At 41.8% G+C, this 144,179-nt stretch overlaps 1 protein-coding gene and 1 non-coding gene across 2 annotated transcripts; one reads left to right on the top strand and one right to left on the bottom strand.

The window, feature by feature from the left end:
• The first annotated feature begins 31,883 nt into the window (after positions 1–31,883).
• On the top strand, positions 31,884–93,917 carry LOC136154156 (protein FAM209-like). Its single transcript, XM_065916429.1, has 5 exons — positions 31,884–32,020; positions 80,329–80,424; positions 89,438–89,497; positions 91,094–91,254; positions 91,954–93,917. The coding sequence occupies exon 5, from the start codon at positions 93,327–93,329 to the stop codon at positions 93,867–93,869; it is 543 nt and encodes a 180-aa protein (XP_065772501.1). The 5' UTR covers positions 31,884–32,020; positions 80,329–80,424; positions 89,438–89,497; positions 91,094–91,254; positions 91,954–93,326; the 3' UTR covers positions 93,870–93,917.
• Positions 40,825–40,897, bottom strand: TRNAE-UUC (transfer RNA glutamic acid (anticodon UUC)). The gene has a single exon. It is a non-coding gene; the product is annotated as a tRNA-Glu (tRNA).
• Positions 93,918–144,179: the final 50,262 nt, after the last annotated feature.

The raw sequence follows: 144,179 nt of genomic DNA, 5'->3' as shown, positions 1-144,179 counted from the left end.
AACTCACACTTAAGGGGCAGAAGAAGAAAGCCTTCTTACAGACAGAATCTATTAGGAATTGAGAGATTTGCCAAAGGGAGTCTTTTGTGACTCAATTTGGGCATTATAACCAGAAATGTTTATAAGAAATGGACTGTATTGTGTGTATAAAGATCCCAAGAAAGTATGTGATTCCACTTCTCTGAAGTTCCTAGAGTTGTCAAATTATAGACACAGAAAGAGTGGGTGACAAGGGCTGAATGGCAGGGGAAATGAGGGTACAGAGTTTCAGCTTTGTAAGATGAAAAGGGTTCTAGAGATTGATTGTACAATAATGGGGATCACTTAACCCAACTGAACTGAACACCTTAAAATGGTTAAGATGGTATATTTCATGTTGTGTGCATGTTACCCCAGTTTTTCAAAATCCCAAGGAAGAAAGAATTTCAACATAGATTAAGACTGGAAAAGTTTAGGGCTTTCTTCTCTTTTCCTTAATAGCTCTTTAAACACCCGAGAAAACTCTTTCCTTTCTCATCCCACAGGACTTTATCCCACCATCCTCTAGCTCTTGGGTACCTAATTCAGTGCTTAATAGAATCTATTGTTTGAAAATCCTTCCAGCTATTGACTCCAGTCTGGCTCTGAAATAAAATGGCCTTCCATTTCAGTTGATTAATATAGATTTCCTCAGTGCTTGCAAATGTAGTTTCAAGATATGAACCTTGCCATTCTTAGGAGTATTCATTTCCCTGAGGTATTCTCCTGTTTTATAGACAGAGTCTGTGTTTCCTGCTACAGTGAGCACACACAGACGTGGCTGAGTTACCCGGGCCCTGGTGGGTAGAGGTTCCTGTGGATATTAGCAAAATGCCAGTCACTCCAACACTCATCCCTGGGCTCAAAGAGAACTCAAATCCGTTTGATCAGAGTTGGGCTGATCACAGTCTCTGTGGTTTCCAAGGAGAATTTGCCTTTAAATGAGGTTTGGACTTCTTTTTTTTTCTCCCTGTGAAGTGGGGAGACTTGGGATATATAAGAAGGCTGAGCCTGGGTGTCAGGGTGTTACAGAATAGGTGTTGTGGGGTGGAATGGATAAGATATAGGCAGATGCTGCTGAATGTTTACATAGTATCATTTCTGAGGACTGACAATGTCCATTTTTGTGTCCCCTCCACAGTCCACAATTCTGTCTCTTTCCATATTTATCGTTGACTGGTTCCTAGGCACCCAGACCAGTGCTAGGTCCTGTGAGAAGTATAGCCATAGATACCTGATCAGCCTTGTTCTCAATATCTTATTATCTACTTGGGGAGTAAGCCAGGGATGATTTCTTAGAGAACTGTTTTCTAAAGCTCCAACGCACAAGGAGTCCTTCAAAGTCAAAAGAGGAGGAGACCCTTGTAGATTAGGGGTGGTGGGCTTGGAGCAAAGCTGCTCCAAGGCGGTAGAAGAATAAGTAGATGTCTCCTCCACTAGGGTGCTGGAGGGAAGAGAGTGGAACCTGAAATACACTCTGTAATCCCCATTTCCCAAGCTCTGTGCTCTGACTTGGGTGTGCATCAGCCCTGAGAAAGGCACACCTTTCCCCGAGTTTGTCCTCCTAGCAGGGCTGCCTCTTTGTAATTCATCCAGTGATGGCATATGTGCTGGTGGAGACCCTGGCCTAGAGATAGATGACATTGCTCATGGCAGAAAAGTAAAAGAACAGAGCTGGGCAAATCAGGAAGCTACTTTATGGAGGCGGGATGGAGGGCACACATCTACATTGGCAAAGGTAACCCTTACACCACCAGCTTTGACACCACTTTGACACAGTGAATATCAGCATGTCAACAGGTTGTATTTGTTTTCCATTTAAGGCAACCCAGAAAGAAGCTGAGGAAAGTCCATTTTTTCTTCTGGGCTCAGGGGAGTACATTGTTAGCACCAGATAGGAAAGGTACCACTGGTCTCTTTGGAAAGCATGGACAGAAGAGGCCCCAGGGATTACATGATGGGGAAGGTCAGCACAGTAGTGATGCACTAGACTCTAGTGTCAAACTGGCCAGTATTCAAATCCCACAGTCACTGCTTACTAGCTATACAACCTTAGGTAGCTTTACTACCTTCCCTCTGCCGAGCCTCATTTTCCTCTTCTCTAAAATGGATATAGTATCTCCCAGGGTTATTATGAGGATTCAAGAAGACAATATATAAGGTATCTGGCATGTAATAAGCACTTGATAAATGTTGTAAAAGTGTTTGTCGCTCGGTCGTGTCTGACTCTTTGTGACCCCATGGACTGTAGCCCATCAGCCTCTGCTATCCATGGGATTTCCCAGGCAAGAATACTGGAGTGGGTTGCCATTTCCTTCTCCATGATAAATGTTAGGTATTGTTATTTCTCTGCAATTTCCTCTAACATTACACAATAAGGCACCGGCAATTTTACAATGAATGGTATATCTTCATCCCAGGGAAACCCAGGAGCTGACAGGCAGAGGCTACAGAGGCTCTGTGTCACCTTCTCAGATGGGACTTTCTCTCACTCCAGTGGTTTGATTGCAGCCTTCTTGCCCCCACACGAGTTGATGTGCAATTGTTAGCTGGCTTGGCAGAAACATCATTCTTCTCCTTTCTAGCAGGGATCTCCTTGCTTGACAGGTATTTACTCTAGCAAAGAAAGGGTGGCAAGCTGATTTCCAGATGCTCTCATAGGTTGGATATGAGTCACATGTGGATCTTATTTCAGCAGCATAGTCAGCTAACTCTGGAGAGTTGAGGATTTTTTTTTCACTCTTCAGAAAAACATTTCTTGCTTAAAAAAAAGAAAAAAGAAAGAAAGAAAGCTCTGTATTTGTGTCAACAGGGCCAGCTTTCAACAAAGCTGAGAGTTGGTTAAGAAGTGTGTCATTCACTGCTTTTCATTCTCCCTTTCCATTTCTCTCCTCTCTCCCTCATTCCAGGATCTCATGGTTTATTCCCACATGTCCTTCATCTTTGTTCACTTTTTTTAAAACCTAAGATTCAGGCTTATACATTTTAATATGTGGTCCCTATAAGACATGCTTTCCCAAATAGCTTGGCAGCTGATGGGGGAAATCTGTGATAGGAATTGTGCCCACATATGGGAGCTCCTGGGGCTTCCCTGGTGACTCAGATGGTAAATAATTCATCTCTAATACGGGAGACCTGGATTCGATCCCTGGGTTGGGAAGATCCCCTGGAAGAGGGCATGGCAATCCACTCCAGTATTCTTGTCTGGAGAATCCTCATGGACAGAGGAGCCTGGTGGGTTAAAGGCCATGTGGTCGCGGAAGCCCCTGGTTCTGGGAGGGGCTCAGATAACCTCATGTGTTACCCCCTCAGCCAAAACAATGTGAGTTTTGGACTCCCAAAGCAAATCCCATCCTGAGCCCTCCAGCTTCAATCCCTGGCTCCACCTCATTCTTTTCTTTCCTTTTCAATCTGAGTGCAATTCGTAGAATGAAACCAGAAGAATAAAATAAATCAGCTACTATTAGTCCTGAGGGGAAAAAAGAGAAGGGCAGAGTGGACATTGTTTGTTAATTAGCATTTCCTGAGAGAATACTATGAAATTGGAAATGTCTTTGGCACTTTCTCACTCCCTACCTTATTTAACCCTTCAGCATTCCTAGGAGGTGAGTACTTTCATCCTGATTTTCCTGATGGGGAAACTGAGGCTCAAAGCAGTTATAAAGTGTCAGAGCCAGTGTCTGGAGGCCAAATCCATACAATGCGCCGCCAGACAAACCTACTTCAGTGTATCTTACAACATGCCTACCAATCTTACAACTCATCTGTATTTCTTGAACAGTCCTCTGCCAAATGCTGTGCTGGGATTGGGTCTATTACCAGAATAACTTGAATCAGCCCCAGGCGATTAAGCACCCCAGTTGTCTCAAGATGTAGGGTGTTGAGTGCTAAAACTTTCACTGCTAAGAACAGAGCCCTGCCTTCAAATCCTTTACAGTAACATTCCTTCCCAACTCTGGTTCAATACCATCATGTATTAATAGATAATTAAAATCAGCTATGGTCTAATGTCATGTATTAATAGATAACTAAAATCGGCTATGGTCAGAGGATTTATTCCACAGAAATCACTAAACTCTACAAATTAGGGCCTCTTTTTTCTTTCCCAAGAGAGCTCATTGTTAAGCATTTATTGGCACACCATCACCTACAGTCTAGTAGGAAATACATCTGAGTGGATATGCAGTATCTATATCTAGCACAGTACCTGATGCACTGTAATAACAAGAGCTAATGTGTATTGAGAGTTAACAAAGCACTGTTCTGTGTTCTTTAGCTAGATTAACTTCTTTAATCCAGTCTTTACAACAACCGTATGAAGTCAGAACTATTGTATCCCTGTTTTACAGATGAGGAAACTGAGGCACAGAAAGCTTAATTAAGTTGCCCAGAGTCATACAGCTACAAGGGCTTCCCAGGTGGCGCTAGTGGAAAAGAATACACCTGCCAATGCAGGAGATGCAGGTTCAATCCCTGGGTCAGGAAGATCCACTGGAGGAGGGCATGACAACCCACTCTGGTATCCTTGCCCGGAGAATCCCATGGACAGAGGAGCCTGGCGGGCTATAGTCCAAGCGGCACAAAGAGTCAGACACAACTGTGCGACTGAGCACATACAGCTACTAAATGAGCAAAGCCCCAGCTCAAACACAAGTATGCCTGGTTGTAAATCTGTACTCAAGGTAGCCTGTGAAGACGGAGGATCCAGGATGGATAGAGTAATGGTGTTGGATCCAGGTAGGCCCTTGAGACAGAGGCAATGAGCCAGTTTTGTGAGATGGTGTTGAAAGACACATATAAACACCTATTACTTAAAACAGTGCATGGGACATTCTAAGTGCGATATCAAGTATTTGGGTTATTTATTATTGTTTTGTGTTGGGGTCTTAAGGGGAAAGGAGGTCAGAGTTGAAGTCCATGTTAACAGTGACACAGGACACACAGATCTCTTCCTACTGGAGCATAATTGTTGCTGCAAGAACATGTTGAAGACTGCTAGCTTGGAGTGAGGACAAAAAAAGGTCATGCAGTTTGTGTTTCGGGCATTCAATGAGCTACAGAGATCTACTGGAGTAGCTTCTTGGGCCTGAGTTTGTATCTCTTTCATACAACAATATTAAAATCTCTTGAACCCATTAAAACCCAAAGTCCTCTTTCATTCTAAGAACTCCACAGCCATTCCTCAAAGCTCTGGACCTGCTGGGTATACCAGATTATTTCCAATAACTAGTGTGGGCCTGCTGCTGCTGCTGCTGCTAAGTCGCTTCAGTCGTGTCTGACCCTGTGCTCCCCCATCCCTAGCGTGGGCCTAGAGAGCCTCAAATGTCTTAGGCCAGAGGTTTTGACTCACTGCTAATTCAGCTTCTCAGAGAAAACTACATTTGGCCCTTGACTTCTGCTGGCCAGAACACCATATTTCATCTCCTTTCATTATAAATATACATATTCTTCACTTTAATTCTCTATTCTGCTGCCAGGGTTGTTTGTATGCCCTGGGACCTAGCTCATCTGTCACCTGAATACTTGGGACCAGAAGTGTTCAGGAAGAATAAGTGCTACCTTCTCATGAATGTGATGGGAGATCACCCCAGTACTCAGGACTCATTTGTCTGTCAGGTACGTAACCCTTAGAACCCAATACCCAGGCTGTGTGAATGTCTGCAGCAGCCAGTGTGTGGGAGGGTTTCACCCAGCCTCCTAATGTCCACAAAAGCTCTGCTGCTCCTTGTGAGAAAGTAAACAGGATAAGTCATCTCTGCCAGGATTCCTGCTGCTGTAACACACTTACTCCTCTGATTGTTGACCTCACAGAGCATGGGCTGACCTTACGGAATCCTATGACTTGGACGGAAAGAGCAAGAGGTGGAGACAGACTTTCCTTCACCAATCTAGAACCTTGACTAGTTTGAAAGTTTTGTTCAGCTCTTGGGCCTGTGTGATGCCTGATCCATTGTTTATACAGCTCAACAATTGACAGTTTGGGTTTCAGAGGTAGACTGTGGATTCAAATCCTGGCTCCACCACACCCTGGCTTTGCATCTTTGGGTCGGTTATGTAACTTTTCTGTGGTTCCATTGTAACAGGGATAAAATGAACATAATCAGAATAATGGCAAATAGGAATATGGTGAGAAATAAATGTGATCTTCCATGTAAACATCTTAGAGTGATGCCTGAGTATATAGTAAGTACTCAATAAATATTAACTAACATTATTTATTATTGTTTTTATTATCTTACCCAGGGGATAGCAAACTTTTTCTTCTGTGAAGGGCCAGATAGTAAATACTTTAGACTTTGCAGATCAAGAGAAAATTTAACAATATTATTATGTAGCTTCATCATAAGCATCATAAGCACTTATGATGTATTTTCATCATAAGAAAGTAAAATGATTCCCACAAATTTTATTGGAAAAATTCTAAATACAATAATGATTGGGTATGATTTTTGATAATATGTGCAAACTCACTTCAGTTGTATCTGACTCTTTGGAACCTTATGGACTGTAGCCCACCAGGCTCCTCTCTCCTTGGGATTTCCCAGGCAAGAACACTGGAATGGGTTGCCATTCCCTTTTCCAAGCGGTCTTCCTGACCCAGGGATCGAACCCAAGTCTTCGATGTCTCCTGCATAGGCAAGTGGGTTCTTTACCACTAGCACCACCTGGGAAACCCATTTTGATAATATAACCACTAATGAGAAAAACAGAAAACTTTTTAAAAAATAACATTTCACTTAATTTGGTTTTGAGTTAGCATGACCTGCCATTAAGTCAATTGCAAATGCTTATCTGTAAAAATTAATTTTAGGGAATTCCCTGGCAGTCTAGTGGTTAGGACTCGGTGCTTTCATTGATGTGGGCCCAGGCTCAATCCTTGGTTGAGGAACTAAGATCGCACAAACAACCCGGCATGGCCAAAGGGGGGAAAAAATCTATTCTTAGTTCATGGGCTAAAGAAAACCAAAAAGTGGCTTAATTTTGACTCATGAGCCTTAGTTTGCTGACTTTGGATATTATACAACCTCATCAACAGAACGTTTGTTATCTACCTGGAGGATATCCTAATTTATTCCCATGAACTGACCTCGAAAGAATCCCAAGTCTGGGCAGTTCTGGGTCATTTAAAGTAGCACCACCTCTGGGAAGACCTTGAAAAACCCAGAGGTGACTTTCTTAAACGAAGACCTGGCCACCCCAGTCATTTGCATAATGCCTGACAAAGTTCCAGCCCCACCAGATTGGGACCCTCAGGTCATTCAAAGTGGTCTATTGATACCTGAAGTTGACAGAGAATTGCTACTGCCTTCTACCCCATTTTACTACACTTACTGGCCTCTAGGTTAACTTTCTCAAAAGAAGAAAGTGTTTATCTGGTTCTCATCATGGCCCCAGTTCTCTAGCAGTTGGAGCCACTTTTCATCCCTGATCTCATTCTGGCCTCCTATACATAGCTAGTCCCACACTGTCCCTACCAATATCGTAAAAACAACAATCAATGCCTATCTAACTTAGAACCCTGGCTGCATCACTGTCATTATGTGTGTGTGTGTGTGTGTGTGTGTGTGTGTGTGTGTGTGTGTACTCAGCTGCTCAGTTGTGTCTGACTCTGCTACCCCATGGACTGTAGCCCTCCAGGCTCCTCTTGTCCATGGGATTTCCCAGGCAAGAATACTGGAATAGGTTGCCATCTCCTCCTCCAGGGGATCTTCCTGACCCAGGGATGGAACCCATGCCTCCTGCATCGGCAGGTAGATTCTTTATAACTTCCACCAGGGAAGGCCACTGTCATTTTACTCTCCTGCTTCTCTAGGAAGGAAATATCTCTGCCTGTGTTCCACACCCCTCTGTATGTGTGAGGGGTACTGGCCATGAAGGCTAACCTAGAAACCTAGACATGCTACTTCAAGGGTATCCAATACCCATGACTGATAGGCATAGACTCCAAGAGCTAGAGCAAAGGAGAAAGACCCAGCAGCTCATCTATTGGAGCAGTTCGGTATCTCTATTGTGGATATGCTTGCATGCCATGTCACTTTAGTCATGTCTGACTCTTTACAATCCCACGGACTGTACCCCAGCAGGCTCCTCTGTCCATGGGATTCTCCAGGCAAGAATACTGGAGAGGGTTGCCATACCCTCCTCTAGGGGATCTTCCCAACCCAGGGATTGAACCCAGGTCTCTTAGATCTCCTGCATTGGCAGGTGGGTTCTTTACCATTAGTGCCATCTGGGAAGCCCATTGTGGATATAGTGGTTTACATTTTGAACTGTTACTGACTGTCATTATACGTCAAGCCTTTAGGACAGCTTGGAGGACACCCCGTCTAAGTCAATGCCCTTTCTAACTCCTTCTGCTCATACTGTGGTCAAAGGCATCCTAGAAAATTTGTTTGTGTGTGTGAGCCACAGCTTGGGGAATTTTCCCAGGCTTTTTTTCTGCCCTCTGTTTAACAGCAACAACTAACACTCATTGTGAACTTACTGTGTGCCAGACACTAGATATAACATGTACTTTGTAGAGACTGCCATTTTTAATTCTCACAAGTATGCTATGACTTATGTATCCTTTTAAATCTCTATTTTCACAGATGAAGAAACTGTAGAACAGAAAGGTAAGTAATTCATCCAAGGCCAACAGCTAAGGAAATGGCAAACTCAGAATATAAAGCAAGTTTAATTAAGATGCTCAAGGCAATTCAACTTGTCTGTGGTGGAACTGAGTAATAACCAAGCCCTCTCTGGCTTTTAGGTAATTTCCCCCCTCTCTACTCTGTTATCTACATCACAGATTCTCCTACCCAGCCTATGTGGACTGATATTTAGATTTGACTATTTGCCTGGCCTTCATTTCAATTTTTCTCTATAATGTTGCCGCTTGGATGGCCCAACTCTGTTCTATCTTCTGCAGACTGCATTCCAGCCCAGCACTACCCCTGTGACCAATACAATTTCCAGTGACAGCACATGCATGCTAAGTTGCTCACTCGTGTCAAATTCTTTGTGATATGATGGACCATAGCCTGGCAGGCTCCTCTGTCCATGGAATTCTCCAGGCCAGAATACTGGAGTGGGTTGCCATTTCATCATCAAAGGGATTTTCCTGACCCAGGGATCAGACATGGGTCCCTTATGTCTCCTGCATTGGCAGGTGGGTTCTTTACAACTAGCAGCACCTGGAAAGCCCAGTGATAACACACTCCAGTATAAATCCAGTTGTTCCAGAGTTCTACTTATCTGGAAGGAGAAATCCAACATTATGGATGAAAAAAAATGGAGTAAGAGGGAAAAATGGAGGCAGCCTCACCCTGGTAGGTTCTCCCACAGACCTTGGTTATCCAGACCCAAAAAAAGTAATAATCAATGTTAATCCCATCCTCCAAGCACTGGGATAAATGCTTTGCACAAATTATTTCATTTAAATCCTCATGGATGTTCACTGAATGTATTGTGGTAACTGTTTCATGGAGTAAGCAAGACACTGTGCTGTACTGTTTAAACTTATACAGTGCTGTAGGTCAATTATATCTCTACAAAACTGGTGGAAAATATAAAAAATCCTCATAACAATTCCATTTTAGTACTATTGTCATTCATATTTTTAGAGATGTGGAGACTAATGTTTGAAGCAATTAAGTGACTTGTCTAAATTTGAAGAGCTAGGTTTGGGATTCAGGTCTCTTGGATTCCAAGCCCCACACCACCACACTCTACAATTAGCTTACATGATCCAGAGCAGGCTGTAGATGGATGCCTGCTCATGGCTATGCCTGGCTGAGATCCAACCCTGATAGGCACAGAATACTGTAACTACCTATTCTCTTAGAGGGAGCAATTATATTTCCTAGCTGGAGAAGCTCACACACAAGTATTTCTCTTGTACCATGTACTAGCTCTGATGGCCACTGTGATCCATTCAAGACCTTGAACATGATTTTTAGTAGGGCTCCATCACTGACAAAACATCTCCAATGTGTCATCACTTGTTATAGCTGCTTCTAAGTCGAGGAGTAGACTAGGAGATCCAAAAGTCTTCTGCCTCCACTTCAGGTCTCCAAACACCTCTGGGATCTCAAACATCTCACAGTCAGCTATTTTTAGCATATTCCCTTTTTATAACGTCACAAAATCCTCATAGTGGCAGATGCCCTAGGGGAAAAAATCAATCATGTGTATTTAGCAACAGCTCCCTATCTATTCCAGCTGTGTTTGTTTTGTTTATCAAAAGAATCTTCTGGTTCCAAATTATCCAGCAATATGGTCTTTGGTTACTGCTGTCAATAATCATCCTAATTTTGGAGGGCCCCATTCAAGGTCCCTCACGTTTGTATCTATTTGTGATTTACTTACTGCTATCTAGAGGAGTACCTCTGCTGTTTCATCTTTTACTAGCCACATACTGGCTTCCCTCCTTACTATTCCCCAGTTTTCTCATAACTTATCACATTCATTCAGCCAGAAATACTTCTTTTTGCAGTAATTATGACTTTTACATCCACTGCCTTCCTCACTCTCCCATACTATGTAGGACATAAGAAGCTGCAATTTACCAGCATTTTGAAGGTCAGGACAGGAAGCATACTCGACAATTCTGGGTCCTTGAAGAGAACATCACCATGGGAGACAATCACACATACAAAAACACCACCATATGGGGCACTCAAGGTAATGAACATTACTGACGCAATAGGTTTCCAGCTAACCCCTTTGTGTGAATCTATACCATTTACCCCCATTCCTTGCTATATCCCATCCACTGAAACTTCACACCTATATCAGCGGCTGGGTCCTCAGATTCAAGGAAAGCAAAGTCAAGGACCAAGGGAGATTGGATAGTGGCCAATGGGCAGCAGTGTCCAGTGACACTCTCCTATATACTTACCTATGAGGTGATCTTGAGAGTCCCCAGTTAGAAAGATGCATTGGTGATAGTCGTTCACATAGTGGTGAGTATGGGTTAAATAGGCAACTGGGTTCATTGATCAGGGTTTGGTCTACCAAGCAGTAATGGGTCCTGAGTATATCCTATCCTCAGTTAAGTGGCAGGGTACACTGGCTCCCTTTTGACAAGCTTGGCCACCAAATATACTTCTCAGATTAGTTAAGAGGCCAAGTACTTTTTGAACTTGCAAGAAGTATAAACCTTACTCATCCATGTCTATAGGCATACAGGACATACTTTGTTGTTGCTGTTCAGTCACTCAGTCGTGTCTGACTCTTTGTTACCTCATGGATGGCACCACACTAGGCTTCCCTGTCCTTTACCATCACATGGAGCTCGCTCAAACTCATATCCATTGAGTTGGTGATGCCATCCAACCATCTCATCCTCTGTCATCCCCTTCTCTTCCCACCTTCAATCTTTCTCAGCATCAGGGTCTTTTGTAATGAGTCAGCTCTTTGTATCAGGTGGTCAAAGGATTGGAGCTTCAACTTCAGCATCAGTCCTTCCAATGAATATCCAGGATTGATTTCCTTTAGGATTGACTGGTTTGATTTCCTTGCAGTCCAAGGGACTCTCACGAGTCTTCTCCAACACCACAGTTTGAAAGCATCAATTCTTCAGTGCTCAACCTTCTTTATGATCCAGCACTCACATCCACGCATGACTACTGGAAAAACCATTAGTTCAGTTCAGTTCAGTTGCTCAGTTGTGCCTGAATCTGAGATCCCATGGACTGCAGCATGCCAGGCTTCCCTGTCCATCACCAATTCCTGGAGCTTACTCAAACTCATGTCTGTTGAGTCGGTGATGCCATCCAACCATTTCATCCTCTGTCATCCTCTTTTCCTCCCACCTTCACCCTTTCCCAGCATCAGATTCTTTTCAAATGAGTCAATTCTTTGCATCAGGTGGCCAAAGTGTTGGAGTTTCAGCTTCAGCATCAGTCCTTCCAATGAATATTCAGGGCTGATTTCCTTTAGAATTGACTGATTGGATCTCCTCACAGTCCAAGGGAATAGCTTTGACTACATGGACCTTTGTTGGCAAAGTGACCTCTCTGCTTTTTAATATGCTGTCTAAGTTGGTCATAACTTTTCTTCCAAAGAGCAAGCGTCTTTTATGGCTGCAGTCACCAGCCACAGTGATTTTGGAGCGCAAAAAAGTAAAGTCTATCACTATTTTCTTTGTTCCCCCAACTATTTGCCGTGAAGTGATGGGACAAGATGCCATGATCTTCATTTTTTGAATGTTGAGTTTTAAGCCAGCTTTTTCACTCTCCTCTTTTCCCTTCATCAAGAGGCTCTTTAGTTCCTCTTCTCTTTCTGCCATAAGGGTGATGTTATCTGCATATCTGATATGCAATATTATTGATATTTCTCCTGGCAATCTTGATTCTATCTTGTGTTTCATCCAGTCTGGCATTTTGCATGATGTACTCTGCATAGAAGTTAAATAATCAGGGTAACAATATACTGCCTTGACATACTTCTTTCCCAATTTGGAACCAGTCTGTTGTTCCATGTTTGGTTCTCACTGTTGCTTCTTGACCAGCATACAGGTTTCATGGGAGGCAGGTAAGGTGGTCTGGTATTCCCATCTCTTTAAGAAATTTCCACAGTTTATTGTGATCCACACAGTCAAAGGCTTTAGAGTAGTCAATGAAGTGGAAGTACATGTTTTTCTGGAATTTTCTTGTTTTTTAAATGATCCAACGGATGTTGGTAATATGATCTCTAGTTCCTCTGCCTTGTCTAAATCCAGCTTGTATATCTGGAATTTCTTGGTTCATATACTGTTGAAGCCTCCCTTGGAGAATTTTGAGCATTACCTTGCTAAAACGAGGAATGAGTTCAATTGTACAGTAGTTTGAACATTCTTTGACATTACCTTTCTTTGAGACTGAAACTTTTCCTGTTTCGTGGCCACTGCTGAGTTTTCCAAATTTGCTGGCATATATAGTGCAGCACTTTAACAGCATCATCTTTTAGGATTTGAAATAGCTCAGCTAGAATTCCATCACTTCCACTAGCTTTGTTTATAGTGATGCTTCCTAAGGCCCACTTAACTTCACAATCCAGGATACCTGGCTCCAGGTGAGTGATCACACCATCGTGATTATCTGGGTCATTAAGATCTTTTATGTGTAGTTCTGTATATTCTTGCCACTTCTTAATCTCTTCAGCTTCTGTTAGGTTCATACCATTTCTGTTCTTTATTGAAAACATCTTTGCATGAAATGCTAATTTTCTTGAAGAGATCTCTAATCTTTCCCATTCTATTGTTTTCCTCTATTTCTTTACATTGATCACTTAGGAAGGCTTTCTTATCTCTCCTTGTTATTCTTTGAAACTCTGTATTCAAATGGGTGTATCTTTCCATTCCTCCTTTGCTTTCTGCTTCTCTTCTTTTCTCAGCTATTTGTAAGGCCTCCTCAGACAATCACTTTTTGCATTTCCTTTTCTTGGGGATAGTTTTGACCACTGTGTCCCACACAATATTATGAACCTCCATCCATAGTTCTTCAGGCACTCTATCAGATCTAATCCCTTGAATCTTTCTGTCACTTCCACTGTATATTATACAGTAAGGATTTGATTTAGGTTAGGGATTTGATTTAGGTAAGGGATTTGATTTAGGTCATACCTGAGTGACCTAAGGGCTTCCCTGATAGCTCAGTTGGTAAAGATTCCGCCTGCAATGCAGGACACCCCAGTTCAATTCCTGGGTCAGGAAGATCCACTGGAGAAGGGATAGGCTACCCACTCCAATATTCTTGGGCTTCCCTTGTGGTTCAGGTGGTAAAGAATCTGCCTGCAATGTGGGAGACCTGGGAAGATCCCTTGGAGAAGTATTCTGGCCTGGAGAATTCCATGGACTGTATAGTTCATGGGGTCACAAAGAGTTGGACACAACTGAGTGAATTTCACTTTCATACCTGAATGGCCTATTGGTTTTCCCTACTTTCTTCAATTCAAGAAAAGTAGCTTTCTTTGATTCTGCTGTGAAAGATGGCTGAATATCTTCATATATACCAGCATTTGGAGCCCAAAGCTGGTGGCATGAATCTTTATCAAGCTAGGACATGTTCCAACACAGTGACCAAAGCTTTGTCCTAGTAGGTGATAGGTAAGCATGCAGCCCTGTATCCATGCCTAAAGAGAAAGTTGCCCTCTAAATACTTTCTGATGTTTTTCTCATAATGTAGAGTGTAGGAAGCAGAGCAACCTAGTGAGTTAGTCCCACAAGTCATAGATGGGTAACAGGAGCTGCTTCTTCCTGAAGTTCTTGCTCATGGATCTGGAAGGAAGAAATAACAAAATTATATGTAAACAAAAAAAACTATCTAAACTAAATGGTGATGCAAGAGTCTTAGGAAAGCAGTAGAAGTTGAGAGGCAGTGTCAAATGGGAAGAACTAAGAAAGGCAAGAGGAAAATCATAAACTAGGTAGGTGTGGGAAATACCAAATATGTGGTATCTGAATGAATATCAAAAGCAGGAGCCAAGTGACAATGGACAATGGGACTATACCTGTTCTAGATATCACTTGCATGAATGAGTCAGGTCCCTTTTAATGGGGCCAGAATAACTATCACATTAAAAATTTAAATAACCAACTAACTAAATAATTTTAAATGCACATAATCTCTAGCTCAGCAATTTGATTTCAGAAATTTTTCCTACCAACATATTTGCACAAAGACATAAATATAAGGATGTCCATTGTAGCATTAATTGTATTTAGTAATAGACTGAAAAGAATAGAATGTTCATCAATACTGGACTGGTTAAATAAATTATGGTACGTTCATACAATGTAATATTACTTAACCACTAATGAGAATAATAAATCAATTTAAAACTAACCCAGAATTAACACAGACACTAGAATTAGCAAAGACATTAAAACAGTTACTTTAACGGTAGTCCATATGTGGCTCAGATGGTAAAGAATCTGCCTGCAATGCAGAAAACCCAGGTTTGACCCCCTGGGTCGGGAAGACCCCCCCCCGCCTCCCCAGAGAAAGAAATGATTCCTCACTCTAATAGTCTTGCCTGGAGAATTCTGTGGACAGAGGAGCCTGGTGGGCTACAATCCCTGGGGCTTCAAAGAGTTGGATATGACTGAGTGACTTACACACATATATTCACAGTGTCCCATAGAGACATGGAAAAAATTATAAATGACCCAAATAGAACTTTAGAGATGAAAACTATAATGTGTAAGATTAAAAATGTACTAAATTGGATTCCAGTAGTCATGTACGGATGTGAGAGTTGGACCATAAAGAAGGCTGAGTGCTGAAGACTTTTGATGCTTTCAAATGGTGGTGCTGGCGAAAATGCTTGAGAGTCACTTGGACAGCAAGGAGATCAAACTAGTCAGTCCTAAAGGAAATCAACCCTGAAAATTCATTGGAAGGACTGATACTGAAGCTGAAGCTCCAGTCCTTTAACCACCTGATGCAAAGAGCCAACTACCTGGAAAAGACCCTGATGCTGGGAAAGATTGAGAACAAGAGGAGAAGGAGGCAACAGAGAGTGAGATGGCTGGATGGCATCACAGACTCAATGGACATGTGTTTGAGCAGACTCTGGGAGATAGTGAAAGACAGGGAAGCCTGGTGCGCTGCAGTCCATGGGGTCACAAAGACTTGGACATGACTTAGTGACTGAACAACAAAATGGGATTTATGGCAGATTAGACACTGCAGGGGAAAATATTAGTAAACTTAAAAATACAACAATAAAAACTACCTTTGGAAAACACAGGACAGAAAGAATCAGTATAATGAAAGGCACATCAGTGAGCTGTGAAACAACTTTTGGCAGCCTAATATATGAGTAATTGGAGTTACTGAAGGAAAGCAAGGAAACGTTAGGGAAAACTTGATAATAACTATAAACCCACAGATTCAGGTAGCTTAGAGACTCTCACAGGTGTGAAACCTGAAGAAAATTATACCAAGTGACATCCTAATCAAATTTATCAAAGCCAATGATAAAGAGAACATCTTAAAAGCAGCCAGAGAAAAAAGAAAAGTTTACATACTGAAGATCAAAACTAAGAGTCACAGTAGATTTTTCATGGGAAATGGTGCAAGTGAAAAGAGAATGAAAAGAATATCTTTAAAGTTCTGAAAGGAAATGTGTTAACCTAGTGTTCTATACCCAGGGAAAATACCTTTTAAAAATGAAGATGACAGACAGACATTTTCAGACACACAAACCTTAAGATACTTCATCACCATCAACGCCACACTACAAGAAATATTAAAGGATGTCTTTCAAGTTTACTAGATGGAAATTTGTATCTACACAAAAGAATAAAGAGTGCTAGAAATGATGACTACTTGGGTAAATACATATTTTTCTATAATAATTAAATCTTTTTATAGGATAGCTGATTCTTTAAACAGATAAAATAACAATGAATTGTGGGGTTTATAAATAAGTAAATAAAGTCTTGTAAATAAGACTTCCCTGGTGGCTCAGATGGTAAAGCATCTGCCTACAATGCGGGAGACCTGGGTTCAGTCTCTGGATCTGGAAGATCCCCTGGAGAAGGAAATGGCAACCCACTCCAGTATTCTTGCCTGGAAAATCCCAGACAAAGAGTCAGACACGACTGAGTGACTTTACTTTCACCTTAAATAAGTAAAAATAAAATGTATGACAGTAGCGTAAAATCTGGGAGGGAAAAAATGGATTTATACTATTGTTAGGTTCTTATACTACTTGTGAATAAAGTGGAAGTGTTATTTGCTCAGTCGTGTCTGACTCTTTGTGACCCCATGGATTGTAGCCTGCCAGGCTCCTCTGTGGTGGAGGGGTATAAATTCACTTGACAGTAGACTGTTAATCACTTACAAATGTTTCTGTAAATCTTGAATCAATTTGTAAACTAACAAAACAAAAGCTATAGCTAATGAACCAACAAAGAAGATAAAATATGATAATTAAAAATGAAGAATAATCCAAAAAAAGGTAGAAAAAAAGGCAAAGGAAACAAGAACAGATGAAGCAAAGAGAAAACAAATTGCAAGATGATAGAGTTAGCACCAACCATAACAATAATCACATTAGAAGGCAATGGTCTAATCTCCCTAATTAAAGGGCAAATATTGTCAGATTGAATAAAAATAGTAAGATTCAAATATTGCTGAATTTAATATACAGATATACCTCAGAGATATTGTATACTTGATTTCATACCACCACAATAAAGCAAATATCACGATGAAGGGGATCACATTAATTTTATGGTTTCCCAGAGCATACAAAAGTTATGTTTAAACTATAGTGTAGTCTATAAAGTGTGCAATAGCATTAGGTCTAAAAAAGTAATGTACATACCTTAATTTAAAAATGAAAAACAAAAATTGCAATACCAGTATCGAAGATCACTGATCACAGACCACCATAACAAATATAATAATAATGAAAAAGTTTGAAATATTGGGAGAATTGTCAACATGTGATACAGAGATACAAAGTGATCAAATGCTGTTGATAAAATGGTGCCAATAGATTTGCTAAATGCAGAGTTGCCACAAACATTCCATTTATTAAAAAATGCAATATCTGTGAAGGGCAATAAAACGAAGTGCAGTAAAATGAAGTGCAGTAAAATGAAGTATGCTTTACACACTTTAAATATAAAGACACAAACAAGTGAAGAGTAGAAGGATGACATAAAACACACCACGCTAACCCTGGCCAAAAGAAAGTTGACATGACTGCATTCATAACAAAGTGAATTTGAAAGCAAAAATTGTATTATCAGTGACAGAGAAGGTCATTTCATAATGATAAGGGGATCAATTCTTCAAGAGGACACAACAGTCCTAAATGCTTATGCTCCTAAAAAATACATGAAGCAAAAAGTAACAGAACAACAAGGAGAAATCTGCAACTATAGTTGGTGATTTCAACAACATTCTCTCAATAATTAATAGAATAAGTAGAAAGAAAATAAGCAATGGTGTTGTAGTCTTAAACAACAATATCAAAGAACTTGTTTGACACATATAGAACAGTCCACCCAACAACAGCAGATGTCACATTTTTCTCAAGTGCAGATGGAACATCTATCAAGATAAATCATATTGTCGAGCAAAATAGTGTAGTGTGTTAGTCGTTTAGTCGTGTCCAACTCTGTGTGACCCCATGGACTGTAGTCTTCCAGGCTCCTCTGTCCATGGGATTCTCCAGGGAAGATTACTGAAGTGGGTTACCATTCCCTTCTCCAGGGGATCTTCCCAACCCAGGAACAGAACCCAGGTAGACTGCATTGTAAGCAGATTCTTTACTGTCTGAGCTACCAGGGAAGTCCCTGTTGAACAAAATGCCTCAATAAATGTTAAGGTATTCAATGTATATTCTTTCACCGCAGTAGAATTAATTTAGAAATTAATCAAAAGCATCTGAGAAATGTTTGAATATATTTAAAAACTGAATAACACACTTTTAAATAACCCATGAGTCAAAGAAGAGATCAAAGGGAAATTAGAAAATATTTTGAACTGAGTGAAAATGAAAATATAATGTATAGAATTTGTGGTTTGTAACTAGTAGTTTAGAAAGATCTCAAATCAATGATCTCAGCTTTCACCTTAAAAATTAGAAAAACAAACTCAAAGTAACTAAAAGAAAATAAATAATGAAGACTAAAGTATAAATCAATAATATAGGAAACAGAAAGACAATAGAGAAAAGCAATGAAACCAAAACCTGGTTCTTTGAGAAGCAGCCAGTGCTCCTGCATAGGGGCATCTGCCTGTTGTCTGTTTCACTTGCCTCAATTAGATGCAACTGACTATAATGGCAGTAAAATTCCTAGGTCAGAGGCTCTCTTGAGGTGGGGTCTTGGCTGCATCCAGACCTACTTGACTGGGCGTGTACTCAATGGAACAGATTGGATGTGAAAAGTCTACCCCTTCTGGAATAGTGCCACTTCACCTGGCAAAAGTGAGCCTCTAATTTTGCTTTGATGGTATCATAATACATAGTTTGGTCTACATCATTATAGATGCAGAGACTCCATGCCTCAAAGGCAGCTTTAACTGCCAGCAGTTCCTGTTCTTACTTAAGTACTTAACCTAAGAGAGAGGCACATAGGCGGAAGTTCTTGGGCTGAGATCTTCTTGTAACAGGATCACTCTACCTTAATACTGAAGGTGTTAGTTTAAATTAAGTAAGGCCAGGTTGGCTCAGGTTAGGCCAGGATCAAGGCAGAAAGTTTTTTTAACTGCTTTATTGACATATAACTGATAGAAAATATACCACACAAAATTCAAATAATTACTATTTCTTTCTTTTTTCCCCTCACTTTTTTGTTTTTTTTCCTTGTCTGACTGTACTTGCTGGAACCTTCACTGGCTGGACAAGGATTGTGCCAGGAGGCATCTTTGTCTGGTTTCTGATGTTAAAGGAAATACTTTTGAGATTTCCCCAGGATGATGTCTGTTATACTTATTGGCATAGGGCACTTTATCAGGCATAGGAAGAGCCCTTTTGTTCCTAGTTAGCTAAGGGACTTTTAAAATAATGAATGAATGTTAAGTATTATTAAATGTGTTTTCCATATTGGTAAAATGATCATATGGGATTTTTCCTTTTTAATCAGTTAATATGATGAGTTATGTTAATTCTCCAAACTAACCTTGCTTTTCTGGTGTAAATCCAACTTGGTAAATATTATCTTTTTAATACATTGCTAAATTTAGTTTTCCTTTTTTTTAGTTCTACCAGTTTATTGCTACCAACCCATTTCCCTATATCCTCATGCATGCGTGCTCAGTCATACAACCCCATGGACTGCAGCCCACCAGGCTCTTCTGTCCATGGATTTTTCCAGGCAAGAATACTGGAGTGGGTTGTCATTAATTTGCTAAGTTTTAAAATAATTTTTACATCTTATAATCATGAATAAGAGTGACTTATATCAATCCTCTGTTAGGTTTTTGTACCAAAATAACTCTAGAAGTGTACTAATTTTCTTTTCTCTGGAAAAAAATGAGAAATATTGAATGATATTTTCCTTCAGTGGTTAGTAGAACCAACCAACCAAGCCTGTCAAGAACTGTGCGTCCAGTGTTTCCCCTCCACCCCCCTGGGTACAATTTTATGTACTGACATTTTCTTTAGTGGTTAAAGGACTTTTTGAATTCTCTATTTCTAAATTCACTTTTAGTAAATGTATTTTTCAAAGAATAAGGTCATTTTTAAACCCAAGTTTTCAAATGTATTGATATGAAGTTCTTTGTATTATCTTATTGTTATGTTTCATCTCTGTAGCATCTGTATCTCCCACTTTTTAAATTCTAAAATGTATATATGCATCATCTGTCTTTTTCCCCATTGGTTAATCTTTCTAGAGGTTTTTGTATTTTATTAGTCTTTTCAAAGAAATAATTCTTGGTTTTGTTGATACTTCTATCTATGTATTTGCTTTATATTTCATTGACTCTTACTTATATCTTTATTATTTCCTTCCTTCTGCTTTCCTGAGGATTAGACTGATATTCTAATTTCTACTATTAACATGTTTAATTTCATGTTTCACAGATTAGTTCTGAGCCTTCATTTTTTTCTAGTGAAAGCTTTTAAGTCTATTCATTTTCTTCTAAATATCATTTTAGATGATCTCACAAATTTTGATATGCAGTATATTTTCATTATGTTTCACACCTAAGTATTCAGTTCTAAATCTAATTTTCATTATAATTTTTCTTTCGCCTATAAGTTATTTAATATTGTGCTTCAAGTTTCTAAACAAATGAATTTTTCATAGTCATTTAAAAATACTGATTTATAACTTAGTTGCATTGTAATTAGAGAAGGTGATCTAATACTACACCAAATGTTGGAAATTTGTTGAAGCTAGCAAGTGGTTAATTTTTGTTTGTGCTTCAAAAATACTTGAAAGCAATGTATACTAATTGTTGAAATTTTCTACATATATATCTATTATATCCAGCTTGCTAATTATGCTGTTTAAGTCTTTTAATATCTTTACTGTTTATTTTTTGCTTGATCTATCAGTTACTATATAAGATGTGTTAGAATCTCCCACTACGATAGTGGATTTATCAATTTATCCTTGTAGATCTGTCAACTGTTGTTTTGAAGGAAACTTTGGCTATATTAATAGGCAATTACACATTTAGAAATATTATATCTTCCTAGTTGAATTTACTTTTTCCATTATGAAGTGACATATTTCATCTCTAATAACACTTTGCCATACATTTAAAAGTATTATATGAAAATAGCTACTTCATGTTTCTTTGGTCAGTTTTTGCCCAGTAAATTTTTCTATCCTTTGATATATAGTCTTTCCATGTCCTTACTTTGAAGTCTAAATGAAATTATTTCTCTTTTAAACAGTATATAACTGGGTTTTGTTCATTTATTTATCCTGACAATCCTTGACATTTTTATTGAGTACTTTAGTCTATTTATAGTCAGAGTTACTACTGATATATTTGGATTTATTCTTATCCCCTTATAGTGTGATTTTTATTTGTCCTTTTTACTATTTCATTTTCCTCCTCCTCTTTTCTTGGCTTTATTTATTTATTTATTTTTGGCCATGCCAAACAGCTTGCAGAATCTTAGTTCCTCGACCAGGGATTGAACCCAAGCCATGGAAGTGAGAGCATTGAGTCCTAACCACTAGACCGCCAGGGAATTCCCTTAGCTTCTTTAAAACTGAGCTTTTTTTTTCTTTTGCATTCCATTTTTCTCTCTACCAATTTGAAAGTTATATATTACATGCCTATTCTTTTGCTGCTCACTCTTGCCATTTTAACAAGCATGCTTTAGTCTAAAATTAATAATTTCCATTTCCTTTATAACTTAAATTTCAAAGCACCATACACATTATCCATACTCACCATATTTTGCCTTCAGCATAAGTGTCTGAAAACTATGAATTATGTAGTACTCTTCCCACAAGCCTTTCATTTTTCCCAGTTTTGCAAAGAGATGTGTTTAAAAAATTATTACCAATTTTGTAGATCAAGAAATTGGGTCAAAAACAAAGAACTTATCCATAGAAATACTCATCAACCATGCCCCCTGACTATTTTTCTAATTATAGAATTCAGGAGATGGCCTGGGGAAACTTTATTGTCATAAAACAAAAATTAAAAAAAAATTTATATACATTGCCACCTTGCCCTCTAGAGAAATTATACTAATTTATATATAATTTTCATATACTAATTATATAGAGCAGTAATTTAAATCCATGATAAATCTAATGCTGAGTTCCTTCCAGTTCTCAGAGTACAGGGATCATGTCTTTTTTTATTATTTGTATTATAGAAAGTTTTGAACATATATAGGAATAGAGAGGCTAGTTAATAAATTTTGTGATAACTTTTAAAAAATTATTGAAATATAGTTGATTTACAGTGTTGTGTTAGTTTCTGCTGTACAAGTAAGTGAATCAGCTACACATATATTGTGAGAACTTTTTAATCCCAGGTAACTGTCAACAGCTTCGGTTTATTTCAGTTGCTCAGCCGTGTCCAACTCTTTGCAACTCGATGGACTGCAGCACACCAGGCCTCCCTGTCTAACACCAACTCCCAGAGCTTATTCAAACTCATGTCCATTGAGTCGGTGATGCCATCCAACCATCTCATCCTCTGTCGTCCCCTTCTCCTCCCACCTTCAATCTTTCCCAGCCTCAGGGTCTTTTCAAATGAGTCAGCTCTTTGCATCAGGTGGCCAAAGTATTGGAGCTTCACCTTCAGCATCAGTCCTTCCAATGAACACCCAGGACTGATCTCCTTTAGGATGGACAGGTTGGATCTCCTTGCAGTCCAAGGGACTCTCAAGAGTCTTCTCCAACACCACAGTTCAAAAGCATCAATTCTTTGGCACTCAGCTTTCTTTATAGTCCAACTCTGACAGCCATACATGACCACTGGAAAAACCATAGCCTTGACTAGATGGACCTTTGTTGGCAAAGTAATGTCTCTGCTTTTTAATATGCTATCTAGGTTGGTCATAACTTTTCTTCCAAGGAGAAAGCATCTTTTGATTTCATGGCTGCAGTTACCATCTGCAGTGATTTTGGAACCCCCCAAAAGGAAGTCTGTCACTGTTTCCCCATCTATTTGCCATGAAGTGATGGGACTGGATGCCATGATCTTAGTTTTCTGAGTGTTGAGCTTTAAGCCAACTTTTTCACTCTGCTCTTTCACTTTCATCAAGAGGTTCTTTAGTTCTTTACTTTCTGCTATTAGGGTGGTTTCATCTGCATATGTGAGGTTATTGATATTTCTCCCGGCAATCTTGATTCTAGTTTGTGCTATATCTAGCCCAGCATTTCTCCTGATCTACTCTGCATATAAGTTAAATAAGCAGGGTGACAATATACAGCCTTGATGTACTCCTTTTCCTATTTGGAACCAGTCTGTTGTTCCATGTCCAGTTCTAACTGTTGCTTCCTGAGCTGCATACAGATTTCTCAAGAGGCAGGTCAGGTGGTCTGGTATTGCCATCTCTTTCAGAATTTTCCATAGTTTATTGGGAAAAAAATTAGACAACAGCTTAGATAGGAAATACTACAATAAAAAAGAAGAAAGTAAGACTAAATAGTATTGGGCTTTATGTTCTATTTTTTTTAAAGATGAGGTTCTTTTCAATCTTTTCTCTATTTTGAGATTACAGTAAAACTTTAATTAACAGGATCCTAATAAACTGGAAACTTTCACTAACTAGATTCTTTCCTGGTACTCTATTTTAAGTAGAGTCTCATTATAATAGGGCTTCCCTCATAGCTCAGTTGGTATAGAATCTGCCTGCAATGCAGGAGACTCGGTTTGATTCCTGGGTCAGGAAAATCTTCTGGAGAAGGGAAAGGCTACCCACTCTAGTATTCTGGCCTGGAGAATTCCATGGACTATAGCCAACGGGGTCGTAAAGAGTTGGACATGACTGAGCAATTTTCACTTTCACTTTCATTATAATATGCTCCTAACAGAGATTTATTCTAAAAATGCAAGTCTCATGGAATGACTCCTAAACAGCCAATGGACCAAAGAAGATATCAATAGGAAATTAGAAAAAATCTTGAAACAAATGAAAAGGAAAATACAACATAGCAGGCTTATGAGATGCAGTAAATGCAGTATTAAGAGGAAAGTTTTAGCAGTAAATGCCCACATTAAAAAAAAAAAAACACAATTAACCTAACTTTACACCTCAAGAAACTAAAAAAAGACAAATTAAGCCTGAAGTTAACAGGACAAAATAGTAAAGATCAGAGCAGAAATAGACAAAATAGAGAAAAGACATATAATAGAAAAAAAAAATCAGTGAAACTGAGTTTTTAAAAAGATTTTAAAAATTGACAAACTTTTAGCTAGACTAAGAAAGAAAGAGGGAAAACTGAAATAAATAAAGTCAGAAATGAAAGAGGAGACATAAAAATTGATGCCACAAGAATAAAAAGGGTTGTAACAGACTACTGAGAACAATTATATATCCATAAATTGGGTAACCTAGAACAAAAAGATATATTTCTAGAAACATACAAACTACCAAGGCTGAATTAGAAAGAAACTGAAAACCTGAATAGATTTTTAACTATTAAGGAGATTGAATCAGTAATTGAAAATCTGCCAACAAAGAAAAGCCCAGGACCAGATGACTTTACAGGTGTATTCTATGAAATATTTAAAGGAAAATTAATGCCAATTCTTCTCAAACTCTTCCAAAAATATTGAAGAGAAGGGAAAATTTCCAAACTCATTTTATGAGGCCAGCATTACCCTGATATCAAAGCTTGACAAACTAAAGAAAAGAAAGTGACAGGCCAATATCTATGATGAACATAGATGTGAAAATCCTCAACAAAATACTAGCAAACCAGAATCAAGAGCATACTAAAAGGATCACACACCATGACCAAGTGGGATTTATTCTTGAGATACAAGGATGGTTCAGCGTATAAAATATCAATTCATGTGAGGCATGAAAGATAAAAATTACATGATCATCTCAATAAATGCAGAAAAAGCATTTCACAAAATTCAACATCCTTTTGTAATAAAGGGCTTCCTCAGTGGCTCAGACGGTAAAGAAACTGCAATGCGAGAGACCTGGGTTTGATCCTTGGATCGGGAAGATCCCCTGGAGAAGGGAATGGCAACCCACTACAGTATTCTTGCCTGGAGAATCCTGCTGACAGAGAAGCCTGGGGGGCTACAGTTCGTTGGGTTGCAAAGAGTCAGACATGACTGAGTGACTAACACTTTCACTTTTGTAGTAAAAACTCTCAAAACACCAGGAATAGAAGGAAATTATGTTGGTCAAAGTGTACAAAGTTTCCATTATGCAGGATTAATAAATTCTGAGGATCTAACGTACAGCATGGTGACCATAAATAATACTGCATTGTATACTTGAAATTTGCTAAAGTAGATCTTAATATTTTCTTGCCACACACACAAAGAAAGGTAAGTGTGTGAGGTGATGGATGTGTTAATTAGCTTGATTGTGGTAGTCATTTCACAGTGGACCCATATATCAAAATATTGTGCAACCTTAAATACATACAATATTAATTTGTTGATTATACTTTAATAAAGCTGGGGAAAAAAAAAGGAAATCACCTCAATAAAATAAAGGCCATATATGAAATTCTCATAGCTAGCATCATACTCAGTGGTGAAAAACTGAAGACTTTTCTTTTAAGATCAGGAATATGGCAAGGATGCCAACTCTTGCCACTTTTATTAAACATATTACTGGCAATCCCAGCCAGAGCAACTGGATGGAACAAAAAGGGATCCAAATGGGAAAGGAACCAGTAAAATTTTTTCTGTTTGCAGATGACATGATCCTCTTTGTAGAAAACCCTAAAGACCCCCTACATCCCCGTCAAAACTGTTAGAATTAATAAGGGAATTCAATGAAGTTGCAGAATATAAAATCAACATACACAAACCAGTTGCATTTCTATACACCAAGAATAAACTATTCAAAAAGGCACTTAAGGAAGCAATATCATTTACAGTAACATCAAAAATAATAAATTGCTTTGGAATAAACTTAACCAAAGAAACCAAAAATTGGTACATTGAAAACTACAAAACACCGATGAAAGAAATGTGAAAAGACACAAGTAATTGGGAAGACATCTTGTATTCATAGGTTTAAAGATTTAATATTGTTAAAATGTCCATATCACCCAAAGTGGCCTACAGATTCAATGCAATGTCTATCAGCACCCCAATGGGTGCCAATATCCAGAGAACAGAATGGTGGTTGTCATGTATTGGGAGGAGGGGGATTGGTTAGGGGTTATTCAATGGGTATAAAGTTTCAGTGACGCAAGATGACTAAATTCCAGTGATCTGCTGTACATTGTGCCTACAGTTAACAATTTTGGGGCTTCCCAGGTAGTGCTAGTGTTAAGGAGCCTGCCTGCTAATGCAGGTGACATAAGAGACTTGAGTTCGATCCTTAGGTTGGGAAAATCCCCTGGAGGAGGAAATGGCAGGCAACTCACTTCAGTAATCTTGGCTGGAGAATCCCATGGACAGAGGAGCCTGGCGGAGTACAGTCCATGTGGTCACAAAGAGTCAGACATGACTGAAGTGACTTAGCACACACACATTGTATACTTAAACACTGTTTTTAAAAGGGTAGGTCTCATATTAAACATTTTTATCACAATAATAAATAAAAGATTCAGGGAATGACCAGGATTCTGTCCACCCTCAGTATAGTCTTATACCTCTAATATCATTTCCAGAGTCAGGTGCCTGGCATCACTTAGATGATTCTACATGTCAGTCTTGTTTGAAACAGCAACTCAGAAAAATTACTTGTCAGGAGCAAGCTAAAAGAAGCAAGAAGCAGGACTGCACCTTCATTTTGGTCCTCTGTTCTTATTTTCATGTCATCCTTATTTACCCAGAACAAAGTCTCAAACATCAATCCTGAGCAATTGTTCCTGGTTTTCTTCCTGGCAGATGGAGTAAGACATTGTAGTGGAAATTCAATGTGCCTGGAATTCAAGTCCTGACTCTCCTTCTTGGGAGCTCTGTGGTCGTGGAAGAGTCACTTAACCTTTCTGAGCCTTGGTTTAATCAATACTTGTGAAACAAAGGAGTTGGGCTGGAAATAATAACTAATGCCTCTTCCTGTTCTGGGTTTCTGTTATGATGTGAATTTACATTTCCAAGGTCTGGTCTTATTCATGGAACATCTCATACCTAAAAGGTGTGAAGGCACCCGGGAATATCTTTACCACCCTGAAAGCCTGACCTTCTACCATTAGTGATCCATTTCATTGGGCTTAGCATTGTTTCCTCCTGCTAGTCTTCCTTTTGAGAAGCATATAAAGGCACTGCATTCTAAATCTAGGTCATTTTTCCTGGTTGGGAAAGGCAGGGATTTTGATGTCCAGAAAAAAATTTTTTTTGATGTCCAGAGATTTTACGTGGGAAGATAAGGGTGTATGTAACACAGAGAGACCTCGAAGGGTGTCAGAGACAGATTTCACCTCTTTTACAATTTTTCTGCAGCTTGGCTCTGAGCATTGTTATGACTCAACCTCTCTGTGCTTGGCAAGGCTCAAACAAGAATAATCTCTGTTTGGTACCAAATCAGAACAGGGAGTCCCTAGCTAAATGTCAGATTCAGGTATTTCTGACAAATTCTGAATGCAGTTCTTTATTATTAAGTCTTTTGATAAAAGGAAGTTGTTTAGAAAAGCTAAAACACCCCTTTGAGTAAACCATGTACATTGTTACAAAACTGTGAACTGGCCTACACGGCCTATCTTAGACACTCTCTTTTTCACCATTGTCTTCTAATCCTGTTCTCTTCCATGCTGGTCCTCAGTAGTTGCAGGAAATCCCTCATCTCTCTTTGTTTATCTTGCCTATCGCCTGTCACTAGCACTTGATCTCTCCTATCCTGAAGAAAACAATCTCTTCTGCATACTCTCAGTTGAGGTACCACTAGTGATAAAGAGTTTCTGCTTTTTTTTTTTTTAAGAGTTTCTGCTTTTAATGGAGAAAGACCCATTAATGTAGTTGTTGCTTTTCTCTCTCTAACAATAATAGCTATCATTTATTGAGTTTTGCTATGTCTCAGGCAAGTTTGTGTGTCCAAGGCACGGTGAGACCAAACAAATATAAATACGGAAAGGTCAGAGTTTGGAGCACACAGAGGTTTATTGCACAGGGAAGCAAGGAGAACCAGGGGGAGGGGTTCATGCCCCCCCAAACCTTGAATTCCCAAAGGGTTTTGTGTATGCATGCTAAGTCACTTCAGTCGTGTCCGACTCTTTGTGACCTTATGGATAGTAGCCCACCAGGCTCTTCTGTCCATGGGATTTCCCAGGCAAGAACACTGGAGTGAGTTGCCATGCCCTCCTCCCGGGGATCTTCCTGAGCCAGGGATCAAACCCAAGTCTCCTGTGTCTTCTGCGTTGGCAGGCAGATTCTTTACCACCGCACCACTGGGGAGCATTCTTTTTTTGGCCATGCCACACGGCATGCAGAATCTTAGTTCCCCAATCAGGGATTGAACCCAGGCCTGAGCAGTGAAAACGCTGTATTTCAACCACTGGAAGTTCTAACCAGGCAAGTCCCCAAACAAAGCATTTTTAAAAGCAAGATGGGGGATGAGGGTCTCAAAGAATGTGATGATCTCCCGCACAATTCTCTGGTTGATGTTGAGGCTACAGGGCAGTTAACATCCTTAGGCGCCAGTAGGTGGGTGGGGGTGAGGGGCGCTACATCCTCCTGATCATTAAGTAGTTAATTTCTTCCCTTAGATGGTGGTTTTAGCATCTGAAAAACTCAGGAAATATGAATGAGATACTATTATCTGGGTATTTTAGAGAGAGGCTCTACAACAGAGGATATGGGGGAGATCTGTCCTGAGAAGGCCCCAGAGCATCCTGCTCAGTTACATTGTCACTCCATTTGGTTCTCACATCTCTCCACCTATTTTCCAAGTGGATGGCAGCCCACTCCAGTATTCTTGCCTGGAGAATCCCATGGACAGAGGAGCCTGGTGGGCTACAGTCCATGGGGTTGCAAAGAGTCGGATATGACTGAATCGACTCAGCATGCACACATCCATACTGAGTCATTCTCCAGGATTTTTCAGCTAGAGCTGTTTGGCCCCAGAGCACAGCTTTTGCCCCCAGCACTGCCAACCTTTTCTGCCTGATAGCCAGCCATCTGCATACTCTTGGGACTGCCCGGGGCTGCTGTGTGAGAGACAGGGTTCCTCCCCTGATGACAAATGATGGTTTATTCTCGAGACTTAGAAGACAAAGACCTAGCTCATGGGGGAAATATTCATCAGGTTATCACCCCAGGAAATTAAAATAGATCCTCTTTCTGCTGTCCCTTCTGTACCAAATTACTCTTACAGTAGACGTTGGTAGCAGAATCAAAAGAATCATTTTTGTATGCTGGTTGGGGACTGAGACGTAAAAGTTATTACCTCTTTTCTGTTTCCTAACTTGTGAGTTGCACCTGAACACATCCACCTAACTGAAATACCTTTTCAAAATCTCATTTTATTTAATTTCTATTTAGACAATGCACTAAACCATTACCTTCCAACATGGAGATCAATAGATGAATTTGAAATTTCTTTGCAAGGTGTCATTTCAAATAGGAGCTTTGGGAATTGCCTGGTGGTTCAGTGATTAGGACTCAGCACTTTCACTGCTATGGCCTGGGTTTGATCCTTGGTCACTGGGGAACTAAGATTCCCACAGGGCCCACAGCGCAGAAAAAGAAAAAAAAAAAGACAAAGGGGAAAAATGAGCTTTGCTCTAAAAATCTGAAGACTTGAGTCCCAATTCTGGATCTGCCACTTATTAGCCTGTATGCATGTGCTAAGTCACTTCAGCTGTGTCTGACTCTTTGCCACCCTATGGACCATAGTCCATCAGACTCCTCTGTCCATGGAATTCTCCAGGCAAGAATACTAGAGTGGGTTGACATGCCCTCCTCCAGGGAATCTTCCCAACCTAGGGATTGAACCCACATCTCTTAGTCTCTTGCATTGGCAGGCAGGTTCTTTACTACTAATGACCCTCGAGAAGCCCTTATTAGCCTGTAATGTGTTGTGGTCCATGCGTGGATTGGAAAAGAATTTCCAGATATGAGGGAGAATGAGAGGAGAGTAAAGTTTATTAGAGGAGGAGATGCTGTTAGAACAAGGGGCTGGCTCAAGGGAGAACCAAACCCTTTAAGCAGGCTAGCATTCAATTTTTATAGCCTTAAGATAGAGAAAATTCCTACTGGAATGCTGGTATTAGGTGATTGGTTAGGATGCTATAGGGTGGGTATTTTACCTAATACAGGGTCAGGGGATTTGGCCAGTTTAGATCCGGGGGCTCATGACAACAGTTGCTATGGGGTTTGGTCAGTTCCAAAGATTTTTATCCTGTGACCTTGGTACAAAGCTCCTCATGTTAGGAAAATACACTTAATTTTGTTAAATCTGTTTCCTCATCTGTAAAATACAAATAATTATATTTTCCTTGCTTAATTCACAGAGGTGACATGGTAGGGATACCACTATTAGGAAGTGCTTTGTTAATCTACAAGCAGAAGCCACTAGGCAAGATGAATTGGAATGCTCAAAAGGTCATGAGTGGGAAGGATACCTTCAGCAGGGCTCGAAGAAAGGGGTTCATCAAGGATTCAGTCATGGAGAAAAATTATGCACCTTTCAATTGGTTTCACTTTATCTTAGCTTGCGGGGTGCAGATCCAAATAGTCTCCAGCTGGATGCCTGATATTCTTCAACCCTCTGACTTCCAGGAAACAAGTCTTGGTTCTCATATAAACTGAGTGCCCCACTTCTAGAGGGAGAGTGGCATGAGGATTAAATGACTGCTTGACACCAGTGAAATCAGGCATCTGGATAATACAGGCTGGGTGAGCAGACTAAAAAGTAGAGAATTGACTGCATGCCATCTTGGTTACAGGGCTTCCCAGGTGGCGCTGGCAGTAAGGACCCTACCTGCCTAATGCAGGAGATGTAAGAGATGTGGGTTCGATCCCTGGGTTGGGAAGATCCCTTGGAGGAGGGCATGGCAACCCACTCCAGTATTCTTCCCTGGAGAATCCCATGGGCAGAGGAGTCTGGCGGGCTACGGTCCATAGGGTCACAAAGAGTCAGACAGGGCTGAAGCGACTTAGCACCCACCTATCCTCACACTTTGGTACAAGCACAGAGATTTGGCAATGGAGTGAGGGATAGGAGAAAAGGCAGAACTCAGATCCTGTATGAAGTTATGGCGCCTCAACTCCTGAAAGTTAATCCCAAGTTAGAACAGAAATTGCCTTCTGGGTAGTCCAGACAGCGCTGAACATAGCGAGCAACTCACTGAATACCATGCGATGGTGACTGTCCTTGGTCTCTTGGTGTCTATTCTCCTTAGCTATAGGTTTTCCAAAGATACGTGTTAAAGGATGCAATTTATCAGTGCCCAGAAAGAAGACTGAAGGTAGGGACGTGTTCATTAATGGCAGGCCTGGCACCCTAGTACTGAGCGCCTCCTCCCCATTCTCGCTCATTTCACCTCCAACCCTGATCCCCAGACCAGCATAATCAGGTTTGGGAGACTGAAAGGGTTTCACTTCCGCCTGGCTGCAGGAACCATAAATTCCAGACTAGGTCGGAATTGGAATAATCGCAGTCAAAATACACCCAGATGCTCTTACACACCCAGGCGCGCGCGCATCCCCAGGCCATGGGGCGCACGTGAGCCCACGCCCCGCGCGCCCAGCCCTGCCCCTCGCCGGAGCATCCTCCGCAGCTGCCACAGAAGCCGCCGCCTCCTCCTTCTCCTCCTCCTCGTCCACCTCCTCCTCTTCCTCCCTCTACGGCCACCGCCGCGGCTGCTGTGACTCCCATCCCCTCTTGTCCTCATTCCTCTCCCAGTGCTTGCTCCTCCTCCCATCCCCAGCGCCTGCTGCCCGGCGCCGAAGGGCAGAACCCTCGGCAACGTCTCCCCTCCGCTCGGGCCACGAAGAGGCTGGAACAGGTCTGTGTCGGGGGCGCTTTGTTGCAGGCTGTTGGAGCGCCAGTGGCTCCAAGAGCCGTTGGGAGGGGGCACGGGGCAGACGGGAGGGTAGATTATTTCTCAGGTTTTGGTCATTTTCTATGAATAGATGGGATGCGATGCGGTGGGAGGGCAGTCCGGTCCCTTTGCCAGTTCGCCGTCCCTGTCGCTTCATGGAGAGCTTGGTAGCTGCCCGGACTCGTGACCCTACCCACCTCTAAAGCTCTCTTTCTTTGGGCCCCCAATCCCCACATCCACTTCCCAGAGCTGAGCTTTCTCTTGTTGGGGGCGCTCATGGGTGGGGGCGGGGAGAGATGGATGGAGTCGATCCAGCGGGACGCCTGGGTGCATGAGGCTTTGTTGCCTACAACAAAACCAGTCCCCACCAGCTTCCAGTTCCAGGCTAGGCTATAGTCTGCCGGTAGAGTGGGGTGTGGATGGGGCAGTCTGGGGAAGTGAGGGAATGTGAGGGGCACTCCCTGTGTGTGACTGGCATACAGGAATGCAAATTTGGGAGGGAGATGGTGCAGGTTTTGTGTGGGGTTCGTTGAGTGTGAATTGGAGTGGTGTGTGTGTGTGTGTGTGTGTGTGTGTGTGCGCACCATGGGGCTGGGCTACTCTTGGCATTACACGTCCTTGGGTATCATCCCATGCCAAGCCAGATTGCAGTAACACACAGGCAGATCAGGTCCAACCTGTTCTGCCCACATTGGAAGGGTAATGATGGTTTCAAAGTCATGGAAATCCCCCCAGCTGGGGCTGTTGCTTAGGACATTCTGGATGTGGAATCTCTAGCCAGGTTGGCCAAGTCCTACTGGACATCATTATTGTACCCCCAAAGATGCCCAACTTTCTTACCAGGCTTCTCTTCTCAGCCAATGAGGATACAAAGCTCTTACAGTGATCCCTGCAGTAACTCCCCCCACCCCGCTTCCTCACCCCACCCCTTTAATTAGTGAATCCTCATGTCTTTACTGCAGTGGTGTTAGCGGTGGGTTAGGAGGTAGCTGTATTATGTTTGGAGAAAACGGACATGCTAAAAGTCATGAATTTGGTTTAGAGGGTTTTTTGTTGGTTGATCCATAATGTGTGATTTGGCATGGCCATTTTTTTTTTTACCAAAGAAAGAAGAGATCAGTAAAAATGAACAAAACTAGTAAGCCTTCTCTTTGACATTTTAATTTATGATTTTAATAAAGTGTTGTTTTTCAGGGTCGAAAAATGTACAATTAAGAACAGTGATCATTTAGTCAAACAACCGGCATTTATTAAACACCTGCTATGTGCCAGAGGTGTTAGGTATTGGAAGTATAGAAATGAATAAATGAATGAAACATCATCTCAGCTCTCAGGGAGTGCACAGTCTGGTAGGTGACAGAGAAGGTGTAAACAGATAATTACAGTAGAGTTTGACAAGGCCTGGGCAGGGTACTGTAAGACCATGGAAGAGGGAAACCTGGCTGGAGGAGTGGGGAGAAGATCAAGAAAGGTTTCATGGGGGAAGTGACATTTGAATGAGTCTTGAAGAATTAATTCACCAGTTGGTTAAATTGAAGTGACAGCATATATAAAGGTAGAGGAATCCTTGGACGGGTCATTGTTACATTCTCAACAAAGTTAGGATGAATCACCTTGGACTGGGATGGTGATTAATAGTGAATTCAAAATGAGCCAGTATTGCAGACTGATACAGTTCAGAATACATTCCCATCTTAAGAAATGTCTAGCTCATTTATTAATATTAGTGTGTTTTGCTTTAAGCAAATCTGATATGTGTAATTATGGATTAACAAGGCAAATGAACTAGATGGGGACAGTATTCACATTGCAGAATTTGTTGTTTTACAAAAGGATTCATAATCAGATCATCTTAAATAACAGTGCCACTGTGACCTTTACAGTGAATATTTTTACCAAAAATTGATTTATACAGAATTGTTCCCATAACCAATGGATGGATACAGAAAGTTATATTTGTATTACATTTACTGTTTTCATACAAATTTACCAATTTCAGTGGAAGTGTTTTCCCTCATGGTGTGGATGTTTAATAAACACCAAAAGAAAATGTGAAAATGGCAGTAATAAATATGAAATCCTTTGTTATCTTCTATCATTTGAATTGTATATGCATGCATGCTAAGTCACTTCAGTTGTGTCTGATTCTTTGGGATCCTATGGACCATTGCCCACCAGGCTCCTCTGTCCATGGGATTCTCCAGTCAACAATATTAGAGTGAGTTGCCATGCCCTCCTCCAGGGGATCTTTCTGACCTGTGTCAAACCTGCGTCTTTTATGTCTCCTGTATTGGCAAGTGGATTCTTTACAACTAGCGCCACCTGGGAAGCCCTGAATTGTATATAAAATACAAATTAATCAGGACAGAGTCTTCAGGGAGTTTTACATTTTAGGTACTTTTAGTAGTGTCACTGGTAATTAATAATAGCACAATATTTCTGTGCTGTATGTTAGTTCTGAAATGGATATATGATGACCACTCTAATACTCATACAATGAAGCCTGAACAGGGGCACATTCTGAGTCTTCTGTTTTGTTGTGTGGGCGCTGATTGCATGGACTGATGAATGGCACTGGAAATGAACCTAAGAGATGGATGATTTCTACTGGAAGTGCCTGATGAGCACAAAATTCTGCTAGTTAAGAGTGTGGACCCTGAACGTTTGGACCAGCATCCCAGGCATTTACTCCCTTCAATGAAGACCCAAAATAGTTCTGACTTTTATTTGAAAGGTGCGCCAGCAGAAGTAGACAAGCTTGAATCGGTTTCCTTTCATCTGGCCAGGGCCCTGCTGCAGAGGAAATGATGCCCTGAGGTCCTTTGGGAGCCTCAAGGTCCTTTGGTCACTGACTGTCAGTATCAGAAGGTATGGGGTGTTATCCTCTACAGCTTGGGCTAGAACAGAATTGATCCGCTACTGTGGTGATACTCAGATTAGTCTAATGGCTAGGACAGTGCTTCCTAATGCGGGTTCCAAAAAGACTAGTGCCATAGGATGGTAGTCGGTGTTACACACACACTCACATCCACCCACCCCCACGCACACACCCACTGAGTTTTGTGGTTAACTTTGAGAAAATCTTGTTTAAACAGAAACAGTTTTGTTTATTGCAGGGCTTCTAAAAGCCGTCATTAGGCCAGTGTATATATCTTTGCCCACAGAACCTGGTGTTCTAGCAAGCATTTGGCTGAGCTGGTGTGGGGAAGAACATTCTTTGGGCAATGCCGGGCAAGAGCATTTTTGCATTGAGTTTGGAGGCTGTCATTGTCTTGCCTGGTAAACTTGGATGACTTGCTTCAGCCCTCTAGGCTTTCCTTCCCCCACGTGTAAAATGAAGCTGATAATGATCATTGCTCTCACTGACTGTGATGGTGTGATGACAACTAAGATAATATCTCTGCAAGTATTTTGAGCTCCTCAGAAGAAAGACTCTATATAAACTCAAGGTTATTATGAAAAGGAAGTGAAGAATTAAGGCAATTATCTCGATAGTTCGGGCCCTAGTCCTGTTTTTCTGCTGCTTTATTGGGCAGTGTGCCTCCGTTCTCTGCTCTGCTTTGACTGCAAAAACCTATATCCTCATCCAACCTTGGGTGACTCAGTTCTCTGGGCTTACTTCCTTTCACATCCTGACACTTTCAGCATGGCCTTTAATTTCCTGGTCCAGAGGTATCATCAGTGCAGCCTCAAGGAAATCCCATCAATCTGAACACACCCTGCTGACCAGAGAGCCCTGGAGGTGGGAATTAAATGTAGCTGGAAAGTTGCTTTTATCCTTCAGACTCATCCTCCTGCAGAAGCAGTTCTAAAGGACCATCTTGGAAGCTGACTGTTACAGGCTCCTCTCCAGTGACCCCAGTGCCCCATCTGGACCAGAGTCCTGTTCACAGGAGAGATTTCTTGACCAGTTTCCAGAGTCCCTTTTGCCAGTAGGAAGTCATGGCCATCTTTAAGGAAATTTAAAGGCAAAAGAAAAAACACTCATGTGACCATTGACCCTTCCTGATTCCCTTGACTCTTCGTTAATTCCTTCTTTTCCTTACAAGCTGTCTTGAAAGGATAGAGTTCTTGAGGATTAACCACTAAATAATCATTGCAGACTGGGTTTGAGGTAGAGACTGAGGTGAAGGCATTAGAGTTAGCAGTCTACAGTGCCCTGTACATGGACCAGCAATTTCCCACATGCAGGCGGCAAGCTTCCATTGCAGTAGGAAGGATTTAGGTTTAACCACAAGAGGAAACTGTGTGACTTTAAGATGTGATGCTGGAAAGTGAGAGTGAAGTCATTCTCTGTCCTGGAGAGCTTAGTGGAAATGCCTATCCAGGAGGGGAGAGTCATAGCACAGTAGAGCTGCAAGTGCCTCGTGAAGTTCATCTGATTCAAACGTTCTCTTTGGATGAGGCAAATGAGGCCCAGAGAAGTGCAGTAAGCTACCTAAGGTCACACAGTTACCATATGTCAGAACGGAAGTCCTCCTAAAAGCTAAAACTCAGATCTGCTGCCTCCTTATGCTCTTTACACAGCTTTATACCCAGCTGTGTTCTTGTATGGGGCTACCTTGGTGACTAGATAGTAAAGAATCTATCTGCAATGCAGCATACCAGGGTTCGATACCTGGGTTGGGAAGATCCCCTGGAGAAGAGACTGGCTACCCACTCCAGTATTCTTGCCTGGAGAATTCCATGTCCAAAGAGCCTGGCCGGCTATAGTCTTGCATATTTCAGGGGAGTGTGTATTGGCTCATTCAGTGACACTTGGAGGTCGTGTCCAGGGCTGAGTTGTGTGGGCTGTAGCAGAGGAACAGGTTTCTCTGGAAGGCCTCAAAGGCCTGCTTCCTTGTATCTCCAAATCTCCATTCCTTTTGAGCGTATGGTTGTCTGATTCACCAACCCATACAGCTAGCTGGAAACCTAAGGCCTGGGTGTTCTGCCAAGATACCCAGTGGGTGATAAAATCATCCCAGTCCCTCTACCTTGGTCATTATTAACATTGCATGGACCAAAGACCTCCTTGAAAGTCTGATGAAAACTACTGGTGCACTCCCCAGCTAGGGCCCACATCTGCTACCACAGGTATGTAATGTCAGGGTCATCTAGGTTTGTAGCTCCTGGTCTGCTGGCTGTTGGTGTTGGTACACAGCCTAGGATCACTTGTAGACGCTCCCTAAATTCTGAAGACTCCCAGAGCTGGAATTGTCAGTCTTATCTAAGAGGAAATTGGAAGTACTGGGATGAGCCTTGTGCCAAATAGACTGGGGTGGTGTAGAGGTTAGAGTGAAATTTCTCTAGGATGAAAGAATGGGATTGAATCCTGGACTTGAAGGAAAAACAAAAAAGGAACTGAAATGAGCTAGCCATTTCCTTTTCTCCCAACATTATAAAAGAGATAAAAAGAAAAGGAGGCATGGCAGAAAGAAAGGTGGGAGACTTGGAAGGATGGGAGCGGGAGATGTTCTAAAAAGGGTGTCCATCATGTCACCACTACATGAAACAAGTTCTTCTGAAAAAATGCAACAACCCTTCTACCTCTTTCCAGACTTTCTCATCCTAGTTCAACTTCTCAACAGCAAAAGCTCATGTCTTTGGGAATTAGAAATTATCTTAGATCCTGGAACACCATGTCCTTGAAGGGGACATTTTTAGAGGCTTGGAGTGGGAGCTGGACATTGTGGGGGAGTGGTACAGCTTGCCTCACTTCTTGTTTAAAAAAAGCATTTTTATGATCAAAATAATACATGCTTATGGCTTGTAAAAATAGGAATGTGAAGTAGAATGTTCCTGACTTTTCCACCACTGATTACCCACTATGTTCACAGTTTGGTATGTATAGTAATGTGTGTGTTTCTATGAATATTCACATATGTATTCCTGTGCCTAAAATAGTAATTAAAGATGTGACCAAGACACCATATGCTGCTCTATAGTGTGCACTTCATTGGGCACTGTGTCTGGAGGTCTTTGCCTGCCAGTATACATCTAGCTAGTTCACTCTTTTTAACAGTTGCATAGTATTCTGTCATCCAGTTGTGACCTAATTTTTTTTTAATCCAAGCTTTATTGGTGAATTTTTACATTGCTTCAAATTTTTACAAATTATTAAATACTGGTGCAGCCTACTTCCTTCTACACATATCTCCCCATTCTGTGGCCAGCATTTTTGTAGTGTAAATTCACAGTGGACTTTCCAGGTGGCTCAGTGATAAAAAATCTGCCCACCAATGCAGGAGACTTAGGAGACACAGATTCAATCCCTGGGTTGGGAAGATTCCACCAAAGGAGGAAATGGCAATCCATTCCAGTATTCTTGCCTGGAAAGTTCCATGGACAGAGGAGCCCAGCAGGATACAGTCCATTGGATCACAAAAAGGTGGGACTTGATTGAGTGGCTGAACACACACACAGATTCACAGTAGTGACCTTATTGGTTCAAAGAGTTTAGTTACACATCTCTCTTTTTTTTAGAGAGCCTGCTCATTTGAAGTTGATGATGACTTACCTTCTCCCCCAACAATGGCCATTTCTCCATGCTCTTCCTCACCCATTTCAGTTAGGTTGGTTGATCCTTTTGATCTTTGACAATGTGATTGCTGGAAAAAAGTCTCCTTTTCCTTTGCCTATTTTTTGAGTGCTAGTGAGGCCAAAGTATGTGTATGGCACATCTGCATTTCTTCTTCTGAGTTGCCATTTCATATCCTTTGCCTATTTTTCTACTGGGTTGTTCTTTCTCATTGTGATAACCAGAATCTCTCTCTATATTTTGAGTAGTAATAATTTAACTGTGATCTATATTGCAAATACAGTAACTAGTCTATTATTTATCTTTTGACTTTGATTTTAGTGTCTTTCATCAAACAGAAATGTTTACGATTTTAAAAAATAATCGTTGCCACTCTGTTCCTTTATGAGCCCTTCAACAATGCCACCACGAACGTCTGTGGACTCTATTATACGCGTTTGGCTCATTATTTCCTTAAGATAAATTCCTGGGATTGGGTTTGTTCAGTTTATATATATATATATTGCCAAAGTGCCTTCTAAAGTGTTTTTTTTTAAAACCAATTTGCACTCCAACTGCAGTATATCAAAGTATACTCTACTCCTCCTCTTGAGATCTTCTGATAAGTCAGGTTTTGCATCTTAAATCAAGTGTTAGGCAGGAACTCATATTTGGCATCACCAAAGGCTGGGGCAGAAATCCCTAACTGCATGTGAAACACATGTAATACACATTTCACCTTCACTTATTTCAGCAAACATGTTTTTTAATTTATCTCCAACTAGAACTGTGTCAAAAGCATTTTCCAATATCAAGTCACTCTAAATTCACTGTGAAATGAATGGCTATTTATGGTCATTTCTGTTGGTGGCCGCTGCAGCAGCAGACAATGGCAAATGAACTTAAGAGATGTATGTTGTAAGACACTTGGAACAAAGCTACTGCTGCACCGTCACTGAAATCTGAGGTCAGCTAGATTGGTCCCAGAATTTTCCAGAGGCTGAGGGCTGAGTAGGAGTCGGCTTCTCTCCAACTTGCCTTCCTGCAAAGAGGACAAGTTTGAGGCCCTCCCATGAGGAGTTATTCTAATAGAAATAAACAGTGATGTCACCCTCTGCAAAGGGAATAGTGACAAACAGGTACAGGTGTAGCTTTTCTTGTCACTCTGCCTGGGCTTGCTTCATCTTCTTGCATCTCTGCTGCCAACATCCAGGTATGGTCAAGGGAATTTCAGTGTTTGCTTTAGGCCACATGTAGGATTAGGAGAAGGTGGATATCAGAGCAGTCATTTGTGTGGCTTAAGAACTGTCTTTTGTCTGAAGATTGAGAGCAGCAGTAGCAACCTTTAAATCCTTTGGGGGTGATTGAGCATGTTGTGGGGTATGAAAGAGCAGTGATAGTTGGTACCCATTTTACAGATGGAGAAGACACATCTGGAAAGGAGAAATTCTCTGAGAGTTGGACGTGCTGGAAAAGTCTCCTGACATACCTCCAACACATGCTAGTTAAAAATCTGGCCACTTTTCTTCTCTAGGGATGGAATGTGTGTGCTAAGTAAGTTGCTTCAGTCGTGTCCAACTTTTTGCAACCCCATGGACTATAGCCCACCAGGCTCCTCTGTCCATGGGATTCTCCAGGCAAGAATACTGGAGTGGGTTGCCATGCCCTCCTCCAGGGGATCTTCCTGACCCAGGGATTGAACCCAGGTCTCCCACATTGTAGGCAGACGCTTTTACCTTCTGAGCCACTGGGGAAGTCTGCATTTGAACTATAGCTAGTTATTATTTGTGGTTTCTCATTTACCTCAAAATCTTGATATTTGGAAAATGACTTAAATCCTAATATATGTGGGTTTTTTCTTTTAAAGGCTTGGAAATGATGGCCAGTAATTATTGCTCTTTGCTGCTTTGGAAAAAAAATGGCTTTGGCTGTTAAGTTAATGAATGTCCTGGAACTTCCCTAGTGACTCAACTGGTAAAGAACCCGCCGGCCAGTGTAGGAGACACAAGAGATGAGGGTTCGATCCCTGGGTCAGGAAGATCCCCTGGAGGAGGAAATGGCAACCCACTCCATTATTCTTGCCTGCAAAATCCCATGGACAGAGGAGCCTGGCAGACTACAGTCCATGGGGTCACAAAAGAGTCTAACATGACTGAACACACACACACACACACTCATCTTAAAGCTAGGGTGTCCCTTCTTTGATGCTGAATTATTTGTCTGTTTATTTATTTATTTTGGCTGTGCTGCATGGCTTACACAATCTTAGTTCCCTGACTAGGGATTGAACCCAGGGCCACAGCAGTGAAAGCACCTAGTCCTAACCACTGGACCACCAGGGAACTCTCCAATGCTGAATAATTTATAACTGAGACATTATAGCCACAAATTTGGTCTCTACACATAAATCATGTGATGAATTTCTCCTTATGGGTGGTCATAATGGAAAGGGCTATATTTTCTTTTCTTTTTAAAACTCTGCTTGATGCTTTTCATAGAACTGGGGATTGTCATGTTTTGTTTTCTAAGGATTATTCCCCAAAGGTAGCATTTCTGTTTAACTCATTAGAACCAGGAGGCGATATCTATTGTTCCCATACTTAAACTTGAAAGGACAATCTTATTAAGAAGCAAAGTCAGTCAGTTAGTGGAGCTTACAGGAAATTGGGAGGCAGAGACCTGAATCCCAGTTCTGGTTTTGTTCTAATTAACTGTGTGACCTTGCACAAGTGCATCAATGTCTCTGAGCCTCAGTTTCCTCACTCTTTGTTAGGAATAGATTATATTGTAGTGCCTTTCATCTAAGCAAAGCATATTTGTCTCCAAAGTCAAAACTTGCTTAGTGATAAAATCATTTGGGGGCACATTAAAAAATATGTTGGAGTCTCCACCTCAACCAATTGAATCGAAAAACTCCAAGAGTGGACCCAGCTAAGCTATTTGTTAACAAGCTTCTTCGATGAGTCAGAGATGGCTGTAACCCCTTCCTGTGTTAACTTTCTGGAGGCAAGAACTGAGTTTTCCAGCCCGAGGGATTGAAACCCATTTTCCAAAGTGGGAAAGTCCAGGTGTCTCTGTGTCTCTGGCTTAGAAACCTGTGATATGAGACCTCATTTGGGGAGGCTGGTTTGCGACCTTGTTCTCTGGGGCTAGTTTCTGCAGAGGTGAGTGGAGAGCAGACTGTTCTTTTTAATAAGAGCAAGTCTGAATGAACAAACTGACCATTTATTCAATAATGAGCATATTTCAGGCCCTTTGGCACAAAATCTCTGGTTGAGGCATTTCTGAGAAAGGACAAAGTGGTTTCCAGAATTCAGACCTTTCTGCCCAAACTCTCCTGTGGATCCCTTTTGAAGCTTCCTTCTATCCCTTCTTTGACTTTGTAAACTTTTCTTTCTCTTTCCTTCATTCAGCTCATGGTGTTGCTGTGGGTTCTCCTGTTTCATGGGATTTCAACCTCTGAGCTTTTTAGGCCCTCATCCCCTGCCACCCCACCCTTCTTTAAACACCTTCTCCCCACCCATCACCGCTCACTTCATCACATTACCGATTTCATTTCCTTTTTTTTTCCCATTTATTTTTATTAGTTGGAGGCTAATTACTTTACAATATTGTAGTGGTTTTTGTCATACATTAACATGAATCAGCCATGGATTTGCATGTATTCCCCATCCCGATCCCCCCCTCCCACCTCCCTCTCCACCCTATCCCTCTGAGTCTTCCCAGTGCATCAGCCCTGAGCACTTGTCTCATGCATCTAGCCTGGGCTGGTGATGTGTTTCACCCTAGATAATATACATGGTTCGATGCTGTTCTCTCAAAACATCCCACCCCGCGCCTTCTCCCACAGAGTCCAAAAGTCTGTTCTGTACATCTGTGTCTCTTTTTCTGTTTTGCATATAGGGTTATCATTACAATCTTTCTAAATTCCATATATATGCGTTACTATACTGTATTGGTCTTTCTCTTTCTGGCTTACTTCACTCTGTATAATGGGCTCCAGTTTCATCCATCTCATTAGAACTGATTCAAATGAATTCTTTTTAATGGCTGAGTAATATTCCATTGTGTATATGTACCACAGCTTCCTTATCCATTTGTCTGATGATGGGTATCTAGGTTGCTTCCATGTCCTGGCTATTATAAACAGTGCTGCAATGAACATTGGGGTGCACGTGTCTCTTTCAGATCTGGTTTCCTCGGTGTGTATGCCCAGAAGTGGGATTGCTGGGTCATATGGCAGTTCTAATTCCAGTTTTTAAAGAAATCTCCACACTGTTCTCCATACCGGCTGTACTAGTTTGCATTCCCACCAACAATGCAAGAGGGTTCCCTTTTCTCCACACCCTCTCCAGCATTTATTGCTTGTAGACTTTTGGATAGCAGCCATCCTGACCGGCATGTAATGGTACCTCATTGTGGTTTTGATTTGCATTTCTCTGATAATGAGTGATGTTGAGCATCTTTTCATGTGTTTGTTAGCCATCTGTATGTCTTCTTTGGAGACATGTCTGTTTAGTTCTCTGGCCCATTTTTTGATTGGGTCATTTATTTTTCTGTAATTGAGCTGCAGGAGTTGCTTGTATATTTTTGAGATTAATCCTTTGTCTGTTGCTTCGTTTGCTGTTATTTTCTCCCAATCTGAGGGCTGTCTTTTCACCTTGCTTATAGTTTCCTTTGTTGTGCAAAAGCTTTTAAGTTTAATTAGGTCCCATTTGTTTATTTTTGCTTTTATTTCCAATATTCTGGGAGGTGGGTCATAGAGGATCCTGCTGTGATTTATGTTGGAGAGTGTTTTGCCTATGTTCTCCTCTAGGAGTTTTATAGTTTCTGGTCTTACATTTAGATCTTTAATCCATTTTGAGTTTATTTTTGTGTATGGTGTTAGAAAGTGTTCTAGTTTCATTCTTTTACAAGTGGTTAACCAGTTTTCCCAGCACCACTTGTTAAAGAGGTTGTCTTTTTTCCATTGTATATTCTTGCCTCCTTTGTCAAAGATAAGGTGTCCATAGGTTCGTGGATTTATCTCTGGGCTTTCTATTCTGTTCCATTGATCTATATTTCTGTCTTTGTGCCAATACCATACTGTCTTGATGACTGTGGCTTTGTAGTAGAGTCTGAAGACAGGCAGGTTGATTCCTCCAGTTCCATTCTTCTTTCTCAAAATTACGTTGGCTATTTGAGGGTTTTTGTATTTCCTTACAAATTGTGAAATTATTTGTTCTAGTTCTGTGAAAAATACCATTGGTAGCTTGATAAGGATTGCATTGAATCTATAGATTGCTTTGGGTAGTATAGCCATTTTGACAATATTGATTCTTCCAATCCATGAACACGGTATGTTTCTCCATCTGTTTGTGTCCTCTTTGATTTCTTTCACCAGTGTTTTATAGTTTTCTATGTATAGGTCTTTTGTTTCTTTAGGTAGATATATGCCTCTAAGTATTTTATTCTTTTTGTTGCAATGGTGAATGGTATTGTTTCCTTAATTTCTCTTTCTGATTTCTCATTATTAGTGTATAGGAATGCAAGGGATTTCTGTGTGTTAATTTTTATCCTGCAATTTTACTATATTCATTGATTAGCTCTAGTAATTTTCTGGTAGAGTCTTTAGGGTTTTCTATGTAGAGGATCATGTCATCTGCAAACAGCAAGAGTTTCACTTCTTCTTTTCCTATCTGGATTCCTTTTACTTCTTTTTCTGCTCTGATTGCTGTGGCCAATACTTCCAAAATTATGTTGAATAGTAGTGGTGAGAGTGGGCACCCTTGTCTTGTTCCTGATTTCAGGGGAAATGCTTTCAATTTTTCACCATTGAGGGTATTGCTTGCTGTGGGTTTGTCATATATAGCTTTTATTATGTTGAGGTATGTTCCTTCTATTCCTGCTTTCTGGAGAGTTTTAATCATAAATGGGTGTTGAATTTTGTCAAAGGTTTTTTCTGCATCTATTGAGATAATCATATGGTTTTTATCTTTCAATTTGTTAATGTGGTGTATTACATTGATTGATTTGCAGATATTAAAGAATCCTTGCATTCCTTGGATAAAGCCCACTTGGTCATGATGTATGATTTTTTTAATATGCTGTTGGATTCTGTTTGCTAGAATTTTTCCTTCAACCGTAGGCCCTCTCTCAATATTGTCCTGTTCTCTAAGTGCCAAAAGGAAAGGGATCAGCATCAAGATACACGCCTTTGGGGATTTCCCAGGCAGTCCAGTAGTTAGGACTCTCACTGCCAGACTGAGTTCAATCCCTGATCGGGGACCTAAGATCCCGCCAACTGCACAGTGGGATAAAAAATTAAAAATGTACACATCTCTTTGCTCCATTTCTTTCCTTGGGTCTTAGCCTTCAGCCCTTCACTTCATTACAGGGGAAATTGGAGTTAGAGAAATGCTTCTTCAAGGCAAAGTTTCAGAGATGGCAAGTCTTCCTCTTTATCTATAGCAATCATTTACTAAGCCAAGTGCCAGGTACTGTGCCACTGTCCTGGCATGCATTATCTCACTGAATCTCTTCCACAGCTCCATCAGATAGGCACTCTTAGTATTCCCATATCCCAGAGGAGGAAACTGAGGTTCAGAGTCACTAAGGGACTTGTACAAGTTCAGTCAGCTGGTGAGTAGCAAAGTGGATCTATCTGTCTGGTCCTAGGGCCTGCATAGTTACACAGAGTATTCTACTGTTAAGGATTCCCCATGGTATATATCAGGCTTCCATGATGGCTCAAACAGTAACAAATCCGCCTGCAATGCAGGCGACTCAGGAGATGCAGGTTCAATCCCTGGGTCTGGAAGATCCCCTGGAAGAGGAAATTACAACCCAGTCCAGTATTCTTGCCTGGGAAATCTCATGGACAGAGAAGCCTGGTGGGCTACAGTCCTTGGGGTAACAAAGAGTTGGATACAACTTAACATGCACACATGCATACAGTATCTACCTCCTACCTTGTGGTATATATCAGGCTGGATTGTACCTAAGGCCAATCTATGCAGGAACAGATTTTCTTGGGTGTGAAGAGTCTGAGCCCTGAAGAGCCTCAGTAACTTTAAACACCAAGAAAGAAGGGGGAGCTGGTTTTAATGGCAGAATAATGTTGCCATGGTTATTAAGTATCATTGTAGGGGTGGGTCTGGGAACCTGGTTTTGATTCTTGAGAACTGGAAACTGAGTAAAACTGCAAATTTTGGCATTGAGAAGTACATTCCTGAGACCCTTGTGACTATTGTTAGTTTCATAGACCCCAGGGATGTGAAACATACTTGGTATTTTCTTCCTCCCACTCCCTTCCAGAAGCCAGTGCCAAGAGCAGAGGTAGGGAATGACTTCCTGGATGCTCTCAGCTAAAAGGGGACTGGAAAAGGGGAGATAGCCAGGAAAGGGGCCCAGAATAGGCTGAACAACATTCTTGTTGGCTTGGATTCTTGGGTTTCCAGCTTACCCAAGTCCTTCTTGTCTGATTCTCATTATCAAACTTGCAACACGAGGCAAGGAATATTTGGCATCCACCAGTACAGACTCATTGAATTCGTGTTGACGTGACTCAAACTCATGAGTACAACAAATCCATGCCCAGAGATTTCCAGAATATTCCCATGGGAGCAAGTCTGTCTTGGAACCATAACCTAAGACCCCATTTGAAGGAGCCCAAGTTTTCACTTTGACTGGAGTGCGTGGATCTATTTAACATTGCTACAGAAAAACAACTTTTTTTTTCTTTTTCTTAGCTCCTTCCTGGAAAGATCTTACATTGGCTATAATTTCTGTAAAACCTCTTTTGAGTTGGAGATGCCAGATGAAGACTCCCACCTCTTTTCTACAGGGTTTGTCCTTTTTATTGTCATGTTCAGTCATGGGAGTCAGTGGGCCTAAGGGTCTCTTAAGGCCTTGGTCACTTGCTCCATGTCTAATGCCTGACAAGTCACTTGGTCTCCCAACCCTCAGTTCTCTCATCTGTAAGGATCCCAACTCTCTAGTTTCCATGGGGATATTAAAGCAAGCAGGTCACTGAAAACAAATTGTCCAAGATAGATGATTGTAGTTGTCTTCAGATTTTCCCTGGTAAAAGAGCTGTTTGGGGGGAAAAAAAGAGAGAAGTAGTAGAAGGTTCAAGGGCTGAGAGTTGGAATCATTTGCTTAGGTTCAAATTCCTGTTCTGTCTCCTACTAACTATGTAATCTTGGAAAATTTCTTAATCACCTAATTGCCTTAGCTCTGTACAATGGAAAGAGTAGTAATTACACCTATGTCATAGAGCAATAGTAAGGAATCAAAGAGATAATACATAGCAAGGGTCTGCCCCACAGTTAGTGCTCAGTAAAGAGCAGCTATTTCTTATATGATGATGAGCGCATGAATCCTAGTCCAGCAACTTTGGGTAAGTCGCTTAGCCTCTTTAAACCTAAGTTTCTTCACCTGTATAATGTGAACAATCCTAGTAGTCACCTCATAGGGTTTTTTGAGGAATAAACAAGCTCATTCTTGCAAGGTTCTCAACACACTGCTTGGCCCGTAGAAGTGCTCAAGAAAGTATTGTCAGTTGCCAACTTAGTGGCCCTGTAGGCCCTTTGGCCCCTGGCTTCTGCATGTCTGGGCCACCTCTGAACCTAACTCCCACCCTAGCAGAGGTTTCTGATGCCTGTTGATGAGGGTGAGCAGAGGAGACAGCCTTTCTGCCTGGAGACCTCCTGAGAGCTTCCTGCAAAAACCCTGCACCCAGGTTGTGTCACCTGGGCAGCTTCTGGACAGCAGCTGATTGATTTCTAGGGTCCCTAATGGTTCACAAAGTGACAAAAATGAGGACAAGGCAGATCTTGCTTATCAGATCCCATAGGAACCTGGCCCCAGGCAGCACTAAGTTTTGTTAGCTGCCCCTCCCTTTCCTCCCTTGGCAGCCCCGCCAGACGCGTATTCCCTTCTGGCCTTCCTCCAAGACAACAGGCCAGAGGGCCCTGTGTCTCCTCCCACGTCAAGGAAGGCAAGCAGATGCTGCCATAGTGACAGTTCCTACCTGATCAATAGAGCTGGGAATTGAACCCTGGTGACAGGGCCTGCCTTGAGGGGGACACCTCCCAGGGCATCACCTACCTCAGCCTGGTGACCAAGCAACCTGCCTTGCCCACCACTGGCTGGGTACAAGCCTTGAACCCTTTCTCTGTACATTTATCTGCACCTCTGGAGCCCCACAGTGACTGCCCATTTCGGGCATATGCTGTCCTCATTGGATTCCTCAGTGACTTTGCCTTAGTTCAGACCTTATTATTTCTTTCCTGAACTGGTCAATATTATTGTTGCTGCTGTTGAAGCTGTTAATAACAGTAGGAATAGCTAACATTATTGAGTGCTTCCTGTGTGTGAGGCACTATGCTAAGTACTTCATATGTGTTTTCTTAATCCATCCTCCTAGTAACCATTTCATGTAGGAGGCAGTATTATTACTACTAGAGATATCAGTCAGCCTGGAGTGTTAAGGGTCCAGATGGGATCTTGGACACCTATAAAATATTCAGAAGGGGTTACATGACCCAAGGGGACTTTTTGATGTGTTAGGGTTAGCCAAAAAGTTCTTTCAGGCTTTTCCAAACATCTTATGGAAAAATTCAGCAAACATTTTGGCCAACCCAGTACTTGGTCAAGAAGCCCTTCTATTCCACCCCTTCCACTTTTCCACTGGTACGGAAGACATTGGTACAGCAATGTACAATTGATTGACTTGGACACAGCAGATGTTGCTTATTCTGAATCCTGCTGGGCCCCTGGCCATGCCTGGAGATATGGAAGCCATACCACCCCTAACTGCTTGCAGTACAGGAGGATTTTTGCATCCGGCCCACCCTGGGGTTACTTGGATACTAGCTGGGATCAGGCTAGGGTAGACGCATGATGGACATGATCAAGTAAAGATCACACTTCTTAGCCCGAAGTTTCAGACTTTCTATTATATGGGCTTCCCAGGTGGCTCAGTGGCTAAGAATCTGCCTGTAATGCAGGAGACACAGGAGGTGTGGGTTTGATCCCTGGGTAGGGAAGATCCCCTGGAGGAGGAAATGGCAACCCACTCCCATATTCTTGCCTGGAGATTCCCATGAACAAAGGATCCTGGTGGGCTACAGTTCATGGGATCGTAAAGAGATACAACAGCACGTACACACTATATTTGTATAAATGACTATGACACACATTTCCAATAGTATTTACTTAACATAGACCCCATACTCCAGCTAAATCAGGCTACCCTCATCCCCAGAATACATCTTGCACATAAATACCCTTTTCCATGCCTCTGTTCATGGTGCTCTCCTACTGGTTCTTCTCCAAAAATCCTTCTGAGGACATCTTACTTCTTTGCTCCTTTATTCTTTCATTCCAAGGACCCATTGAGCATCTGTGCTTGGCACTTAGAATGTGATTATAAATTAAACAGACATATACTCTGCCTTCATCAAGTGCACAATTTAGTGCAGGAAACAGACATTAAGCAAACCAACAGAGACATATATAATTAGAGTTGAACCTCAAACAATATGAGGTTTGAAGCACCAACCTCCGTGTCATTGAAAAAAATGTATATAACTTCTAGTCAGCCCTCCATATATGTGATCCCAACCTATCTGCAATTTCCTCCCATGGATTCAACCACTGATTATGTAGTACTGTGGTATTTGTGCTCAGTCATTCAGTCATGTCTGACTCTTTGTGACCCCATGGACTGTAGCCTGCCAGGCTCCTCTGGCCACAGAATTTTCCAGGCAAGAATACTGGGGTGGGTTGTCATTTGCTTCTCCAGGGGATCTTCCTGACTCAGGGATTGAATCCTTGTCTCTTGCATTACCACTGAGTCACCTGGGAAGTTCCCCCACATCAGAAAATATCCACATGTAAGTGAACCCACAACATTCTGACCTATATTGTTCAAGGGTCAAATATGTAAGTTGTGATAAGTGCTGTGAGAGAGAAAAGGTGGTTATGAGAGATGGTTACAAGGGAGACAATTTAGATGGGAGGGAATGAAGAAAGGTCTTTCTGGGGGAAGTGACATCTAAGCTGAGATTGGAAAGATGAATAAATAATAACAAAGAATATTCCAGACTGGGGGACCAACGTGGGCAAACACCTGAGGCAGGTGCTGGCCGTATTCAACTGACTCAAAGAGTTAGTGAACCAAGGAGAAAGTGGTGCTCAGTGAGACTGGAGACCACGTGGGGGCTTGCAGGCCACGGTAATGAGTTCCCTCTTTATGCTGAGTGCATTGGGAAGTCATGGATATGTTTAAGTCAAGGATCAAAATTATTAATTCATACGTTTAAAATAGTCCTCTGTTTGCAACACAGACTTGGCCTGTAGAGAGGTATGAAGGGAAAGAAGGCCAAGATTAGGTGGCTGGGATACTAGTTCAGGAAGAGAGATTCTGGTGGCTTGGACTAAGGGGTGGCAGTGGCCATGGAGAGAAGTGAGCAGATTTAAGATACATATTACAGTTAGAGCCAAAAGGACTTGCTAGTGGACTGGATATGCTGGCAAGGGGAGGGAGCAATCAAGGAGGACTTCCATGTGTCTGACTTGAGTGAGGAAGATGGCAGCCCCACTAACAGACATGGGGTTGTAGCCTGAAGCCAATTCAGAGTTTGGCTCTCCTGTGCCACATTCAGTCTCTAATGGTTGTGTAGCATATATACTATACTACTTTGTTTTGATGATAACTAGCATGAGAGTATTTGTTGTCTCTCTGTCCCTGTGTGCTCAGTTGCTTCAGTCGTTTCTAACTCTTTGTGACCCCAGGGACTGTAGCCCACCAGGCTTCTATGTTCATGGGATTCTCTGAAGAATAATGCAGTGGGTTGCCATGCCCTCCTCCAGAGGATCTTCCTGATCCAGGGATCAAACCCGAATCTCTTGCATTCCAGGCAGATTCTTACCACTGAGCCACTGGGAAGCCCCGTTGTTTCCCTAGGTAGGTTTTAAACTCTTTGAGGACACTGACTGTGTCTTCCTCATGTCTGTATTCCCCGAAGCACCCAAGACATCATGTATTGAAGACTGATCAATTAAGGGAAGGAACTTGCTTATTTTTCAATTTTACTCTTCTCACTAAGGCATCAGACATGAATGGATCAAGCTTTTCTTTAAAAAAGATATGTGCCTGGATAGACTTAGAACTGCATTTAATCATTAATCCCCTTTTGAACAATTGCTGCTGTGTCAGCATGATGCACAGGGAACACCTAACCTTGGTCCTCAGAACATCCTTCATCCATGCAGTAAAGCTTCTGTGTTCACAGAAGTGTGGTTTCATGGGAATGTGCAGGCTAGCTCAGGATGGGCAGAGCGGAAGACTAGAAGTGACCTAAGGGCCTCAGTTGCTTAGGCAGGTGTGGGTTTTCATGGCCATGGGTAAGCACATACTATGGATAGCATGCTGTGGACCTTAGAGTCCATCACAGAATAGATAAAATATAGCGGGGTTGCAGTATCTAGACAAGATAAAATAAGGAGGTGCCCTATTGCAGTGTTTATGTGATTCTTGCAGAAGTTCTCCAGGGAGTTGTCTGATCCTATAGTTTTGAGGTAGGAGCTCAGGAATCTGCATTTTTACAAGCATTCCAGGGAATGTTGGTGCAGGTAAGCCCTGGATCACATGTTAGATCTCCTGGCTTCAGAGATCAGCCCTGGAACTGAAAGTGTACAGCTAACTCCTTGGGGACAACCTGGTTCATCCCTGCTCCCTTCTTAGAGGAGGTCCAGAGTCATCCTCAGGAGCCCCAGGAGCTACACACACAGTTGTAGACATGCATGGGCACCCAGATGAGTGACAGAAAAAGAGATGTGACAGTCCTGACCACCAAAGTGGGAAGGGTCAGGAGGTCAGAATCCATAACTTTGCAGCTGCACCTGGGAACTGACTGGGCTTCCCTGGTGGCTCAGTAGTAAAGAATCTGCCTGCCAATGCAGGAGACAGGGGTTTGATCCCTGGGTCATGAAGATCCCCTGGAGAATGGAATGACAACCCACTGTAGTATTCTTGCACGGAAAATCCCATGGGCAGAAGAGCCTGGCGGGCTACGGTTCCTGGGGTTGCAAAGAGTCAGACTCCACTGAGAAACATGCACACACAGAGGTCCATTTTAGTGAAGGCCTTAAGGGGGTGCTAGGTGGTGGGTTAGTCTGCAGAGGTAGCACCCTGGCTGGTCCCCACAGACTGCTAAGGTTGCTTTCCAATGACGAACTGAACTGGGCCTTGCCCTGTACTCTAATGGGCTTCCCTCATGACTCAGATGGTAAAGAATCTGCCTACAATGCAGAAGACCCGGATTTGATCCCTGGGTCAGGAAGATCCCCTGGAGAATGGAAAGGCTACCTACTCTGGTAATACCCAACCAGGGGTATTGGAGGGGGATGGGTATGAATTTAGCATTTCAGTGGGATTAAGGGTACCCTGCCTCCAGAGACCTGATGCTGGTCTAGCCAGCCCAACTTCCTACCTAACCAAAACTTGCTTTGCATCCACTCCCTGTAGTCCAGACAGAATGGAAACCACCTTCCTCCAACTGTCCATGGGGTTAAATCTAAGCAGCTCCATCATCACTGCTCCCACTTGCCTTGCCTTCAGCCTCTCCTGATGGAGACCCAAGACTGACCTGGTCATCATTTGCAGAGCACACAGCCTATAGCAATGAACATCTAGGTGTCTACTTCACTTCCTGTTTTCCAAAGCCACCGAGAGAAATTTGCAAGGTATCATCACATCCCCACCTTCTACCCACCTTGGACCTGAATGTACCATCTGAATTCTCCAAATCTGGAACTGGTCTAGGTGGTAATCAACACCTCCCCAGCTTGTTTCAACTCTGGGACAGCTTCACCCAGAGATTTCCTTCCAAAAGGAGTCAACTCTGAATTTTGAGACCTCTTAAAGCCTCTCCGTTCATGTGATCCTCTGCCACTGTCATAAATGTAAGCCCCTTTCCGCTCTCCTGGGGCTTTTCATCCCCATACATGTTTGTACTTTCTTTTCATCACCCCCATCGTGTCTCCCATGATTTTGTCTATGCCCTTTGAGACTCAGGTTGCACATCGACAAAATCCCCTGGCCCTTCCCTCTTGCTCTGTCATCCACCTTCAAGCATCACAGCGCTGGCTACACATTAGCGTCACCTGGGAAGCTTTTTAACAAGGACTGAAGCCTGGACTCCCTCCCTGGGAGATTCTGATTCAACTGGCCTGAAGTGGGGCCTGGGTGCTTCTACTTTTTAAAGAGCCACACCCCAGGTGATGCTGATGTGCAGCCAGATTTACAAACTCCTGACACCTGCTTGCCTTAGACAACATATCCATTCTCTTGCAGTTGCTCATTCTCTGGGGCTGTGCACACCACATTGCTGAGGGGTGATGTCCATTGTTTTCTGACACTATTTTCAGGCCTTTTTTGTCCATCTTAAAAAAAAAGGGAAATGTTTTCAATTTTTCACCATTGAGGGTAATGCTTGCTGTGGGTTTGTCATATATAGCTTTTATTATGTTGAGGTATGTTCCTTCTATTCCTGCTTTCTGGAGAGTTTTAATCATAAATGGATGTTGATGTAAATCCATGGCTGATTCATGTCAATGTATGGCAAAAACCACTACAATATTGTAAAGTAATCAGCCTCCAACCAATAAAAATAAATGGAAAAAAATAAAATAAATAAAAACTCAAAAAAAGGAAAAGAAAACAAGCCAACAGATAATAGAGTTCAATAACAACTAAATGTATTGCTTATTGTTTTAAAGAAGATTGTTTTTTACTATTTTTTATTTTTAATTGGAGGATAATTGCTTTACAATGTTGTGTTGGTTTCTGCTGTACAACACTGTGAGTCAACTATGCCTGCATGTGTGCCCAGTTGCTCAGTCGTGTCCGACTCTTTTTGATCCCATGGACTATGGCCTACCAGGCTCCTCTGTCCATGGGATTTCCTCGGCAAGAATACTGGCATGGGTTCCCATTTCCTTCTCCAGAGGATCTTCCTAACCCAGGGATTGAACCCGTGTCTCTTGTGTCTCCTGCATTGGCAGGCAGATGCTTTACCCCTGAGCCACCCAAGAAGCCCCAAATCAGCTATAAATATACATTTATCCACCCCCACCCCATTTGCACATCTGTCCCACCCACCCTCCATCCCAGCCCTGTAGGTCATCACAGTCTAAAAAGTAGTTGGTTTTAAAAATGAAATAAAATTAAATAAATGCTCCTTTGAGGCATGTGCTGCTTATACTATCCACTCTTTTTTTTTTTTTTTGTCAACTCTTCCTTCTCTTTCACCCACACTTTTCCTGGACTTTTAATGCCTGGTTTATTACCTTACTCTCAAACATGAGCCCTGCTTTTATCCTGGAAGACTTTAGTGCCCCAGTGTACAATCCATCCAGCACCTTGGACTCATGACTTGTGCCTTTGATGAATATTTATGGAGTGTTGTGATATACTGGGCACTGTCAGAGGTGTGGTGTGAAGGCTATAGCAATGAACAAATGGACAAAAATTCCTGCCCATAAGACCCAGAGAAATCAGGTGGAGAGGGAGGTGGGATGGGGGACCGGGATGGGGAATACGTGTAACTCTATGGCTGATTCATATCAATGTATGACAAAACCCACTGAAAAATAAAAAAAAAAATTAAAAAAAAAAGAACCTTACCATCAGAAGGACAGGAGAAGGGGAGAGAGTTAACCCATCAGTAAACCAATAATCATGCATAGAATGTCAGTTGGTTATAAACAGATGGAAAAGAATGAAACAGGGAAACAAGGTAGGAAATGATGAGAGAGAAGAATCACTTTTATATGTGAGAGAAAGAATTTCAACAAGGGTAGCCTTCATTGAGCAGATGATATTTGGGCAAAGACCTGGAGGAAGTGAGGAAGCTACCATGTAAATATCTTGTGGGAGAGCATTACAGGCAGAGAGAACAGAGAGTGCAAATGTTTTAAGGCATTTGTACCTGGCTGGGAAGGGGCCAATATTGCTGAAGCTGAGTTCGTGAAGGGAGGGTAAAAGACAAGGTCAGGGAGCCTTATGAGACCAGGTCTTCTTAGGCCTTGTATGAAATTGTACAGACTCTGGCTTTTACTCTGAATTGAGATGGTGAGCTTTTGGAAGTGAGGGTTCTGGCTGGAGAATGGGATAGAGTCTGACTTACATTTGAAGTTTACTTGATTTCACTCGTCTCCACTCACCTTCATCTCTACTCCACTTTGATCATGTATCCCTATTGTCAGCTCATGTATTTTTTCATTGCCCTGAACTACTACACCTCTGAAATCTTAAACTCAAGCAGTATGATAGCAAAGCTTCTTCACTCAGTCGTGTCTGACTCTTTGTGAGGCTGTGGACTATACAGTCCATGGAATTCTCCAGGCCAGAATACTGGAGTGGGTAGCGTTTTTGTTCTCTAGGGGATCTTCCCAACCCAAGGATCAAACCCAGGCTTCCCACATTGTGGGTGAATTCTTTCCCAGCTGAGTCACAGGGAAGCCCAGGAATGCTGGACTGGGTAGCCTATCCCTTCTCCAGCGGATCTTCCTGACCCAGGAATTGAATTGGAGTCTCATGCTTTGCAGGCAGGTTCTTCACCAACTGAGCTATCAGGTAACTCAAAGCTTCTACGCCCACCCCTTCATTCTAATTACGATTTTTCTTTCACCTTATCTAAATCTCTCATCTCTTGACTCTACTGAGTTCTTCTTGGTTATCAGTTCTTCTGGCTTCTCTTTTTTTCCTCTCCCTCCTAAACCCCATAGTACAACTTTTTTAGCTATTGTCATGTGTTAACTTTCTGGTCTGGTTAGTAGTTCAGCAAAGTCCAAAGCATAGATCATTCCAGTGGCTCTTGGTCCTGGCTGCACATGAGAATCACCTGGGATGCTTTAAAACGTGCTGATGCCTGATTTCAATGACCTAGAATGGGGCCCATAAGTTGGTCTTTTTAAGCTCTGTCAGTGATTCTAATGAACCACCAGATTAATCAAGTGACAGGCTCTTATCCTATACTTCTGTACCTGGGCAGGAAACCAATCTCAGTTGTTCCCTAAAACTACTGGGACATCTGACAACGTGTGACCCTAGTAAGCTACATCTCACATTCCTCTCGATGGGTAAATTACCCTCCCCCAGCCTCCAACCCCATACCTGTCCATGTCTCTCTTAGAAGGTGACTTCATTTTCCATTTCATAGAGAAAATAAGAGTCTTCCTTGGCCTCAAATTCCTGTCTTGCTGCCTAGATGCATCTCTTGTTGTTGTTCAGTCGCTTAGTTGTATCCGACTCTGCCACCCCATGGACTGCAGCATGCCAGGCTTCCCTGTCCTTCACTATTTCCTGGAGTTTGCTGTAACTCATGTCCACTGAGTCAGTGATGCCATCCAACCATCTCATCCTCTGTTTCCCCCTTCTTCTCCTCCACTTTTATTCAGTTGTCTCATCCACCTCTACCAAAACTTTCCTCTATTTTGAGGATCTTCAACATGTTTCTTACCATGGGCTCCCTTCAGAATATTTACAGTGTTTTATCTTTCAAGACCTTCTTTTCAATCCCATATCCTCCCTCTCTAGCTACTGCCCTATGTCTCTTCTTGAACAGTAAATCTCCTCAGCCTGTGCCATCACCTCTGCTTCCATTTATTTCCACAGTGGAATCTGGTTTCTGTCCTCATCACTCCCCTGAAACATCTTTTGCTGTGGACACCAGTGATTTCCCAACTGACAAATCTAATGAACATTTCTCAGTCTTTTGACTTACTTGGTGTTTCTGAATCATTAATTTTTACTGCCTGCCTTCCTGAAAATTTATTCTCCAGTGGATTCCATGACACTGTTCTTTCTTGATTCACCTCCTACTTCTGTGGCTGCTCTTTGAGCTTTGCTTTCTTTTCCCAAACCCAAAATATCAGTGTTCCCAGGAAGCTCTTTCTGTTTTCCTATTGTGTGCTTGCATGCTAAGTCACTTCAGTTGTGTCTGACTCTTTGTGACTCTATGGACTGTAGCCCACCAGGCTCCTCTGTCCATGGGATTCTCCAGGCAAGAATGCTGGAGTGGGTTGCCATGCTCTCCTCCAGGGAATCTTCCCAACCCAGGGATCGAATCCACATCTCTTATGTCTTCTTCATTGGTAGGAGGATCGTTTACCACTAGCGCCACCTGGGAAGCCCTTCTTTTCCTACTCCTTCACATTTTTTATTGGAAATTTTATCCATGCCTGCGACTTCAGCTATCACCTACATTTTATAACTCACAGATGTGTACCTTCACCACAGATCTCTCTCCTGAGCCCTAGATCTGTTTATAAAACTGGTTATGGGCTGTCTCTGCCTAGAAATTCCACTCGACATGTCCAAAACTGAATGTGACCTTTTATATACTCTGGCTCCACTAAATGAGAAACCTGAGTCATCCAAGATTCTTCTTTCATCTTCCTCACTTTCTACAATTACCAGTTCCTCCCAAGTCTATCTCTCAATCATCTCTTATCTGTTTGTTCCTTTGCATCTTGACTGCCCCTTCTTTGAATTCCCATCATCTGTTACCTGTACCATTGTAGTATCTTCCTAACTGGAGCACCTGGCTCTATAGCAACCTCCTTAAAGCTGTCTTTGGAACCCAAATAATCCTTCTCCCATGGAAAACTTATTGTATTTCTGCTCTGCTCATATGTCATCAGCGACTCCCAGGGACTCATAGCAGTGGTTTTCAAGTTTATGCTACAGGGATCCCTGTGAATGTTCTGGAGTAAAGGTGAGGGGCAGTGGGCTAAGTGGACCACTCGCCAGGGTGAAACTCTTTAATTAGGGCAACTGTGCTTTGTGTGTATTATTCTGGGCAACTGAGGACATTTTCCAATAGAGTGAAAATTCTGTAGCCAGAAGAAAAAATTGGAATGCCATTGACCTTGATCTTCACAACAAACTTTAACAAGTTCACTGTTTATCAGGAATAGAAGAGTATCTCTTATATCAAGAGTATGAACATTTCAGAGAGCTTGTATTCAGGAACTTTGACCCTTCCGGATGTGTTTAGCTGGTTGCCAAGGTCCAGACCTGACTGAGGGCTCTCACAGCTTGATGTGACTTTTGGTGATTGTTCTAAGGCCCTTCCTCCTCCTTTTGAGGTGCCTGGTGCCTGTCATGGACGTGAACATTGAACTCTGCCTGAAGAACACCCAGGGCCTGGCCTTGATGCAGGCACCATCCCTAGTCAGTCTTAGACATTAAATTATACCCTGTTCCATAACTTGCATTTTTTCTCCTTGACATTATCTCTCATATTCTTCCAAATGATTAAAGAGTCTTTTTAAAACCTGTAGAAGAGTCCATTGAATCAACGATTGTTCCATGTTTACTTTCTCAGAACTAGGAGAACATTAAGACACCCTGTCCAGCCCCATGCTGTGATCTTAGTGAGAACTGATTCTCCATGAGCTTAGTTCTCAGGCCTGCTCATGGACCGTGGCCCTGATGACACTCTTCCAAGCTGGGATTGAGTTCAGGCTGGAGGCTTTTCATCTGCCTTCAGGAAAGAGGAACACGCACATCATCACTTATGAAAAGGGAATCTTGGCATTGACAGATCCGGTGGTTCCCAGTTCCATGTTGTAAAATAGTCTTAATCTGTCTAGTTCAGAGAATGTTCATGGGTGAGTCAGCTGTAGCCACACCCTGGCTTGACCTGAGCTTCTAGTGTCATTTCTCTCTAAGCCAAGTTAAAATTGCTTGATAGTATAAGCACAAAAACAGAAACCAGATTTTAATTCTGATTGTGCCACCCCATGTATTGTATGATCTTCAGCAGTCACTGAACAAGGAGGATGTTGAACGAGGTGATCTCTAGGCACCCCTTCAGTTCCAATACCCTGAGTCTTCAATGCTAGGAGGCAATGAGTGTGAAAGATGCTTTGAAAAGTTCAAAATGCTATATAGTTGTGGGGTGTTCTTAATTAAACTTACTGCTTTAAGTTCCCATAACAGCAGCAGAAGAAATAGAGGGCCCTTCCTGATGAACAGACAACTGGGCAAGTCAACATCTGACTCATCTGCAGTTGGCAGAATAGTGTTGTTTATCAGGGAGCAAAATAAGAAGAACAGCTATTATTTATTGAGACAGGATCATATGCCAGCAGTATGCTAGTGACCTTCATAAACATTTTTGTTATTTATTCTCACAATAACCCTGTCATTATTATCATTGTTGCCCTTTTACAGATGAGGAAACTGAGGCTCTGGGGAGTTAAGTGACTCAGTTGAGGTCACACACCTAGTACGTGATAGAGCTAAGATTGGAACCATGATTTTTCTCATTCAGAAATATGTGAAATTTCAAATATGTGAAAAGTGGAAACTTATTTCCTACTCTAGTGCTTCTCAAATATTGATGAGCAGCTGAATCACCAGATCTTGCTAAAACCAGATTGCTGATTCAGGTTAGGGTCTGAGCTTCCACGTTTCTGACAGGGTCCCAGATGCTGTTGATAGAGTGGATCCATGAACCCCATTGAGTAGCAAGAGGCTAGAGGCCTTTCTAGAGGAAGCCCCAGGCTCCATGTGCTCCCGGGGCTGGGCCACACAGGCTGTACCCTGCAAAACTTCAGGGGGCACCATTTGCATTTTACTCTGTGCAGTGTGCCTCCTGGGGTCCCATACTGGGGTAACCCCCAGTCTGGAGTGAGACCCTAAGGAACAGTGAGCAGATCAACAGACTTTTCATCCACTGGGACCCAGTCTGAAGAAAGGAAAGTGCTCCATCCCCCACAAATGAAAAATTGATCATCCCAGTTGAGAAAAGAAACTCAAAGCGGGTCTGCTCACAATGAGGGTGGCCCATTTGGTGTTCAAGGCGAGCTGGGAAGGAGGGAAAAAAGGAAGCTGGCAGGCTGGCTGGTTAGCAGGCTGGCTGGCGTGGCCAGCTCCATTCTTATGCTAACAAAGCCGTGATTCCAGGCTGCAGCTGCTGCTCGGTGGGGGCTTGGGCCATTCATAGCAGCTTTCTTTCTGAGTGCCAGACCCCCAGAACAGGTGCGGCCCCACTTGTTATTTTGTGCAGCCCTGACTGTCCAGACAGGGAGCTGATTATCACTGTGAATCGGGGATTACTGCTGATTTACCAGCTTCTGTCGAACAAAGGGGCCGGCCTCCAGACAGCTGTCTCTTCTAGCCAGCATGAGACTCACTGCCCTGAAGGCCATGTGGGCCTAGAGGAGGTGAGATTGAAGTGGAAATGGGACAGAGGAAAATAAAAAATCCAGGTTGCAGTTTTTCTGGGACAGGTCAAAATGTCGGAGAGTCAGAGGGCTGGGAGCTTAAGTCCACAGTCTCCCAGCAGGAGATCAAAACCAAGGGAACTAGGCCCAAGCACCCCTTCTCTGACTGGGGGTTGCTGCTTTGAGCCCATGGCCTGAGCTCTGCTGAAGTGGCCAAGGTTGTGGAAAGGCCCTCATTGTCTCATTGTCCCCTTCCTCCTCCTCAGCCTCAGTGCCAGGGTTTGGGAACAAGACAATCAGCTGCCATTGACAGAAAGAGGGGAGACCTATTAGCCCTGTGGTTTACAAGCCCAGTTCCAAAGTAAGGTAGCTTGGAGCTGGATCTTGACTCCTTAGTAGCCTCACGAGCTTAGGCCATCATTTGATTTCTCCAAACCCAAGTTTCTCCTAGAAAGATAACAACAGCACCTCTATCATGGAGCTACTGTGAAGATTTATTACCACTTACAGTGATGGCTAACACTGCTATGGACCAGGCCCTCTTCTAAGCACTTCACATGCTGTAATTCCCTACATTTTCACCATAACCCTGTGAAATAGGTACTCTGATTATCACTGTTTTATAGATGCAAAACCCGAGGATCAAAAGGGTTAACTTGGCCAAGGTCACACAGATAGTAAGCGTCAGAGCTGAGAATCAAACTCAGGCAGCCTGTTCCAGAGGACGCCTCTTAAGCACTATGCTTTCCTCTACTGCACAGACTCATGTAGCGTGATGAACACAGTGCCTGGTACATGTAAATGTTTGGTAGATAGTGTGGTTATAATTCATTCATCTGATGTAGCCAATGAATGACTAAATATGTGTCACCTAGAAAAGGAATATATTTTTCTTATATGAAAAATGGGTTTCCACAACTGGAGTCTCCATAATGGAAAGAATGGTGGTCTTTGTTGGCCCCGGGCTCTAGCTCCATTCACTCACACACAAAGACGAGGGGGTCAATTCATCTTGCTGCTTGGCTTAGCAGACCAGTTTTGATGTCCAGAGCAACTTTTCACCTCTACTCACCAAACTGCCTCCTCTTCAATCTACACCTTCCATAGGCCCACTGCTCCCCTACCCAAACCTTTATCCCTGTAAATTTGATTCACTTAGTATGTCAAAGAAAGTGAGAGTAGGAAAGAGAGAGGGAAGGAAGAAAGGAAGTAGAGGAGTGGGTAAGAGAGAGGGAGTGAGTCTCCCTCTTAGAAAAATGAGAAGGAAAGATAGTACCAACAGTCCCATTCAAATGTAAATGTTTGTAAGAATTTTTATTGACAAAGAAATATAAAATCTGATTGAGACAGGCAGGCTACAAAATATATTGAGTGTGACGCTCTTTTGGAGTGTCTCAGTAAACACAGAAAAAAGACTGGAAGGAAATTCATCATTATGTTAATAGTAATTATCTGTAGGTAGTGAGGTTGCAGATTATTTTGCTCCTTTAATTTTTCTCTATAATGTCACCAGAATTCCACATGAGTATGTATGATTTTCATAATTAAAACAACTTTTAAGGAAGAGAAAAAACTAGGGACAGGATATGTCTTATACTCTGTGTCAGGGATGGATTCTGCCCCCTGTCTTCGAGAGCGATGCTTTCAAATATTCTTTTCATGCATGCTCAGTCACTCAATCATATCTGATTATTTGTGAACCTATGAACTGTAGCCCATCAGACTCCTCTGTCCATGGGATTCTCCAGGCAAGAATACTGGAGTGGGTTGCCTTTTCCTACTTCAGGGGATCTTCCCGACCCAACAGTTGAACCCATGTTTCCCATGTCTCCTGCATTGCACGTGGATTCTTTATCATGAAGCCACTGGGGAAGCCCTTTATGTCCTGCCAAAGAGCATCCCTTGTGTGCAAGGGAGTGCTAAACCACTCAACAGGGCCTCAGAGAGCTTTCAGACATATGCTCAACTCTCACTTTCAAGAGTATCTAATCTTCCTGCCCAGTCAGATAGGTAGGGAAGGAGAGCCCTGACCTTAAAACACCCTGTGTCCCTGACTGTGGTTCAGGAAACCAGCAGTACAGTTAACATCCTAAAGGTTTGCCGTATTCTCAAGAACCTGAACAAGGCTGAGGGAGTGGGGCCAAAGCAAATAAATTAGGAATTAATGAGTGAGAGGGCTCAGAACTGATAACAGAAAGGTGAGGCCTAGAGGTATCTTGAACTGGAGGCTTCTCATGCAAAGTTCCTATTTGGGGCATGGCCTTGTTAGAAATGGGTGAAAGTTCAGGCAGACAGAGCGTTGGGGACAAAGGCATACCCAGCGGCCACAAGCTCAAATGCCTTTGGGAGGGCCAGGCCATAGCATCAATGACTACCAGGACCTCAGTGAGTACTCTGATGGCTAGAGAGAGCAATTCCCACATAAAAAAAGACTGGCAATGTGGGCCAGGGTTTCCATGTCTTAGGACTTTTCAAGAGAAAATAGAAATCCAGAAGTTTATACAAAATCTCTCAACCTTTTTTTATAAATTGAAACAAAATGCATATACAGTCCACAATTTTTTAGACTTTTTTGAAAAAGTTATTTTTATTATATTTTGGCTACACTGAGAAACATGCAGGATCCTCGTTCCCCAGCCAGGGATCAAACCCATGCCCCTTGCAGTGGAAGTGAAGCATCTCAAAAGTCTCAAACATTGGACCACCAAGGAAGTTCCTAGACTTAATTTTTAAATAATTATAGATTTACAGGAAGTTGTAAAGATGTTACAGAGGGGTCCTGTGTACCCTCCACTTAGTTTCCACTTAGTTTCCTTGTGGCCTCAGGGTTATATCTTACATAATCATTGTGTAGTATTAAGCCAGGAAATGAACTTTGACACAACGTGTGTGTATATATAGTTCTAGGTCAATTTATCTCCTGTATGGTTTTATGTATCCAACACCACAGTTAAGGTACAAAATTAGTCCATTACAGCAAAGATCTCCCTCCTGCTACCTCTAATTAGTTATACCCACTTTTCTCTCCCCACCATCACTAACCCTTGGCAACTACTAATCTATTTTCCATCTCTGTAGTATTGTCATTTCAAATATGTTATATGATTGGAATAATATGTAACCTTTTGAGATTGACTTTTTTACTCAGCTTGATGCCCCAGAGACCCATCCAAATTGTTGCATATGTTAATAATTCATTCCTTTTTAATGCAGACTAGTATTTCATGATATGGATAGATCAGAGTTTGTTTAATCATTCTGTTGAAGGACATTTTTGCTGTTTTCAGTTTCTGGCTATTATAAATAAAACTGCTATGAACAATTGTGTACAGGTTTCTATGTAAACAGAAGTTTTCATCTCTTGGATTAATGTCCAGGAGGGTAATTGCTGGGTCAGGTGGTGCTAGTGGTAAAGAATCTACCTGCCAATGCAGTAGATGCAAGAGATGTGGGTTTGATCCCTGGGTCGGGAAGTTCCTCTGGTGGACGGAATGGCAATCCACTCCAGTATTCATACCTGGGAAATCCCATGGACAGAGGAGCCTGCCTGGTGATCTACAGTCCGTGGGGTCACAAAGAGTCAGATGCAACTTAGTGATCAAACAACAGAGGTAAATGCATGTTTAGTTTTACAATATAAGAATCTGCCAAACTGTTTTCCAGAGTGACTGTACCATTTTACATTCTCATGAGTAACACATGAGCAATCCAGTTTCTCTGCATCCTTGCTGACATTTGATGTTTCCACTAATTTTAGTCCACCATTCCACAGGTGTGTAGTGGTATCTTTTGAATTTGCATTTTCCATAATGGCTAAAACGTTGAACAACTTTTTTATGTGCTTATTTGCTATCTAAACATCCTCCTCAGTGAAATGCCTTTTACTGTCTTATGCCAACTTTCTAATATAGTTTTTTTTTTTTTTTTTTTTGCTGTTGAAGTATTGAGAATTCTTTATGTATTCTAGATACTGGTCTTTTGTCCACCAGTCTCACAGGTGTGTAGTGGTATCTTTTGAATTTGCATTTTTCATAGTGGCTAAAAATGTTGAACAACTTTTTTATGTGCTTATTTGCTATCTAAACATCCTCCTCAGTGAAATGCCTTTTACTGTCTTATGCCAACTTTCTAATATAGTTTTTTTTTTTTTTTTTTGCTGTTGAAGTATTGAGAATTCTTTATATATTCTAGATGCTGGTCTTTTGTCAAATACATGGTTTGACAGTATTTTCTCTCAGTATTTGATTTGTATTTTCACTCTTTATTTTTATGGGGTCCAATTTATTGATTTTCTTTTATGGATTATGCTTCTGGTGTCATGCCTAAGAACTCCTCACCAGGCCTTGGGTCCCTGAGATTTTCTCCTGTTTTTCTATCAGAAGTCTTCTATAAAAAGTATTCTGCATTAAAAAATAAACTTTTTCACAGAAATGAAAAAATACCTTCTGTAAACTGTACATAGTTTGTAAAAACTATACAGAATCTATGATCTATTTTGAGTCAATTTTTTTATAAGATGTGAAATTTTGCTCAAGTTTTCTTTTTTTGTGTGGCTTATGGATGTCAAATTACTCCATTATCATTTGTTGACAAGGCTATCTTTCTTCCATTGATTTTTTTTTTTGCATCTTTGTCAAAAATCAGTTGGGCATGTTTGTGTGGGTCTATTTCTGAGTTTTCTATTCTGTTCCACTGATATCTGTGTCTATCCTCTGCCAATAACGGTGCTGTCTTGATTACTGAAATTACATAGTAAGCCTTAATATTGGGTGAAGCAAGTACCCTCACTTTATTATTCTTTTTCAAAATTGTTTACCTATTTTGTCTTTTGTATTTCCAAATGTATCATTGAATAATATTGCCTAAATCCACTAAAATCTTGATGGGATTTTGATAAGAATTATGTTAAATGTGTGCATCAATTTTGAGAGAATTGACACTGTCACTATATGGAGTTCCCCAAACTATGAATGTGGTGTGTGTGAGTGCTAAGTCACTTCAGTCATGTCTGACTCTTTGCTACCCTATGGACTGTAGCCCACCAGTCTCCTCTATCCATGGGATTCTCCAGGCAAGAATACTGAAGTGGGCTGACATTTCCCTCTCCAGTATTGCTGAATAAGATGCCACTGTTTACACATATCACATTTTGTTTATTCATTCATTAGTTGATGGACATTTGTGTTGTTTCAACTTCTTGACTGCCATGGTTGTTTTTTATTATGGTGTAACAGTTCTTTAAATAATTTAGAGAAGTTTCTTATGAGATATGTGATTTGCAAATATTTTCTCCCATTCTGTGAATCGCCTTTTCACTCTCTTTATTGTATTCTTTTAATTTTAATGATGTCCAGTTGCCTGTGCTTTTAGTGTTATATCTAAGAAACCATTGCCTGATTCAAGGTTAGAATTTTATAGTTTTAGCTCTTACATTAGGCCTTCCCTGGTGGCTCAGTCAGTAAAGAGTCTGCCTGCAATGCAGGAGACCTAAGTTCATTCCCTGGGTCACCTTTGATCCATTTGAGTTAATTTTTTCATATGAAATGAAGAGTCCAACTTCATTCTTTTGCACATAGATATACAGTTGTCCCAGCACCATTTATTGAGGAAATTTTTTCCCCATTGAAATTTCATGGTATGCATGTCAAAAATCAATTGGTCATAAATGTGAAGGTTTATCTTTGGACTCTAAACTCTATTCTATTGCTCTATAAGTATATATGCGTGTGTGTGTGTGTGTGTGTGTATGTGTGTGTTTGTGTGTGTTCCAATCCATGAACATGGGATATCTTTCCATAAATTTAGGGTTAGGTCCCATTCTTTTAGGTCTTCTTTAATTTCCTTCAACCATATTTTGTATGGTACAGATGATAAGTTTTATATTTATTTTGCTAAATTCATTCCTAAGTATTTTATTATCTTTGATGCTATTGTAAATGAAGCTGAATTATTAATTCTAATTTTAGCTTGCCTATTGCTCCTATGTGGAAATGAAATTTTTTCTATTTTGTATATATATTATTTTGTATCTTGCAACCTTGCTTTTTTTTTAGCATTTTATTTCATATTGGAATACAGTTGATTAACAATGTTGTGATAGCTTCAGTTGTACTGCGAAGTGATTCAGTTATACATATACATGTATCTATTTTTTTCAAATTCTTTTCCCATTTAGATTGTTACATAATATTGAACAAATAAACTTACTAGTTTTAACTGGGTTTCAGTGGATTCCTTAGGATTTTCTCGATATAGATCATGTCATCTGTGATTATTTCCTTTCCATTCAGGAAGCCTTTTATTTTCTTGCCTAATTGTTCCAACTAGAACCTCCAGTAAAATGTTGAATGGAGATGGCAACAGTTGACATCCTTGATTTTTTCCTAATCTCAGGGGGAAAGCTTTTACTCTTTCACCATTAAGTATGGAATTAGCTGTGGGTTTTTCATAGGTGCTGCTTACTAGGTTGAAGAAGTTCCTTTCTATTTGTAGTTTGTTGAGCATTTTATGATGAAGAGGTACTGGATTTTGCCAAGTGCATTTTCTGTATCTATTGAGGTAAACATGTGGTTTTTTGTCCTTTATTGAAGTATAATTCTATTAAATTACATTAATTGGTTTTTGGATATTAAGCCAACTCTGCAATCCTGGAATAAGTCTCAGTTGGTCATGGTATATAATCCTTTTTAGACATTTCTTGATTCAGTTGTCTAGTTGTGGCAGTCTCACCTGTTTGTTTATTTATTTATTTATTTTGGTAGATGTTCTTTATCAAGTCAAGGAAGTTCCCCTCTATTCTTGGCTTTCTGAGAGTTTTTTTTTTTTTTAATCATGGATGGGTGTTGGATTTTGTCAAATACTTTCTTGCATCAATTGACATGGTCATACCATTTTTCTTGCGTAGCGTGTTGATACTTTGAATTTTCAGTATAGCTTGTTGTATGTTCATCTTCATTCCATTCTGTAGGTAAGAAGTCCTGGTAGACTTGACAGAATTTTCTGTTCAAAATGTAAGCTGGACTGGGCTGTTAACTAGAAGTTCTGTGGATTAATCTGCTTTGAAGCTCATTCAGATATTTTTCAGAATTCAGTCCCTTGGGGGTATATGTTTGAAGTCCCCATTTTTTGGCTGGTTGTCAGCCAGGTGTCACCCTGTGCTCCTAGATGCCACCAGCAGTTCCTTCTAACATGGCCCCCTCCATCTTCAAAGCCAGTGACCTGACACCCTGGCCTGTCAAATCTTTCTCATACTTCAAATATCTCTGACTTCCTCTTCTGCTTACTTGCCAGAGAGAACTCTCTGCTATTAAAGGCTTCATGTGGTTAGATTAGGCCCATCCAGATAATCTCCATTTTGCCATATGTATGCTTAGTTGCTCAGCCTTGTCTGACTCTTTGTGACCCCATGGACTGTAGCCACTAGGCTCCTCTGTCCATGGGGCTTCTCCAGACAAGAATACTGGAGTGGGTTGCCATGCCCTCCTCCAGGGAATCTTCCCAACCCAGGGATTGAACCCAAGTCTCCCACATTGCAGGCAGATTCTTTACCATCTGGGCCACCAGAGAAGCCCATATATTGTAGTATAATCACTGGAGTAGTTTCTCATCAAATTGATACGCTCCACCCACACTCAGGATAGGGGATTGTATAAGAGCAAGGATCATTAGGGATCATATTTAGAATTTTGTCTACCACAGAAATACAGTTTAAAAGTGAATTAATTTAAAGAACAATGTTGGGTAAATGACATGGTCACAATTGTGAGTTATGTATGAAAACAGCTTGGGACCTAGATAAACAAGTAGTTCATTTTCAGATTTCTTCTATATTCTATGATTCTTCAGTTAGGAAGTTTTGGAATATTCTACTCTTCTGTCCTCTGTGAGGTAAAATGTATGAATATCAGAGTCCCGTGTGTTCTTCATAAAGTCATGGTCATGAATAACAAGAAAGACTAAGGAACTATTTCCAGTTAAAAGATACTAAAGAGATATGACACCTAAATTTAAGTATTCATCCCTGTTTGAGTCCTATCAGATCAGTTCAGTTCAGTCACTCAGTTGTGTCTGACTCTTTGCGACCCCATGGACTGCAGCATGCCAGGCTTCCCTGTCCATCACCAACTCCCAGAGTTTGCCCAAGTTCACCATTGAATTGGTGATGCCATCCAATCATCTCATCCTCTGTTGTCCCCTTCTCCTCCCGCCTTCAATCTTTCCCAGCATCAGGGACTTTTCTAATGAGTCAGTTCTTAGTATCAGGTGGACAAAGTATTGGAACTTCAGCTTTAGCATCAGTCCTTCCAATGAATATTCAGGACTGATTTCCTTTAGGATTGACTGATTGGATCTCCTTGCAGTCCAAGGGATTCTCAAGAGTCTTCTCAACACCACAGTTCAAAAGCATCGATTTTTTGGCATTCAGCTTTCTTTATAGTCTAACTCTCACATCCAAATTTGCTGGCATATTGAGTGCAGCACTTTCACAGCACATCATCTTTTAGGATTTGAGATAGCTCAACTGAAATCCACTAGTGGATCCATCACATCCACTAGCTTTATTCATAGTGATGCTTTCAAAGGCCCATTTGATTTCGCATTCCATGAAGTCTGGCTCTAGGTGAGTGATCACACCATCGTGGTTATCTGGGTCATGAAGATGTTTTTTGTATGATTCTTCTGTGTATTCTTGCTACCTCTTCTTAATATCTTCTGCTTCTGTTAGGTCCCTACCATTTTTGTCCTTTATTGTGCCCATCTTTGCATGAAATGTTCCCTTGGTATCTCTAATTTTCTTGAAGAGATCTCTAAACTTTCCCATTCTATTGTTTTCCTCCATTTCTTTGCATTGATCACTGAGGAAGTCTTTCTTATCTTTCCTTGCTATTCTTTGGAACTCTGCAATTAAATGGGCATATCTTTCCTTGTCTCCTTTGCCTTTAGCTTCTCTTCTTTTCTCAGCTATTTGTAAGGCCTCCTTAGACAACCATTTTACCTTTTTGCATTTCTTTTTCTTGGGGATGGTCTTGTTCATGGCCTCCTGTACAATGTCATGAACCTCCATCCATATTTCTTCAGGCACTCTGTGTATCAGATCTAATCCCTTGAATCTATTGGTCACTTCCACTGTATAATCGTAAGGGATTTGATTTAGGTCATACCTGAATGGTCTGGTGGTTTTCCCCACTTTCTTCCATTTGAGTCTGAATTTGGCATTAAGGAGTTTGTGATCTGAGCCATAGTCAGCTCCCAGTCTTGTTTTTGCTGACCGTATAGAGCTTCTCCATCTTTGGCTGCAAAGAATATAATCAATCTGATTTGAATAAATGTGATCTGATTTATAAATTTATATCATAAATTGAGTCCTATAGCAGATAAATTTTGTGTTTTTTTGTTTTAAAGGATGTTATTGGGATAATTGATGAAATTTGAAAGAAGGTTTTTGATTAGATGATAATGTCATATCAATATTAATTTCCTGATTTTAATAATTTTACTGTGGATACATAAGACAGTTACCCTTCTTTTGTTTAGAAAATATACACTGAATTACTTAAGGGTAAAGGGGCATGATGCCTGTAACTTACTCTCAAATGGTTCAGAAAAAAAAATTGTGTATGTGAGTGTAAATATCTATTAAAAGAGAAAAGAATGAAGCAAATGTTAGAAAATGTTAACATTTGAGGAATCTGAGTGAAGAGTGTATGGAAATTCTTTATACTACACTTTTACACTTTATATTAATAGGACTTCAGATGACACAACCTTGGTTAACACCTTTTCAACCCAGAGAGACCCTGAGCAGAAGATCCAGGTGTACTGTGTCTGGACTTCAGACTCATGCATGGGAACCGTGAGATTATAAATTGTGTGGCTGTGTGTGTGTGTTTAATTCAATCAAAAGGAGGTTTCCCAGGTGGCTTAGTGGTAAAGAATCCATCTGCCAATGCCAGAGGCACAGGAGATGTGGGTTTGATCCCTGGGTCAGGAAGATCCCCTGGAGAAGGGAATGGCAACCCTCTCCAGTATTCTTGTCCAGTATTCTCCGATGGACAGAGGAGCCTGGTGGTTTACAGTCCATGGGGTTACAAAGAGTTGGACATGACTGAATGACTGAGCATGCACATGTGTGTAACAAGCATTTGAAATGGAAGAAGGGGTAGACTCACCACAATTTGGTGCCTGACCACATGAGGTCAGAGAGAGTAGTTGGAGAGGATCCTGAAGGTAGGAGCCTGGGAATGGGGATTAACTGACAGAAAGAGGCAAATCGAGATGGAGAGCTGGTTGGAAAAAAAAAATAAGTTTTTGGCATGTTAAGTTTGAGTAACTAGGCGACATGAGTGGAAAGGAACTATCCAGTAGAAAGGAGTTGGTTAAGACTGACACCAAATAGGTCAAGGCTAGAGCCAGAGATGTGGGAGCCAACACAGTGATTCTGGATACATTTCTTGTGAAGGGAAGAAAGGCTGAAAACAGAGGGGTGTTCCCACGTCCAGCATGGCACACTCAACCGATTATGAGTATTTGCTCTGATACCAGACAGGTATGGGTTTAAAACCCCAGCTTTGCTCACTGCTAGCTGTGGGCCCTCAAACAAGTTCCTTTATGTCTCTGAGTCTCATTTTTTTGCAGCTATGAAATGGTGATATGCACCACACCTGCCTTCCTATGAGAGTTAATCTGTTTAGAGCTCTTAGCACTGTGCTTGGCACATGGCTGGAGCTGGAGAAACCAGAGCTACAGTTGTTACTGATTGATATTTCCTTTCATGTGCTTGTCCTCATTAAGTAACCTTTCTCCTCAAAGGCCTATACAGGTCAGTTCAGGTTGCTGTGGTTTGCTGACTAGAAAGAGGCAAAGGTACACCAGCCTGGCATCTTCTGCTTTGTGGGAGCCAGGTCTACAACCTGTCACTGCAGAAGGTAGACTGCTTTTCTCTTCTGGCAATATGGACAAATTAAGGAAAAGGTGCAAGGGACTCTAGGAAGTAAGTGTCCAAGCTGATGGAGCAAGGGCAGGGCCTGAAGACTTATCCATGAAGATGTCATGGAAAAGCCCAAATGAACCTTTTGGCCAACCCAGTACTTGGCTCATCCTGAGTGATTCATTCTTCAAAAGCCTTCTCTAAGCCATCTGGAGAAAGGGATATTTGGAGGAAAAGGATAGTCTGATTGAATGTGAAGAATGGGCACAGTGTGCAAGGGGGCAATTTAATGAAAGATACTTGGTGCCTACTGGTAAAGAACCTACCTGTCAGTGCAGGACTTGTAAAAGGCATGGGTTCGATCCCTGGTTGGGAGGATCCCCTGGAGGAGGGCATGGCAACCCACTCCAGTATTCTTGCCTGGAGAAGATTCTTCCCTATGGAGAGAGGAGCCTGGTGGGCTACAGTCCATGGGGTCGCGAAGTCAGACATGACTGAAATGACTTAGCACGGAGCATAGATGACCTGATACATGTCTAGGGAGGAAGTGGGTTCTAAGGGAGTGTGACTGGCTCAGGAATGAAGAGATCTGGCTTCATCTACTGGCATTAATTCTCCCTGTGGAAGATGTCTGGCTTTGTGACCCCATGGACTGTAGCTCTCCAGGCTTCTCTGTCCATGGCATTTCCCAGACAAGAATATTGGAGTGGGTTGCCATTTCCTTCTCCAGGGGATCTTTCCGACCCAGGGATCAAACTCGCATCTCCTGCGTCTCCTACACTGGCAGGTGGATTCTTTATCAGCTGAGCCACTGGCTTGAAGGTTATGGAAGATAGAGCTCTGGGCATTAGACTTCCAGGTTCATTCCCCCTCCCTGCTGCTGTAACACTGATCAATCTGTAGTCTTCTGCTACTAGATGTTAATGCAATCAAAGAGATCACAGTGACCTTAAGATTTCCTGATTAATCCCCCTGCCCATCAACATTACTTTCTTTAATTTCTCAGTGCTTGACTCATTTTCTCAGCTCACTTGACTCTGCTCCAAGTACCTTTCTCCTGTCACAGGGAGAGGGTTTGGGTGAAGCTGTGAAACTCTAGATGATTTCTTGGCGGCAGCAGATGGAGAATCCTTGTCCTTGAATGAAGGTGTATGCCCCAAAGTGGAAGGTTTTCGTGTCATGACAAAGAGCAATCAGATAAAAAGGGACATTGGGAAATGATAAGTGTGTGTGTGTGTGTGTGTGTGTGAGCATGCACGTGCACACGTGCATGTATGTGAGAGAGAGAGATTGATTAAGAGGTACCAGGAGCCTGTAAATAAATGAAGAATCTTGAAAAACTGGTAGGAACAAACTGAAATCATTATTTCATCTTCAGCCAAAGGAGGCACAAAAAGAAACCTGCTGAGCCAGAGATAAGGAGCAGGGATTATTAATTTTCCAGAGGTCCCTCATGCTTTGAGATCCTCAGTGGGAAGGAACTTAAGATACAGAAACTGATTGATCAGCTACTTAGCTGGGCAGCCAGAGTCGATGCACACTGTCCAAAGCACGACTTATAATTTCTCGCCTACAATGTTCCTCTTCCTCTCAGCCACACAGAGTGTATTGATCCTTTGCTTGAAACCTTCCATTTATTTCCCAGTATTCTTAGGATGAAGATAAAACTCCTCACCTGGCCTGAAAGGCTCTAATGATCTGGCCCCTGCCTTCCTCTGCAGTCTCATCTCACACCACCCTTTCCCATGCCCCAATCCCCACCCCAGCCATTACTGGCTTTAGGTCTCCAGATCATGAGAGCTCATCCCTGTCTCATTCATTGTATTTCTTGGCTACATACTGTGCACCCCCTCCGACCCTTCTAGAGTGTTTACACTATGAAGCAAGGACTTTATCTTGTTCACTAGTATGTCATCACCTAGTACAGTGCCTGCTGTGTAATAGGTGGTAAATATTTGCTGAGTGAATAAATATCAGGGCAGCAACTGGAAAATGGGCAGCTTCAACCCACCCAAATGACTCCAAGATGCATTTCAGCTCAACCTTATCGCTAGTGTGCTTTTAGATCCTCTGGTGAAGTGAGAGGGCTTCCCTAGTGGATCAACTGGTAAAGAATCTGCCTGCAATGTGGGGGACTTGGGTTCAACCCCTGGGTTGGGAATATCCCCTGGAGAAAGGAACAGCTACCCACTCCAGTATTCTATCCTGGAGAATTCCATGGGCTATTCCATGGGGTCGCAAAGAATCAGACACAACTGAGTGACTTTCACTCAGGTGAAATGAGATGACCAGAAAATGCTGGTTAGAGACTGGTTTGGCCAAAAGAAATAATAATAGTCAGCATAACTGCAGTTATCAAAGTATTAGCATGTGGTGGGGCATTGCTTTAGGCACTTCACCCATTTACTCTCCACAATAACCTTTGGAGATATTATTAATATTATTCCCATTTGATAATGAGCAACCTGAGACCCAGGAGATTCTGTAACTTGATTCAAATGGTGGCAGTTTGACTGAAGTGCATCTGCTGTACTGTGGAAGGGTGAGAGTATTTTTATTTTTTCTGTTTTTTTTAAATGCCCCGGAAGTGTTTCCCTTATGCAATCTCATCATCTTGAACCCAGCCCCAGGAAGCAGGTGGGAGAGGTGCCCATGCTGTGTTGGCAAAACTGCAAGTGCAGATCTAGTTAGCATCCCCTTGGGGAAGGAGCCACCTCCGTGATTGACAATGTAAATTAAAAAGCTGAGATCTTTTCTACTTTCTTGATATTGAAATCTATAAAACCATCAAATCCTAAGCCAGCCTCCCCCAACTAAAAGGGAGTTGCAATCACAAAGCAAATTTAACACCTCTTCCAATTTTTCTGACATCAAGTGGAGTGCTTCCGTGGAGATGAGACTGGCATTAACTTGAAGCTCTGCGTGGCTGTAACCTCAGCTATTACAGGGCCAGAGTGCTCCCTGGGATGTGAAATTGACACGCAGGGAAGAGGCAACTGACAAGGCAGACTTTGCAACTGTGGCCACGCATAAATAGAACAAAAAGTAAAGCAAGAGACAGAGAAAAGGAGAGTGACTTTCGTTGTTACAATGTTAGCCGGACCCTGGGCATGATAGAAATGTTTCTTTTTTTCTTTATCCCACTGTTTTGACCCCCTTTAACAAAAGACGACTGTTTAAAATGCAATTTGAAATCAGTTTGCCCCTCCCTGCTCAGATCCTGAGTCACATTTGTGGGCTATACGTAGGGCTTTACCTACATATTTTATCCAAATCCTAGAACTAGAGAAGGGACCTAACAGACCATTTGGTTTAACTCATTGACTTTATGTGGGCTTCCCAGGTGGCACATGGTAAAGAGCCTGACTGCCAATGCAGGAGACATAGGAAACTTGGGTTTGATCCCTTGGTTGGGAAGATTCCCTGGAGAAGGAAATGATAAACCACTCCAGTATTCTTATCTGGAGAATCCCATGGACAGAGGAGCCTGGCGGGTTACAGAGTCGAACATGATTTAGCTGCTAAACAACAACAATAATTGACTTTTGAGATGGGGAGACAGAGGCCAAAAGAAGGATGGCTTGCTTTTATTTTCACTAAATAGTGTGTGTGTTAGATGATCCTTGGGATCTGTTAAGGGGAGAGAGGGAACAACTTGTATTGTGAAGGTGAAGGGGTGAAGAAAAATGTTAGAATCAATAAGAGTGTTTGATAAAGAGCTAGTCATGTGTCGCATAAATGTATACACATTGCAAACAACACCCCTTTCTGCAGCAGAAACAGAAGGGATGTTCTCAACAGAGGAAGGGTCTCAGCCAAGGAAGCTAAATGGGGGTCATTCATCCCTCCAGCCCTTTTCTGCCATCACAAAGATTGATCCAGTCCACCGCCTTGACTTTCTGTGGGCTCACAACATTTTGCTCCGCAGTGACTTCCAAACACTTCCTCACTCTTGGCTGGTGGCATTTACCTTGTGTGGGAGGGATAATGCCTTTTCCTTTCATCCTTGAATCCATTAGTTTTCTTTGAAGCATGGTGCAGAGTTTTCTGTTTCCAAATTACATGGCAAAAACGGAAATACTGCCAGTTTTCAGTACAGCCTTGTGTAGGAGGTTTGGGGCAACCTGTCCCTCAGGCAGTGTGTATACAGAGTGCTCATTTCAGAAGTTGATAGTAAATCCTGTAAAGAGGGAGGTAGAAAGTACCAGCTCTTCTTCCTTTTCTACCTTAAAGGGAGATAGACTTGAAGTGGGGTGGAGCTAGAAACTCTGAAGAAAGAGCAGTAGTAGACCCTGCCTGGGGAAGTCAGTAGTAGACCGTGCCTGGGATAGCTTTTCTTTCATTTGCTGTCAGACCTTGGGTAAATCACTTCCCCTCTTTGTGTCTCTGTAGTTTTTTTCTGCCTCTTCTGCCATCTTTCCTGGTGGCTCAGATGGTAAAGAATCTGCCTGCAATTCAGGAAACCTGGGTTTGATACCTGGGTCAGGAAGATCCCCTGGAGAAGGGAATGGCTACCCACTCCAGTGTTCTTACCTGGAGAATTCCATGGACAAAGGAGCCTGGCGGGCTACAGTCCATGGGGTTGCAAAGAGTCAGACACAACTGAGCAACTAACACTTTGACTAACACTTTCTGCCTCACAGGATACCTGAAAGGCATAAATGTGGAGAAAATAGACACACATATGCTTTGGACAGTTAAAATTCAATAAAAGTGCAACTGTTATTGTTTTGTTTTCATCTTCTCTTTGCCTTTGTTGGTTGGACCCCTTGGGGTATGGCCTTGAACTTGAATTGGTATAGAATATCTAGCACAGATCCAAGGTCTCTGGAACTACAGAGGGGAGAGGGTGGAGGAATCAGTAAGGGTGGGAACAGAGCCCCCATGAATCATAACCCCATCACTTCATTAACCTCTCTCTCCATGTCTCTGAGCTCAATTCCTCATCTATAAAGTGGAGGCTCTGTGAGCCTCAGTTTCCTCATCTATAAAGTGGAGTTACTGTGAGGATTTAAGTGAGTCAACGAATGGAAAGTTCTTATGTTGGCTGCACTGGCATGAAGTAGGTGTTTGATAGTAATGACTGTTATTGCTGTTATTTGCTTCTGCGTCTTGAGAACTGTGATGTCTTAATGCCAGTGTATGGCTGGTCCTTGGTAAAAGAAAATAGAGTTTCTTAGGTCTCACGCTGAAGAAATTCTGATTCTGTAGGTTTGGAAGGGAGCACAAGTATATGTATTTAACAAGGACTCCAAGGGATTCTGATGTGGCACCAGATTTGGGAACCATTGGTCTAAAGCAGTGTTTTTCAAGCTGCCAATTATTACCCACTGCTAAGAAAATCAATTTAGTGAGTAGTGATAAGGATTAAAAAAAGGGAGGGGGGATGAGCTAGGAAATAATAATGTGCAATATGCACACTAAGGGTAAGGATTGCTTCATGATATGTTTGTTGTCTGTCTACCTGTGTATATATATATCTATTTAGTAATGTGTGCTATATGAATGACAAACATATTTCTTATTGTAGATCATGATTCAAAATGTTGGGGTGTACTAATGGATACTTTGTTCCATTTGGAGACACTGGTATCCAGAGAAATCACCTGTCAGGTCCTAGCCCAGACAATAAATGGCCAACAAGAGAATGGAATAGGATCCAGTTCTCCTCTTTGGGTCTCTGCCATGCTGTGCTTGGGTTGACAGAGTTGGTTGTTTTCTGATTAGAATGAGTTCTGATACCTTGTAATGGCCCTGACCTCAGATGTAAGGGCAAGGCAGGATATTGCTATAGGTATCAGGCTAATTGCTTTGACCCCCATTAGACAGAAAATGCATCTGGGTGAATGACAGTGTTTAGTTGCTCATGATTAGTGAATGCTTTGTAAATACAATTGGCTCCTCTTCTCTCAGAGTTTGATACTTATTTTACCATTTGAAATTTTGTTGCCTTTGTGAAATCAAAGAATAAGCTTAAAAATCTGTTTCAATTCACATCAGCCAAGGTCAGTGTCTTCTTACTCCCCACTTGGTATGTAAAGGGTATTAGCACTCCTAAACCTTTCTCCTACATGCGCCATCTATAGGGAGCAGAAACACCTGGACTCCAACCCATTGTGGTCCTGGGAATAGCTTCCTTTGGCAGAGAAGCTTTCTCAGAGCAGCCTCTGTTAACTGTAGGCCTTGCAGGATTCCCCTCCCCTACTACTTCAGAACTCCCCATCTCCTTTATATTTTCTCTGTGCTACTTATCAAAACTTATCATATTATACTGTAAGGAATAAACAGTTGACAAAAATAATCGCGTATGTCCAGGTATTGTTTTCTAGAAAGATTGGAATCAAATTTTATGTGAAGTCTTCCACTTTTTTAATGTTGCTAGCTCTTCCTGTTTTTTCTAGAAAGCTTGGAAATCTAAATATTTCTATAAGATCTTCTGATTTTTAAGTGTTGCTTACCAGATCAAAAAATGTTAAACAGTATTTGGGCCAAAGAAAATATGTTCCTGGCCCAAATTTGGTTTGTGGATCACCAGTTCGTGGAACATAGGGGCTATGAGAGGCCTTGTCATTGGACATCTACTAGTGAGGAAGGAAGTACTGCCTCAGAGAGGCTGGCTACCTTCCGCGTGGTCACACAGCTAGATTGGAGCAGAACTGGATCTTGAACCCACCTTTCTTGCTTCCTAGTGCTCTCTCTCATTCTCCTTGTGCCTGCTGGACTGCTGAGGGTTGAGCCACGCTGGCCTTTGTGGAGGACATTTTGTTCAGTCCCGAGTGTCCTCCTCACAGGGGATATAACACAGTCATCACCGCCCATCTGATAAGCACCAGGCACTTCTCGGCACAGAGTGTATGAATTTACCTGCCTTCCCAATCTCAACTGTGGATATGGCCTCTTGTCACTCTTTATTGCTTTTGCTCCAGTGATAGGATCAAGACAAGGTCTTTATAGGAATGTCATTAGCATTACTCCCAGCCAGTGGTACCTTCCAGTAGAATCAGTGTGTTCTAGGATAACGAATCTGGGGCTTTGAGTCCAGAGGGCTGGGCTGAATTCTGAGATGTGTGACCTGAGACAGCTTACTTAGCCTCCCTGGCCTTCAACTTACTTTACTGTGAAAATGAGAAAAGTAAAATTTTGTCTGTCTGCTATGAAGCAAAAGTGAGATAATATGTATGAGACCTATTTGAAAACACAACGTTTTACAGCTGTGAGGTTAGATTATTATTATGAAATCAGCAAAATTATTGAGCACCTACTAAGGGGAAGCTAACAGACCATTTATTCAGGGCATGCCAAGAAACTCAAGACCTCGCTGCCTCTGTGAGCTCTAATCTAACTGAGGAAAAGGGACATATGTGAGTTGAAGGAGAGCCAGCACTGCAAAGCCAGAGATGACCAGGCTGAATGAAATGTACAGACTGTATAATAAGAGAGATTGTGGTGGAAAGGGCTGATCACTGAAGGAGGCGTTGCATTTGAGCTGTGTTTGGAAAAAAATATTAGTAGGATTGTGGTGAAAGAGGGAAGAAGGACATTCTGGAAGGGGACAATAGCACAGGGAAGGGCTGAAATTATCTATGTTGGAAACCTAATCTCCATAGGGCGGAGGGTTCAAGTAGTGACGCAGATAATCACTTCTTCACTTGGCTGGAATGCAGAAGAGAAAATCAAGAAAAGTATGATTCTCATGAGACCAAAGTAGAGTCCAGGTGGGGCAGTGGACATGGTTGATTACATTACAGAAGGGGCTAGTACTGTACAATGGTCATAATAATAGTCTCCACCTTAAGGGGCTGTTCTGGGCACCGGAGGAGGTAATGTGTTGGAAACAGCACAGTACCTTATACAAATAGATGGTAAAGAATCTGCCTGCAGTGTGAGAGACCCGGGTTCAATCCCTGGGGTAGGAAGATCCCCTGGAGAAGGGAATGGCAAGCCACTCCATTATTCTTGCCCGGAGAATCCCATGGACAGAGGAGCCTGGAGAGCTATAGTCCATGGGGTCACAAAGAGTCCATGGGTCCATGGGGTCACAAAGAGTCAGACATGACTGAGTGACTAACACATATTATACATGATTAGGACTAAAGAAATGTTAGTTGTCATTATCATCATAATCAATTTTCATCTTACATTGATGTCAGGGGGTAATAACATGGCCTTTGAAGTCTGCCTGATATTAGTTGCATTACCTTGGGCAAGTCATATCGCCTCCCTGTTTCTCAGTTTCCTGGTCTTTAAAGTGGGAATAATACTAGTGCCAACTGAAAAGACTATTGTGAGCTTAAATGAATTAATCCAAATAAAGTGCGTATCCCCATGCCTGACACATGGAAAGCACTCAGTAGATGTCAGTTAATACAATGACGATGGCCAGGTAATGCAATATGATTGCATAACAAAAAATTAGGAAAACTGAGAAACTGAAACAAAATCACCCAAAATCTTACTACTAAGATACAACTGCTTGTTATTATTTTGAGATCTGGTTCTTAAATCTGAAATGTCTTTTATTGAGAAAATTAAACCTTCTGAAAATGATGTCAATTTGGGATGCACTAGTCATTTCGTTAAATATTTACTGAGCACATACCATCTGCTACTGATATTCCAGGGGTTGAGATTTTGCCAAAAACAGGACATACAGGATCCCTGCTTATACTTATAGCCCATTAGAGGAGATTAGGAAACAAAAATAAATAAGTCAAATAAAAATATAAGATAAGCAGTGAGTTTTGCCCACCCAGGCCTTGGATAACAATAATCAAGAGAGGACAGATTCAGTAGTTCCTGTCCAGCTGTCCTTACCACTCTGTAGACCACAGAGAGAGGTTCATTGGTCCAGGGAGTTCATGGAGATCTCATAGGAGAAAGATGTAATCTTTTAGAGCTGAAAGGGCCCTGGTTAATGTGATTCTGCCACTGGGTATCTGTTCATCCATCCTTGCCTTAAAATAACACTGTCTCACCAGGCTACTCAACCTCCTGCAGGACCCTCTCAAGGTCAGAAAGCCTTTTTTGACAGGTTTACTGAAAAATTTGCCTCCATGCTACCACTAGGTGGCAGTAGTTCTAGTCCTGTCACCTGAGCAACCCAGATTAAGTATGTATCTGGGAATGCTTCTGAGATTTGAAAGCAGGTGGGTATCCTATATGGGATGTTTCTCTTTTTTAGACCTTGTGTCTCTGGTCCCTTCAAGAGTCACTCCTGTTATGGGATGGTTTCCAGATCCTTTGTCAATTTCATGACCATCCTCTGGAGGTGTTTCCCTTTGTTAATGATCCTCTTGCAATGTGGAGCATAGATTGGAACAGGAGACTCCGGGAGAGAACAGCAGAGACTGCAGTGTGACAATTATATTCTGGGGTCTATAAACCATACTTTAATTAATACAACCTAAAATGTGCTCTGTTTTTAGCAGCTACATAATTTAGTTACATTATGCTATGGATCAACTTGAACTGCTAGATCTTTTTTGAATTGTCTGTTTTTATGTGACCTGCTGCCAAGCCATGCTTCCCTTATTCTGGTCTCACAAAATAGACTTTTAAATTTTTGAGAATTTTTTATTTATCTTATAATTTTCACCTTATTATTTCCTTTAATTTTAGCCCAGTACTCCAGCCATTCTGAGCTCATTCTGAATCTCAGTTTTGTTCTTCAACAAATTTGATATCCCCGCCAGTTTTGGGTCATCTTCAGACGTGGTAAGTACATTTTCTGTGTCATCTAAGTCAGGGGTCCCCAAACTCCGGGCCATGGACTGGTACCTCCTGTCAGATCAGTAGCACCATTACATTAGAAATAAAGTGCACAATAAATGTTATGCACGTGATTCATTCTGAAACTATCTTCCTCACCCCCTAGTCCATGGAAAAATGGTCTTCTGGCAAATCAGTCCCTGGTGCCCAAAAGGTTGGGGACCACTGATCTAAGTTACTAGTAAAAGTGGAAAAACCCTGTGGCCTTTCTCTGGTGACTTTTCTCCTGGTTGCTACCTATGCTTTGTGTAAAATTTTTTTATCAATTGCCAGTCTATTTCACCTGTGTTATAACCTGGTTAATATATTGCTGCTTTGTCTTAACTCATTTGTGGGAAAGTTGTAGGAGACAATTTCAGATGCACTGCTGAACCTAAGATATGTTGTAGGTACAAAAGACAGGATGGATGGAAGATGATCCAAGAAGGCTTCTTTTGTTTTGTAAAATGGAAACTATTGTACTCTTTCCAATGATAAAAGTAATATAAGCATGTAAAGGTCAGCAGCATACAAAAGTATATGAATTAGAAAGTCCTTCTGTAATTCTTTGTGCTGACCAACTTCTGGATAACTGTGCTTCGTGGTTTTGTGTATTCATAACACAGATCTGTGATATAAATCGAATCGTACTACAGAGAATGTTGTGTGACCTACTTTTTTAACTTAAAAGCTTTTGGAAATGTCTTTCTTTGTCAGAATATATAGTTTCACTTCATCCTTTTTAACAACACAGTGTTTTTTTCTGCCAGTGCATCCTAACTTAACTCATTAGTCCCATATTGATGGAGGTTTACATCATTGGCGAATTTTTGCTGTTCTGTAAGCAGTGATGCATGATGAACTTTGCTGGCTTGAGATGTGGTGTTGGTTGCCGGGTTTTGCCTCCCCTGGATTCCCTGTCCGTCTGGGATCTTGTTTTCAATGTTATAAATGCCAAAGGCTGCTTCTACCGAAGAAATAAACTAAGGAAGGGTCTGCCAACTCCTTGCTCATCATGTTTTGAGTTTGAAAATCTAAATCTTATCCTTCTTTGAAGGATAGTTAAAGATGTTTGAACTCTCTGGGGCCTTAGGAGAACCAAGAACCAAGGTACCCCAAGATCAAGTCTGGAGTGATAGACAGGTTTTCCCCATCACATACCATCAGCTCTGCCAAGTGAGGTCAGTTGTCAGGCCCTGTATAGTTTCTTTCCTCCTCATCTTCACACTTTCTCGCTTCCATGGAGTCTTCCTCCCTGTGTACATGTACCTCCCAGACTAAGTTAGAAGCCACCTGCTCTGAACTTCCAGAACATGTTAAGAGTGTGGGCTTGAGAGTCAAACCTGTGTTTGAATATCACAGCTGTACCTTCCCAGTTCTGTGATCTTATGTAAATCACCTATCCTTTCAGGACCTGATTATCCTCATCTGTAGAATGGAAATAAAACTATATAAGATATTTCAAAACACCTAACCCAATGCCTGGCTGATATAAAGCACTTAATAAATGTTAGCTGCTATTATAGCATCATGGGTGATCATATTACCTATTCCATAGACTCATGAATATTAAAGGAGAATGTATGTAAAACTCCCAACACAGTGCCCCACATAAATCGAGTGTTAAATAAATGACAATTATTTATTGTATCTCTATCTCCATTTGGATACTTAACCTCAATATATTTTGTGTGATTTCTGTTTGTGTTCATGTCTTGATCTCCTCCTCTAATGTGTAAGCTTCCTTGTGAGTTGAGTTCTCTCTCTCCCATTCTCTCTTTCTTCTCCTCCCTACCACCTCTACCAACTAGAAAGCATAAAAGACCCAGTGTTGGGGATTAGTGGGGCTCTTTAAAATTTAGGTGAATGAATGCTGCTATCACATCTTAAAATCTCTTTATCACTGTATTGTGTTCTTGTTAGAAAGCATCTTTCCCATTAACTGATCAAGGGGGCCTTGTCCGTAGGGCACGACATGGCATACATATTCCAACCACTGAGCCATTGATCACAGAATTAGCAATCTATGGAATCATAGCTTTGGGAAGGTTTCCAGAAAACAATGGCCTTGAGTCTATGGTTATCTGAGCAGAATGTATTTGTATGTTGCTCTCAGGCTTCTGTCTAAATGGAAAGGGACATCAGGCACCAGCTTAGTTTAGGTCACCCTGAAGTTGTTTCTCTACTTTCACTCATGCCCTCCACACAGCAGCAAGAGCTATATTAGACAATAGTAAATCAGATCACCTGGGAAGAAAAGCTATGACGAACCTAGACAGCATATTTAAAAGCAGAGACATCACTTTGCCAACAAAGGTTTGTATAGTCAAAGCTATGGTTTTTCCAGTAGTCATGTATGGATGTGAGAGTTGGACCATAAATAAGGCTGAGCACCGAAGAATTGATACTTTCAAACTGTGGTGCTGGAGGATACTCTTGAGAGTCCATTGGATAGCCAGCAGATCAAACCAGTCAATCCTAAAGGAAATCAACCTGCATATTCATTGGATAGACTGATGCTGAAGCTGAAGCTGAAGCTCCGATACTTTGGCCACCTGATGTGAAGAACAGACTCACTTTCTGTTAGGTGCTTTGAAATATCTTATATAGTTTTATTTCCATTCTACAGATAAGGATAATCAGGCCCTGAAAGGATAGGTGACTTACATAAGATCACAGAACTGGGAAGGTACAGCTGTGATATTCAAACACAGGTTTGACTCTCAAGCCCACACTCTTAACATGTTTTGGAAGTTCAGAGCAGGTGGCTTCTAACTTAGTCTGGGAGGTGCATGTATACAGGGGGGAAGACTCCATGGAAGAGAGAAAAGAGCCTGATGCTGGGAAAGATTGAAGGCAGGAAGAGCAGGGGGCGACAGAGCATGAGATGATTGAATGGCATCATCAACTTAATAGACATGAGTTTGAGCAAACTCCGGGAGATAATGAAGGACAGGGAAGCCTGGCATGCTGCAGTCCATCATGCTGGAAAGAGTTGGACATGACTGAGCAACTAAACAACAACAAGGAGGGGTAGGAGAGGATTTGGAGACAATGAGTATAAACAGTTGCTTCAAGGTTTTAGTATAGGAGGAGGGCAGCAGTGGGGCAGTAGCAGTATATGGAGGTGGGGTTAGAGTTGAAAGAGTGTTTTATTAATTTTTTGGATGGGAGAAATAAATAATATGAATGATGCAGTCTCACACCTCAGAATGTAAGTTCTTTGAGGGCAGGAATTTTGTCTCATGTGTCTGCACCACCTCCCATAGTGCCTAGCACAGAGTTGGCATTCCATAAATGTTGTTGAGACATACAGAACCGACTTGTGGTTGCCGAGGGGGAGGGAGTGAGGGAGCGATACATTAGGAGTTTGGAATTAGCAGATGTAAGCTATTATATATAGGATGGGTCAACAACAAGGTCCTACTGTATAGCACAGGGAACTATATCCAATATCCTGTAATAAGCCATAATGGAAAAGAAGATGAAAAAGAACATATATATCTATATATAACTGAATCACTTTGCTGTACACCAGAAACTAACACACTGTAAATCAACTACATACTTCAATGACAATAAAAATTTTTAAATCTTGTTGATTAAGTGAATGATCAAATGTTGGAAAGAATTAATGGAACTAGGGACTTCCCTGGTGATCCAATGACTAAGACTCTTTGCTCCCAAATGCAGGGATCCAGGTTCAATCCCTGGTCAGGGAACGAGATCCTGCATGCCTCAACTAAGATCTCACATGATGCAACTAAGACCCAATGCAGCCAAACAAATAGTAAAAAACAAAACAAAACAAAATCAATGGAAGTAAATGTTAAAGCATTGAATAAGAAGTAATACCAGGATAAAGTGGCAGGTGAGTCGCGAGGAATCTTGGCTTGAGTCCCAGTCATTCCTGCCACACTCCTGGCACAGCAAGCTTACCCAAAAGCCAGACAGCCTAGACGTGGGTTGGCCTGGCACAACTCCCTTTGCTGAGAGGGCATGCTGTGTCTCTGCAATCCTCCGTTCCACGAAGCAGACAGGCTTTGGGACTGTAAGAACCAGGTGCAGCCAGATGAGACAGCAAAGCTCAGGAGCGTGCCAGAAGAGAAACCCCTGTGCTTCATCACCATTCTCTGGGTGTGGTCTATCTGTGGCACAGGGCACATGTGAGACATGCGCTGCAGTGCTATCCCAGTCTGCCCCTCCTAAGGGTGATTCATAGCCTCCTGTTGCTCAGGCCAAGGAATAGCTAAACCACAGCCCGAGGAGGAGAAGCCCATGGCCAAGCAGCCACCAGAAGCCTTGGACCTGGCTCCTCCCAGTTGCCATATTGCATAATCCCCACAGTGTAAGGTGATGGTCAGCCCACTGGGGCTTTCCCCAGGGTTCTTGTGACTCAGCTGTTGCTAGAAAGATGGCATGGCCCAGCATCGGCCCTGGCACACAGGAGGCACTTTTGAATGAATGGACCCTTTGGGACTCTGGGAACTTATACGAATGGTGAGGAAAGAATGCTTCTTTATCCTGCCTTCCCTGTCATTTCACTCAGTGCCCAGACATAGTCCTGTGCAGGGACACAGCCACAGGCAAGAGCATGTCCTGGGCTGGGAAGAAAGGATGTAGTTAGTTGGCAGTACCCCCAGACAGACCTTTTCCATCTCACCTGGCGCCTGAAGAGTCCACCACTGTGTCAGGTCTTAGGAGTCCAAAAAGTTTATTGCAACCCGTTTATTTCAACGCTTAATCTGGATCACATCCTGTGTATTTTCTCAGAGTCATTACTGTAATAATAAGACAATAACAGCAACTAATAATAATAATAATAATTGCAGCTGACACACACTGAACATGTACTATGGACCAGTCACTGGACTAAGCACTTTATATACATTATCTGTTGTACTCCGTACTGCACACCTGTGAGGCGAATGCTATTTTTAAAAACTGAACTATAAATTGATTTACAATGTTGTTTTAGTTTCAAGTATACAGTAAAGTTAATCAGTTATAGAGATATATAATATATAGTCACTCTTTTTTAGTTTGTTTTCTCATATAGGTTATTACAGATTATTGAGTGTAGTTCCCTGTGCTATACAGGAGGTCCTTATTGGTTATTTAATTTATATACAACAATGTGTACATGTCAATCCCACCCTCCTAATACTATTATTGTCTCTGTTACACAGAAAAGGTTCCATTTATGAAGGGAAAGAGTTGAGATTCAAGTCCAGGTCTGTCTCACAACAGAATCAGTTCTGCATGGTTCTCTATTATAGCATCAAAGTGCTCTTTCAAAAGTAAATCAGATAATATAATTCCTTGGCTTGACAGCCTCCAGTGGTTTCCCATCACATATAGAACCAAATCCGACTTTCTTCCTGGGCCATCAAGGCCTGGCAGAACCCAGGCTTTACCTTCCTCCCTAGCCTCTGCCTCCTTCCCCCACCCCTGTAAAAACCTGTGCCCCAGGAACTGTATCAGTAGTTGGACTCTGTATCAGTAGCCGTGATCTGCTACAAGTATGTTTGGTATGCTGACTTGGGTGCCTACCCTTGCTCACAGTGTTCCCTTCCTTGGAAAATACCTCCAATGGTTCAAACAACCATCCCAGAAGCCCTGTCGATATAAGGTGGAAACTGCCTGTGGTTGTCAGTATGACCGTTGTTCCCTGGAGAGTTGCTGGGCTATCTTAGAACGCTTGCTCTCTCTTTCTCGCTTGTGCTGGAAGAGTCTAGAAGGTTGAGAGTATCCCAGATCCTCTCCAGTACCAAGAAGAGTGTGATGCTAAGAGATAAATCTAAACAGCACTGGACTAGGAAAGGCATGACCTATACCTTACTCCAGCTTTCTTGCTCAGTAGCTTAGGAGGCCTGAGATGAATCCTTTCACTTTTCTATGCCTCAATTTCTTTCTTCTTCTTCTTCTTCTTTTTTTTTTTTTTGGCCATGCCATGCAGCTCGTGGGATTGTAGTTCCCTGACCAGGGATTGAACCCTCGGTCACAGCAGTGAAAGTGCTGAATTCTAACCACTGGACTCCAGGGAACTCCCTAATGCTCAATTTCTTTATTGGTCAATGAAAGTCATAATCTCTGGTCTTGAGGGATTGCTTTGAATATCTAATAAGATGACTTATTGGATAGTGTTCTGGAAAGTTGAGTGCTTACTATGTTTCAAATATGGCTCTAAGCTTCTTGCTCCAAATACCCAACCTTAATTTAACCATGAGATAACATTGCGCAGGGCTTCTCAGGTGGCGCTGTGCTGTGTTCTGCTTAGTTGCTTAGTCGTGTTCAACTCTTTGTGACCCCATGGACTGTAGCCTGCCAGGCTCCTTTGTCCATGGGGATTTTCCAGGCGAGAGTACTGGAGTGGGTCAGGTGGTGCTAGTGGTGAACAACCTGCCTGTCAATGCAAGAGATGCAAGAGACACGGGTTTGATCCCTGGGTTGGGAAGATCCCCTGGAGTAGGAAAAGGCAACCCACTCCAGTATTCTTGCCTGAAAAACGCCATAGACCAGAGCCTGGAGGGCTACAGTCCCTGGGGTCACAAAACATTGAACATGACTGAAGCAACTGAACACATTAAGCTGCTCACCTGTATTACCTCCATCATTCCCCAGAAAAACACTACTATATCACTATTAATAGTATCTCTACTTTGCAGATGAGGAAAATGAGGCACAGAAAGGTTAAGAGGTTTGTTCATCGTTACCTAGCTAGTAAGTGTCCGAGCCAAATTGTGAATCCACCAATCTGATTTCAGAACCTGTCGACTGAGCCACTTACTTTCACATGTAAGGTAATGTGTTTTGTTTGGGGGAATGTTTTATCTGTTCTGGTGGCTGTAACGGAATACTGTAGAGCAAGTGGCTTATAAACAACAGAAATTTATTTTTTGCAGTATAAGGATCAAGGTACCAGCAAATTTAGTGAGGCCACTCCTTGGTTGTGGATGACCATCTTCTGGCTATAATCTCACATGGCAGAGGGAGACAAAGGAGCTCTGTGGGCCTTTTTTTATAAGGGCACTATCCCATTTATCACGTTTCCATCCTCATTACCTGATCACCTCCCAAAGACCCACATTCAAATACTACCACATTAGGGATTAAATTTCAACATATCAATTTTGAGGGGATACAAACCTTCAGTCTATAGTCGGTGGGAGGTTATTATTACTTTTTAAAGTAAAAATACTTTTTCTGTCATTTTCTCTAAGTATTATACCATTTTTCCTCTCACTGGGCCATACGCTACTTGGGTTCCTTCACCTGTTATTGTTTAACTTTGTGGTAGGGGACCTTCTCCCTACCCAGTTTGCTTACTTTCTTCTTCCTCAAAGTTATGAGAGGTTCCCAATGAATGTGATGTTCCAAGAACATAATCTTCCCATGGTCAGAAAGGAGTGCGAGTGCCTGGGGGTCTGATTCCTTTGTGTCTTCATGAGTACTGAGCACCTCCCATATGTCAGGGCCTGATCTAGTCAACTCGGGCTACCACAAGGAACAAACAATCAAAAAAACCCACCGTGCACAAGTTCACTTCAGTGGTATTCTTGCTTCAAATGCCCAATCTTAATTTAAACATGAAATAACTTCAGACAGGGCTTCCCAGGTGACTCAGTGGTAAAGAATCCACCTTCTAGTGCAGGAGGTGTAAGATATGCAGGTTCAATCCCTGGGTTGGGAAGATCCCTGGAGGAGGGCATGGAAACCCACTCCAGTGTTCTTGCCTGGAGAACCCCCATGGACAATGGAGCCTGGCAGGCTACAGTTCATGGGGTCACCAAAATTTTGTGGAGCCTGGCAGGCTACAGTTCATGGGGTCACCAAAATTTTGTGACCCCATGGACCGTAGCCCTCCAGGGTCCTCTGTCCGTGGGGATTCTCCAGGCAAGAACACTGGAATGGGTTGCCATGCCCTCCTCCAGGGGATCTTCCCAACCCAGGGATTGAACCCAGGTCTCCTGTGTTGCAGACAGATTGTTTACCATCTGAGCCACCGGGGAAGCCCATGAATACTGGAGTAGATAGCCGATCCCATTTCCTGGGGATTGTCTCTACCCAGGAATCAAACTGGGGTCTCCTGCATTGCAGGTGGATTTTTTTACCAGCTGAGCTACCAGGGAAGCTCACGCTAATGAGACATGACAATAAATACAACATGAGATCCTGAATTGGATCTTGGGATAGAAAAAGACATTAGTGGGAAAACTGGGGAAATTTGAATAAGGTCTATAGATTAGTTAACAGTGTTGTATCAATATTAATTTCCTGGTTTTGATACTATTACCATTTTTATGTAAGGAGTTTAATGTGAGTGGTAGCTGGGTGAATGGTGTACAGCAACTCTGTGCTATGTTTACTATTTTCCTGTAAAGTCAAACATTATTTTAGGCAGTTTGAAAGCAGACTGGCAGGCACAGAAATGATAAATGACAAAGGATATGGTAAGGACATTGACAGTATCTGCTGTACCTCCTAAGTCACAGTGTCCTCATCTGTGAATTAGACCCAATAATAATGTATCTCAAGGAATTTGTATGGGAACCTACTTTTGAAGTATTATGAAAATGCAAACTATGAGTATTCACTTTTGTGATAGAAGCTCCCAAAGAAATAAAAATATCAAAACTCTATCCCCTCGAAACACTGTTTTTTAATAAAATTATTTCAAAATAAAAAATATATCCCTGCCTTTCTGGGGCTTGCCTTTTGGTAGAGTGAATATGGAGGAGGGAATAACTAAAGCAATTGGGAAATTAGTATTTTTTTTGTTTAGAAATATTATTTTATTCATTAATCATCTAAAATTAATCATTCTGTTTTAAAATATTTATTACATTAAAATGAAATGAAATATGCTTAGCCTGAAGTCTCTGGACAACATTGGCCAGGCAAGGTCCCCTGTGTTCAAACTCTCTGGCCTAAAAGGGCTCCAGTTAGAATCCTCTTGTCTTATCCTCTCTCCCTACAGATGCCTTCTTGGCTGATTTGTACTATCAGGTAGAAATTGGACTCTGAAGGCTTTGACAGGGTAAGGAGAAAAAAACAGAGGATGTGAGGTAAAGTAAATATGTTGTTTATTTTGCTTTTCTTACTTGGAGGGACCACTTCTCTCCAAATCCATTGGCCTGGTAAAGCTGTGAGTACTATCCTGACCTGTGGCATCCCAACACAGAGGTAGACCGTACCTCTCATCTGGACAGCCAGAGCCCTTCACCAGATAGGGAAATTAGCATTTTAGAAGGAAATAGATACTATGGATAAAGCAAGAAAGGCAGATAGGGAGCAAGAAAGGGTCAGTTTTAAAATATGTTGGTCATGTCAGGCCTCCCTGAGAAGGTGACATTTGAATAAAGACTTTAAAGAAGAGAGGGAACAAGAGCCCCACAAAGTCAGTCACAGTGAATAGCAAGTGCAAAGGTCCTGAGGCCAGACCAGTTAAAGGAATAGCAGGAAGCCTAATGTGACTAGAATAGAGCTGAACAAGGTAAGGTTGCTTCTTGCTGGGATCTTAAAGATAATGGACAGAACGTGGCCACCGGGGAAGGCTCAGGGAAGTCAAACAATAGGCACCAAATAGGGGACCTGCCAGGCTTCCCAGGTGGCACTGAGGTAAAGAAACTGCCTGCCACTGCAGGAGACATGAGATGTGGATTTGATCCCTGGATCAGGAAGATCTCCTGGAGGAGGGTTTGGCGACCCACTCCAGTATTCGTGCCAGGAGAATCCCATGGACAGAGGAGCCTGGCAGGATACAGTCCATGGGGTTGCAAAGAGTCAAACATGACTAAAGTGACATAGCACGCACACAGAGGACCTGCCATTGTCCTCTTTTTCCAGCTGAGTCAGTGATGACAGAAGCATGAAGGGAAAGAAGAGAGCAGGGAAGTGAAATCACTGAAATCTAGAATCCTTATCCAATTTCTGGTGAGGAAACAAATCATTATTAAGCCCCATAATGAGTTTCTGAATCTCCTGTGCTTGATTCATCAACGATCAGTGAACTCTAATTGATGCCGAGTGTGGCAGTAACACCATAGCCGGAGCCATCTTCATGATTTTGCCTTAATAAGTGTCATTAGCAGCATAAAAGGGTCGTCTGATTTTTCTTGGACTAATAAGTGGAAATGAAAAAGTTCAGAGCATTGTTCTGGTGTCATTTATGTGTAGTATCAAAAGTCCCCGAGTCATCCAGTTAGCATCATTTGGATATTTGGGGCCTAGTAATGCATGCAGTAAACAGAGTGCAAGCAGTAATGCCACATGGGAAGCAGCCTCTAGGCCTGATGTGTACCTGAGGAAAATGGGCCGAGTACCAGATGGGGTTCCTGGAGCCTCTCCAGCTGGCAGCCATGGCCCAGGATGCTCTCTCACCTGCGCAGGAGCAGAAATCCACATAGGGAAAAGCAGCCTACTGATGGGTGGCTTGTAGACAGTAGTGTTTTCAGAACATCTCAGCTCATCCTGCGATCCACACAAACATGGTGGCCTTGTCCTTATAGTGTGATAAAGATGGAATGAGAGGATGTAGTGGATAGTGCTCTCAAAAATGTGAAATATTACATTTCTGTAAGGTATTACTATGCATGCATGCTAAGTTACTTCAGTCGTGTTTGACTCTTTGCAGTCCCCTATGGATGGTAGCCCGCCGGGCTCCTCTTTCCATGAGATTCTCCAGGCAAGAATACTGGAGTGGGTTGCCATTCCCTTCTCCAGGGGATCTTCTCAACCCAGGGACTGAATCCTGAGGGGTCGAATTCCAGTCTCTTATGTGTCCTGCATTACCAGGTGGGTTCGTTACCAGTAGCACCACCTGGGAAGCCCTAGTGTTACTATATATGTATTACTATTATTGTTATTATGTACCATGGGAGGTATTAAGGAAGTAGAACACCTGCAACCATAGTATTTTCAGCTTTCCTGCATCTCTAATGTTATAGAGGAGGCCATTATCTTATTTTTGAGAAACAACAGCTACCATGTTAAGCACTTACTATGTGCCAAGCACTATGGTAAAGGCCTTGCATGCATGATCTCATTTAGTCCTCACAGCAATCCCATGAAGTAGGTACTGTTTCTCCATTTTAAAGTCAGGTACATGAGGCTCAGAGATGTTAACTAACTTGCCCAAGGTAACACAGTAAGTCGTTAACATCAGAATTTACTTGCAGGAGACTAGCTCTAGGATTCTGTATCCTTATCTCTGTGCTAAAAGGTGTTTGAAATAGCACACGCAAGACACACATACCCCCAAGTGGTAGACGTGGATCTCTAAGAGGGAGACACCAGTTTCACTCTTTGGGCTCCATACACAGGGCCGACTGTAGAAGGAGACCCCCAAGCAAGTGGACCACTCTAGCTGGGAGTGACTGTGGACAGAAGTGGGCACTTGGATGCTTGGGGGTGGGGTGCTGTGGGGGGTCTCTGGCTTCCCAACTGGGAAGACTGGGCTGGGGACAAGAGTGACAGACCAACTCTGAATTTCAGAAACACCCAGAGTAGCAGTCACCAACTTCATTGCATCCTTGTGCCTGTGAGGCAGCTACAGGCACAGAGAAGTGCTGAGGCTTGCCTAAGGTCACACAGCTCACTAGAGCTCAGGTGCAGGGTAGAACCCTGGTCTTCAGGCTCCAGTTCGGTGCTCTTGCTGCCGCTCCACTCCCACTGGCGCCTCAGGTTCAGTGCACAGCAGTTAGAGGGAAGCCGCATCTTTGTGAGTGAAGCCATTGTCTGGAGGGTGGTTCTCAGTGTGGCCCAGAGACCTGCCGAAGGGCCAGTCTTCAAGTTTCACCCAGGACTGACTGGGGCCTGAGATCCAGCAATATGGGACTTTGCAAGCCCTCTAGGTGACTCTGATACACACTCCAGTGTGCAAACCACCGGCCCAGACTGAAAGGCAAAGTGCCGAGTGCTGCAGCCATACACAAGCGTTTGGATCATCAACTTGCACCGCACAAAGAAGGATCGTCTTCCTAGGGAAGGACAGTGAAAAGGAACACAGCTCTCAAGCCACACCTGCAGAGCAAGGTCACCTTCAAACACATGTGGCGGTTAGACATGCACAGAGGGAGAGTGCAGCTAGTACTTGCTCATCCACACGTGCATCAGAGGTAGTGTAGTGTTGCCAACTCAGCAATTCCCCAGAGATGTGCCAGTTCCACTGCTTGTTGCCTGGGAGGTGCATCCCTGCCCTCTGGGAAATTGCCATGCAGGATCATAGAACCTCTGATCTGGGAGGGATCTTAGAGAGGACCTACCCCATTGCCCCCCTCTACCACATCACTGGTGATGCCCCGACTTTCCTTCTCCAGAGGAACCTGGCAGGCTACAGTCCATAGGGTGGCAAAGAGTCAGACAGGACTTAGCACTGAGCACAGTCATTTTTAGGGACAGCGGTAGGCCACACAACACATCAGTGGCTCCTAGTTTGAGGCCTCTGCTTTACTATCTTTCTTTCCCACTTGTCCCTCTGCTCCACAGGGGCACATGCCCGTGGGTCTGCTCTGCCCAGCACAGTGTCTGGATTCAACAAATGGAAAAATAAAAATAGAAGATGGACCTACCCTCCCAGTAGAACAGCAGGTTCAGAAAGAATACACTGGCATGGAGATGGCATTCTGTCACTCCTCGCCTCTTTTTCCATTGCCCACTGGAAATGTCGCCATGTCCCTTTAAGCCCCACTCCCGGTTGACCCCTGCAGGCCTCCTTACCCTCTGCCCTGAAGTCATACCCCGGCCACGTGGGTTCTGGTGGGGCGGGGCCCTCTGTGACGTCACCAAGGGCCCAGCCCTGCCTGGTCCTCAGTCTCCAGGTGCCAGCGCAGACCAGCGCACCAGGAGCCACTTGGTCTCAGCTCACGATGCGGTCTGTACTATGGCTCGTTTTTTGGCCTGTGTTTGTCTCGTTTACCTTTGCCTATTTGTTTTACATTCTGAGAGAGGAACCCGAAGAACTTCCGTGGATGGTGCCCAGCGGAAGGCACTTCCGGGTTCGGCAGAATCAACCAGAGCGTGCCCCAGGCTGGTTTGGGGGCAAGTCATACTGGCTTTTGCTCTTCTTCATGTTTTTCGTGATCCTGCGGTTTCTAGGAGGCAGTGACAAGAGTAACGAGTGCACTCGTCGTGTCCGTCGGGGCCGTTCATCTGGCTCTCCAGGAAGAAAGAAAAGAAGGGCTTCCTGCGACAAAGACTCTATGTGCGGTGCCTTAACCCAGGTCGAGAAAGAACCTGTGAACCTTGTGTCCAGGGTGCGGAATCTGAAATTCACTGCGGCAACCGGTGAGAAACGCCGACGTCCCAATATCGAGGTTTCTGCTGACGCACAGAATAAAGTTCCAGTATGTGGGGTACAGAACACCGGAGGCTCCGATGGAGTGGATTCGCACATCGAAGAAGAGGAGTAGTTGAGTGTTGACAAAATGTATCCAAACTAATAAAAGTGTTCTGAAGCAAAAGGAAAAAAGCCTCTGATATTTTTTATTCGCGCTACAGTTTTACCTTTTCTAGAATGTCATGTAATTGGTATCATGCAGTGTATTACCTTTTCCAGACTGGAAGACCTGCATTCGATCCCTGGGTTGGGAAGATCCCCTGGAGAAGGGAAAGGCTACCCACTCCAACATTCTGGCCTGGAGAATTCCATGGACTGTACAGTCCATGGTGGAGAAGGCAATGGCACCCCACTCCAGTACTCTTGCCTGGAAAATCCCATGGAGGGAGGAGCCTGGTAGGCTACAGTCCATGGGGTCTTGAAGAGTCGGACACTACTGAGCTACTTCACTTTCACTTTTCACTTTCATGCATTGGAGAAGGACATGGCAACCCACTCCAGTGTTCTTGCCGGAAGAATACCAGGGACGGGGGAACCTGGTGAGCCGCCTTCTATGAGGTTGCACAGAGTCGGACACAGTTGAAGTGACCTAGCAGCAAGCAGCAGCAGCAGTACAGTCCATGGGGTCTCAAAGTGTTGGACATGACTGAGCGACTTTCACTTTCACAGTTTATAACCTTTTCCAGACTAGCTATTTTGGTTAATAACATTCATTCAGGTTTCATCCATTTCTTTTTGTGATTTGATAACTCATTTCCTTTTGTTCTTGAGTAATATTCTGTTATATTGATGTTCTGTAGTTAGTTTAAACATTCAGCTAGTAAAGGACATTTTGGTTGCCTCCAATTTGTGTGTGTGTCTGTGTGTGTGAGAGAGCGTATGAGTTAAACTTTATAAAATTCATATGCATGGTTTTGTGTGGGCATTAGCTTTCAAATCATTTGGTGAACTATCTAGGAGCAAAATTGCTAGATCATACAGTATGACAATGTTTAGCTATGTAAGGCATTGCTTCTAAAGTGACTGTACCATTTTGCATTCCTACTAATACAAATGAGAGTTCCCGTTGTTCCTCATCTTTGCCAGTAATTGGTTTTGTCAGATTTTTGTATTTGGCCATTCCAGTTAGTGTGTAATGGTATCTCATTATTTTCACCAGTCTACTCTAAAAAGTTATCTTATTTCCATATTTCTGTTGTGTTTTATTACCATAAATTCTTCGGGCATTTTATCTTTAATCTGAGGTTTAAATAGATCATCTGCTCAGGGAAACTCCTGCTGCTGTTTATACCATCAGTTATTACTTTGCTAAATTAGTCCTCTAATAATTTTTTCATGAAGGACTCATAACTTTAAATCATGTATGTTGGAAAATACTTATTTTTAATTGAACAATACTGACCACATTTTCTTTTCTTGAGTATTGCTTTGTCCACTAATGTTTAGCGGCTCCACACAAAAGTGTAAGTTTAACATGAACTTCTCCCTTTTCTTTTTTTTTTGGTTTGTTTTGATTTTCTTATATACTTGCTAGATGTTAACCAAAGCTATATTAGTACCAGTTGCAGTTGCAGTAGTACATTTACCCTGAAGTTTTACTTACAAGCATATAGGTATTTTATCAGAATCTTGACTTTATCTTATGTCTTCTTTATATGGTTTTGAAAAACTATATGCTCATTATTCAAGTATTTTTATAGTCTGTTCCTTTTCTCCACTGAGATTCAAATGAATCCATTTATATAATGTTAGAAAGAGGGAACAATCATAAAATATGTTGATATAGTTACTAAGGGAGATAAATTTTTAAAAGAACTGTAACTAAACTACTTGTTATTTGCTAGCAAAAATAATTTTCTCTCAGTGTATTTTGTAATTTTGAAAGTCCAAATATTCTTGCATATAGTCTATATAATCAGAGAAGATATATTAGCAAGCACCTCAATTGAACATAGATTTATAGAAAATCTAATATTCAGTTTTAACTAGTCTAATTTAGAGTCTTGTTATAGTTCAGTTATCAACATTCTTGTTTTTCAGTCAGTAAAGAGAATGTGCTAGTTTTCTTGGGGAGAAGACTATTTTAATCAATATTTGCTTTTGATTTTCAAGAGAACAGAAATCTTAAACAAGACACTAGCTTTCAAGGGTCTGGTACTGTGCCTAATGAATATTTCTCTAATTAATATGTTATCATTAGTAAAACATACATTCTGTTTACTTCCAACACTGATTTAAAGTGACTTATGATAAAAGATATATTAAATGTTTGGGATTGACATGTACACACTGCCTCATTTAAAATGGATAACCATCAAGGACCTACTGTATAGCTCAGAGAACTCTGCTGAATACTCTGTAATAACTTAAATGGGAAAAGAATTCGAAAAAGAATAGATACATGTGTAACTGAATCACTTTGCTGTACACCTGAAGCTAACACAACATTGTTAACTAATTATACTCCAATATAAAATAAAAATTTTTTTAAAAAATAAACTTTCACAGAAGACAAAAATAGCAATATAAACTAAAAAACATTGAGAATGAGGCAAAATATTATTGTACTCCATGGTATACTAACTTTATCAATATAAATATTAGTCATTATTTGAAATGGAAGGAAGTTAACTCAGCATTGCTCTTTCACATAAAGGCTTATAAATGCATATTCAGATATAGATACAAACAGTAATGGCATTTTTGTCAATCATTTATCTCCTTTTATGTTGTTTCATTATAATAGAATCTATGTTTGTTATCTCTCTCAATATAGTGGTATCCTCTTTCATACATCAGTTAAGCACCTACTATGTGTCAGAGTGTTTCAGGCACTGGAGATACAGTGGTAAAAAAATTTCCTTGTCCTCATGGAATTTATATTTTGTTCTCAATTTAGGTAGAGGTAAGGAAAGAAGCCAAATATATCATAATCACTTAGGGCTTTGGAGATAAGACAGGCAGAGAGAAAAAGAACTCAATTAACTAAACATACATGGAGGAAGGGGAACACATGTAAATCCATGGCTGATTCATGTCAATGTATGGCAAAAACCACTACAATATTGTAATTAGCCTCCAACTAATAAAAATAAATGGAAAAAAATATGGAATGAGAAAGAACACTAACTTGTTCTGTGTTTTTCATATTTGTCACTAATATAAGAGATCTGAGACTCTGTGGAACTGACATTGAGAAAATCATGCCCAGAATTATATCTTGTTATTAGTCAATGCAGTGTTTAAAGTGGACATGGTGAGTTTTTAGCCACATCCTCAAAATATACATTCTTTTATGTATTTGACATGCAGTCTTCTTTTTTAAAGTTGAAATACAGTCCATGGGGTTGCAAAGAGTTGGACATGACTGAGGGACTAAGCACAGCACATAGTTGATTTACAATGTTGTTTTGTTTTGTTTTGTTTTTTTAACTTTTTATATGCAATCTTAACCCTGTTATTGATGACGAATTTCTTTTGCCTTGATGGCTATCTCTTTGTAGAATCTTAGTAAGTTTGAGATTAGAAACAAAGACTTTCCTGAGATGCATGTGATCTTAGTTCTTTTACACATTTCTTATTGGATGTTTTAAGTTATAGAAAAATAACACACTAAGTTTTTTGAAAATGACAACATATCTTTTTTTTTTTTTAATTTATTTTTTTATTTTTCAGTGGGTTTTGTCATACATTGATATGAATCAGCCATAGAGCTACACGAATTCCCCATCCCGGTCTCCCATCCCACCTCCCTCTCCACCCGATTCCTCTGGATCCCCCCAGCCCAACAGGCCTGAGCACTTGACTCATGCCTCCCACCTGGGCTGGTGGTCTATTTCACCACAGATAATATACATACTGTTCTTTCGAAACATCCCACCCTCCCCTTCTCCCACAGAGTTCAAAAGTCTGTTCCGTACTTCTGCATGTCTTCTTCTGCCCTGCATATAGGGCCATTGTTACCATCTTTCTAAATTCCGCATATATGCGTTAGTATACTGTAATGTTCTTTATCTTTCTGGCTCACCTCACTCTGTATAATGGGCTCCAGTTTCATCCATCTCATTAGAACTGATTCAAATGAATTCTTTTTAACGGCTGAGTAATATTCCATGGTGTAAATGTACCACAGCTTCCTTATCCATTCATCTGCTGATGGGCATCTAGGTTGTTTCCATGTCCTGGCTATTATAAACAGTGCTGCGATGAACATTGGGGTGCACGTGTCTCTTTCAGATCTGGATTCCTCAGTGTGTATGCCCAGAAGTGGTATTGCTGGGTCATATGGTAGTTCTATTTCCAGTTTTTTAAGAAATCTCCACACTGTTTTCCATAGTGGCTGTACTAGTTTGCATTCCCACCAACAGTGTAAGAGGGTTCCCTTTTCTCCACACCCTCTCCAGCATTTATTGCTTGTAGACTAAATAATTTCACAATTTGTATGGAAATACAAAAGACCTCGAATAGCCAAAGTAATCTTGAGAAAGAAGAATGGAACTGGAGGAATCAACCTGCCTGACTTCAGACTCTACTACAAAGCCATGACAACATATCTTATTCAGTAATAATTCTGGAACTTCACGAAAGAAGCTTATTTTCCCACTGTTAATTTTTCATGCCAAAATGCTCATATCATTAGTCATTTCTCTGAAATATATCCTTGCAATTCTTAACTGAACTGAGCCTATGAATTTAGTAATTTTCTAGTAGCTAATAAGATCCTTCAGAAATGAGACACCAAGAAAAAGGTGGGATTGGAGATAGTTTTGAGTACAAGTAACCAGTCCATCCTAAATGAGATCAGTCCTGGGTATTCATTGGAAGGACTGATGCTGAAGCTGAAACTCCAGTACTTTGGCCACCTCATGCGAAGACTTGACTCATTGGGAAAGACCCTGATGCTGGGAGGGATTGGGGGCAGGAGGAGAAGGGGATGACAGAGGATGAGATGACTGGATGGCATCACCAACTCGATGGGCATGAGTTTGAGTAAACTCGGGGAGTTGGTGATGGACAGGGGGGCCTGGTGTGCTGTGATTCATGGGGTCGCAAAGAGTTGGACACAACTGAGCAACTGAACTGAACTGATAGGCCTAGGATTCAAGATGTTCCATAGTATTTCAAAAATATGTGGGAGATACTAGTTTTGGAAGGACAAGCCTGTGTACTTTTAAAGTTTGTTTAGTGTTGGTTCATTTCTGGCTATGCAGTGAAAGTAAGTGTTAGTCACTCATTCACGTCCAACTCTTTGTGACCCCATGAACTGTAGCCCACCAGGCTCCTCTGTCGATGGAATTCTCCAGGCAAGTATACTGGTTGGGTTGCCACTTACTTCTCCAGGGGATGCATACAATGTATATATTTAATATACATACTAAGTAACCAGAAAGTGAAAATTCATGGTTGGAGAGAATATTAACCAAAATTTAATAGTTCTAATGTGAAAGACAATCCCTTTGCTAGCTTGAATTAAGCTGTGTGAAATATACTCTATGAAAACATTTCCCGAAGCTGGCCTTTTTGTACAAAAATTTGAGATATGTGCAATTCACACATCTTTGATCAAATTTAAGCACATTCTGTCTTACTGGCAGGGACCAAAATCTGTAATCAGACACAGAGTCCTCTGATGAGGGAGATGTTAGAAATGGCAATGACAGTATACACGGGGTCCTAACTGAGGAATTTTCTAACAGTTGTCTAGTAATACTGGGTGCCCTCCATTTGGACTTTGGCAATAAGTTGAGTATTCTTTAGTTCCCAATCAGTGAAATGAAAATCACTCAATTGTGTTTGACTCTTTGTGACCCCATGGACTATACAGTCCATGGAATTCTCCAGGCCAGAATACTAGAGTTCTCCAGGGAATCTTTCCAATCCAGGGATCAAACCCAGGTCTCCCTCATTGCAGGTGGATTCTTTACCAGCTGAGCCACCAGGGAAGCCCAGTCAGGATGAGCACAATTCAAAATGTTCTCAAGTCCTGGGCCAGGGGGAATGATCTCATTTGGCACGTTATTGAGTTCCTGTGAAGAGGAAAGACATTAACCACTCACAAATATTTTGTCATTGAGTAACTGCAAAGATGTATCTGTTAAAGCCAACCATCTGAGTAGACTAGTTCTCTCGAATATTAAAGAATGTCAATATATCCTAAAAGTGAGTCAATTTGTCAGGCATTGACAAAGCTGCTTTGAAGCCAAATGATCTGCTTTGTGCCTTTACCTTTCTTCCAGAATATATTCACCAACACATACAAATCTGAACTCAGCCTCCTCTGATGGAGCCTTTTCAAAGAAAACTGAATTTCTTTGGCTGCAGTGACACAGATGTTTGGGTGGGAGGAGGGGTGGAGGTGATGGTGGCTGTGCTATTTCAAGGCTGGGGAAATGGGTGACCCAGCCAACTAAATAACATGAACTCCCTCACAGACATGCCAGGCTTCCCCTTCATCTGCTCATGGCTGGAAACAGAAGAGATCCATTGAATCAATTAAACTGACCAGTTAGATTGACCCAAATTCTTTCAGGAAATGCAAAAGCCTGCTGGCTCCTGGGATTAGCTGGAGTTTTTCAATTGCTCCCCATCTGTACATCACCTTTGTGTCCACTCTAGCTGCAGATTGCTACATCTGCTCACCTCAGTGGCTTGCTTTCCAAACCAAGGTAATTTGAGGACTGCCTAGTTCTAATCAAGCAGTCTCTGAACTCTGGAGAAACTTTGTGGCTAGCCCAAAGAGAAATTTGGCCCTCTCCTTAACTGATTTGCTGCATCTCTGGAATTCTTTTCCACCATCTGCCCTTGCTCTTCTGTAATTCCAGGTGTTGTAGCCAACTTGTTAGACACAGCTTTGTGGAGAACACAGCCCAGAGCAGATACCATTCAAGGCTTCATTTCTTATAAAGAAAAGGATGGGGCCAAGTGGCTGTAGGGGAAATAGCAGCATGGAAAAATAACTGTTTTGTTCCCATCAGGGTGGTGGCATCAGAAGAAGTGAAGAAAGGTCCAAGGACCTTATAGGCAATGACTGATGGCAGAACTCAGATGTTTTTTTAAATTGTTTTTTTTCGTTTACTTTTACTAGTTGGAGGCTAATTACAATATTGTAGTGGTTTTTGCCATACATTGACATGAATCAGACATGGATTTACATGTGTTCCCCATCCTGATCCCCCCTCCTGCCTCCTCCCCATCCCATCCCTCTGGGTCCTCCCAGTGCACCAGCCCTGAGCACTTGTCTCATGCATCCAACCTGGGCTGGTGGTCTGTTTCATCCTTGATAGTATACTTGTTTCAATGCTATTCTCTCAGAACATTCCACCCTTGCCTTCTCCCACAGAATCCAAAAGTCTGTTCTGTACATCTGTGTCTCTTTTTCTGTCTTGCATATAGGGTTATCATTACCATCTTTCTAAATTCCATATATATGCGTTAGTATACTGTATTGGTCTTTATCTTTCTGGCTTACTTCACTCTGTATAATGGGCTCCAGTTTCATCCATCTCATTAGAACTGATTCAAATGAATTCTTTTTAATGGCTGAGTAATATTCCATTGTGTATATGTACCACAACTTTCTTATCCATTCATCTGCTGATGGGCATCTAGGTTGCTTCCATGTCCTGGCAATTATAAACAGTGCTGCGATGAACATTGGGGTGCACATGTCTCTTTCAGATCTAGTTTCCTCGGTGTGTATGCTCAGGAGTGGATTGCTGGGTCATATGGCAGTTCTATTTCCAGTTTTTTAAGGAATCTCCACACTGTTCTCCATAGGGGCTGTACTAGTTTGTATTCCCACCAACAGTGTAAGAGGGTTCCCTTTTCTCCACACCCTCTCCAGCATTTATTGTTTGTAGACTTTTGGATAGCAGCCATTCTGACTGGCGTGTAATGGTACCTCATTGTGGTTTTGATTTGCATTCCCTCATAGCTCAGTTGGTAAAGAACTCAGATTAAAGAAGACATGGAGCTTAGACAAATTATTCTCAGGGCTCACTCTTTTAGCAACAGTTCCTACCCTGTGATCTCTAGGGACCACAGAAAAAGCCTATGGCACACAGGTTTTTAGCCCTGGCTGCACATTAGAATCTCCTGGAAAGCCTAAAATTGTATAGCACAGGGAACTCAGCTCAGTGCTGTGATGACCTAAAGGGGTAGGATGTGGGGAGGTGGGAATGAGGTTCTAGAGGGAGCGGATGTGTGTATACATATAGCTGCTTCACAGTGTTGTACAGCAGAAACTAACACAACATTGTAAAGCAATTATTCTCCAATTAAAAATTTATTATAGGCACAAGCCCCTTCCTCAGAGAATCATTCTTAATTGGTGTGGGGATGGGACCATGGCATCAGCACTTTAAAAGCTCTCCAGATGAATGAATGAATGAATGAATAAATAAATTAATTAAAAAAAAATAAAAGCTCTCCAGATGAAAACCAGAATTGCCATAAAGGACACCATTGAGCTGATTGACCACATTTGAGTATGGACTGTATATTAGATCATATTGCTGTATCAGTGTTAAAACTTCTGAACTTGATAACCAGATTGTGGTTACCTAAGAGGATGTTCTTGTTCTTAGGAAATACATGCCAAAGTATTTAGGAGTGAAGAACATGATGTCTGCAATTTAGGTGAATGGATTAAAGGGGAAAATAACATGTAGAAACATAACAAGGGATGAATACAGCAAATATGGCAAAATGCTAACATTTGGCAAATCTGGGTGAGGGTTTACCCAGCTGACAAGGGTTCCTTGTACTATTCTTAGAACTCTTCTGTTAGTTTAACATGATTTCCAAATAAAAAAAATTCTAAAAATTACCCCAGATGAAGTAATGTACAACAACATTTAGAAACTACTGGATTCAGAAAAACAGAGAATGAGTACCTATTAAACAACGGTTACAGTGCAAGCCTTTCTGAGTTACTGTGCTACACCAGTTCATCTCTCTCTTTAATGGTCATGTAAATCTCCTGGGAGTCTGGTTAAAAACTGTTTCTGAATAGAAGGAACATACCTCAACATAATAAAAGCTATATATAACAAACCCACAGCAAGCATCACCCTCAATGGTGAAAAATTGAAAGCATTTCCTCTGAAATCAGGAACAAGACAAGGATGCCCACTCTCACCACTACTATTCAACATAGTGTTGGAAGTTTTGGCCACAGCAATCAGAGAAGAAAAAGACGTAAAAGGAATCCAGATAGGAAAAGAAGAAGTGAAACTCTCGCTGTTTGCAGATGACATGATCCTCTACATAGAACACCCTAAAGACTCTTCCAGAAAATTACTAGAGCTAATCAATGAATATAGTAAAGTTGCAGGATATAAAGTTAACACACAGAAATCCCTTGCATTCCTATACACTAATAATGAGAAAACAGAAAGAGAAATTAAGGAAACAATACCATTCACCATTGCAACAAAAAGAATAAAATACTTAGAGGAGTATATCTACCTAAAGAAACAAAAGACCTATACACAGAAAACTATAAAACATTGATGAAAGAAATCAAAGAGGACACAAACAGATGGAGAAACATACCGTGTTCATGGATTGGAAGAATCAATATTGTCAAAATGGCTATTCTACCCAAAGCAATCTATAGATTCAATGCAATCCCTATCAAGCTACCAACGGTATTTTTCACAAAACTAGAACAAATAATTTCACAATTTGTATGGAAATACAAAAAACCTCAAATAGCCAAAGTAATCTTGAGAAAGAAGAATGGAACTGGAGGAATCAACCTGCCTGACTTCAGCCTCTACTACAAAACCACAGTCATCAAGACAGTATGGTACTGGCACAAAGACAGAAATATAGATCAATGGAACAGAATAGAAAGCCCAGAGATAAATCCACGAACCTATGGACACCTTATCTTTGACAAAGGAGGCAAGGATATACAATGGAAAAAAGACAACCTCTTTAACAAGTGGTGCTGGGAAAACTGGTCAACCACTTGTAAAAGAATGAAACTAGAACACTTTCTAACACCATACACAAAAATAAACTCAAAATGGATTAAAGATCTAAATCTAAGACCAGAAACTATAAAATTCCTAGAGGAGAACATAGGCAAATCACTCTCCGACATAAATCACAGCAGGATCCTCTATGACCCACCTCCCAGAATATTGGAAATAAAAGCAAAAATAAACAAATGGGACCTAATGAAAATTAAAAGCTTTTGCACAACAAAGGAAACTATAAGTAAGGTGAAAAGACAGCCCTCAGATTGGGAGAAAATAATAGCAAATGAGGAAACAGACAAAGGATTAATCTCAAAAATATACAAGCAACTCCTGAAGCTCAATTCCAGAAAAATAAATGACCCAATCAAAAAATGGGCCAAAGATCTAAACAGACATTTCTCCAAAGAAGACATACAGATGGCTAACAAACACATGAAAAGATACTCAACATCACTCATTATCAGAGAAATGCAAATCAAAACCACAATGAGGTACCATTACACGCCAGTCAGAATGGCTGCTATCCAAAAGTCTACAAGTAATAAATGCTGGAGAGGGTGTGGAGAAAAGGGAACCCTCTTACACTGTTGGTAGGAATGCAGACTAGTGCAGCCACTATGGAAAACAGTGTGGAGATTTCTTAAAAAACTGGAAATAGAACTACCATATGACCCAGCAATACCACTTCTGGGCATACACACTGAGGAATCCAGATCTGAAAGAGACACGTGCACCCCAATGTTCATCGCAGCACTGTTTATAATTGCCAGGACATGGAAGCAACCTAGATGCCCATCAGCAGATGAATGGATAAGAAAGTTGTGGTACATATACACCATGGAATATTACTCAGCCATTAAAAAGAATTCATTTGAATCAGTTCTAATGAGATGGATGAAACTGGAGCCCATTATACAGAGTGAAGTAAGCCAGAAAGATAAAGAACATTACAACATACTAACACATGTATACGGAATTTAGAAAGATGGTAACGATGGCCCTATATGCAGGGCAGAAGAAGAGACGCAGAAGTACAAAACAGACTTTTGAACTCTGTGGGAGAAGGTGAGGGTGGGATGTTTCGAAAGAACAGCATGTGTATTGTCTGTGGTGAAACAGACCACCAACCCAGGTGGGAGGCATGAGTCAAGTGCTTGGGCCTGGTGGGCTGGGAGGACCCAGGGGAATCGGGTGGAGAGGGAGGTGGGATGGAGGACCGGGGATGGGAAATGCGTGTGGCTCTATGGCTGATTCATATCAATGTATGACAAAACCCACTGAAAAAAAAAATTAAAAAAAAAAAAACTAAAAAACTGTTTCTGATTCAGGAAGTCTGAGCTGAGGCCTGAGATTCGGCGTTTTTAATAGACTCTCTGCTGATGCCAGTGCCTCTGGTCCATGGGCCACACCTGGAAAAGCAAAACTCTAGGACTGAATCACCCTGCCATCCACCTGTCAACACAGGTGGATCAATCAACACATTTTTTGGAACCATCTCCTCTCGGCTCAGCAGTGTAGGAAAATCCCAAACTCTGGGATCTAACACCTGATGATCTGAAATGGAGCTGATGTAATAATAATAGAAGGAAACTGCACCACTAATGTAATATGTAATGTACTTGAATCATCCAGAAACTGTTCCCCCCACCCCCCAGTCCATGGAAAAAATTATCTTCCATGAGACAGGTCCCTGGTGCCAAAAAGGTCGGGGACTGCTGCTCTAAGTGAAGTAGGGTGGGCCTGCAGAGCTCTGTGGATAGGTCGTCCATCCATCTTGACCCCTGGACTATGGCATCACCCTGTGAGTCATGTGGTTTGACCCTGTGAGAATCACTCTGATCCCCAGAACAGAATGGAGCACCCAATGGAAGAAACTGAAATAAAGGCTGGCAGCACATGGAAGGGGGGTATGAAGCAAAACTGAGCCCATGATACAGGTCACAGGGGAAGTTCAGCCCCTCCTGGTGGGTGGCAGTTGGGGCCGAGCTGAGGCTCCGGCAGAGAGCAGCATAATTCTGATGAGGTGTCAGGGTACAGGCTGTCTGAACCTGGCTGCCTCCCCTAGCGTGGATACTCATTTCTTAGAATCAGATGTCCAAGGATGATTCCCATTTCATGCTGACTGTGGCATGCTTCGAATTTGTTGCTTTTGCTTATAAGAGGAGCCAAAATGTCTTTCCCCTGGCGGGAGCAGATGGAGAATAGCCCCTGCCTCCATCAGAATTTTCCAGGCCTTGCCTCCCTCCTTTCCCCCATGGCAATGCCCTTCCACTCTGCCAGTCTGTTATTTGTATCTCCCCTGTTTACATCCAAATCAAAGCCAACTAACATGGGTGCACAGAAGAAGCCAGCTGGGCTTTACTGAGCAGGCAGCCCCAGAGAAGTTTCTGGAAGACAATTGAGAAAGACCTGGCTGACAGGTCTGAGTTTGGATCAGACTGTTGCCATCGAAGAGCTGTATAAACTTGAGCAAGTTATTTAACATCTCTAGGTTCCTCATCTGTAAAGTGGAGCTGATGATAGCATTAAATTCATAGGGCTCTGAACATCAAATGAGATAGAGAGCTGAGCAGGAGCTTAATAGATGGAAGAGAGGCATTCATTTGTTGGGGATTTGTTTAGTTTCTTCTTTGTATAGACATATGTGTGTATTAGTTGCTCAGTCATGTCTGACTCTGCGACTCCATGGACTGTAGCCCACGAGGCTCCTCTGTCCCTGGGATTCTCCAGGCAAGAATACTGGAGTGGGTTGCCATTTCTTTCTCCAGAAGATCTTCCCGACCCAGGGATTGAACCCAGGTCTCCTGCATTGCAGGCAGATTCTTTACTGTCTGAGCCACTAGGGAAGACCCATATGTATAAACATACTTTATACTGTTCTGAACCTGACAGAGTGTAGGTGTTTGGTGCAGGAAGTGGAGAGCTTCGGTGCCTGGCTTTGGGTTTGAGCCTGTACACTTCATTTTCTAGGTGACTTTGTAGCAACTACTGAACTTTCCTGGGGCTCCATTCTCTCATCTGTAAAATGGGTATGATAATAGTTGCTACCTCTGAGGATTGCTGTGAGGATTAAAGATGGGCTTAGAATGAGGGTTTAATAAGGATTAAGTGTTATTTGTGAAAATTCCTGCAGTCAAGAGTCATAGGAGCTGCTTGAGAAACCACACACACACTCATACACACACATACACTATCACCACACGAGTGGGCATCCCAGAGAGGACAGGTTACAGGAGAGACAAAAGTAAGCATTCATTGCCTGTTAGAGGCTCTTTGAACCCCAGGCCAGGGCCCATGTCTGCAAAAAATTCTCTCTGGGACTGTGGTGCCGTGAGCCCCGGGATTCTTTTTTATATTGAAGTAAAATTCATATAACATGTAATTAACCTTTTTGGCCATGTTGTGTGACCTGTGGGATCTTAGTTCTCTGACCAGGGATCCAACCCATGTCCTCTACATTGGGAGTGCAGAGTCTTAACCACCAGCAAAGTTCCTGCAATTGACCATTTGAAAGTGAACAGTTCAGTGGCATTTAGTACAGTCACAGTGTTGGCCGACCCCTGCTCCCTGAGTTCTTTAGAGTTGGTTTCCCCTTTCAACTGGCTGTATCCAGAGGAGGCAGCATTCATTTGTTTTTGTCAGTCTTCCTGTCACTGTACCATACCTGTCCCCATTCCCACCTGGTTCCTCCCCCTCCATTTTTTCAATGGGCCTGTCTCGCTCCACCCTTCTACTTTTTGGGGAGATAGGAGTAGGTGTCTCTGGCTGACATCTACATTTAGGGAGAGGGAGGGAGTGTGTTGACCCACTGGAAAAGTGCCAGCTCTGAAGGGTGGCACCGACAAAGAGTTCAGATTGGAGCTGGTAAAGCCACTTTTTGATACGGATGAAAACAGGCACAACCCATTGTTGCTTCGCCCTCCAGTGGCCCCAGGGACAGCAGACAACGCAAAAGGGATTACTACAAACTATTCAGTCCTGAATATTCATTGGGAGGACTGATGCTGAAGCTGAAACTCCAATACTTTGGCCACCTGATGCGAAGAACTGACTCCTTGGAAAAGACCCTGATGCTGGGAAAGATTGAAGGCAGGAGGAGAAGGGGACGACAGAGGATGAGATGGTTGGATGGCATCACCGACTCAATGGATATGAGTTTGAGGAAGCTCCGGGAGTTGGTGATAGACAGGGAAACCTGGTGTGCTGCAGTCCATGGCGTCACAAAGATTTGGACACAACTGAGTGAACTGAACTGAATGGCCTCTCAGAGCACTTTTTGTGATCATGTCTTCCATCTTTGGGCTCCTCTACCTTTTGAATAAATGTGCTCTGTATCAAAGCATCTATTACAAAATAACCTTGGCAGGCTCCACAGCCTCACAATCTACTTTGTATTTGTACTAGTGAACAAGAGCCACATCTTGAGTATTTTAAAATAGAAAAAGAATAATTGATAGGTATGGAATTCTTCCAGGATGCAAAGCACTGTGCTAAATGCCCTGAACTCATAACTGCTTTATATGATTTATCTCATAGGAGAGCTCTTACAGTGACTCAAAGAGGTAGGCAGTTTTGTTATGTTTCTGCATTTTATAGATGAAGAAATTCAGGCACAGAGCTGGTCAGTGACTCATCCAGGGCCACTTGGTAAATAAGTATCAAAATCCATGTTTATGCCACTAAGTAATACTGTGCCCTCATAATCCCAGGATAGATGTTACTTAGTTGGCTGAACAGAAAGAAAAAAATTGTGTAGCAACCACATACAGTAGCTTCCTTCATTCACTGCCTCCTACATTTTAGTTCTGGATCATGAATTTCCCAGCTTTATAACTTTGGCTGAGTCATGTAACCCCTCTGAAAATGTTTCTTCATCTATATAATTGGGGTAATTTTCTTGTCTGATATCCATCAGATTTGTGAGTATAAGATATACAATGATACAGGGAACGTTTGCAAAATGTAAAGTGCTATGTCAATGTCAGGAATTGCTATCATGAATAAATGGCTTCCTGGGATTGTGTAAGAGCTGCACAGTTGCAAGTTGGGAACTGGAGCTCCTGAGGTGCTCTGTAATAACCCTGGGAAGTAGCAAGTTCCTCGGACTTAATCGAATCCTGGACAAGCCATTTCCATTTCTGCTCTTCAAGGCTGTGTGATCTTTTAAGCACTAGCCAACTTCTCTGTATGCAGGTCAAGAAGCAACAGTTAGAACTGAACATGGAACAATAGACTGGTTCCAAATCGGGAAAGGAGTAGTACGTCAAGGATGTATATTGTCACCCTGCTTATTTAACTTATATGCAGAGTACATCATGCGAAATGCTGGGCTGGATGAAGCACAAGCTGGAATCAGGGTTGCCGGGAGAAATATCAATAACCTCAGACATGCAGATGACACCACCCTTATGGCAGAAAGCAAAGAAGAACTAAAGTACCCCTTGATGAAAGTGAAAGAGGAGAGTGAAAAAGTTGGCTTAAAGCTCAACATTCAGAAAACTAAGGTCATGGCATCTGGTCCCATCACTTCATGGCAAATAGATGGGGAAACAGTGAGAGACTTTATTTTTTGGGGGCTCCAAAATGCTGCAGATAGTGACTGCAGCCATGAAATTTAAAGACTCCTTGGAAGCTCTGACCAACCTAGACAGCATATTAAAAAGCAGAGACATTACTTTACCAAAAAAGGCCTGTCTAGTCAAAGCTATGGTTTTTTCAATAGTCATGTATGGATGTGACAGTTGGACTATAAAGAAAGCTGAGCACTAAAGAATCGATGCTTTTAAACTGTGGTGTTGGAGAAGGCTCGAGAATCCCTTGGACTGCCAGGAGATCCAACCAGTCTATCCTAAAGGAAATCAGTCCTGAATATTCATTGGAAAGACTGTTGCTGAAGCTGAAACTCCAATACTTTGGCCACCTGATGTGAAGAACTGACTCATTGGAAAAGACCCTGATGCTGGGAAAGATTGAAGGCAGGAGGAGAAGGGGACGACAGAGGATGAGATGGTTGGATGCCATCACTGACATAATGGACATGACTTTGAGTAGGCTTCAGGAGTTGGTGATGGACAGGGAAGCCTGGGGTGCTGCAGTCTGTGGCGCCACAAAGAGTCAGACATGACTGAGTGACTGAACTGAACTGAACTTCTCTGAACTCCCTTCTGTGTCTTTCATCAAGTATAGTTGGGAGAGCGCTAGGGGACTCCTCAGGCTTTGGTACAGCAAAGGATTAAATAAAGCCAGTTAAAGCCTTCTAAAGATGACTCTGGCCTAGTCCATTTCCCCAAAATCACAGCCTATTTATCACAGGTGTTGTCGAGCACATTAACTTGACATGGTATGGCTGACAATGCCTTGCATAGTGTCAGTGCTGGCCTCACAGCACATGCTCAAAAGGTGATGACACTTTTTGTGACTTGTTTTTCTTGGATGAAAGGCAGAACGCAAAAGGGAGACAGAAGTAGCAGCCAGGGGCAGGCAGTTTGGGTTGTTGGGCCTCCTGGACCAAAAGGTTTGCCAGTTCCCCCCTTTCCTTGAAATGAAGGCATGACTTTGAAACTCAGTTGCTTCCTTTTTAAAGAATTAATTAATTTACTGTAATTGAAGGATAATTACTTTACAATATTATGATGGTTTTTGTCATACATAGATATGAATCATCCATGGGTGCACATGTGTCTCCCCATCCTGAACCCCCCTCCCCTCTCCCTCCACATCCCATCCTTGTGGGTTGTCCTGGAGCACCAGCTTTGAGTGCCCTACTGCATGCATCAAACTTGGACTGGTCATCTGTTTTACATATGGTAATATACATGCTTCAGTGCTGTTCTCTCAAATCATCCCACCCTTGCCTTTTCCCACATAGTCCAAAAGTCTGTTCTTTACATCTGTGTCTCCTTTGCTGTCCTGCCTGTAGGATCGTTGTTACCTTTTTTCTAAATTCCATATATATGGGTTAATATACAGTATTTGTCTTCTTCTTTCTAGCTTAATTCACTCTGTATGATAGGTTCCAGTTTCATCCACCTCATTAGATCAGTTGCTTCCTTTTAAAATTTGTTTATTTATTTCAGTGCTCCAGGTCTTAGTTGCTGCACATAGGATCTTCTATCTTCGTTGTGGCATTTGAGCTCTTTGAAGTGAAGTCAAGTCAAGTCGCTCAGGTGTGTCCGACTCTTTGCGACCCCATGGACTGTAGCCTACCAGGCTCCTCCCATGGGATTTTCCAGGCAAGAGTACTGGAGTGGGTTGCCATTTCCTTCACCAGAGGAGAAGCTTGAGCTCTTTAGATGGAGCATTTGAACTCTCAGTTGCGGCATATGGGATCTAGTTCCCTGACCCCCTGGCCCTCTGCATTGAGAGTGTGGGAGTCTTAGCCGCTGGACCACCAGGGTAAAATTTGAAGCAAACACAATTTGCTTCTTATTCACTCCAAAACTGTTTATGCACCAGGCTGTGTCTGACTTTCCGTGTAGCTTATTTCTGTTTCCCAGGAATGTTGGCAAGGGGCAAGGGGATGAAGCCTGGTTAAAGCTCTCCCCATTCCCTCACCCTTCACCTTTCACGTTTCCTGGTATAAAAATGCTTCAGCAGCAAAGGAGGCAAGCGTCTCCAAGTGAGAAATAACTTCTCTTGTCCCTAACTGTAGACATGAAAGATAGGGGAGAAGAGAAACCAGGGATGCAATGGAGGGGAGAGGAGTCCTCTAAGACCCATGGAAAGTTTTCTCTTTTTTAAAAATAGGAATTGAATTTAACTTTTTCAGAGATTATAAATGTTCCACATCTTCAGTGCAACCAGTGAAACAATACACAGGCATATGAAGCAAAATAAGCAATGTGCTCCCCTCTCCTTTTCCTCTCTACAGAATAAGCAATAGTAACAGCCTGAGTCTGAATCCTCCCACTGCCTTCCTGTGCACATGCATGCAGGCACAGAGCTTGTGATTGGAGATTTTGGTGTTTGTAGTAGAATGGGATCATGAGATACACATTTCTCTGCAGCCTGCCTTATGCACTTAAGTACATCACATATATGTGTTAGTATGTGGTATTTTTCTCTTTCTGACTTACTTCACTCTGTATCATGGGCTCTGGTTTCACCCATATCTCTACAAATGACCCAATTTCATTCCTCTTTATGATTGAGTAATATTCCATTGTACCACATCTTTATCCATTCCTGTGATGATGGACATTTAGGTTGCTTCTATGTCCTGGCTATTGTAAATAGTGCTGCAGTGAATATCAGGGTGTATGTGTCTTTTTGAATTAGGGTTGTCTCAGGGTATATATGCCTAGTAGTGGGATTGCCGGGTCATATGGTAGTTCTGTTTTTAGTGGAATACAGGAAAATGGTACAGATGAACCTATTTGCAGGGCAGCAATAGAGATGCAGATGTAGAGAATGGATGTATGTACATGGAAGAGGAGGGGAGGGTGAGACAAATTGGGAGAGTAGGATTGACACATATATATACACATACACTACCATTTGTAAAATAGGTAGCTAGTGGGAACCTCCTATATAGTTCAGGGGGCTCAGCTCAGTGCTCTGTGATGTCTTTAATGGGTAGGATGCGGGGGCTGGAGGGAGGTCCAAGAGGGAGGGGATATATGTATGCATATAGCTGATTCATTTTGTTGTACAGCAGAAACTAATACAACATTGTAAAGCAACTAGACCCCAATAAAAACAAACAACAATGACAAAAAAAAAAAAAAAAAACACAGAGTACATCACAGACCTCCCAGCATAAAAGTAGTCATAGACCTGGCTCATCTCTTCAAATAGCTACATAATAGTCTATAACATGATTCTACTAGGATTTATTCAACCATTCGTCTACTGAGGCGTGCTCAAGTTGTATAGAACTTTGTGGTCATTCCTGTGAAAAAGGTCACAATCCCCATTCATCTCAGCATGTTTACCAAGGCTGGTTAAGATTGCTGGGTTTCAGAGGACTTTAATTTACCTATGGCGAGATTGCTTGGCTGGTTTTCATAAATAGAATTCTGATTCTCTCCTTTTATTCACAAAAGCTTTATTGTTCATCTGTTAAGCGGATCTCACTTGCCTTCTAGTACTTCCCCCATAGTAGAGGGTGTGAATTGCAAAGGACTTTTGTAAGGAATGGGCATCCAAAGATAGCATCTTCTTTTCTGTGTGATCCCAGAAAGAGGTGGATTACAATTTATCCAACTGGACCACATCTTCCTGATGCCTTCCTTCACTGATCTAGTCCAATTATTCTCCTGCCTTTTTTAGCCAAGAGCATTCTAGGCCCAACCTTCATAAGCAAAGAGAAACTACATTTTGTTGGGAGCAAATATATTCTGACTTCTCCCCCAGGTAAAGATTCCTTTGTAAGACAATGCAAAAGGGCCAGAGAGGCCACACTAGGAAGATGAGCACAAATTACAGAAAATGGTGAATATCAATCTGCTTAGCTAGTTTCTTTTGCAAAACTATTGTTGAACAGTGCCTTTAAAAATCAAGGACATGGTGGGGACGTGGATGTCCACTGTAAAGTTCTTTCAAACTTGTATAACAAAGTGTTAAAATATTAATATGTGGTTTGATTTATAAAGATTCTGGTCACATACCATTATCTGGGCATGTAAGATCCATATCTAAATACTTTACTGTGTACGTACTTGATGCTTTTTAAAGCACTTTTTTAAAAATTAATTAATTTTTTTATTTTACTTTACAACATTGTATTGGTTTTGCCATACATTGACTTGAATCTGCCATGGGTGTACATGTGTTCCCCATCTTGAACCCCCCCCCACCTCCCTCCCCATCCCATCTCTCTGGGTCATCCCAGTGCACCAACCCCAAGCATCCTGTATCATGCATCGAACCTGGAGTGGCGATTCATTTCACATATGATAATTCACATGTTTCAATGCCATTCTCCCATATCATCCCGCCCTTGCCCTCCCCCACAGAGTCCAAAAGACTGTTCAATACATCTGTGTCTCTTTTGCTGTCTCGCATACAGGGTTATCATTACCATCTTTCTAAATTCCATATATATGCGTTAGTATACTATGTTGGTGTTTTTCTTTCTGGCTTACTTCACTCTGTATCATAGGCTTCAGTTTCATCCATCTCATTAGAACTGATTCAAATGAATTCTTTTTAATGGCTGAGTAATATTCCATTGTGTATATGTACCACAGCTTTCTTTTCCATTCATCTGATGATGGATATCTAGGTTGCTTCCATGTCCTGGCTATTATAAACAGTGCTGTGATGAATGTTACTGGAGAAGGCAGTGGCACCCCGCTCCAGTATTCTTGCCTGGAAAATCCCATGAATGGAGGAGCCTGGTAGGCTGCAGTCCATGGGGTGGCTAAGAGTCGGGCACGACTGAGCAACTTCATTTTCACTTTTCACTTTCATGCATTGGAGAAGGAAATGGCAACCCACTCCAGTATTCTTGCCTGGAGAATCCCAGGGACAAAGGAGCCTGGTGGACTGCTGTCTATGGGGTCGAACAGAGTCAGCCACGACTGAAGCGACTTAGCAGCAGCAGCAGCATCGATGAACATTGGGGTACATGTGTCTCTTTCAATTCTGGTTTCCTCAGTGTGTATGCCCAGCAGCGGAATTGCTGGGTCATATGGCAGTTCTGTTTCTAGTTTTTAAAGGAATCTCCACACTGTTCTCCATAGTGGTTGTACTAGTTTGCATTCCCACCAACAGTGTAAGAGGGTTCCCTTTTCTCCAAACCCTCTCCAGCATTTATTACTTGTAGACTTTTGGATAGCAGCCCTTCTGACTGGCATGTAATGGTACCTCATTGTGGTTTTGATTTGCATTTCTCTGATGATGAGTGATGTTGAGCATCCTTTCATGTGTTTGTTAGCCATCTGTATGTCTTCTTTGGAGAAATGTCTGTTTAGTTCTTTGGCCCACTTTTTTTTTTTTTTTTTTTAAATATTATTTTATTAGTTGGAGGCCAATCACTTTACAACATTTCAGTGGGTTTTGTCATACATTGATATGAATCAGCCATATAGTTACACGTATTCCCCATCCCGATCCCCCCTCCCACCTCCCTCCCCACCCGACTCCTCAGGGTCCTCCCAGTGCACCAGGCCCGAGCACCTGACTCATGTATCCCACCTGGGCTGGTGGTCCGTTTCACCATAGATAAATTTAGATAGATGGTGGCGATAACCCTATATGCAAAACAGAAAAAGAGACACAGAAGTACAGAACAGACTTTTGAACTCTGGGGGAGAACGTGAGGGTGGGATGTTTTGAAAGAACAGCATGTATATTATCTATGGTGAAATGGCCCACTTTTTAATTGGGTCTTTTATTTTTCTGGAGTTGAACTGCAGGAGTTGCTTATATATTTTTGAGATTAATCCTTTATCCGTTGCTTCATTTGCTATTATTTTCTCCCATTCTGAAGGCCGTCTTTTCACCTTGCTTATAGTTTCCTTTGTTGTGCAGAAGCATTTAATTTTAATTAGGTCCCATTTGTTTATTTTTGCTTTTATTTCCAGTATTCTGGGAGGTGTGTCATAGAGGATCCTGCTGTGGTTTATGTCGGAGAATGTTTTGCCTATGTTTTCCTCTAGGACTTTTATAGTTTCTGGTCTCACATTTAAATCTTTAATCCATTTTGAGTTTATTTTTGTGTATGGTGTTAGAAAGTGTTCTAGTTTCATTCTTTTACAAGTGGTTGACCAGTTTTCCCAGCACCCAGGCCTCATTCTCTCTGTTGTCTAATTGGACAACAGAGAGAATGAGGCCTGGAGAAGTAAATGAGTTGTCCAAAGTCTCATACATAATTGGCTTCCCTGGTGGCTCAGTGGAAAAGAATTCACCTGTGATGCAGGAGATGCAAGTTCGATCCCTGGGTCAGGAAGATCCCCTAGAAAAGGAAATGGCAACCCATTCTAGGATTCTTGCCTGGGAAATCCCATGGACAGAGGAACCAGGCAGACTGTAGTCCATGGGGTCACCAAAGAGTTAGACACAACTTATTGACTAAACAACAACACTGTATACATAATTGACAATAGTGTAAAGCTTTGAGTATGGGGTCCTGAATCCAGTATTCATTTCACTTGTAGGAAAGGGGTATGAAATGAGGTCTTAATTCCATTTTTCATTAGACCTCTGTTTGAGTCTCGTTTGGCCTAACCCAATTTCTCTCTTACACTAGGCATACAGATCTATGCTTCTTTCCGTGACTGACTTAACACTGATGGAGCAGCAGTAATGTACTAGGTGTTCCAGAGACTGTAGAATTAGATCTGGCTGCTGCCCTGTAGCTCCCAATCTCAATTTGTTGAAGCCCAATCTAAAATAGTTATTGCTCTGCATAGACAGTACAGTCTTATAAGAACATTTCTCCTCTCTAAGCTTGTTTTTCACCAGTATGGACCCCTAAGGGAATATCTTGTCAGACAGGAATATCTGGTAACTGGTGTTTGAGTAGTCCTGAAAAAATCACCCTTATTTTGCCCAATTCACTCTTAAAGATAGATGAATGTGTCAGTTTGTTTTTCAGAAAAAACAAATAGAGGCTAGTTTTCTCTTCTGAGGGGTCAGAAGTACATCTCACCCAACATGTTATAGTTTGAAGCACATTGGAATGGTCTCTTTGATCCCAAATATTTTCTTTATCAGCTGAAATATCCTTTTTAGAGATATTACTCCTTTCTGACTGGGCTTCCCTAGTGGCTCAGTTGGTAAAGAATCTGCCTGCAATGCAAGAGACCTGGGTTTGATCCCCAGGTCGGGAAGATCCCCCAGAGAAGGAAATGGCAACCCACTCCAGTATTCTTGCCTGGAGAATTCCATGGACAGAGGAACCAGGTTATAGTTCATGGGGTTGCAAAGAATTGGACACGACTGTGTGACTTACACTTTCATAGATATTATTTCTTTCCTTTAAGGAGTTCCCTATAGCTCAGACAGTAAAGAATCTGCCTGCAATGCAGGAGACCCAGGTTTGATCCCTGGAGAAGGAAATGGCAACCCACTCCAGTATTCTTGCCTGGAAAATCCTATGGAGAGAGGAGCCTGGTGGGCTACAGCCTATGGGGTCACAAAGAGTGGGACATGACTGAACGACTAACACTACTACTACTACTCCTTTCTGACTCTCGCATCCTGTTAGTTAGCATACTATGTTAACCATGCTCTGTGAATATCCTTTGCAATGTTCTGGACATCTATCCCTTTTCTAATCATTCCCACTGCCCCTGGCCTTATCAACTTCAACAGTTACCACAAGGTCCCAACAGGTCCCCCTACTTATTATCGATATCCTATGGTTCACCCTGCATTCTATCAGCAGGATTCTATTTCTAAAACACCATTCTGGTTATGTCATACCCCTGGTCAAAAACCGTAGCTGGCTTTCCATTGCCTAGAGTTGTAGTTTTCAAAGTCTGTTTGTTCATTTGTTCATTCTTTGGTTTCTAATTACCAGGGGATGCTTTTTTCAAGCCAAATACTAGGTAGTTGAAACTCCCAAGTGAAAAGCAAATATGCTCCAAAAAATGTAGCTGTGCTTTAGTTGAAGTGAGGAGGGAGGACATAGAGTCTACTTTTTTCCTTTGGTCTCAGGGAACACAGTGTGGAGACCACTGACTTACTCCTGAGATTCAAAGGGCTTAACTTGATATTCAAGAATGCACTACCCTGGCCCTAGCATGCATCTCCTGTTGGGCTTCCAACTTTTTCCCAAAGGAATTTGCTTCAGCAGTTTGGTTTCCACACAACTGGAGCATTCTCCACATTTTTTTAAACCAAAACTTTCTCTCTCTTTTTTTTAAAGCCACCCTTTAAATAATATTTATTTAGTTTTGGCTGTGCTGAATCTTCGTTGCTGTCTGTGGGCTTTCTCTAGTTGCAGTGAGTAGGGGCTACTCTCCAATGGCGATGCTCAGACTTCTCACTGTGGTGGCTTCTTGTGTTGCAGAGCAGGGACTTTGGGCACCCAGGCTTCAGTAGTTGTGGCACATGGGCTCAGTAGTTGCAGCTTGTGGGCTTAGTTGCCAGGAGGCATGTGGAATCTTTTACAGACCAGGGATCAAACTGGTGTCCCTTGCATTGAAAAGTGGATTCTTTACTACTAGACCACCAGGGAAGTCCAGCGTTCCCCACTTTTTTACCTTTTCCTGAAATATGCATTGTGTTCTCCCCTCCTGTCAATTGCATTCACCCTTCAAGGACAAGCTACTTCAACAAAGCTTCTCTGACTACCTTACTTCTCAGACTACTCGATTCTCAGGGCTATGATGACTTTATCTTCCAAATAACAACAACAACAAAAATGGAGACAGAAGCTGTTCAGCAAAGAGATTGCCACAGACTCTGTTTTTATGTTCTCCTTCTAGCTAAAGAAGTCTTATGGTGTGAAATGTGAGGCCAAGTTTCCGTGAGTTTGTGTCCCAGCGCTGCTACTTGTTAGCCATGTGACTCTAATTACTGTACTTCAGGTCTCTTATCTGTAAAATGGGGACAATAATAGTACTCATCTCAAAGGGTTATGTGAAGATTAAATTGTGTCAAATTCTTAGAACACTGTTTGGCACTTAATAAGCAGTGACTGGAGAAGAAAATGGAACCCACTCCAATGTTCTTGCCTGGAAAATTCCATGGACAGAGGAGCCTGGTGGGGTACAGTCCATGGTGTCGCAAAGAGTTGGACACAGCTTAGCCACTAAACCACCATCACATGCAGTTGATAAAAGTTAACTATTATTAGGATAGCTCAGACATGAGGTCATGAAAGTCTGAGCTAAGGCAGAGGCCGTGAGGATGTCTATCAAAGGCAGCATTGTTGGGAGATCTAAAGGTAAGGAATGGTGGACAGAGTAAGATAAAGAGAGGGCTTCCCCAGGGCTAAAGAGAAGGTAAGGAATTCACCTGCAATACAGGAGTTGCAGGAGACGCAGGTTTGATCCCTGGGTCGGGAAGATTCCCTGGAGGAGAATATGACAACCCACTCCAATATTCTTGCCTGAAAAATTACATGGGCAGAGGAGCCTGGTAGGCCACAGTCCACAGGGTCGCTAAGAGTCAGACACTACTGAAGTGACTTAGCCTGCATGGCATGCAAGATAAAAAGACTAGTACACAACCAGTGGAGGGTGAAACGGGTTGCTCTGTCATCAGAAGAAGGAGGTGCCCTGATAGGTGGTTCCTCCCAGGCTGCTATCAGCAAGGCTGTATTCTCACAGAGCATGTGCTCAATAAGTGAAAGATAAATATTGTATTCTAACGCATATATATGGAATCTAGAAAAATGGTACTGAAGAATTTATTTACAGGGCAGCAATGGAGAAACAGACATAGAAAGTAAACTTATGGACATGGGGAGAGGGGAGGAGAGGGTGAGATGTATGGAAAGAGTAACATGGAAACTTACATTACCATATGTAAAATAGATAGCCAACAGGAATTTGCTGTAAGGCTCAGGAAACTCAAATAGGGGCTCTGTATCAACCTAGAGGGGTGGGATGGGGAGGGAGATGGGAGGGAGATTCAAAAGGGAGGTGATATATGTATACCTATGGCTAATCCATGTTGAGGCTTGACAGAAAACAACAAAATTCTGTAAAGCAATTATTCTTCAATTAAAAAATAAATTAATTTAAAAAATAATGAAATTGATCAACCATAAGTACCTTAGCAAAATTCTTTTTTTCAGTTAACTAGAAGCTAAGAGAACAGCCATTTGGAATTGGGCCCTAAGACAGAAGGTGTTGGAGAGGTGAAAACACAGCATAGGGCACTGTCAGGAAGAGGCACCTGCATGGGAACAGGTGGGAGCATTGTGCCAGATAGCATAAACTCTCTAAAATGTTAGCTGGTAGGATTAAAAGTGCACTAGCTTCCCGGGGGCAGGAAGAGACAGTGCCAGAATCACTGAATGGAGACATGGAAAATCCAAAAGAGAAATTTTGATAGCTTGCCTACTTAAAAACGTGTGTGTGTCCTAGAGTGCACAGGGAGAGATCACAAGGTCCAAATTGTTTTGTTCAAATATAATTGGGTTAACAATATTATGTTAGTTTCAAGTGTACATCATAGTGATTGGATATTTTCATACATTGCAAAATGATCACCACAGTAAGTCTAGTTACCATCTGTCATCATACAAAGTTATTACAGCATTATTGACTATATTCCTTATGCTGTACATCCCTATGACTTATTTTAGAACCGGAAATTTGTACCTCTTAATCATGCTCACCAATTTGACTCATCCCACCCCCCACCCCCAATCCCTTCTCTGGTAACCACCAGTGTTCTTTGTATCTATGACACCATTTCTGTTTCTGTTATTTTTTAAATTTTTTAAAAAACAAGTTGTTTTAATTTGTTTATTTATTTATTTTAGCCATGCCTCTCAGCTTGCGGGATCTTAGTTTCCCAACCAGGGATTGAACCCCAGCCCTTGGTGGTGAAAGTGCAGAGTCCTAACCAGTGGACCACCAGGGAATTTTCTGTTTTTGTTATTGTCATTCATTTGTTCTATTAGATTCCACAGGTAACTGAAATCAAACAGTATTTTTCTTTCTCTGTCTGACTTATTTCACTTAGCATAATACCCTATAGGTCCATCTGTATTGTTGCAAATGGCAAGATTTCATTCTTTTTATGGCTGAGTAAAATTCCATTGTATACATGTACATATTTATCCATTTCTTTATCATTGGCCACAAATTTCTGCCATATCTTGACTGCTATGAATGATGATGCAATGAACCTAAGGGTGCATGTATCTTTTCAAATTAGTGTTTTTGTTTTCTTTGGAAAAATATCCAGAGGTGGAATTGCCAGATTGTATGTTAGTTCTATTTTTAATTATTTGAGGAATCTCCACACTGTTTTCTATAGTGGCCACACCAGTTTATATTACCACCAATAGAGCACAAGGATTCCTTTTTCTCCACATCCTCTCTAACTTTTATTATTTCTTGTCTTTTTGCTGATAGCCATGTGACAGATGTGAGGTGATATCCCATTGTGGTTTTCATTTTCATCTTCATAATAATTAGCGATGTTGATCTTTTCTTCATGTGCCTGCTGGCCTTCTGTATGTCTTCTTTGGAAAAATGTTTATTCAGATCTGTGTGCATCTTAGATCTGAAGTAAGTGCCATATATTAATATATACAGCATACATATGGGTCTTGTGTTTTATATCCATTCAGCCACTCTGTGTCTTTTGATTAGAGCATATAGTCCCCTTACATTTAAAGTCATTGTTGATAGGTATGTACTTATTGCCATTTTGTTAATTGTTTTCTTCTTTTGATCTCTTAAGTTGTGATTTGATCACTGTCTTTAGTGTTATGTTTGGATGTCTTTCTCTTTTTGTGTGTGTACCTACTACAGATTCTTGTTTTGTGGTTTCACACACACACACACACACACGTATTATTATTTTAAGTTGATGATCTCTTAAGTTTGGATGAATTCTAACAACCCTGCATTTTCACTCCCTCCCATGTTTAATGTTTGTGACATCACACTTTACATATAATTGTTTTGTGTATCCCTTTAACTATTTATTGTGGATATAGATGATTTTACTACTTTTGTTTTTTAGCCTTTCTGCTAGCTTTATAAATGGTTAGTCTACTATCTTTACTGTACATGTGCCTTTACCAATTAAGTTTTTCCTTTTATAATTTTTATATTTATAGTTGTGGTCTTTTCTGCTTAGGGAAGTCCTTTTAACATTTTTTGTAAAGCTGGTTTAGTGGTACTGAACTCTTTTAGTTTTTGTTTGTCTGTAAAACTTTTTTTTTTTTTGTCTGTAAAACTTTTTATCTCTCCTTCAGATCTGAATGAATTCCCTGGTGGCTCAGACTGTAAAGAGCCTGTCTGCAATGCGGGAGACCCAGGTATCCCTGGATAAGGAAGATCCCCTGGAGAAGGAAATAGCAGTCCACTCCAGTATTCTTGTCTGAGAAATCCCATGGACAGAAAAGCCTGACAGGCTACAGTCCATGGGGTCTCAAAGAGTCGGACACGGCTTTCTTCCACAGATCTGAATGATAGCCTTGCCATGTAGAGTATTCTTGGTTTTAGGTGTTTTCCTTTCATTACTTGGAATATATTATGCCACTCCTTTGTGGCCTGCAAAATTTTCCTTAAAAGTCAGCTGATAGCCTTATGGGAATTCCCTTGTACTTGCTTTTCTCTTGTCGCTTTTAAGACTCTCCTTATCATTCATTTTTGCCAATTTATTTACAATGTGTCTAGGTGGGGACCTCTTTGGGTTCATCTTGTTTGGGACTCTCTGTGCTTCCTATACCTCGATATCTGTTTCCATCCCTAGGTTAGGGAAGTTTTCAGCCACTATTTCTTCAAATATGTTCTCTGCCCCTTTGTCTTTTTCTTCTGGTACCCCTATAATGCCAATGCTGGTATGCTTGATGTAATTCTAGAGAGCTTTAATCCTCATTTGCTTAATTCAATTTTTTCTGTTCAACTTGGGTGATCTCCACTACTTTGTCTTACAGTTTGCTGATTCACTCCATTTTATCATCTAGTCTACTGTTGATTCCTTCCAATGTACTTTCAATTTCAGTTATTGTATTTTTCAGGCCCTGTTTGGTTCTTCTTTATATTTTCTAGCTGTTAAACTTCACTGTGTTCTTCAGTTCTTCTGAGCTTGTTGAGAATTTTTATGATCATTACCATGACTCTTTGTCAGGCAGATTGCCTAGCTCCACTTCATTTAGTTCTTCTCCTGAGGTTTTGTCTTGTTCCTGCCTTTGGAACATATTTATCTGTCTCCTCATTTTGCCTAATTTTTTGTATTTATTTCTAAGTATGAGGTAGGTTGGTTACACTTCCTGTTCTTGGAGAAGTGGGCTTATGCAGGAGACATTCAATCGGGCCCAGCAGCAAACTCCTCTCTGGTCACCAGAGCTATATTCTCTAGAATCCCCTCTGTGGGCTACATGGGCCCTTCTCTTGTGGCAGAGCTGACTACTCTGGGCACACTTGTAGGTAGGACTGGCCCCCAATCTGGTTGGCTGCTGCCTGATGGTGGCCTGGGTCACAGCTTGACTGGTTGCATGGTTCAAAATGTCCCAGGGCTGGTGCCAGCTGGCTGGTGGGCAGGTTGGGTCCTGGGTTGGCTGGCCGTTGTGTCGGGGGATCCAGAAGCTGGTGCTGACCCACTAGTGGGTGGGGTCAGGTCCCAAGTTGGTTGATTCGGAGAGCCAGGGTGGCCTGGGTCTTGTCCCAGCCTGATGTTGGGCCGGGCTAGGTCCTAGGATCCCTGGCTAGGAGCAGGATGGTGGTCCAGGACTGATGCCAGCCCGCTGGTGGGCAGATAAGACCCTGGCACTAAAAGGCTAGAAGGAGGACTCGAAAATGGCACTTGCCAGTGTCCTTATGGTATACAAGCTCCAAAAAGTGGCTGCTGTCAGTATCTGTGTCCCCGGGGAGAGTCCCAGTTGCTTTCTGCCTCTCCAGGTCATTCTCTAAGATCAGCAAGTGAATCAGACCCAGGCTTCTTTCAAATTACTGCCTCTGCACTGGGACTTGAAACATGTGAGATTTTGTGCAAACTGTTAAAGAGCAAAGTCTCTGTTTTCTACAGCCCTCAGTCTTCTTGTATGCAAGCTCTGCTGACCTTCAAAGCTGGGTGTTCTGGGGACTTGTCCTGCTGGGGCAGAACCCCCAGGCTGGGGTGCCCACTATGGGACTTGGACCCCTCACTCCTTGGAGAGAACCTCTGCAATTGTGATTATTCTGTTTGTGAGTCAGCTACCCAGGGATGTGGGTCTTGACTATACTGTGTCCCAATTCTTCTTACCCATCCCATTGTGGTTCCTTTATATCTTTAGTTGTGGAAGATAATTTTTGCTAATCTTCAGGTTGTTCTCATAGGTAGTTGCTCTGTAAATAGCTGTAATTTTGATGTGCCCATGGGAAAAGGTCAGCTCAGGGTCTTCCTGCTCCTCCTTGTGGACACAGTTATCTTCCCCCCACCCCCAAATTGGTTTTGTTACCAGGGAGATAATTGGCTGTTTGAATTCTTTCAAAGAGTAACCATTATTCCAGATAGAGTGAAGGATCACATATATGATTACTGTTCAGTGAACTCTTGGGGGCAAGGTCCATGCCTTGCTTGTCTCATGTGTACATCATCAGTTCTTGTTCAGTAGTGCTTCTTAAATATATATTTATGGAAGGGAGGAAGGGAGAAAAGAAGGAAGGAAGAAAGGAGGGAATAATTATGAGATGATGATTAAAGCATTTGCTCCAGGGACTCTTGGAGATAAATGGGAGTTTGTGACCTATAACTTTTATTCTAAAATTGGTGCTTCCTTTGGGACTCACAATGCTAAATAGTAAAAATTCAACAAGGATAGTAGTCCCTGCTTTTGGCTGGAAATGAATGTGAGTTTCGCAAGGGGCAGAGTAGAGGCTAGACCTAGATTTATTTTTACTTCCTGGGAGTGAGACAAGGGCACCACATGGCTCCAATCCATTTATTTTTATGTACCATCTAATGAAATCCAAGTCTGTGTACACTCTGGGCAAAGGCAAGGCGAGGATAAGAGGTAAAAGCCAATTCAGTCATATAAAGTCAATAAATATTTGTTAAACACCTACTTTGAGCAAAATAAGCAGATGTTAAGCACCTATACCTATTCTATGTAAACACAGCAGAAATTATGAATGTTTCCCTACCCTAGGGAGCTTACAATCTAGGTGAGCACTCAGGTCTAATATACTTGAAGCAATAATGAATAATGCAAATCAGATTAAAATTCAATTCAGAAAACATTTGTTAAGCGTTTCCTATGTACCATGCATTGTTTATTCAATGGTTAATAATAAGTGCAAATGGGTGATATCAGCAAGATAGTGGACTAGGAAGCTCCAAGTCCTCACAGAAACATCAAATTAACAATTAAGGACTGACTACGATAATTTTATAAGAGTTTCAGAAACCAGTTAAAAATCAGTAGCAACCAAGCAAATGCCCAATCAAATAAAAGCTACATTAAAAATGGTCAGACATTTCATTACACTTTACTCACCCTTGGTTCACCCCCTCCACAATGTGGTGCAGTATGGTCAGGGGTAATCAACAGAATTCATGTTTCCCCCACTTGGGACAGAAGGAGCAGGATGGGATGTGTATGCAATACTCTGGCCTGTCTGTGGGCTACCTGAGGAACTGGTTTCTGTATCACCTGACTCAGAGCACAGATGAGGTAGTGACATAATTTGGATTTCAGGCTGGAAGCTATGGAGGCAAACTGCAGGAGAACTGCAGACCTGTGGATGCTTGGGACCAAGAGATTATGGGCAAATGAATATAATAACATATCTAATACCTAAGAAGAAGCAGAGGTGAGAATCTTTGGGAAGTTAAAACATTTAAAAGCAGTTGGGCGAACTGTTCACAATAGCCAAGACATGGAAGCAACCTAAGTGTGCATTACCAGATGAATGGATAAAGAAAATGTGGTACATATATACAATGGAGTATTACTCAGCCATAGGAAAGAATGAAATAACGTCATCTGTCACAACATGGATGGACCTAGAGAATATCATACTAAGTGAGGTAAGTCAGGCAGAGAAAGACAAATATTATATATCACTTATTTGTGGAATCTAAAAAATAATAGAAATTAATTTATTTACAAAGTAGAAATAGTCTCACAGACATGGAAACCAAACTTATGGTTACCAAAGGGAGAGGGAGGGGTAAATTAAGAGTGTGGGATTAACAGATACATATTACTATCTATAAAATAGATAAATAACTCAACATTCAAAAAATGAGGATCATGGCATCCAATCCCATCACTTCATGGCAAATAAATGGGGAAACAATGGAAGGTAACTGCAGCCCAAAGATGATTGCTCCTTGGAAGAAAAGCAATGACAAACCTAGACAGTGTATTAAAAAGTAGAGACATTACTTTGCCTACAAAGATCCATATACTCAAAGCTATGGTTTTTCCAGTAGCCATGTGTGGATGTGAGAGATGGACAGCTAAAAAGGCTGAGTGCTGAAGAATTGATGCCTTCAAACTGTGGTGCTGGAGAAGACGCCTGAGAGTCCCTTCAACAGCAAGGCGATCAAACCAATCAATCTTAGAGGAAATCAACCCTGAATATTCATTGGAAAGACTTATGCTAAAGCTCCAATCCTTTGGCCACCTGATGCAAAGAGCTGTCTCATTGGAAAAGACCCTGACGTTGGGAAAGATTGAAGGCAGGAGGAGAAGGGGACGACAGAGGATGAGCTGATTGGATGGTATCACTGACTTAATGGACATGAGTTTGGGCAAGCTCTGAGATGATGAAGCATAGGGAAGCCTGGTGTGCTGCAGTTCATCAGGTCACAAATAGTCACACATGACTGAGCAGCTGAACAACAACAACAAAGCCAGTGCATCTATGGTATTTTATTATAGCAGCCTGAGCTAAAATATCAGGAAAACAATATATGAACAAAATGAGAATATCAATAAAATGTAGAAATTATGAAAAGGTGAAAAATGTTGATGATGAAAAAGAGAATAAATGAATTTCAAAATTCACTAGAGGATTTCAAAGGCAGATTCAAGCAGGCATAAGAAAGAATCAGCAAAGTTGAAGACAGTTTATTTGAAGTTATCCAGTTTGAGAAGCAAAAAAGAAAAAAGAATCAATAAAAGTGACTAGTGCCTATGGGACTTATGTGATATTATTAAACAGATCATTAAACATATTATGGAAGTCCTAGAAGAAGAGAGAAAGAGGCAGAGAGATTAGTTGAAGAAATAATGGCTAAAATCTTCTCAAATTTGAGGGAAGGCATAGATATACAAATCCAAGAAGCTCAATAAATTCCAAGTAGGATAAACCCCCAAAGACCCAAATGGTGGCTCGGTGGTAAAGAATCCACGTACAATGCAGGAGATGTGGGTTCGATCCCTGCTTTGGGAAGATCCTCTTGAGTAGGAAATGGCAACCTGCTCTAGTATTCTTGCCTGGGAAATCCCATGGACAGAGGAACTTGGTGGGCTACAGTCCACGGGGTCATAAAGAGTAGGACACAACTGAGCAACTAAACAACAACAAAGACATTATAATCCAACAGTCAAATAGTCAAAAGAGAATGACAGACAAGAATCTTGAACGAAGCAAGAGAAAAATGGCTTGAACATATAAAGGAGTCCCCCATAAGACTGTTACCAAATTTCTCAGCAGAAACCTTGGAGGCCATGCTGAGTGAAAAGCAAACTGTCAATTGAGAATTCTGTATCCAGCAAAATTGTCCTTGAAAAATGAGGGAGCTAAGACAAACTCAAGACAAACAAAAGGTGACAGAGTTCAGGAGTTCATTCCCACTAGATGTACCCTGAAAGAAATGCTAAAGGAAGTCTAAGTTGAAATGAAAGAATGCTAGATGGCAGTTTGAAGCCATATGAAAATATAAATTCTCCAGTAAAGGTAAATAATACATGGACAAATATAAAAAACACTTTAATTTTAATTTTGTTTATAACTCCACTTGGTATTTTCTAAAGGATTTAAAAGACAAATGCATGAAAATATAACCTATGTTAATGGGTATACAACATCAATAACATAACATTTGTGGCATCAATAACATGAAGTGAGTGGGTAGAGCTGTAAAAGAGTAGAATTTTTACGTGATTGAATTTAAGTTGGTATCAATTAAAGAAAGATTGGCATAACTTTAGGATGTTGCATGTAATCCCCATGGTAACTACAAATAAACTATAAAATGTACACAAAAGGAACTAAGAAGTGAATCAAAGAGTGTATGGAGTGGACAGTGAAGGGTCTTCCCTGCAGATGTGAAGAAGGTTGCTAGCCCTCTCTGGGCAATGTATCCCACTTGGACACTCTACTGTATTGATTCACTTCTCCCAGGAATCACAGACCCATGCCAGTGAGGGACTGAGTTACAGTGCCATTTCATGCTGCCTATTTTCCTTGCTTGGAATTTCAGCAAAGTTTCATGGGAAGCTTGGCTTAATGGGGCAACAATCTCCCATACAAGTTTTAGATATTTGTTATTCTTGATCTGTTGGTTGTCCCTTGGTACCTTCCTCAAAGAATTGGGAGCCAATGAGGCCTCAGGAAGTTTTCAGGGGAGGGGGTGAGTTTTAAGGTGTGATTCCCTTTGTCACATCCTGCCTAAAATCTCCTTGTCATTTCTCCACATCTATCAAAAGACTGCAGCAGAATTCTCACCTTCATGTTGAGGAGGTGGGAATCCTTACCAATGTTCACTGAGAAGAAACTTGTGTAGGAGGGTGGCAGGACTGATGTTTGAGAACTATTTAGAATCTGCAGTGAGAGGGAAGGCAGAACTGAAAAGATCTAGGTTTTTAAGAGAGATAAAGAAATAAAATAAAAAAAGAGAGAGATAATGCTTAGTTCAACCTAACAATTGTTAAATATCAGGTTTCCATATTCCCCATCAGAATTTTCATGTGACATTCAGTTTGAGAGCTACATTAACTGTAGAGTTCATTTCCCTTTAAGATTCCAAGAACATTAAACTTCCCTAGTTATGTTAGTTACATAGAAAGGTGGGTGGATGGATGAAGGGATTGTGGGTTGTATGGATAGATCAAGGATGAATGGATGGCTTGATGTTGGATGGTTTTTGATGGAAGGATGGATGGATGGCTGGAAAGATGGATGGATGGACGGATGGAGAACTGGACCGAGACAAAAGAAGAAAACCTCAAGTTGATCTGATTGTTTCTTGATTGTTTTTGAAGTTCAGGTAGGCCTGCCTCAAGACATCATGAAATACTTCCTGGTCATTTCCCACTTTTTTCAGTAGGTTTTAAGTTAACAGTGTTATAAATACTGCATCTTAGCTCCATTTGAATACATTTGAATGACATTAATTCTTCCCTTTTAAAATATTTATTTGGCTGTGCAAGGTCTTAGTAGCAGCTCGTGGGATCTTTGATCTTCGTTGTGGCATGCGGTTTCTTTCAGTTGGGGCATGCAAGATCTTTTTCCCTGACCAGGGATTGAACCCAGGAGGCCCCTTGCATTGGGAGTGGGGAGTCTCAGCCACTGGACCATGAGGGAAATCCCACATTAATTCTCATTGTGAAAGTTTAAGTTATACATTGCAAGTGATTTCATCATTAGCTGAACTCTCCGGTGTCCTATACTTTTGACAACTGGTAAACAACTAATGAAACCCACCCTCATCTTTGTCCCAAGCAAATTACAAATTGGATGAGTGATGTGGTCAAAGCCAATTGTTTGCAACGGCTCATCCATTGGAAATAAGACTCACTAGCATATACATGCAGTGCATACAAATTGAATACCTACAGTGAGAGAAAAAAGCACAGCTCCTATCTTGGGGAGCTCGCAGTCTAATGGAAGAAAGAGATATGTGAAACAGGGAACCAGGGTACAGCAAGTGAGTACTAGATGACTGGGGTAGTCTAGAGCAAGAAGTGAGTCACTATTTGAGAGGGTTAGGGAAGGCTTCCTATAGGAAGAAGGTACTAGGAATCCCTGGAGGCCAACCCAAGAAAATTAGGCTACTCCTATAGAGAGAAGGAAACCAATAAAGTGCTTCTTTGAGCAGAGAACAAAGTAATAAAATATATTTTAACCCTTTCTGGTTAGGGCTGGTTTATCATCATGTTCAGTTACTGTAGTGACTGTAAATCTCTATGGCTGAATCAGTTCTGATTTCCAAACATTTCCACTGTTGTTGTTTGTACACTTGTCTTTGTTTCTTTGTGCATCTAATGCAATCACTGACTTCATTGTTTTCAGCCTCCTTTGACTTTTCAGAGGTGATCAGGTGGTCAGAACATTCTCTTATTTAGGAGTTGCTACTACAATCTTATTTTTCAGCTTTGGTGCCCTCTGTCTCTATGTCTCAAGAAAATTTAATGACTTAGGGATTCATGAATAGAATGCAGGGAGGGTCTATTGAATTTGAATAAGAAAAAAAGTATGCTTGTATTTTTACAGATCTCTAACTGAAATTTAGCTTTTGCTTCTGTTACAAATTTGGCAGTAAGCCACAGTAGTATTAGCAGTAGTTGTAATTTTATCACCAGTAGAAATCACAGATGTTTTTATCCTATAACATTACAGCCATTGCCAATGTCTTGAAATATCATTTGTGCTGATCACTATTTGCAAATTACATTAGTTATGAGATCTTCTGCTAAAACCTGTTTAACATGTTAATAAAAGGAACATATGTGACTATATCACAAATTTTTAAATAATGGGCTTATTTCAATATTTTCTTGGTAATCCTGTATATTTTACACATTTAAAAACATTGTTCAGAAAGAGATCCATAGGTTTCATTGGACTGCCACGGGGTCCATAGCACAAAAATGGTTGAGAGGCTCACCACTGCATTTGCCACAATTGCTTGGTCTAGAGTAAGGAGTAATATTTCTTTTTCACCACCATGTTAGCATCTTTCATCCAGAAACTTGCCCAAGCTTGTAAACATGTAGATCAATATTCTCGAGGACCATTAAACCCAGGTTGTGTTTTGTGTAACTACAGGCGGAAGAGGAACATTATGTGAGCAGCTCTGGTTTTCAGCCAAGCTTATTCTTCAGGGTGCAAGACCTCTGGGTGCAAGATAATCCATTATTGCTCTACTGGTAGCCAGTTCTCTTGTAATTTTCGGGAACAGTCAGAAATAGAGATGGGGCGGCTCACAGCACTGCATTTAACCATTCTTCCCTGGGTGCACCTGTGAACAGTAGACTCTGTAGATTAAATGAAGATAATGAAAAACAAAGGGAAGAAAGCTCACTGCTGAGCCAAGCTGGGCAGGTACTTACAGACACTTGTTAGGAAAGAAAGAGGCAGGGAGGTCATGCACATTTCAGCTGAGGGAGAGGTAATTTTGCACCATTTCCCTTTCTCTTTTTTTTAATTATTTTTTTAATTCATTTTTTTCTTTTTTTCCATTTATTTTTATTAGTTGGAGGCTAATTACTTTACAATATTGTAGTGGTTTTTGTCATACATTGACGTGAATCAGTCATGGATGTCTTGATGACTGCAGTGGAGGGAGAAGGGGGTAGGGATTGACTCAGTTGTTGAGGAAATGCAGTAGTTTGGTTCAGCTCCCTGGAGTAGGGACTTAAAAGAGGTAGATCTTCTTCCTTGCCCTTCTCTTAAAGGACTCTTCACGGGGATCCTTGTCAGTTTCATGTTCACATGCTTTTTTTTCCTTGTTACTAACACACAGGAAGGTATACTCACACATGCACGTCAGTGAATGACTCACACTGAGAATTTGAGATGTACTATACATACATACATAGTCCCATTGTGACTTGATTTTTCATCACTAGATTTAGGTACACTGACCCAGAAACACTCTATATAGTGAGAGTTTGTTCAGTGGTGTGCTCCCATGCTCCCATTCACAGCCTGTCTCCACGCACAAACACACGGTCTTTATGGCCACAGCCCCCTCTAGGTGTGTGTCACATGTAGCTGTCAAGAGCCAAATCTTCACACCCGTCACCTACAACTGTGAGAGGTGATGCTGGTTCAGGCTTTCCTGTCTGTGGGGGAGTGCACATTTTCCAATCTGCCATGCCCCTCCCCTCCCTCCTCCTTCCCCCATAACTACCAGTCCAGGCACACACACAGGCATTCATGAGACACGTGGGGACTAAGGGTGTGGAGCTGGAGGAGGAACCTTACCTCACAGGCAGGGCAGTGCTCTGCTAAAGCCCCACACTGGCCTGCACTCACATTCCAGTTTCTGCTGACAGGGTGAAAAGTAACTCTCTGTGACTCGACTCTCATTTAGTAGAGTCGCCTGAGCAAGCAAAGAAAGCACTTGGGTGGACCCCCTTGTTGAGACTTTTCTTAGTGTGTGGGAATGCAACTCCCTTGGCTAAGCTAGCTAGTGAAAATAGTTACAGGATACACTGGGATGTCTGCCACCCACGCCTTTTAAAGAAGATTCCCCGACACCAAATTAGCCATTTGAAAATTGAGCGTAAGTGATTCCCATTTGGCTAATTGCTTTTAGGGAGTCTGTCAAAACCCCTCACTTACTGCAGCCCACACTCAGAAATTCCGAAATAGCTCTGTGGTTGGACCAGTGGCTGGGGAGCAGCTACAGTTCCTGGAATGAAGACAGCCTAGTGTGGTGCCTTGGGCCCTATGGGGACTCCTAAGGGGAGGCACTTAAGGGGCTTCCCAAGCTGACCTGATATTTCAGTCACTTGTTTTTTTAAAATTAATTAATTTATTTATTTTAATTGGAGGCTAATTACTTTACAATATTGTTGTGGGTTTTGCCATACATTGACATGAATCAGCCATGGGTGTACATGTGTCTTCCATCCTGAACCCCCCTTCCAACTCCCTCTCCATCCCATCCCTCAGGGTTATCTCAGTGCACTGGCTTTGAGTGCCCTGTTTCATGCATCCAACTTGGACTGGTGATCTATTTCACATATGGTAATATACACATTTCAATGCTATTCTCTCAAATCATCCCACCCTCGCCTTCTCCCACAGAGTCCAAAAGTCTGTTCTTTATCTGTGTTACTTTTGCTGTCTCACATATAGAGTCATCGTTACCATCTTCCTAAATCCCATATATATGCATTAATAAACTGTATTGGTGTTTTTCTTTCTGACTTACTTCGCTCTGAATAATAGGCTCCAGTTTCATCCACCTCATTAGAACTGATTCAAATGTGTTCTTTTTAATAGCTGAGTAATATTCCATTGTGTGTATGTACCACAGCTTTCTTATCCATTCGTCTGCTGATGGACATCCTGATGGACATCTAGGTTGCTTCCATGTCCTAACTATTGTAAACAGTGCTCGGGGTACACGTGTCTCTTTCAATTCTGCTTTCCTCGGTGTGTATGCCCAGCAGTGGGATTGCTGGGTCATATTAGCCACTTGGTTTGTTTTTTTTTTAATTTTATTTTATTAGTTGGAGGCTAATTACTTCACAACATTTCAGTGGGTTTTGTCATACATTGACATGAATGAGCCAGAGAGTTACACGTATTCCCCATCCCGATTGGTTTTAACACAAGTCAAGCACTGAGAAACTGGACTATGACTAGTAGGGCATGAGAGGCCCTAGGTCCACTTGCACCACCTTGGGACATTGCTATGAGAACCTCAGGGCAAAGGAATAGCAAAGGAGGCCAGGAGGCAATCCTTAGATTCACAGCTTTCCCCTGGAGTTAAAAAGCTCATCTAGATCTTTTTCCTCAACCCTCTCCAGGGCTATGCCATGGTTTTATTTTGCTGTGAATAAGCAGAAGATCAATGAAGCTGTTGGCTGGAATCATACTGTGTTAATTATCTATCGCTATGTAACAAATCAACCCAAAGCTTAATGACTTCCCACAAAACATGTTTATAATCCCCCAGGCTCTGTGGGTCAGGAGTCCAGGCACAGCTAAGCAGGTTTTCTCACAAGGCTGCTTCATGGTGCTTGTCGGGATTGTAGGCATCTCAAGGCTCAGCTGAGGAACAATCCACTTTGAAATTCACTCATATTGTTGTTGGGAGGATGCAGCTCCTTGTGGGTTGTTGGACTGAGGTCTTGCTGCTGTCTGGAGACCACCCTCATTTCCTTGGCACGTGGCCTCTCCTGTGTGGCAGTTTACAGCATTAGTGTGGCTAGCCCACAAAGGCAGTGGAGAGAGAGTGTCAGCAAGATGGATTAACAGCCTTTTGGCTGTTAATCAGTGAAGTTACTTCCCATCACTTTTGCTATATTGTGTCCCTTAGGAGGAAGTCACTAGGTCCAGCTCTCTCTACATGTCTGTCGATCCCAGAGGGAGCATTGGGGTCCATGTCAGAAGCTCTGAAGCAGATATAACATTATGGAAAGAACGTTGGACTAGGAGTCAGGACTCCTGTCTTCTAATTCTGACTGCCATTAGCTAGCCATGGAACCTTGAGCAATTTCCCTTACTTTCTCTTTCCTAACTTTCTTTATTATAAGGTGGGACTAATAGTACTGGTTATAAGGATGAAACAAAGTGAAAAGCGTAACGGTACTCTGAGGAACTTTTCATAAGTATTATGTCTTATTTTGGAGCAGGGTGAGAGTAGGGGGGAGTCCATCCCCCTGCAGAAGAATAGAGTGTAATGTTTAACTCATAGGCTTTGGAGATGGGTGCTTGGATTCAGCCTGAGCTGTGACATTAACAGTGTGACCTTGGTCTAGTTACTTAATTCCCCTAAACATCGTTTGTCTGTAAAATGTGATGATGATACCTACCTCACAGAGCTGTGAGGAGTAAGTAAAATGATGTTTATAAAACATTTAATTTATTGGCACACAATAAGATCTCAATAACTAGAAACGGTCAGTTTTCATTCTAATCCCAAAGAAATACTGGGAAAGATTGAAGGCAAAAGGAGAATAGGGTGGCAGAGGATGAGATGGTTAGATAGCATCACCAACTCAACGAACATGAGTTTGAGCAAACTCCAGGACATACTGAAGGACAGGGAAGCCTGGGATGCTGCAGTCCATGGGATTGCAAAGATTTGGACATGACTGAGCAACTGAACAACAACAACAATATCTCAATAAATTTGACCTTAATTTTTTGGTTATTATTGTTATTATACAGCAATCACTTGAGGGGGCATAATCTCATATATTCTTAAAAAAGAATTCCCCCATCTTATGCCTTACATTGTTTCAGTGTCAGCACCCTAGTGGAGCTGGAAACTTTTTCTCTTAATTTCAAGTTCTCATTTCTCCTGCCCCTGCATGCGTGCACACACACAGACATACAAATGCATACACACAATTCTACTCTAAATTTCCCCTACTATTCTTAATTCTCTCTGTACTTTATTCTCTCCATTAGGATGGCAGCCACAGAGTAAAACTGAAGGATAGATTATTTCCTGGGAAATGGTCACAGTAAACTACTCAGAAGGCTAAAATATGGCCAAAGATGGAGCTGCTGCTGCTGCTGCTAAGTCACTTCAGTCGTGTCTGACTCTGTGCGACCCCATAGACGGCAGCCCACCAGGCTCCCTGGCATTCTCCAGGCAAGAACACTGGAGCGGGTTGCCATTTCCTTCTCCAATGCATGAGAGTGAAAAGTGAAAGTGAAGTTGCTCAGTCGTATCTGACTCTTAGCGACCCCATGGACTGCAGCCTACCAGGCTCCTTTGTCCATGGGATTTTCCAGGCAAGAACACTGGAGTGGGGTGCCATTGCCTTCTCTGCCAAAGATGGTGAAGATATCTATGTGTCTATCTGTCTATGTATTTATATCTGTATCTTCAGAGAGAGACAGATAAATGCCCAGAGATTTTAAAAAAATGATCCAGAGAGCAAATGGAGGTCACCTTCCATAAGCAAAAGACTGCCTGAATGCTCCAGTGATCACGTTGTCATTGCTTCTCCACTCCTCCCTTTCCAACAGTGTGTAAAATACAATTTTTATATAAGCTTTTTTGTCTGATTTTTTAGACAACCTTTGTAGTACTCCATGGATGCTGCCGTTTCAGTCTTTTGGTTATTTCCCAGGTCAGAGCAAGTAGATTACCATGGGGCCAAAGGGTGGGCTTGCTGTCAATAGTCATCTGCTCTTTTTTTCCCAAGATAACCTCTGTATCCTACCTGAGCTGCACTCCTTTAAAATTGACCTTGACAGTTGTGCCAGGCCTGTGGTAGATATAATGGAAAGAGCTCTAGACTAGACCTAGGATCTAATGTCACCTCTTCTGCTAGCTAACTGTATAACTTTAGGCAAGGCTGTCCTTCTCTGAGCCTTACTTCCTCATTTTTTCAGTGGCAATGGTAATATCTGCCTTGCTGGCCCCATAGCCTTGTTGGGTAGTTCAATGGAGATGTCAGGAAAACGTCCTGAACACATGCAGTGCTATGCTAATGGACATAGTTGTGGTTATTGAGGGTCAAGGATTCTGCCTCTTGTTTCAACTGCTGCCATCTGCAGGGACTCACCCAAATCTCTAAGCCTCAGTTTAGTCCCCATTAAATAGCCACTGTGATGCCATGCCCAGAGGGAGTTGTAAGCAGTTGGCTGAATTTTCGCAAAGCACCTGTTGTTCTTTGCTGTGGGTAGCTGATGCCATGCTGGGGACTTAATGGTGCCTGGCATGAGAACGGGGATGGGGAAGTGGTGTGGCATGCCAGCAGGCAGAGGTTGTGGTCATGGCTATGAAACATTATTAGCTAGATGTTTTCAGACTTTCCTAGAGAGAGAGAGAAAATAGAAAGAAAATGCTTTAAAAATAGAATTTTAAATGCTGTGCGACTAGAAGAGATTATGCTTCAACCCCCTCATATATATATATTAATTCTTACTCTGGGCACAGTGCTAAGTTCTTTCCATGCAGTATCTCATTCCTTCTCCACTTCAGCCCCCTGTGAGAGAAGTATTAATAGATGAGAAAATTGAAGTTCTGAGAGAGGTGAAGTAGCTCTCTCAAGATCAAGTGGCAGTGCCTCATTCCACAGTCATCTTGACAGGGGAATAAAACCAGCCCCAGTGGACAGGTCAGGAGACTGAAACAGAAAGGTAAGTAAACTCCCCAAAGCCAAATGGCCAGTCAGTGGAAGAGCTAATGCCAAAACTCAGGCTTATTATCTGTATGATGTGAAATGTGGAGCTTGGGCTCCCTGTGTAACACCATTTCCATTAGTTCGTACATCTCTAGGCAGCAATTCCTTGAACAAGTACTCAGTACAAGGGACTTCCAAAAGTAGGTGGCCCTGGACGCAGACCAAAGTCTAGTTGAGACACCAAGAATTACATGAGGCTAAGCTTGACTAATCAAAGTTGTGTGTGCTGAGTGTCTGTTGAGTAAGTAGATAGACCTGTGGACCATAGCCACCCCTCACACAGACCTCAGGCAAGTCATTAGATGCCATGTGTCTAAATGTAGGCTTTTTGTGAAAAGAAAGTGAAAGTCTTAGTCGCTCAGTTGTGTCCGACTCTTTGTGACCCCATGGACTGTAGCCCACCAGGCTCCTCTGTCCGTGGAATTCTCCAGGCAAGAATATTGGAGTGTATAGCCATTCCCTTCTCCAGGGTATCTTCCTGACTCAGGGATCCAGCCTGGTCTCCCACACTATAGGCAGATTCTTTACCATCTGAGCCACCAGGGAAGCACAGGCTTTTTACACTTGTTTTTGTTTTTGTTCAGTCACCAAGTTGTGTCTGACTCTTGGAGACACCATGGACTGCAGCACACCAGGTCTGCCTGTCCCCCACCATCTCTGGGAGTTTGCCCAGGTTCATGTCCATTGAGTTGGTGTTGCCATCCAAACATCTCATCCTCTGACACCCTCTTCTCCTTCTGCTTTCAATCTTTCCCAGCATCAGGGAAATTTTACAGAAAACTTGCCCAATTGAAACTAGCCATGCATAAGAGAGCCCACAGGACTTTCTTTTGCCATCGTTGAGTCCTTTCATTAAAAAATCTTTTGGGGGGCTTATTTAATAGGCAAAAGTTGCTTCTGACTGTTATCTCATTTTATGTATTTTATTTCTAGGTGAGGTTGGAAGCTTTTCACATATTTATTAGCCATTTATAGTTCATTCTTTAGAAAATAGTTGTATCTTTTGCCCACTTAACCATTAGTGTCTATTTTTCTTGACAAATTGGAAACTCTTTATATATGAAGGCTATCAACCTTTTGTGCCAAATTTTTTTAGGCTTCCCGATTCCCTGCCACTGTTTTAAAATTGAGAGGATTTCCATTTGAGTTTTGTATGGGTGTAGATGGCTTTTTTTTGGTCCCACATCCCTTGTTTGTTCCCAAACTGATTTTTTCCTTGATACTGTGGTTTTTAATCACTCAAGGGTAACCAAATATTTCAGTTCTTAGAGGAAGTAGAGTGAATATTATCTTCCCCTTAGTCATAGAGATTTGACATTACCCTGGTAAGAAACAAAATTGAACCTGTTAAGTAGTACACAGTACAGGTCGGCTGTCTTTCTAGTACACCATATTGAGTACATAGTAGGCGCTGAGGAAAACTTTGTTGTAAAATTAAAGCAAGCATGAGTCTCCCCAACCATGTTTTACTAGTTATATTCTCATGTCTTATCTCAGTTAAAGGCAAAATCCATTCTTTCTCTTTTTTCTCAAACTCTTTCAATATAATAAAAATTTGATTATATCAGGAACAGGATATCTATAGTTATTCATAGACTTTTAACAGTCATAATCTCCCTTTCAACAAGGGATTCAACAAGGTGCCCCAGTTCTGTGAATATTATGGAGAGGTCTGCAATATAGTGATGAAAAGCCCAGACTCTAGTGACAAAAAGATCTGATTTCAAATCCAAGGTCTGGGTACGTTCCAGGTGGTCCAATGGTTAAAACTTTGCCTTCCAATGCAGGGGGGTGTGAGTTTGATCCCTAGTCAAGGAGCTAAGATCTCACCTGCCTTGTGGCCAAAAAACTAAAACATAAAACAAGCAATATTGTAACAAATTCAATAAAGACTTTCAAATGGTCCATATTAAAAAAAAGTACAAGTTCTGCAACTTACTAGCTGTTTGACTGTTGGCAAATTACTTGACCTCCTTGTGGTTTGATTTCTATTTCTGTAAAATGAAGATGATAGTTGTAACTATCTCATGGTGTAGAGGTATTTCTCAGGGTTAAGCAAGACAATGTATGCAGAGAATCAGGTACAGATTAGGTAAGCATTCATTGAATGGTAGCTACAATTATTACCAGTAATAATAATGTGTGTGTTGGGAGCAGTGGGCAAGGATGGACATAGCCTCAGGGACTGGAGCATAAAGGACATTAACATGAAGTCCAAATATATAGATTCAAGTTCAAACTTTATCATCAACTCATTCTCTGACTCTTTCCATCCCTGGGTCTGGTACACTGACAGTAAAGTGCTCTGCCATCCTCTGCCCAACTGAACTGGGGCACTAACCCCATCATTCTTTTTTTCCAATCAATTTTTATTGGAGTATAGTTGCTTTATCATGTTATGTTAGTTTCTACTGTACAGCAAAATGAATCAGCCATGCATATGCATATATCCCCTCCCTTTTGGACACCCTTCCCATTCAGTCAAAACAGTGCCTTAAGTAGGGTTCTCTGTGCTATACAGTAGATTCTCATTAGCTATCTATTCTATACATAGTATCAATAAGGTATGTGTGTGTGTGTGAATCCCAGTCTCCCAATTCCTCCCACATTCCTCCTTCCCCCACCCCACTCACCCATCATTGTTACAGCAATGGCTGCAGCATCCTAATCTGCCTTGCACTCAAGGGTAGAAAAGGCCTTTCTGAGGTTAAATCTAATGTAGCCTTTGGGACTGCATGAAGAGTAAGTACTAGGACCAATGAGGTAACAAAGTTACAGAGGTAAACATGTTTCAGCTCAATAAAAGAGTTTATCACAGTGCAGTGGGTGAGCATACAGTGATAAGCCACATTGCTTGGGTCAGAATCCTGACTAGCTGTGTGACTTTGAATATTTTAGCCTCTCTGACACTTAGCTTCCTCACCTGTAACATTGGGATAATAATATTACCTACATCATGTAATGCAATGCAATGCTGAGTCGCTTCAGTCATGTCTGACTCTTTGCGACCCCATGGACTATAGCCTGCCAGGCTCCTCTGTCCATAGCATTCTCCAGAAAAGAATACTGGAGTGGGTTGCCATGCTCTCCTCCAGGGGATTTTCCTGACTCAGGGATCAACCCATGTCTCTGCATCTCCTGCGTTGGCAGGTTGGTTATTTACCACTAGCACCACCTGGGAAGCCCACCTATATCATAAAGTTATTTTAAAGATTAAATAGTTCAAAATTTGTGATTTGATTAAATCAGTATCTGACATATATGAAGCACAATGTAAGTGCTAGTTAAATAGCAAAATAGATGAAATTGAGAGCTTATTAAGAACTGGAGGAAGTGCTTTGATGGGTAGCAAGTTCCCTGTCACTCCCAGGATGCCGGTAGTCACTGGTATTATGAAGTGTATTCAAGCATCAGGAGAGGATTAGACAAGATAAACTTTATCATCACTTCCTGATCAGAAGTTCTGTGACTTGCTTCACAAGATCACCCAGCTAGTCAGTAGCAAGTAATACCTAAGATAAACCAGGTTTACTTAGAACTTAGTAGTTTTCTTTCTCCTATGCCATTCACTGTCATTTAAGTTTGTGTTTCCCTGGATGACATTTGAAGATCGATCCATGAAATTCAGTGGCATAAAGGGCAAGTTCAACCAGTTACCCTTCTCATGCTCACAAAGCAGCTATTACTGAGAAATCCAGTTTTACTTGCTGCCTCCTTGTCAGGTCCTGGACAGCTTTGATTGACAAGAGGCTTTGGGTGAGATTGTTTCATTAATATGCTGAGTGTCACTTGCTGATTTACAGACTTCCCATTTGTAAGGTTCCTGTTGCTCTTAAATGAGAGGAACTATCACGTCATAAAGCTGATGCCATCAGCTTTTCAGTTTTATATCTGACCTAGCTGTACCTGCATCTGCCATTTGACTTTAGACTCTAAGCAGAAAATAGCATCAATTCATCTACCCTCTACCACCCGCCACTCACTAAAGAAGAAGTATGCCTCCAGGTGAGGTTGCTCAGTGAGAGAGAGTGCTGGAGTTACTCTAAGCTCAGCAGACCAGGCTGATGCTTTAATAGACCATGAAGACAAAGGGCAGTGAGAGAACTGGGGCAGAGATGATTTCTTTCCTGGAGAATCAGGCTAGACTGTAGCCCACACAGATGCAGCCTCATGAATGATCAGAGATGAAGGGTCAGTATAGCCTGCCCTAAACTTGTCTGAAACCCGAACCAGGAAGGCAAGCTAGCTATGAGCAAATAGGTGAATGAATTTCCCTAAAGTGGCTGGGCCCATGGGGCGCCCTGTGGCTTAAAAAAGGGTCCTGTGGGGCTTCCCTGGTGGCTCAGTTGTAAATAATCCACCTTGCAATGCAGGAGACACAGGTTTGATCCCTCATCCGGGAAGATCCCACATGCCACGGAGCAACTAAGCCCTTGAACCATGGTTATGGAACCTGCGATCTAGAGCCAGGAACTGCAAATACTGAGCCCACATGCCACAGCTACTGAGCCCGTGTGCTCTGGAGTCCACGCTCAGCAACAAGAGAAGCCCCGCAATGAGAAGCAGCGCACTGCAACTAGAGAGTAGCCCCCGCTCACCGCAACTAGAGAAAAGCCCACGCAACAACGAAGACCCAGCAGAGCCAAAAATAAAATGAATAAATTAATTAATGAATGAAATAAAGGGTCCTATGAGGCACCCAATTCTAGGGTCCTGGCTGAGAAACACTTGCCCACCCTGAGAATCCAAGGGGGACATCCTGTATATTAGAGAGGGGCTGGGTCCCTCGGAATTCTTAACTGTTCCAGGAAATGCAGATATAGTAAAAAAAAAAAAAAAAAAAAAAAACTGTCTCCAAGATGCTATCAGAATAGTGGAGGAGGGAGATTTGCCTGCACTAGAAGACTCAACCTAAGTCACTTAGTGACTGCAAATGGCAGTAGGGCCTTGGAGTCAGAGAGACCTGGGTTCATGTCCCTGCTTTGCCAAATTCCACTGGTTGAGTTACTTAACTTCTCCAGACCTCAATTTTACTCTTCTCTAAAATAGAGGTGATAATAGAAGTCCTTGATTCATTGGGTTGTTGTGAGAATTATGTAACATAGAAGATAGGTGAAGCATTTAGGACCCTCCTTGGCAACAACTAACTGCCTAGTAAATGTTAACTATTATAATCATCATCATCAACATTATGGATCAATTATTGAAAACAGACAAATATAACTAAGGAAATGCATATATATTTTTACATACTTTTATGTGTGTGTGTGCTTGGTTGCTCAGTTGTGTCCAACTCTTTGCAACACCATGGACTGTATAGCCTGATTCTCCAGGCACGAGTACTTAAGTGGGTTGCCATGCATTCCTCCAGGGAATCTTCCCAACCCAGGGATTGAAAATGCATCTCCCACTTGGTAGGTGGATTCTTTATCACTAACACCACCTGGGAAGCCCTTCACATACTTTTAAGGCATACTATATTTCACAATAAAGCCATCATCAGAAAGAAAAAAAGGAAGGCAGAATGGTTACAAACATATGACAAACCATGGTTCACACCTTCAGCTCTGTGACCTGTGAGTGTCTGGGTAAATCATGAAGCTACTTCAGGCTCATAGGACCAACCTCACAGGATATTGTGAGAATTAAATGAGACAACCCCTAGAAAGCGCTTAGAGCAGTGCTCTGCACAGAATTAACTAAGATTTATTCTTTGTTATTATCATTGTGGATGTTTTCTCCTCTGCAGTTCTCAGCCCTGCTATGTTCCATGTTATTCCACCAGACTTTACTCCATCATGTTGAGCTGTTCCATAGGGAATTCCAGAGTGTCACTGATGGGTTCCTGGAGTGGGGGCATGCAGTTGAGACTCTCAGGTCGTAGGGTATAACCTTGTGCTAGTGGAAAGAGGTAAAACATTGTTAGGAGCCCAGCCTATTAACTAAAAGCACTGTGGCTTTCAAAGGTCATTGTTTTCCAGTGGCCCCACAGCTAAGTCGGTTTCCCAATGAACTGTGCACTATGATGTAGCCCCTTCCTTCCACACCCACACCCCACTAGCCAATTGAACATGTACACTCCTGGCTGACGCATTTGCCATTTTCTTCAAATATTTGCAAAAAGCTTCCCAGAGCAGGAAGCCTCGCTGCTGCAGAGCATTCCATGAGAAAGCTGAAGCAGTGGTTTCCATGGCAATGCCTTGGCACTTATTAGTGTTTGCGTAGGCACTGAGGCAAAAGCTGGAGTCCAGACAGACCTTTGCTGGGCATGGATGAGGAGAAGAGATGGCTGAATTGCTCTCACTTTGCCCTCTTGGGTGGTTGCCCTCAGGGACAATGCAAAGGGAATGTTTGGGATGCAGTCTGCCCATATGCCCGTAGAGAGTGTTTAACTCTTCTCCCAGAAGCTCTGAAGCTACTCACCTTACCCAATACCCCACCTTTGCCACTAGGTTCAGCTTCCCCAAACACCCCTTCATATGCCACTCCTCTGCTGCCCCAAACCTTTGGTGCTGGTCCCCACTAGTTCTAGATCAAGTCTAAATTATGGCTTTTGAGTCCTTCCACATCTTCCTCTTTCCTGAAGCTCTGGCTGCTTTCCTCACCCTATCCTCATCCTTCCCTCCCTCCCTGTCTACAAGGTTCGTGTATGATTCACCCATATCCTGTAAGTATAATTATTTGGAGCCCTGGATTTCTGTGGGGAGAGTTTCCTGTTGTATTTCTCACATTCTGCTGTTTTGGGCTTTGATTTCTGTCCCCTTTGACCCACAAGGCTTCAACATGAAAACTCAAATTTTCTAGCATTAGAAAATTCCCTTAGGGCAAAAGAAACTAGTTCTATGCTCACTTAACTTTTTAGGTTCCTATTATCACTTCAGGTTTGTCCTGTAGTACTTGCTACCTTGTTAGATATTTTTTTTTGTTTGTTTTTTACGTGTGTAATATTTTATTGACCATTACTGTACATTTCTTTCCTCTCATCCCATTAGCCTAATTTCTTTTTTAACCAATATCATTAGCTTTATTATTTTTATTGGAGTGTAATTGACATATGACATTATATTAGTTTCTGGTATACAGCATAAGGATCCAGTACTTGTATATACTGAAAAACAATCACCGCAATGTCTAGTTAACATTTGTCTTCATACATAATCATAGATTTTTTTCTTCTGTGAGAACTATTCTCTTTGCAACTGTGCTAAGAGAGCAAATATGCAATACAGTATTAGCTATAGTTACCATGCTATAGATTACATCTCCATGCATGACATTTATTTTATAATGGAAGTTTATACCTTTGGACTGCCTTCACCATTTTACACCCACTCCATCCCCCTGTCTCTGCCAAGCAGCAATCTGTTCTCTGTCTCTGTGAACTTGGATTGTTTTCTGTTTTAGATTCCATATAGAAGTGAAATCATCCAGTATTTATCTTTCTTCATCTGACTTATTCCATTCAGCATAATGTGCTCAAGTTCTATCCATGTTATTGCAAATGGAAAGATTTGTTCTTTTTTATGGCTGAATAATAGTCCATCATGTGTGTGCGTGCGTGCCTGGTAGGCTACAGTCCATGGGGTCGCTAAGAGTCAGACAAGAATGAGTGACTTCACTTTCACGTTTCACTTTTCTGCGTTGGAGAAGGAAATGGCAACCCACTCCAGTATTCTTGCCTGGAGAATCCCAGGGACAGAGGAGCCCAGTGGGCTGCTGTCTATGGGGTCACACAGAGTTGGACATGACTGAAGAAACTTAGCAGCAGCAG

This window comes from Muntiacus reevesi, chromosome X (genome assembly GCF_963930625.1).
Source record: "Muntiacus reevesi chromosome X, mMunRee1.1, whole genome shotgun sequence".
NCBI classification, from domain to species: domain Eukaryota; kingdom Metazoa; phylum Chordata; class Mammalia; order Artiodactyla; family Cervidae; genus Muntiacus; species Muntiacus reevesi.
The sequence above is the reverse complement of the archived record's forward strand: the minus strand, read 5'-3'. Positions and strand labels throughout refer to the sequence as shown.

Coding starts and splice junctions, on each gene's coding strand:
- LOC136154156 (XM_065916429.1), top strand. CDS start 93,327: ATGCGGTCTGTACTATGGCTCGTTTTTTGGCCTGTGTTTGTCTCGTTT.